Genomic DNA, 123,395 nt, shown 5'->3' on the forward strand with positions numbered 1-123,395 from the left:
GCAGAAAATGTCTCCCCCTCCGCCATTAACAACTAACTGCCTATCAGTCCTCAAGGAGGAGGGGGGCCCCAAAGCCCCTGCTCCCTCCTTGACAGTGTTTGACTGGCCCTGTCTTCTGCAAATGGACATGTCAGTTCCCAAATGCAACAACGGCCCCTCCCCTTTCCTGTTGCTTTTTCTTTTTCTTTTCTTTCTTTCTTTCTTTTTCTGTTTTGTTTTGATGTTGTTGTTTTGAGACAGAGTTTCTCTGTCTAAAGCCCTGGCTGTCCTGGAACTTGATTTGTAGACCAGGCGGGCCTCCGCATGGGGATTAAAGGCATTCCCCATCATGTCCTGCTCCTCTGGCTTTCTATCCATCTTCTACAATGGTCCCTGAACCTTGGAGGGGATGGATGACACAGATGTCGTCCTATTTATGACTGGGCAAGTCTTCTCTGTACTTTGACTAGCTGTGAGTCTCTGCACTCACCGCTGACTACTGCCAAAAGAACCTTCTCAACCAAAGCTGACGGCAGCCGTAATGGGCAGGAACAGTCATTAAGAAGGCATTTTGAAAGGCATATAGTGTCCACTTATCAAAACATCAGAAGTAGCTTTCCTACTAGGGTCTATGGCCTCTCCTACCTCAGGCTTTTGACCAGGTTTACAATACCAGAAGTAAATTTCCTCCCGTAGAGCAGGCCTCAACTAATGAGAACGTGGTTGGTTACCCCATAATAGAGCAGGCAGGACTGCACCAAGAGGCTGTTCCCTGGTGTTGCTGCACACAGGTTCCATGGCTGAGTCAGGCTGTTGATGACAATCCTCCCCCAGCAGCATAAGGCCTTGTGAGGGCTAACTGAGAGGAAGCTTCCAGGCCAGTTCCAATTGGATTTCTCCATGTTCTGCGACCACAACATATGTGATGACTTGAGGGTCTTACTATAAACAGACATTTCCTGTCCCCACTGCCTGTTCCCAAACACCGGGCAGCCACTTCCCAAATTACCACACAGAGGCTTATATTAATTATAAAGACTTGGCCAATAGCTTGGGCTTGTTACTAACTGGCTCTTACATTTTAAGTCAACTCACATTCCTTATTTATGTTCTGCCACATGGTGGTGGCAGTACCTTTATAGCATGGCATGTTCATCTCCTGCTCCCTCTGCATCTGGCTGGTGACCCTCTGACTCCACCTACCTTTCTCTTTCCCATCATGCTTAGTTTGGTCACCTCCTATACTTCCTGCCTGGCTACTGGCCAATCAGCATTTTATTAAACCAATTTGAGTGACAAGTCTTTACAGGGTACAAGAGGATTGTTTCTGGTAGGCAACCAATATCAGTGGCAATAGCTTGTACTGTTTTAGTGGCTTCAGGAGCCTCCCTAGCCAGCAATGTGTACAGTAGTTCATGGCTGGCACCGGAAGTTCTGACAACCTATGGCTTTGGGGGCAGCTTTATCTACCCACACAGGATAATTCCCCTCAATTTTCTTTTAAAATGTTGTTAATTAGCTCATCAAGTATCTAATTTCCTTTGGCTCTTTCATTCATTACTAGTTTTGGCTGGTTGACCCTCTCTGTTCCCTCCACTATGCTTTCATTTTCTTGCCTATTAAAAATAATAATAAACTTTGCTTGTGGGAGTAAGGGAGGGAGGGAGAGAGGGCTGGGGGAAGGGAAGGGAGTCAACACTTAAATATCCATCACCTAAACTGTAAGCCAAGAGTTTTGTTGTATTTTGTTATATCTGCAAAACATCTGCTACCTTCTACATTGCCCTTTGCCTCACCTAATGACTCAGGTGTGATCACTGTATAGATAAGAACACCGAGACTCAGATTCTATGACCAGCCAAGGTGTTCCTCTCCCAGCTGCCGTCATCAGCTCGTCAGCTGATTCATCCACAGTCTGTGGGTGTTAGATTTATAATCCAGGTCTGAAAAACATTTTGAATCCTTGGTGATGATACTCCTTCAAGGTTTCCTTCCCATCCCTGGTTAGTCAATCCTTACACAATCTACCTGAGACGTTTCTTCAACTCATTCTTTTGAAGTTAAGGGTCCCCTCTATTCTCTCTCTTGCTCCCCCCCTTCTCCTCTCCCTTCCCCTCTCTTCCCACTCTCTTTTAGGTACTGGAGAGTGTACCCAGGGTCCCTCACATGCTCTGTAAGTGCCCTACACTGAGGAACACCCCCGGTCCTTCCCTGCCTTTTCCTGAAACACAGGCTACCCAATTAAAACACAGCTCTGACTGTATCCTTGCACCCTTTCAACAGACCTGGCAGAAATACGGGTATTCTAGAGAGGTGTGTGTGTGTGTGTGAATCTGACTCTTAGATTATTGAAACAATAGATGCCCTCCCCGCAAAGAAATGGGAATTTCCTGCAGGAAACTCCTGATGGGAAAAGGGAAAGGCCTCAACTTGAGGAGGAATTTGTCTCCCAGATAGAGATTTCATACAGTTCTATCTAGTCAGGTCACCTTACGGAATTGAAGTCCAATCTGGGTGAATGGTGGGCAGGACCACACCTTGACCTGGACTGCTTAGATGTGCGTGCCCCTCTATTTAAACTTGAATCTCACTTCAGGACCCCAGAGAGCCTCATCTGACGAGCTTAACTGTGGTGGGTTACCAGCACACGGAGTGAGATGCGTCACTGTGATTGGCTTAATAAAAACCCAGCCGGGCGGTGGTGGCGCACGCCTTTAATCCCAGCACTCGGGAGGCAGAGGCAGGCGGATCTCTGTGAGTTCAAGGCCAGCCTGGTCTCCAAAGCGAGTTCCAGGAAAGGTACAAAGCTACACAGAGAAACCCTGTCCCAAAAAACCAAAAAAAAAAAAAAAAAAAAAAAAACCCAATGGCCAACAGCTAGGCACGAAAACGCTAGGTGGGACTTCCAGGAACAGAGAGGATTCTGGGAAAAAAGAAAGGTGGGGTTGCCAGCCAGACATGGAAACAGGAGGTACAAAATGGGAGAGAGATAAAAGCCACATGGTAGAACGTAGATTAATTTAAAAAAAAGTTCAATTTAAAAAAAAGTTCATTTAAGTTATAGGAACTAATGGCACAAACCTAAGCTAAGGCCAAGTTTTCAGAATTAATATCTCTGTGTTGTTATGAGACAGAAGAAGACTCGCTAGAGTTAATTGTCTCTTTATCCCTCTTCCCAATGTGGCCACATTAAGTAAATCTTTTTCTCCTTTTCACCATGTTTCGTTTGTTTTTATTTTTTGAGACAGAGCTTCACTGAGGGATCTAGCTAGCGGGCCTGGAACTCTCCATGTAGACCTTGCTGGAAATCCTCCTGCCTCTGCCTCCAGAGTGCTGGGATTAAAGGCGTGCGCCACCCCGCCACCCCACCACCACCACACACTGCTTTCCACTTTTTTTTCAGTGGTTTACTGGATGGGTGAGCCGCCCTGGCTTGGGACACGAGTTGTGACCCCTCTGAGTTCGGTTAACACTCATCTGGTCTAACCTGCCTTCGGAATGCGCCGGCCCAAGCAGTTTCTTCCTAATTCCCGAGCCTTCATTTCCCCTAACTAAGGAGCCGTTTCCCTAGGTGTGAATTCCAGCCCTCCAATCAGGGCTCATCTCCAATACCCAATTCTAGCAGACTTCCTGGCAGCCTCGTGGACTGACGCCCGCTGCCAGCGCCTGCATCTCGCGCCTTAGGATGCTCTCGCAGCCGCCACCGAAGTCAGGATGCGAGCGCTTTACCACGGTGACTCGGTGACTAATTTACATCCCTGCTTTGGGGAGCGTGCAGCAGACCGCCTTGGCCGGACGTTCTCACCAAAAAAACGCGCTCGCACACCCTCAGCCCCTGGAACCAACCCGGGATTCCCTCCCTGCCTGTGGACGCTCCCATTGCAGCCAGCGGGAGGGGCGCGCCGGCTCCGCCTCTCGAACGAATTCCCGTGACCTCAGCCGTCCCGCCGGCCGTCTCCACCTTGGGACCGGTCCGCTGTCTCTTTCTCTCTCTCTCTCTCTCCCTCGGTCCCGCGGCTCCATCCCCGGCACGAGCTGTCCCCACCCGGCTGCGCCAGGCTCGTGCGCCACGATCCCCCGCAGCCCGCCGCGTGGTAGCGCCCGCCCCGCCGCCGCTCGCCGGTTTGCCCGGCGGCTCTCGGCCCGCGCGCCTCAGTGAAGCCGTCGCCGCTGCTGCGTCCGCCGCGTCCGCCTGCCGGCTCCGCTCGCCGGCTCCGCGCACCGAGGGACGTGGAGGCAGGAGCGCCGCAGCGACCCCCGGCTCCCGCGCGCCCTCCGCACCCCACCCCACCGCTCGTTCCCGCTCCGCTCGGCCCGGCTCGTCAGCAGCAGCGGCGGCGGAGGAGGAGGCGGCGGCGCCCGGCATGTATCAGAGCCCGCGGCGGCTCTGCTCGGCCCTGCTGCTCAGGGACGCCCCCGGCCTGCGCCGCACGCTCGCGCCCGGCCCGCGCCGCACGCTCGCCCCGCCGCCGGCGCTCCGGCCCCGGCCCGCGTCCCCGCGACTGCAGGCGGCGGCGGCCTCGGGCGCCGCGAGGTCGCGTCCCCGAACAGGTGAGTGCGAGCGCGGAATGAATGGGCGGCCCGCGGCGGCGGGGGGTGGGGGGTGGCGGGAGGAAGCGGATCGCCGCTCGGGGTGCCGGCTTCGGTTTTCGCATCTGATCATCCTGAAGCCCCGGAGGCCACAGTGACCACCCCCCAATGGTCACACGTTTTGCTTCGTGGTACCCACCCCGGATGCAGGGCGCTTACGCTTAGGTTGCCCGGACTGCTTTGTGGGTATCTTTATGAGAGGGGAAGGAAAAAAAATCTAAAAATGACGCTTGATCGTGGGTTTGCAGGGCCTAGGGGCTCTGAATCTTCCTCAAGCCGCGTTAGTACATGTTGACTCTCTTTATGTTTGGGTTTTTGTTTTTTTTGTTTTTTTTTTTTTTTTGGCAGGGGCTTGGGGGTGCTTCCACTTTGACTCTTAAATTCCTGGGTGAAGACATTGTAAATCAGCCTTTCACCAAGAGTCACCCCTCTACATCACCCTTGTATTTTGAGTGTCCTCTTTCTGCCTAAGGACAGACTGTGACGGCCACAAACTACATACAAATTAAGCATGGTTTTGAAATTAATAGTTTCTCCGTCATATCAAAGCAGTTATTTCATGTAGACCGTCCTTCAGAACTAGCAATTATTTTGTAATACTTTTCTAGAAAGTGTCATCTGGTTGTTACCTCAAACTAGGTTATTGCTGCCCAACACATTTGTATAACCATCCTTATTTTACTAGGGTACATTTTGGTAGAGTTTTGGATTAAAGGACAGATTGCACACTAGAAAATACAGGTTCATTGAGGCTTTCTTGTTTTTTCAAGACAGGTTCTCCACATGTGGCTCTGGCTGTCCTTGAACTGAATTATTGTAGACCAGGCTGGGCTCCAACTTGCAGCGATGTGCCTGCCTCTGCCTCCCTCGCAATGGGATCAAAGGAGGGTGCCACCACCGCCCTGTTGATTGAAGTCAAAACTTTAAACCATAATCACATTATTGGCAGACATTTAGACTGCGATGCTTTTTTAAATTGAGGTGTTAAAATGGGTGTGGTGGCCTACACCTGTAATCCCAGCACTCAGCAGGAGGATCAGGATTTGGAGTGCCCTCCCACTCGAGTACAAAAGTAAAAATTAGAGTGTAAAACTGGTCACTAGAGAGTCTGTGTTGCTTTAGAAATGGTGAACTTTTTTTTTTTATTCTTTTTTTTTTTTTTGGATTTTCGAGACAGGGTTTCTCTGTGTAGCTTTGCGCCTTTCCTGGAGCTCACTTGGTAGCCCAGGCTGGCCTCGAACTCACAGAGATCCACCTGGCTCTGCCTCCCGAGTGCTGGGATTAAAGGCGTGCGCCACCACCGCCCGGCGAAATGGTGAACTTTTGAAAATCCAGAGCCATGCCCCCACCTCTGGGTCTTTAGAGATTTGGCACGTCATGAACTAACTGTTGGGATGAATAGCACCTATAACTAACTGGTTTTCGTTGTTTTCCTGAGGAACATCGCTGAGTTTGAGGGTAGGAAGGTCTGGTATCAGCTCAAATTTTAAATCCCCCTCCAGCTCCTTCAGAAACCATTATTTGCCCTTCAGCACATCTTGTGAATACAGGTAGCTTGTGTACAGATCAAGTACAGCTGGGATAATGGAGGCGGTAGTTAAAGAGCATTTGCAGTGTGCGGCTTCTGACAGATGTCTAATGCACACTTTTAATCAGGAGGTAAAGGCAGGGGAGGCCAGCCTGGTCTACAGAGTGAGTTTCAGGACAGCCAGGGATACACAGAGAAACCGTCTGTGTCTGTGTCTGTGTGTTGGGGGGGGGGGGTTGGAAATCCCTCAGTTTTACGTGTCTTTACCCTTAGGTAAAAGGGGACATGAGTTAGGGGTAGGGCAGTGGTGGAGTGTGGGCTTTAACATGCACCAGGCCCTAAGTTCAGTCTCTGGCAACAGAGAACGAACTTGTAGGGTTTTGTGGTACTTAACCTATTTTAGATAGTGCAGGGTGTAGGCAGCTTTCCTGCGTCTTACAGCTTTCCTCTCTAGGGGAGGATACAGTGGCTGATTCACTGCTCATTCAAGATCTTACACAATGTCACTCACCACAGGTGACATCACCACAGGTGACATTCTGTAATACGTAATACTGAAGAGTCTAAGCTTTAGGATATTCAGAAGAGCTCTCTTTCCATGAAGAGGTGAGATTTGAGGCCAAGGAGATGGCCCAGATGGTAAAGGTGCTTGCCACCCACCAAGCCCAAAGACCCAAGTTCAATTCCAGGGATCCACATGATGGAAGAAGAGGGCTAACTCCTTCAAGGTGTCCTCTGACATCCACGCATGCCTACACACATACCCACAGAGTCATTTTCAAACAGGTGAGACTGAAGTAGACGTGAGACTCAGGCAGGAGCATTTTTTGTTTTGTTTTTGTCTTTGAGACAGGGTCTCAATGTAGCCTTTACTGTCCTGGAACTCTGCATCCATGTGTTGGGACTAAAGGTGCTGCTTGGCCTGGAGCAGTTCTTGAATTCAAGGCCAGCCTGGGCTGCCAGTAATCAGCTCCAGTACTGTGTGTACTGTAAGTGATAATCCTTAAGGGAGCCGGTTTTCCGCAAAGGTTTGTTTAATTAAGTGAAACACCTTTTATTCTCACGGTTAAATTTGTAGAGTCAGAAGAGAAGGGACCGAGTTCCTGGCACAGTAATGACAAGTCCTTGGTACTGTGAGGACTCAGAAGGTGGCAGGCGCTTGAGCAGGACTTTGAAAATGTGGCTAGGATTGAAAGGGTTGGATATGAAACATTTTGTGAGGAAAAGCAGAAAAAAAGGAAAGGAAATTAAAGAAGGGTGAGAGGAGAAACACTTGGCAGAGTGTTTTCCAAAGTGTCTTAGAAATAGCATTTGACTTTTAAGAACTCAGATTATTGAATTAGTCAACTGAATGGTGGTAACCAGGTATTGAAGAGAAATAACAAGACCCCAAGTTCCTTTATTCCTTTCTCCTCACTTTTTAAATATTCTTTTTTAAATCTTTGTGTGTGGGGTTTTTTTAATGCCACGTGTGTGGGAGTACCTGAGGAGACCAGAAGAGGGCATCAGATCCTGGGGCTGAGTTAGGGATGGTTGTGGTGTTCACCCGCCTGGCCCTGGTGGAAGATCCTGGAAGAGCAGCTGTACTCGGGGCTACTGAGCGGTCTCTAGCCCCTCCCTCCACCTTCCCTTTTCTCTCTTAGGATTAAACCTGGACCCTTGCTTGTATTAAGCAGATTTTGTTTTTCTTTTTGAGAAGGGGGTCTCATGTCTGGCTGATCTTAAACTTTCTTAATGTGGCTACAGATAACCTCAGATTCCTGATTATTCTTACTTTACCTACAAAATGCAAGGCATGGGCCAAGCAAGCAGATTGTCCCTAAACGCCCCAGACTTGTTCCAAAGGCCTTGAAGGAGCTGAAAGCTACTCCACCTTGTGAGGAGCTGTAGTTAAGGCCCCCAACACATTGAGAATCGAACTTGCATCCCGCAGTTGGATGTACTCAGGGGCTGGGCACAGACCCTCCCAGTTATCACATACTGTATCGGGTGGACTTAAAGGGGAGCCTTGGGGGTGATCTTAGCAGCCGTTCCGCTTTCCTCTCTAAAGCCAAGACAGCATCCCGCAATGAGGCAGCGGTTGCCACAGTTACTGTGCCGCAGACTCGTCTGTGGGCTTGGAAATGCTGTTCTCCAGATCCCTCCTCCCCGTTCCGTGAAGAGTTGGCTGTACCAGTGTTCTCCACCACTGGAACACGGTGCTTTTTTTTCTTGGTTCATTTTAAAGGCAAATAGCAGCTCAGTTGAGAAGGCATCTTTATTTAGTAGGTCCCTTAGCTATGTGAGTAAGCTGTTTATGAGAAAGAAGAAATGGGAGAGCTTGTAATTATCAAGCTTCTACAGACAGAGTAAATGCTTTTCCTTATGGAGAACTGAGGTATCATTTTCCTGTAGTATTCAATGGTAAGTTTAAATACAGGCTGGGCCTCTTAATAACCACGGCTCCAGAATCAAAAATCAAAATCAGTGCATGGACATTTGCAAATCCTTTTTGGTTTTTCGAGACAGGGTTTCTCTGTGTAGCTTTGGAGCCTGTCCTGGAACTCACTCTGTAGCCTAGGCTGGCCTCAAACTCATAGAGATCCGCCTGGCTCTGCCTCCCGAGTGCTGGGATTAAAGGAGTGCACCACCACTGCCTGGCAGCTTGCTGTGTCTTAATGCCAGGTGCCATCTAGAAGAGATGAACACATCAGCTGATAGCACTATGTCCACAGTATACCTTCTGTTGCACATGCTAATCACAGCAGGAATCGAGAACAGTCGATGTGGCCGGATTTGTTAGGGAGAACTTGGAAGAGGAAGAAAAGCGTGTACACGCGGTAGTAGTGGTCCAGAGAGACCAGCTTCATGGAAATGCACTTCTTCGTGTCAGATACACAGTTACAGATTGATTTCTCAAAAGAGAAACCGACAGTTCTGTTCAGCGAGTGCCTCGGCCGCTTCTGCGGGGTTGGAAATAGTTTCTAAGCTTGACCCTGCCTTTCCAAAGGGGCTCCTTTTTTCCTCCCTAATTTCGTTTTATGTTTGTGGGTATCTTGCTCGAATATGTCTGTGCACCATATATGCGCCTGGGGCCTGAGGAGGTCAGAAGAAGATACTGGACTCTCTGGAATTGGAGTTACTGGGTGGCTGTAAGCCACTCTAGGCCCTGGGGAGAGCAGCGAGTCCTCTTAACTGCTCGGCTTTATCTTCAGTCCCAGCTGCTCCTCAGAAGTTTGAGGTGTCGTGGAGAAGGCAGGCTGCAGGAGAAGAAGGCAGGCCGTTGTCCTGGTGCCTTGGAAAGAGGAGGAAGAAGGGGGACGGACAGCCACCTGTTAGGGGTTACCTCTGCCTCGGAACTTCAGGGCTTCCGTAGCCTCTTAAATAGTGGTTATCACGCTTCAGGAAACACTTAGAACTTGAGGCCGGCCTGGGGGGCATAAGATCCTGTCTCCCAAAGTGTATAACACACTAAAGTCAGAGAATGGAGCCCATTGGTACAGCTCTTCGTTCAGAACCAGCCAGAAGTGCTACAGTGACGTGTCTGGGAGCAGTGTTTCTCAGTCTCCCTGTGTCTCCCTTCTTACCTGACCTTCCTACAACTCTGTTTAAACCCAGTGCTGGGCATTGAATCCTGTGCCCCTTGCATGCTAGGTGGGCCCTGCCCCTCAGCGACATTCCCAGTTTGCATGGCTCTAAGTGGGAAGTGGCAGTTAGGCCTCCGTGTATAGAACGAGGGAGCTAGTCGAGCACTCCCTACACCAAAGGTAGGGAGGCTGTCTTCTGTCTTCTCCATCATAAGCCTTCACTTCCCTGCTCAGAAATACCCTTGAAAAGTGAGCTGGATGGTACAAGCTTGTGGTGCCAGCCCTCAAGAGGCTGAGGCCAGAGGATGTCAAGTTTGAAGCCTGCCTGGTGTGCATAATGAGGCCCTGTCTCCAAAACAACAGCAGCAACAAAAAGGGGGGGGGGGGAGATCTAAATAAACATGCCGGGGATGTTTGTTCACAGGCTGCTCCTGATGTGGTCTGCTTCACTTTGAGGACAGGCATGCTTGCAAGACCTAAGATGTATCAGCCGCTTTTCTTTAGAGCTTTATCTGGTTCTGTCCTGCAAGCAAAGAGCTCCCATCTGTGAGGAGGGCAGGCTGAACCTAGTGCAGCTGGTTACAATTTCTTTTTAAATGTATTGTTTGTTTCCTTATGTGTATGCGTCTGTACACGTGTGTGCGTTCCTGAGGAGGTCATAAGAGGGTGTTATGTCGCATGGAGCTGGAGTCACAGGAGGTTTGAGCAGCCCAATGTGGTGCCAAGAATGTGGCTTATTGATGGCATAACTTCTGGCTTTCTGATACTGATCCATTCTTTTAATTTTGTAGATTTACTTATATGTGAATGGTTTGCCTGAATATATGTATGTGTAACACGTGTGCCTGCTACCCTGGGAAGTCAAAAGAGGGTGTCATCTGCTGGAGCTAGAGTTACAGATGCCTGTGAGTCATTGCCTGTGAGCCGGGGACCAAACCCAGGGCCTCTGCAAGAGCAGGAAGCACTCTTCACACAGAGACAGCTCTGCAGCCCTAAGTGTTTTGGAATGGAGGTGCTTTCTTTATTCTTGGAAGATCTTAGGAAGGAAAGAAAGTAAATATAAATAATAGGTGTGTTCATAGGCCCAGTGACTTATTTGTGGTGTACCAGATAATGAGTTTCCATTAAAAAAAAAAAAACTTACAATTTTACTTTAGCTGTGCTTTATTGTTTGTGACAGGTCTCATTGAATAGCCCAGTGGAACTCACTTGTGTGCCTAGGCTGGCTTCCCACTCACTATGTGCTAAAGATTGGGTGTGAACCTCTTGTCACCGAGTTTAACCTCCCAAGTGATTACAGCCATCTGCTGCCACTCCCAGAAGGCTCTGGAAATTCTTGTGTGAAAATGGTTTTCCCTTTTTCTTTAAGGGACAGAAAACTTGGCTGGTTTTATCCTGTCTATAAACTCTGGGGATGGGGGAGTGAAGCAGGGGAAGAGACAGACAGACAGACAAGAGCTTGCTATGTATAGTTCTGTCTGGCCTGTAACTTAGTAGCTAGAGCAGCCCAGCCTTGAACTCCCAGAGCTCTGCCTGCTCCACCAGGTTAAAGGTATGATTTTAATAAGAGTTCAAACATGAGCTGGCAAACTTTGTGTGCAGAGCCACCTGGTAAATGTGTCAGGCTTCTCTGCCCACGTCTAAACCTTGCAGCTGCAATAGGTGAGAGTTCACAGATGGTCTGTAATATATACACCTAACCTGTGGACAGTGAAAGTTGAATTCCATGCCCTTTTCACGTGTCCTGGTATATTACTGTTAATTCTTTCTCAACTACTTACCACTATAGAAGAACGTAAAGGTGGTTCATAGATTATTAGCAGCCGCACCATATCAGAACATCTGGGGAGCAGCAGATTCGGAGCAGTTTGTGGACCCCGCTGTAGAGAGCTCTGCTATCAGCAGAGCGTCCCTTCGAGTCATTCTTCAGAGCATCTCGGGTATTAATTAATGTTAGGGGTGGGATGCTACCAGAGAATGTGTGCAACTGTATTTAAAAGGATTTCTTTAGAGATCTTTTCTAATAAGTCTGTCATGACTGAAAATATGGCTCAACCTTTTCTGGAACATGCTTTGGCTTTCTCATCTCCTCTCTGACTTGCTGCCTGCTGTTCTTGGATTGTGACACCGTGTCTAGGTCGTGTATTTTTAGACACGTTGGATTGAGAGTTATGACCTTCACTGGATGTCTCTGGAAACGGCACTCAGGTCATGACACTGCTTTGTACACTTTGTGCTGTACCAGCGTGTGTGCCTTAATGGCAGTGACGTCTGCAGGTGGAGGGGGTGAAACCTGACCTCTGCTGACTCCTGGCACAGAACCTGGGCTCTGTGTGTGCCCGGCCCTCCCCGAAGGAGCCAGCACTGTTGGAAATGCTGAGGCTCACAGTCCAAGGTGCAGGTAACTCGCTCAAGGGCCCAGACTGCAACCTGACGTCAGTGTCCACGTCTGGGGCGGTGGTTTACAGGAGTGCCACGAAGAGTAGTGGGAACACAGAAGGAAGCTGCACTTCTAACAGCCTGCTCTCTACGCCCCAGAGTGTGTTTGCGTCCTTCAACATTAGAGAGTTGCTAACACACCTCTGTTCACAGTCTTACAGAGCTGTAGTTGACCTATGGAAGCACACACAGTGCTAGAGATCAAACTCTGGGTCTTGCTCATCCTATGCCCGCACTTCGCCACTTTCCCCCCACACCACTCTTTTTATAATTAAAACTTAATTTTTTATTTTGCCATGCTGGGTAAATGCTCTGCCACCCTATTAACATTTCCTAAAGCACCATACTGTGTACTGCCCCTGCCCTCGTGATAGCTGTCCCATGATGGTGTATACACTTCCTGTCTTAGCCCTTGGATTGTGAAAGGAAAAATGGTTCAGATATCCAAGGACAGCTAAAGTTTAAAAAATCTGGTAGGAGCCGGTCAGTGGTGGCACACACCTCTAATCAAGCCAATAATGTGTGGGCATAGACCTAGACATGGGTGCTTGAATATTGGAGTCTTTAAAAATATATTAAATATGCAGTATAGTCAACACCCCTGGAGGATATTTTGTGTGAACTTTCACCTACTTGTCCTGAATGGTGGCCACATTTATTCTGGAACCTACTCTAATAAGCCTAATGAGAAAATTCCCTACCGAATTAGCTGTCTTAGCTTTTTGAGGTAGTTCTGCGCATGGCCAGCAGATGGCAGCATTGGGCTGCTGGTCTTTGTCGTTTATAATTAGTGTTGTATTGTGTACTTCACTGTTCCAGGTTTCCTTGGGCCCAAGCTTGATCAGCTCCCAAATCCCCCTAGGTGTGTGCCTAAGACAATCCTGGGTTTTGCTCATTCTTTACCTTTTTTAGTCTTTTTTTTTTTTTTAGTTGGGTCACCCTGGAGATACTAAGCTCAAACTGAGAAACATTATCCACTGACTGGTCAGTTGGGCATGAAGAGTCGTTTCTGGATAACTAGAGTCTGGTGAGGAGGTGTCTTCTGTTGATTTGCTCTTAGGACTGCTTGGGAACTAGGTAGGACCAGTCAGTTTGGGTCTCAACTATTGAGATGGCCTCCAAAGAGCTAGTTAGAAATGAAAAGCATCTTATTTAAGTCACCATCATTTTAAACACAGCAGTGGCTGTTACAGCTTCGTCAGATACTTGCCTAGCAGATACAAAGTCCTGGCACAATCTATCTCTGAAGAGAAAGGACTAGATAAAGCTCGATATAGTCTTCTCTTGTAGCCAGGGTGGTTAACCCTGGCTGACCTGGGACAGTATGGCCAGGTTGACATTGGACTTGAAGCGATCTTCTTACCCCTGGCTCAGGTGCTTAGGGCCAAAGTCTGTACTAACATGCCCAGTGACGCAAACTTTATTAAATTCCCTTAGCAGGACAGAATGGTGCATGCCTTTAATCCCAGAACTTGGAGGGGGTGGAGGCAGGAGTATTAGGAATTTGAGGCCAGCCTCTGTTCAAAAACAAGTTTGAAACCAGCGTGGGCTACTAGAGACCCCAGGACTCCGTTTCAAACAACGAAGTTCACCTTTTATTCTCTGAGTATCTTTGAGACAGCCCAAGTTGTCTTTGAACTCATACCCAGGAATACAAAATGGGGTTAAACTTAAATGTCCACTGCTGGGAGTGCCACATCTTCTGAGGACTAATTAGATGGAGCACCAAGGCAACCTTGAATTCCATCCACCCTGCACCCCCCACCCCAATAAAATGTAAAGACAATTTTAGGCAATGTTTTTGCAAAAATGGTTTCGATCTGTATCATTTTTTTATCTTCCTAATCATCCTGAACTTATAAAGATGTCACGTGGAAAATGCAGTTAGATGGTAGTGTAAACTAAATTATCTGTTGACAGACAGCCGTTAGAAAAAGTCTATAAAATTGGTTGCCCTTGCCAGGTGGTGGTGACACACCTTTAATCCCAGCACTCGAGAGGCAGAGGCAGGAGGATCTCTGTGAGTTCGAGGCCAGCCTGGTCTACAGAGCGAGTTCTAGAACAGGCTCCAAAGCTACACAGAGAAACCCTGACTCAAAAACAAAACAAAACAAAAATTGGTTGCCCTTAGCTAGTTGAGAAATCCCGTCTTCAGTAGGAGAAAGGGCAGGATTTCTTCAGGTTCTTATGTGTCGGTAGTTCTCGGCCTTTCCTGTACAGTGGAGAGTTCTAGATGCTCCCTGAGCGAGTCCACACTCTGGGTTGTAGCAGAAGTACAAGGGCTAACAGCAGGGGATGCTTTTGAAGCTCCCAGTGCTAGTGAGCCAGGCCGGGGAGTCATTCATTGCCTCTGATCCTGGGTGCTTTGCTCGGGTGTGTTAGTGGGGGGTCTGGGGTGTGCTGCTTTAAGGTGTAAGGTGCTTAGATGCTTATGCATTGCAAGGAATGGTGCTGTTGGGTCGGTCACTCGTGTGCCGTTGGGCTCCTTCAAGTTAGGCTGGTTCTCCGTTGTGTTGGTTCATGACTAAAAACCTAGCATTTTCCTTTCATGGTAAGCCAACCTTAGAGCTGAGCTCAAACTGTAAGATTTCCCTGTTGTTCACTTTTGACTGTCATAATTCCAGCAGTAGATGGCACATGGCTGCTAAAAGTGTTTATTTTTAATCCAAAGGAGAAATTGGCAGAGTATGCTTCTCAGTTAAAATAAAAGCAATACCATCTACCTGCAGGCGGCCCTTCACATTCCTTGGGGTGGAGCTCAGTGGTAGAGCAGAGGTCTAGCGGTTCCACCCCAACCTATAAACAGAACAGTCTGCATTACATAACCCCCGTGACATACTTACCCTGTATTCAGATGCTGAATCTGAGATACTGCTTTAATCCTGGAGTGTAGGTGAGTTTTCATTTCCCCTGAATACATGCTTGAAAGTAAAATTATCGTGCTAACCTAACTTTTTAAAATAACAACAGACTATTTTCAAAGTAGCATTTTACATTTGCATCAAACAATATAAATATACTGTCCATAGGTATTGGCCCCAACTAGTCTCTCTTATGGCTCATGCTTCTGAGTGCTGTGCGTAAGAACTCGGTCTAACTTACAAGGTTTTCTCTGCACTCTTCTTAGAAGTACGGCTTTTAGCTGAGCAGATGGCTCACACCTCTAACAGCGGCGGCATTGGGAGACTAGTTCTAGGCCGTGTGGGCTACAGTGGATACAGTGTAAGCCTCTCCGTTGAGTTGTTTGTGTTGTTGTATTGGGGCATTGAACCCGGGGCGTTGGACATGCATGCTAGGTAAGTAGTCTACCACTGAGCTATATTCCCAGCTTTGATTGAGTGATTGGTTTTATTGAGATAGGATCTCACTAGATTGCCTAGGCTGGCCTTGAACTTACTTTATAGGCTACGCAGATATAGAACTCACTCTCCTCCTTCCTCAGCTTCTAGACGACTGGGATTATAGTGCCGGCAGGCCTGACTCCGGCCTTTGTTTTACTTGTTTATCTTTAATTTTTCATTAATGTGTGTGTCTGTATGAGTGTATACCACTTGTGTGCGGTGCCCAAGGAGGCCAGAAGATGGTGTCAGATCACTCGGACCGAGTTAGAGGCAGTAGTGAGCTGCCTGGTGTGGGCACTAGTACTGAACCTCTCTTCCAGCCCCAGTTACTTACTGTATTTTTTTTTAAGATGATTTATTTTATTCTGTGTGTATGGGTGCTTTGCCTGTATGTTGTATGTGCACCACATGCGTGCCTGGTGCCCATGAAGGTCAACAAAGGGTGTCAGATCCCCTAGAACTGGAATCACCATATGGATGCTTGTGAATTGAACCCAGGTCCTTTCCAAGAGCAACAGCTAATCTTAACTGAAGAGCCATCTCTCCAACACTACATACTCCACACCCCAGGTTGGTTGGATTTGGGGACTAACATTAGACACCAAGATATGGGTGCCAGAGTGCTATATGCTGATGTGTCTTAGCACTCAGGAGTGCACATTTACTTACACACACACACAAACACACACACACACACACATCACAGCATCCCTTTCCCTCTCTTCCTTTACCTAGAGTGCCCTCTAACCAGGGACACCTGCTTTCACCCACCTACCCATTTCTGGATTAGTAGGTTCTGCCCTAGGAGAAAGGACTTCACCAAGTGTAGCAGGTAACTAGTTCTTCTTAATTAATCCCTGTATTTTGCTGTTGAAACACATTGTTTTCCAAAGATATGAAGATCACAGCTTCTTTTTTTCTGGACTGCTTGTAGTCAGGTTCCTCTATTGAGGTGCTTTTGAAGTCTCCAACCTCCAGTTAATACTTAAATTTGCACGTATCACATTCATTCTTTATGGCTATTCCTGTGGACTTTGACATGCATAACTGTTCCCTCCCTCCCTCTTTCACAGTGATTCTTTGTGCAGTCCTTCTTGGGTCCTTTTCTGTTGCTGTGATAAAACACCATGACCAAAGCAACTTATAAAGGAGTGTTTAACTGGGTTTACAGTTTCAAAGGACTGGAATTCGAGGTCGGGGAGCAGAGGCATGGAGGCAGAACAGCTGAGAATTCAAAACCTCAAGCAAGAGACAGACATGGCACACTGGGATTTTTTTTTTTCCCCAAGACAAGGTTTCTCTGTGAAGCTTTGCGCCTTTCCTGGATCTCACTCTGTAGACCGGGCTGGCCTCGAACTCACAGAGATCCGCCTGCCTCTGCCTCCTGAGTGCTGGCATTAAAGGCGTGCGCCGCCTCTTCAGATTGTATAAATCCCTTGCCTTTTTTTTTTAACTTCAACTCCCGCCCCCCATGACACACCTCTTCCAGCAAGGCCGTACTTCCCAATTCCACCAACTGGGCACCTAGTGTTCAAACATGGGGGGCTTTGCATGCCACTCTCCTTCAAAGCACAGCCATGTGCCCACCGCTCTCCCACCGCACGGAACTGTTCTCGGAGTCCCCTGTGCTGCCCCCAGCAGCCACCACTGCTGCGAACTCTCGTCTCCTCTCCTCTCCTTTCCGGTGGTCCCTCAGGGGAATCCACAGTCTAACTTGCGGGAGCTGGCTTCTTTCACTTCGAGAGCGCATGGACGAGTCATTCCTCTCAGGAGTCAGCTCATGATCCTTTCCACCTAATGTTTTACTTTACTCAACGTGTTTAACTGTTCACATACTGTATTTTGTATGAAAGCAGTATTTTCAAATGAATTTAGTTTTAATTCATTTAATAATTTAGTAAATACCTAGAGGGGTCGACTCCTGGATTTAATATATATGCCCCACCAAGCTGCTTTTCAGAATAGCCAGCTCCACATAGAAATCATACAGTTCACAGTGAAGCCTTCAGGACTGTTAGGTGTGGGGACTAATTTATTAATTAGCTCTGCCGCCCTGTGAAGAATGCCCACCACTTTCCTCACCTGAACTTGAGTGCCTCGCACGAATGAAAGCTCAGTTTATGATATGATCTTCGTTGAGCATCACAATAACTGTTTCTCATGTTTGTTGAAGTTTTGGGGTCTTGGAGAGAGAAGAATGGAGCTCTATCAGCTTCCTCGGCTGTCCTACCGGAAGCCAGAAAGAATACATTTCTTCGGTATATACTCTGGCACCCCACCCTCAGACATTCTACCTCAAAAACAAAATGCTCTTACTACTTGTACATTTCTCTCCTTTTTAGGGAAAATTTTCTCAAAATAACTTCTCCTGTCTTATTCTCTCCCGCCTCCCGTCACACTGCCACCAGAAACAAGACCTGTCTGTTGTCCCCAGCGTTGCCTGTGTTGCTGAGTCCGGCTCTGCCCTCGTCATTTTGTCTCAGCTGTCAGCGCACCGCCGAGTGCCATCCTGACCATGACAGACAAACAAGCCGCTCCCCTGCCACCCACAATCCCCAGCTCACCTTTCCCCCGCTTTGCTCCATCACTTCTCGCCAAATACAAACCATGTGGTCTTCCCACGGCAGAATCCGCTGCTGCCTGAGAACAAGGCTTGGGTCTGTTTGATCACTGGTGTCTGCAGGCAGCTCGTGTGGTCCACAGTGGGCATTGAGACGCTGGGTGAGAGGTGTCCGTGTGCAGACGTGGGTGTGCTTGACCGAGTCAGGCAGAGGATGATGGTGGCTACTGTGGTGGGCTCACTAGGTGGTGTATATATATTCACAAGGGAGTTTGTATCCAAGACCTTCTTTGAAGTTTTTTGTTGTTGTTGCGGTTTTGGTTTGGTTTGGGGGGGAGGGTGGGTTTTGGTTTTTCAAGACAAGGTTTCTCTGTGTAACTGTCCTGGAATTCACTCTGTAGCCCAGGCTGGCCTCGAACTCACAGAAATCTGCCTGCCTCTGTCTCCCTAGTGCTGGCATTAAAGGCACGCACCACCATCTTCCAGCTGTTTATTTTTGAGGTAGGGTCTCACTGTGTAGCTCTGGCTGGTCTGGAACTCACTGTGTAAATCAGGCTAGCCTGGAACTCACAGAACTCTGCCGCTGCCCTCCGAGCCTGGGATTAAAGGCATGTTCAACCATGCTAGTCTCTTTAAAGACCTCTTCTGGTTATTCTTGGCTTTCTGAGGTAGGGTCTCAGGTAACACAGGCTGGCCTCAAACTCATCCTGTAACTAAGACTGCCCTTGACCTCCTGAGTTTCCTGCCTCCACCTCTTACTTGCTCTCATTCCTGGGAGCTGCCTTCATACCTGGCTTTTTTCTGGCTCTTATCAACCATCCCAATTGTTTTAGTCTGTGCTCTACCTGGCTCCTCCTCAGTAGTTAGCATTTACCTCGTCTCTTTCAGGAAAGACTTGCTAACTTTTTGAAGGAAGAGATCATTACCTACTTTGTAATGTGCCTATCCCAAACCTCAAGGGAGAGGGGAATGGGGATGTAAAAAAGTTAACCTACCATAAAAGACTGTCCTCCAGGACTTGGGGTTAGGTTAGAGGAACAAGATTGAGGTTCGCCAGCGATGGTCCCACTGAGGGAGGGCATGCGCTGAGGTGGTGAGTGAGGCCCTGCACTGGGCCGTTGAAGTTAAATGAGCGGCACTGGCCGCCAGCACTGGCCGCCTGCCCGCCTCGTCCTCTGCTCACTAGGCAGTAGACCAGATTGATTCATCACCGTCCAGGCACACATGTGCACATATGGATGCTTGTTCCAGGACAGCGGTCCTGAACTGCTCCAACACCTCAGTTTCCTGTCCTGACGTAAGATCGAAGTGGATCCAGCAGAGGCACTAACGCTCCTTCCGGATCCTGTGGAGGTTTAACCGAAGGCCTTTGCTCACGTGTGAAGTAACCCACAAAGAAAAGGCAGCGGGTCTGTTGGTGGGACGATTTTCTTCCTCCTCCCCCTCTCTTGTGGGACATTTTTTAAAAGGCCTGTTCTGGTGCATTGTTTCAAGTCTGAGTAATGTTAACACTGTTAAAGACAGTGATGGAAGTCTTTCTGGGCTCAGCATGGTACCACATGCCCATAATTAATTCCATTTGAGAGGCTGAAGCAGGAGGATTGCCCCAAACTTAAAGCCAGCCTGGACCATAAAGTAGGCTACAATATGAGATACCAGCTCATAAGTTAAATTAAATCACCCAGATTTTCTCGGTCACACGTCAGATAAACACTGTACATGAAGAGCCCACAAGCAGATACGAAGTTTCCACCTGTTCTAATCTGAACACATTTTCCCAAGGCTGCAGTATGGCCGTCTTCTTTTTTACTAAATCTCAGCTTTCATTTTTTTAAATTATTGATTAATTGGATGGGTTTGCCTGCACGTATGTGTGTACAGTGCTCACAGAGGCCACAAGAGGGTGTCTGATCTCCTGGGACCAGAGTACTGTTAGCGTGTGACAAGCTGGCATTTATACAAAATGTAGCCACAACTAACTGCTGACTGAAGGACAGTTATGAGTTGTTTTTTAACTTTTATTTTTTAAAGAAAGGGTTTCTTGGTGCAGCCCTGGCTGTCTTGGAACTCTCTGTAGACCAGGCTGGCCCCAAACTCACAGAGATCTGCCTGCCTCTGCCTTGCAGTGCTGGGATTAAAGGCGTGTGCCAGCACTGCTGGGCAGATACTTATTTCTGTATTTTGTGTGTGTGTGTGTGTGCATGCACGGAAGCCAGAATATAACTTTAGGAGTCACTTCTCTTCTTCCATCATGTGGTTCTGAGGATAAACTCTGACAGCGGGTACTTCTACCCACTGAGCCACCCAGCCTCTGCTTCTGAAACTGAATGCTTTCTTTACTCTGCCCTCCTGTTTGCTGTGCCTAATCCTGATGTGGTTGTCGCTGGGTGGTGTAGCCATTGTAGAGAGAATTCTAAACCTCTTTCAGACTTGAATTTCTAGGTGGGGAGGAGCAGCCTGAGCTGAGAAAAATTAACAAAGAGAAGGTGCTTGAGCGGGCGTGGTGGTGCAGTCTTGAATGGCAGCACTCGGGAGGCAGAGGCAGGAGGATCTCCGTGAGTTCGAGGCCAGCCTGGTCTACAGAGTGAGTTCCAGGATAGCCAGGAGTACAGAGAGAACCCCTGTCAGGTGTGGGAAGGGTTCTCCCCCTTCCTAATGCTGCGGCCCTTTAATACAGTTCCCCATGTTAATGGCGACCCCAACCATAACATTATTTTCACTGCTACTTTATAACTGTAATTTCACTACTGCTGTGATGGTAATGTAAACACAAATGGATATGCAACCCCTGTGGGAGTCGGGATCCACAGTTGAGAAAGCCCGGCTTAGCAGTAAGCGCAGGTTGTCACAGAGGACCCCAGTTCAGGTCCCAGCCCCTGTGCTGGGCAGCTCACAGATCGAGCACTGTCACCTAGGTTCCCGGGAGCGGTGCCCTCTTGTGACCTCAGGTACCTGCACACACTGGGACACGCTCAACTAAAATGAAAATTGAGAGGACAGGACGTCAGATCTAGGAAAGAAATGGAGAATCTTTGGCCGCTTTCGCTTCTCTAATGGTAACTGGTTAAAGATCCGTTCTTACGGGTCACAGTCTGTTAAAAGTGAAGTTGAGGGGCTGGGGAGGAAAATGGCCGAGATAGTAAACTGCCTCCCCCGTAAGCATGAGGGTCCAAGCTCAGATCCTTGGCACTCAGAGAAGTCAAGCGTGCTTGCCCTTGTCCATAATCCTAACCCTGGCCAGCCTGTCCCAAAAGCTAAAGTAGAAAATGGTCAAGGCAGAGACATCTGATGCCCCCCAGCCTCCACGTGCACACTCCCCCCCCCCCTTTATGTGCTGGAATACCCGGATGAGAGCAACTTAGGAAGGGGTTTGTTTGGGCTACAGTTCCTACAGAGGGACAGAGGCCACCATGACAGAGAGAGCAAGGAAAGAAAACATGTATGTCAGGACCCGGAAGCTCCTGATCGTTTCTGCCACACACAGGAAGCAGAATGAATGGGAAGTGGGTCCAGGCTGTAAAACTTCAAAGCCCACCTTCCCAAACAGCGCCGCCAGCCGGGAGCCAAGTGTTCAATACACGAGCCTCTGAGGGACAGTTCTCATTCAGACCAATAGACACACACACACCACACCACATACCACACACACCACATACCACACACACCACACCACACCACACATTCCACACCACATACCACACCACACATTACACACCACACACACCACATACCACACCACACATTACACACCACACACACCACATACCACACCACATATTACACACCACACCGCATACCACACACACCACATACCACACCACACACACCAAACTGAAAGCCTGTGCACTGGAAAGCACTTCTTTCCAGGCACTTTCCAGTTTGTCTTTGGGGTTCTAGGAAATGCAGCCAGTCAGGAAAAGAAAGCTCTTAGATGGACCAACTGAGCGTAACCAAGTATCTCCTCCTCCACTCCCCAGAGCGTGCCCTGTATTTTTAGAAGAGTATATTCAGTGCTGATCACAGGATTCTCCAAGATGGACACTTAACATCTGAAACCAAGGGACCTGTACAAACACTACAGCTAGATCCACAGCGTTCTACAGTTCACCCCTCAAAAACTGTTCTTAAAGAAAAAGATTTGGGGTCAGGTGTGGTGGCGCACGCCTTTAATCCCAGCACTTGAGAGGCAGGGCAGGTGGATCCCTGGTCTACAAAGCAACTTCCAAGACAGCTAAGGCTGTTACTCAGAAAAACCTCGTCTCAAAAAAAAAAACTTGGAAGAAGAATGTGTATTTTGTCAAGCACTGCTTGTTTAAGACTGGGTGGGTGTATACAGACACTAAGAGGTTAGTGGGGTTAGATGAACAAGTTTGCTTTTGTTAAGAGATTGGTTAATGTGGTACTTGACCTGTCCTGACAGGAAGCCGAGGCTAGACTCCTTTCTTCCCAGTGGGTGCTCACAGCTGCCCGTTCTGCTCCTTCCCCGCAGGGAGTTCCATGGGCAACGGCACGGGTAGACTCTACAGTGCCCTCACCAAGACCCTCAGCAGTGCAGCCGCCCAGCACCCCGAGTATCTGGTGTCCGCTGACCCCGATCACCTGGAGCCCATCGATCCTAAGGAACTTCTGGAGGAGTGCAGGGCAGTTCTGCACACTCGGCCACCCCGCTACCAGAGGGACTTCGTGGACCTGAGGACAGACTGTCCTAGTAGCCACCCTCCCATCAGAGTTATGCAGTGGAACATCCTTGCCCAAGGTATGCCTGGGGAGGCCTGCTGTGTGGAGGAGGGGCAGAATCGGGGAGGGTGGGATAGCCTTAGGCCTCCTGTGGCCAACGACTGCAGTCCTGAGCACTGTGACCACGTTTACAGGGAACAAACTGAATGGGTAGTGTGGACGTGTGGAGCAGGAGTTGAGACTGGTCTCGGCTGGTCTTGGTGGCCCACAAGGACTTGCGGTCTCAGCACTCAAAAGGCTGAGGCCTGGGACTGCCCGAGTTGGTGCCAGCTTGAGCTGTGGAGTGAAGCCTTGTCTCAAGACAGTAAAACCAAACCCAGAGGTGCTGCTTGGCCAACTCTTAGCGTCTAAATAAAGTTACTTAAAGACAGCTGTGGCAGAAGAAGACCCCTTTACTATACTTGCTGGATTAAAAACTAGATTTATCCATCATTCTTATGTGGTAATACCTTTTATGTAGTAGTTAAAGTTGTAAGGAAAGGCATCTTTGGGGATGAAGAGATAGCTCAGTGGTTAAGAGCAGGTACTGCTCTTCCAGAGGACCCGAGTTTGATTCCCAGCACCCACACCACGTGGTTCCAGGGGACCCAGCACCTCCAGCCTCTGCAGGCACCGGCACTTACATGCACACTCCCCTTACCCCATAAACATAATTAAATATGATAAAAATGTTAGGGGCAGGCAGTGGTGGTGCCACGCGGGAGGCAGAGCCAGGCGGATCTCTGTGAGTTGGAGGCCAGCCTGGGCTACAGAGTGAGTTCCAGGAAAGGGGCAAAGCTACACAGAGAAACCCTGTCTCAAAAAAAAAAAAAAAAAAGCCAGGCGGTGGTGGCGCACGCCTTTAATCCCAGCACTTGGGAGGCAGAGCCAGGTGGATCTCTGTGAGTTCGAGGCCAGCCTGGGCTACCAAGTAAGTTCCAGAAAAGGTGCAAAGCTACGCAGAGAGACCCTGTCTCGAAAAACAAAACCCAAAAAAAACAAAACAAAAAAAAAAAAAAAAAAAAAAAACTATTTTTAACAAGAAAGGGCATTTTCATGTGTTTATGTATCTCTGACTTACCAATCTTAAAAAGTATTTTTATTCGTTCTCGAACAATTGCCTACATAGTTACCATGTATGTTGTTTATTTCCACCCACTTCCACCCTACCAACCCTGGCGCCTGTACAAGCATATGGCCATCTTTGAGTCTGTTTCCGGTGTTCATTCATAAGGAGAAAAAGCTATTCATTTGTCCCATTCATTCTGAATAGTATCTATTTATCAGTTTACATGGCTATCTTATAGTGAGTGTTAAAACTATCGTTTATTTAAATTGACACACTTTTATATCCCCCAGGCCTACAAAGTTTCTCTAAGCCTAAAGGCAAACATCTTAATTCTAGAATGCAGTTCTTTGAAATAGTTTTAGTATGTATCTTGCTTCAGCAGATAGTATGAGGTTATTTTGTCTGGGTGGGTTAACACAGCTGAGAACTGCCCCAGCATCTGAGGCAGATGTGGACCTCCAGGCCCGCACCCCTGAGCTTTGTGTATTCACGTATGAGACAGGGCTCACTGTGCAGCGTTAGCTGGGCTGGTGCTCGGTTATGTAGCCCTCAATGACTCGAACTCTCGGAGATCTGCCTTCCCAGTACCGCATCACCGCACCAGGCTTCCCATTTTCTTTGAGGTCGTGGTTCTTTCTGTGGTGGCTGACAGATGCTTGGCTTTTCTTTTCAGCTCTTGGAGAAGGCAAAGACAACTTTGTACAGTGCCCTGTGGAAGCACTCAAGTGGGAAGAAAGGAAATGCCTTATCCTGGAGGAAATCTTGGCTTACCAACCAGACATCTTGTGCCTCCAAGAAGTGGACCACTATTTTGACACCTTCCAGCCTCTCCTCAGCAGACTGGGCTACCAAGGCACCTTTTTCCCCAAGCCCTGGTCACCATGTCTCGATGTGGAACACAACAATGGACCAGACGGCTGTGCTTTATTTTTCCTCCAAAACCGTTTCAAGCTCATCAACAGCACCAATATCAGGCTGACAGCCATGACCCTGAAGACCAACCAGGTGGCCATTGCACAGACGCTGGAGTGTAAGGAGTCCGGCAGGCAGTTCTGCATTGCGGTCACCCACTTAAAAGCACGCACTGGCTGGGAGCGCTTCCGGTCAGCTCAGGGCTGCGACCTTCTCCAGAACCTGCAGAACATCACCCAGGGAGCCAAGATCCCCCTGATTGTCTGTGGGGACTTCAACGCAGAGCCCACGGAGGAGGTCTACCAACACTTCGCCTCCTCCAGCCTCAATCTGAACAGCGCCTACAAGCTGCTGAGTCCCGATGGACAGTCGGAGCCTCCGTACACGACCTGGAAGATCCGGACCTCGGGGGAGTGTCGCCACACCCTGGACTACATCTGGTACTCCAGACATGCTCTGAATGTCACATCTGCTCTGGATCTACTCACTGAAGAACAGATTGGACCCAACCGGCTCCCATCCTTTCACTATCCTTCAGACCACCTGTCACTAGTGTGTGACTTCAGCTTCAGTGAGGGGCCTGATGAACTTTTGTGAGCACTGTATCATCTTAATCATAAGAGTCTAAACCAGGGATGTTTGGGAAACTGAAATATGACAAGAAGTTGCCTGAAAAAGGACACTAGTTTCTGCCACTGGACTCTCCATCGTTTCCAGCATGCCCTTGGAAAAGAATTTGTTCACAAACCTTTCCAATTCAGACCTGCAGCAAAAGGGTGTTTGCACTCCAGTTTGGGCTTGTAATGTTAATTTTCCATATCGTTCTCCACCATTTAAGGGCATTAAATCAGACTGTTTGTGTAAGCTGAGGGTGTTACAAAACTCAGTTTCTAAGCACCTCAGAACTAAAGTAAGATGTAGGAAGTTTTCTAGACAGCATTTCAAGTTATTTATTTGTGGGATTTTTAAATGTCAGCAAGAAATGCATGGCAATATTTATTTTTTTATATCTTCATGTAAAACTAAGTGGATTATATAGCATTGTAGATATTTTAGAACCTTGCAGGAATAGACATGATTTCCTTAAAATTTCCAATTGTTTTTATTTGGTGATCTACAGACTGCACACTAAGGAACTGTATTTAGCCCCGAGGGAGCTGGGACTTTGTAAGTGCATTCTTCACAGATAATCCCTGCTGTTTGCTTTGCCTTCAGCTTATCATTGTGTTTCTTGAAGGAATTCCAGTCCGTTTTCAGTGAATGAATGTTCACTATTTAGTCATTGTTAAGTATTTGTACTTTTTGTTGTGATGACATTGGTATACATGTGATGATTACTTCATCACTTCTGGAATGTGCTTTTTACAAGTAGCTTTAGGAGTAGTCCGGGACAGTGGCTAAGAATAGTAAGAATTCCTTTTGAGATGAGGACTCCAGAAATCCTATTGAGTGGTCAGGTGTGATCAAAATCTGTGTAATGGAGGATATCTTGGGCTATATATCAAGACCCTTTCTCAAAAAAATCCCAAAGACAGCCAGATGACTGGGTTCAAAATTTCTCAAAGAATGTAAGAATAGAAACGATAACCTGGAGTTCTCTTCCAATTGTTGAAGCCTCTTCCAAACAAAATAACCTACTGGTGGTAAATGGTAAATGTTTTAATATATGAGTTCTAAATATTATTTAAGATTAATAAATGGACTTCTAAAAATCTTGGTTTGTTTGTTTTGTGTGTGTGGTTTGTTTTTGTTTTCGTTTTGTTTTTAATTCAAAAGGTATCTGGGAGTCAGTTTGTATCTTTTAATATTATGTGGCTCACTATTCATTTCCACACTGAATTTTCCTGTTGACACTTAACAGACGTAATTCAAGCCTCTGGGTATATTGGTGCAAAGAGGGAGTCCTCCAAAATGGCTTCCCCCGGGATTCCACCTCCAGATCCACAGTGAGTGATAGAGTAGCCAGGTTAGTCTCTCCATCGTACTAGAGTGCTTCAGATGTTGGGAGGCTTGATGGAGACGCCAAGGGCCCACAGTACTTCACTACAAGGCCTGACCTCACTGTCTCTGAAGTTCTTATAGAATAGGCATTGGTTATGGGGGACACAGCCAAGTCACAACCATAGGGGACCTGGAGTACCTGAATAGTTCAAGGCAGTTGAGGAGCTGGGGGTAGCTCAGTGGTGGAGCACTGGTCTAGCATACAGAAGGCTCCAGGTTGATCGCCCGCACCAGGACAGAAACAACCACCAGCAGGACATGGTAGTGCCCTGGGCAAGTAGAGGCAGGAGGATCAGGAGTTCAGTCATTTTCAGCTACAAAGCAAGTTCAAGGCCAGCCTAGGAAACTTGAAACTGTTTTAAAAGCCAAGGTAAGTAGTTGTTGAACAGAGGTCCGGCCACTGGTGTTTTCCTTGTCCTGTGTGCTTTGTCCTCCTTCCCTTACCTCCACCTTTTCCTGAGACACTTGCTCTGTAGCCCGAGGCAGCCTCGTTTACAGCAGTGTTTCTGCCTCGCTGTCCAGTGGAGTTCTTTCTAGCTCCCCTTCCCAGCATGCCTCAGTACTGGCCAGGCCTCAGCCTGTCAGAGGAGACCTTTCACCACCTGAATAAGGCTTCCAAGAGCCCACTTCAGGAATTTCTGTTTTGGTGTTTTTTTGGTTTTTTTTTTAAAGATTTATTTATTTATTATGTATACAGCATGTATGACTGCAGGCCAGAAGAGGGTATCAGATCTCATTACAGATGGTTGTGAGCCACCATGTGGTTACTGGGAATTGAACTCAGGACCTCTGGAAGAGCAGTCAGTGCTCTTAACCTCTGAGCCATGTCTCCAGCCCCTGTTTTGGTGTTTCTTAATTCCAGCCCAATAAGTAAGGAAACTAAAAACTAGGTGGAGGAGGCGGCGATGCTATGAATAGAATGGCTTAATGAGAAAATGTGTGCCTGGGGTAGTTCCAGCAAAGAACCGGGCATGGGTAGGTGGCGTTTCAAGAAGATGTCATTGACTCTAATGACAGTGGTGTAATGAAATGCACATTTTACCAACTTTAGCCCACGTTAGCCTAGGCTGACCTCAACTCTAGCTTCCTGAAATCTCAGCATTCCATAAGCAAGAAGATGATTAGTTTTCTGACAACCTGGACGCCATAGCTAGGCCTTATCAGAGGCAAGGCATACAGAAGACACCATCAATAGGACCTGGAGTACGTCTAGATGTGAATGACAAGGTATCTGAGACAGCTACAGACCCCTGGGACAAGCTATGGCCTATTCATACTAAAGGGGACAGAAAAATACAGCACCCAGGAAGAACTACGATGTGGCAATTCGAGTGATCTAAGATTTAGGGTGAAAATCTAGTCTAGACCGAGATTTGGTAGAAAAAAAACATGACAACTGAAGAACAGCTGTTACAATGAAATCACTTAATAAGCATTTGGTAGTGTCTGCTTGTACATCAGACTTAAACTTTCATTCCTCCAACTCTTAAAAGCCCTACAGAGAAAACCTTTGTTGGAAGTCAAAACCAGATCAAGAGAGGAGCCGTTTAGGCATGTCTTGGGAAACCAAATTGACTTTGGGAAGCAAACCAAGGCACAGGATGAGATGGGGAAGAGGGCGCTGAAGTAAGGGGCTGAACAGAAGGCGCACAGGGTAAGAGCATTTGCTGCTCTTACAGGGGACCCAGGTTTGATCCCCAGAACCTACATGGCAGCTCACAACTGTAACTCCAGTTCCAGGGACTCCAGCTCCCTCTTCTGGTCTCCACAGCCACTGCATACATGTGGCACACGTACATAGCAGTTGAGAAGGCTTGATAAATAGGTAAAGGTGCTTAGGACTAAACCTCATGACTTGAGATCTATCCCGAGGACCCATGTGGTGGAAGGAGTAACTGACTTCTGAAAAGTGTCCTCAGATCTTTCAAATAAATTGTTTGATTGGAAGCTGGGCTATTGGTGAACTTCAGTGAACACTGCAGGATCTCCACTGAAAAATAAATGGTCTGATGGTGAAACTGAATGATCAACTGTTAACTATTAGACCAAGGGTGTGTGAAGGGGAAGTGATGCTTATGAACAGGAGGCATCTCCTTCTTGAAACAGACAAGGATGTTTGCTGAAGTGAGATCCTGTAGCAAAGGGTCCAGCCCAGGGGTCTCTGGAGAGGTCTCTTGGTTATCTGGAGAAGGGTGGTGACTGACGTCTGGAACTGCTCCTGGGAAGTGATCTAAGGAATAAACACAGGCTGTTCACCACAGTGCGAAGGCTGGAGTTTGGAGGATACAGTGGCATCAAGCTATGGTTTTGTGGCTTTTCAAAACCACACTTTCCAAGAGTGCCGGAGACCAGAGTGTGACCTCATTATATTGACTCATAGTCCAAAGACAGAGCTCAGAAGCTCTAGTTACATTTGCAAGTTTAGGTTTTAGATGTTTGTCTGAAACTTTTTCTGTTGCTTTTAGAATAGAGTTCAAATCACAGAAGTATCTGTTAAAATTTAGCTATTAAGATCCTTAGCACAGGTAACCAAAATCTGTATATGCTTTGTGTGGCTCAGGACTTGGGTCCAGTCACGTAAAGCCTTTTGAAAAATGAGTTTTATAGAAGATTTGACCAAAAGTTAACTGCAATGGTATTGATTTTGAAAGATGAATATTTAGGAAATATTTTAAGAAGTAGAGTTTGAGGTTAACTCTCAATGGGATAAGAAATTGACCTAGACTCCTTATTTTTAAAAGTACCATTAGGTAAGTTTGTGGATTCGAAAAGGGGGGATGTGGCCAGGCGAGATGGCCTAGCAGTTAAAAGTGCTGGCTGCTCTTCCAGAGGACCAGGTTCAAAACCCAAAGGGTGGCTCACAAACATCTGTAACTCCAGCTGCAGGGGATTTGACACCTCTTCTGGCCTCCTGGGGCATCAGCACAGTGGTAAGTGTACACAGCCATACACATGCAGACAAAACACTCATACGCATAAGTTTTTTTAATCAATTTAGTTTTTTTAAAAAAAGGTTAGAAAGGGAACTTTTATAAAAATCTTTGCTGATATAAGTAGCATCGTGTTAAATATACAATGGCCAAAAAATATTGAACAGTTCATCTAAATTTCTAAAAAGATAGACAACTTTTTATTTGTGGAAGAAAAACTAAGATGTCGAGGAGGTCCTAAGTATGTGTGACACTAAGTCATTTGTGTGAGCCTCAGCCTTCACCTGGAGAGGCTGGACCTCAGTTTCTACCCATAAAACGGTCTGATGGAAACAAATGGTATGACTGGAGGTGACTCAGTGTGTAGGTGAGGGGCCGGCACACGCCAGGCAAGCACTCTGCCACTCTGTGGAAAGGGCTTCACGCATAGAAACCCCTAAGTATGGCCAACTAAAACACTGTATTTGTTAAGGAGCCGATCATAGCTATAAAGGAAATGGGGATGTGCGGAGAGCCACCAACCCTTAGTACAGTGGGTCAAACCAGAGCAGCATTTCTTCATGTAGTAAATCAGAAAACACCCACTGCTTAACTAAACCTTAGTACAATGGGACAGACGAGGGCAGCATTTCTTCATGTAGTACTTCAGAAGACACCCACTGCTTAACTGAAACGACACCCTGTACCGGCCTTAGAGCACTGTGAGAAATATCACCAGAGACCGAAACCACCAGATAAATTTCACTTCTATATTTCAGAAAACCTACTTGAATACACTTTGAAACAAGAGTACAACAAAATAGAATATACTTCAAATGTTGAATATACAAACTATTATAGTTCAAATCTGAACACTGGTACTTTCCCTCTTACACGCCAACTAAAACAGAAAAAAGAGAGGAGGAGGAGGAAAGAAGGAAGAGAATGAGAAAGGAAACCAAGAGCAGGTAGGAGCGCTACCTGACGAGTTCATGCGGAGCCTGGAGTTCAGAATGACAGGGTTGATACTGAGGTGTCTGCAGGACGCCAGGGCTGAACTGAACGACGACGCGGTATGTTACAGTGAAGGGCCAGAGCCAACAGTCAATTTCCTCACAATTAAGAAACCAACAGACTTAAACTACCATATAAAATGTTACATGTAAATTCTATAACAATACTGTGCTAGGTACAAGATTTTTAAAATTTTTTCCTTTAATAAAAAAGCTTTACACAAACAAGCCATTAGCTTATTTCAAGAAAGAAAACTGAAAATTAGTCTAAGGCCTTTGTTTTAAAACAGCTTAAGCTATATGATATATATATTCAAAAACGAAAAATAAAACAAGAAAACGCACTAGATCTCTTTGCTATCCTCTCCTGGAGCTTTTGGATCCACTCAGTTCATATTCTAGAACAGCTATCTTAGCAGAGTCTTCACATAGCACCAGTTAAGTGAGCACTGTGCCAACACAGTGAATTTGCTGGTATGCATATAAAACGCATCGAAAATTGCTCTATGTAACAATGACATCCCCATCCCAACCCGCCCCACTGAAAACTATGTAACCTCTTCCAGGTGTTAGTGTTCCAACTCTTAGTGTGACTTGATAGTGTAGTGGGCTGCTTGGTCCCTTTCAGTCTTGTCTTATGGAGGGTTCAGTTGTTCCTATTTTAAGAGGCAGTTTTCTGTCAGCATCTCAACGTGTAGTTCACTTCCCACTGAAACATGGGACAGGTAACTATTTCCAGTAAGTCGAATTGCTTTCGTCTATGCACAATTGTTCACAGTCCTCCTCCGCTTCTCTCCGTGACTCCCTTCCGACACTCACAGTTCATTTGTCACAGGCCACCAGTCCTTCGGTTTTCATAGTCACAGGAAGGGCAATGGCAGAGGGCGCGCTGACGACCACGACATGGGTTACTGTCTTATTCCCATCCGCGCCTTTTTCCTCCACCAGCTGCAAAGTTTTCACGTCATGCTCCTGCTTTTTGGCCACTGCTTCCGATTTCACCTCTGGCCCTTTTATGACCGCACTAATTACTCGAGGAGGAGTCTGGCCGGAAGCCTGTTGAGCAGGCACAGATAGTCTCATCACAGGAGTACCATGGGCTATGGAGACGGGGGTAAGTGCTCTCACGGCCAAGGGGGCTCCGACAATGTTAATGCTTCCCGACCCAGTCAGATTGGACTTGGTCTGCAGTTGACACTGTGCAAGCTGGGTGGCGGGGATGGTGATAATTTTGGCAGGCTGCATGGTGATCTTGTCTCCACTTTCAGCAGAGGCTGGCATCACGGTCGGGATTGTCTGAATGACTACTTTTGGAGAGGTGGCTGTCGTTGGGCTGGTGCTGGTTATTAACGGTGTGCCGGCATTGACGGACTGAACTGCCACAGTGGAAATCTTCTGACCCAGTGATGTCATCACCACGGGAACCTGCATCGCCACACGAACTGTCCTGGTGGATAAAAACCAAACAAGCTGGTTATGTTCAATACTAAATTAAAAATGAGTCTCACGTTTAAAAGTAAATACAAATCAAGCCAGGCGGTGGTGGCACACGCCTTTAATCCCAGCACTCGGGAGGCAGAGCCAGGCGGATCTCTATGAGTTCGAGGCCAGCCTGGGCTACCAAGTGAGCTCCAGGAAAGGCGCAAAGCTACACAGAGAAACCCTGTCTTGAAAAACAAACAAACAAAAAAAAAGTAAATACAAATCCAAAGGCTTAAAACCAGTGCTTCCAACTTTGACAACTTTGTAGTAAAGTTGAGGAAAAAATCTCCCAGCTCCCTACTGGGATTGGACCTGGCGTCTCCCGCATGCTAATCAAGTGGCCGACTACTAAGCTACAGCCCGCCCCAGCTTTTTGAGGCAAGGTCCTGCTGACTCACTGCTAGCTTAGAACTCACTCTGTAGCACAGGCAGGCCTTGAACTTGTGATTCTGCCTCGGCCTCACAGTACTTAGGACTACAGATGTGTTCTACTATGTATAGCTAAAAGCATATTTTAAAAATCCAACACTTAAAAAAATTTTTTTAATTTTATGTGCATTGATGTTTTGTCTACATTCATGTCTGTATGAGGGTGCTGGACCCCCTGGAACTGGAGTGACAGTTGTGAGCTGCCATGTGGGCGATGGGAAGCGAACCCAGGTCCTGGAAGAGCAACCAGTGCTCTTCCCACTGACCATGTCTCCAGCACTACGATGCATGTTTTCCAGTGTTCATCCAGCCTTGGCTAACAGAGATTAAACAAGCACAGTTCCTCTGTCCCAAGGAGCATCCAAACACTGCTGCACTGTGTCAGAGCTAACCGCCTCCCTCACCTGGGAGCTGCCGCGGCCACAGACGCTGTGGTGGGAGGAGACCTGGAGGAAGCGTCATGAGCAGGGGAGGTGATATTCACAACTCGCGCCACCCCCTTCTCGGCTCTGGAGCAGTTCAGAGAGGAGTTTTTCCCGCCGCCGCCGCGCACAGAAGTTGCCGCTTTCAGGAGACTCTCGGCAGACAGTGACACTCGTTCTAAGGACTTCTCATCAGCGGCTGCGGCCAGGTCTTCGGCGCAGGGCTCACTTTTGTCGTCATCGATGACTACTATGTTTTTGGGCATATCCTTGAACTGATAGACCAGCCTCTGCCCTTCAACCTTGGCAAGGATCCCCCTTTGGTAGTAGTATCTGCGAGAGGAAAAACAGTCGATCGTACGATCGCCATCACGGGAAAGCCGGCACTGACAGACATTCACTTCTGGAGATGAGCACTTCTAAGATTACAGAGCTGTGAGGAAAGGAAGTTGCTGTCGTGCCACAGGCCCAGATGGTTAATACTGACTGTCGATCTGACCAGGTCTACAAGTACTTAAGAACTAACTCGTGGTTACAGTGGGGCATGGATGACCCACTGAAAAGCAGAGGCAGGCTAAGTGCCCGCCTCCATCTGTGTCTGGCTGCGGAGGTGACACCAGTCCTCCCACGGTCAATGTCCCGCTCTTCCTGAGCTGCTCTGGTCACATCAATGACACGTGGCTGATGCAGCTCTGGAACCGTGATGTGGACAAAGGCACTGTGGCACCGAGGCCTGAAGGGGAGACTTGCTACTAAGAGGAAAGGGCTTCATCTCCAGCACCGCACCACACTACCTGTTTACACAGAGCAGGCTAGCTTCCAACTCTAGACTGATCCTCCTGCCTCCACCTCCCAAGTGAGGAGATCGCAGTCTTGTCTCTCTTTTGAAAAGCTTAGCCTAAAAACAGGACACTATTGATACTACAAGGAACTGTTATAAAGACAATCCGACTTTATTCGGAGTAATCACCTCAGCCATGTTTAGTAGAGATGCAATCTGTGGTATATGTGAACACTATCACAAAAAAAAAAAAAACAAAAACCATGATGTTGAGTGGCTCCTGCCTCAAGGTAGGAGAACTGATGCAAGTTCAAAGCCAGCCTGACTACATAAGCCCCAGGCCAGCCTGGGCTACATGGCAAGGCCTGTCTCAAAAAAATAAACGCAATAATGCATACAGTGGGATTTAATGGATTTCTCATACTGCTCAACACAACAAAAATTTTTCATTATCAAGATAAAGTCACTTACAACGTTTGCAGGAACTAAAAGAGAATTAACTTTGAAAAAAGCATTTCATTTAGGATTTCTTATAGGATCTCATTGTAGTCCAGGCTGGCTTCAAACTTACGATGTAAAGGAAAATGACTGAACTCCTTATCCTCCTGTCTTCAATTACCAAACAGTAGAGACTGCAAGGCAATGCCACTACATCCAGTCTGGGTTGGACGTTTTAAAAGACCTACAACGTAACAATTTCTATTCCAGAACCGTCCTAAATGCAGAATCCATTTTCAATAAATATGAGTTTTCCAATACTGAAATTCTGCATGTAGACCAAACTTTTCTTTCTTCCATCTATTTCCAAATCTAAGAAATTCTTCTAAATTGTTCACCAAAATTAGAAGTTACATTAAGGGATTTTTTTTAAGCTTTCCTTTAAACGACTTTAACAACTAACAGACAATCTAAACAGACATGTAAGCTCTATTTAAAAACCAGCCCATGTTCATTCTCACCTCAAAGCTCGTCCCATAGTTTCATAGTTCATATCTGGTTTGTTCTTATGCTTTCCCCAAAGCTTCGAGACAGCTTTTGAGTCCACAAGTTTGAATATGCCCTTTTCTCTCTGAGTCCATTTAATGTACCTGGGACAAGTATTTTTATCTTGAAGTAGATCTAAAAGAAACTCCCACAGATAGGTTGTGTTTCCTTTAAAAACAAAGCAAAAACAATGACAGGCATTAATTTAAAATCCATTAATATGATTAACTGTAAATAAAATATCCTGATTTACAATAAAAATCCTAAATATACTTACTTGCTGTTTCTTTTTGAGACAAGGTCTCATTATGCCGCCCAGCCAACCTGAAACTTGCTATGTAAACCAAGCTGACCTCGAACTAAGACCTCTGTGTAGCTAGAGGTTTCCTGCCTGGCCCACAGTCAGGCCAAATCTTTGTCACCCGCCAGTCCCACAGCCGCTCAGACCCAACCAAGTAAACACAGAGACTTATATTGCTTAAAAACTGTATGGCCGTGGCAGGCTTCTTGCTAACTGTTCTTACAGCTTAAATTAATCCATTTCCATAAATCTATACCTTGCCAGCGGCATCTTTTCATGTTGCTTGTCCTGGCAGCGGCTGGCAGTGACTCCTTCCACCTTCCTGTTCTTTCTTTTCTCCTCTCTGTTAGTCCCGCCTATACTTCCTGCCTAGCCACGGGCCAATCAGTGTTTTATTTATTGACCAACCAGAGCAACACATCTGCCATACAGAACATCCCACAGCACCTCTGCTTCCCAAATGCTGGGATTAAAGGCCTGCACTATGCCCAGACTATGTGTCTGTTCTTAAAAATGTATGCACTTCCACAAGGAAGATGATAGAGGCCCCAGATTCTATACTGTCATGTGTCCTGTATCCAAGGCTTCAGGCTCAGGAGAGGCAACAGCATAATGCTTAGTATAATACAATGCTGGACTGAACGAAACAGAGTCTAATTTCTTACTTAACTTATACAGGTTTGAACTCTGAATATAATCATCTGTACTTGTTCTATATTCTATCCCAAGTCCCTTCAAACTCATTAGAAGCACTAACCAGTGTTGCTGTTACTAGTGCTGAGGGAGGGTCTCGGAGCCCAGGCTGGCCTTGGACTACTGACCTCCCCTTCCCTGGGGCTGGGACAGCAAGCATGTGCCACAGAGACTGGCACATCAATCAGGACCTCTTTGTAAGAAATGCTTGTCTTTGATTAACCAGTAGGCCTTAACTGTAGGGTACTTGGCTACAGGCTGCCCCAACCTTCGAAGATCTCTTATGATCTCTGAACTGCTAGTAAACATAGACTGGACTACCATATAACTTACTGTATTTAACCACTTGTTTTAATATTTCCTATTTCTACACAGTGTACCCAGTACTGTGAATATAATAGATCACATCACTTCAGTATATGTAAACATGTCGGTTACAGGAGGAGGAGGATGGACCACTGAACTAGGCACATATTTATAAAATGTAACTCCAACATTTGTCATGGATCACACTGTCAGCAACATCAAAAATGAGGGAATACTAAAATATCTCTGCAAAACAAAATGTCTACACTTGAGGCTGGAGAGATGGCTCAGTGATTACAAGCTCATTCTGTTTCCAGAGGACCAAAGTTGGGATCCTAGCACCCTTATCAGACAGCTCAGAACTACCTACAAACTCCAGCTCTGAGACTCTGATGCCTCTGGCCTCCAGGGTACCCGCACTAACATGCACAGACCTACAGACATTACACACATGAATAGAAAATAAAAATAGCATCTTGCTATGGATGACTGATTGATAAATAAAGTGCTGATTGGCCAGTAGCCAGGGAGGAAGTATAGGCGGGACGAGCAGAGAGGAGAATTCTGGGAAGTGGAAGGCTGAGGCAGAGAGACGCTGCCAGCCACCATGATGAGAAGCAGATGTTAAGATACCAGTAAGCCACGAGCCCCTTGGCAACTTACGGATTAATAGAAATGGGTTAATTTAAGCTATAAGAACAGTTAGCAAGAAGCCTGCCACGGCCATACAGTTTGTAAGTGATATAAGTCTCTGTGTGTTTACTTGGGGGGCGCTAATGGGAGAGACTTGTCCTGACTGCCGGCAGACTGGACACAGGAAAACTTCAGCTACAGCATCTACACATATCTACCAACCCAAGGAGAGAAGATTGGATCTCTGCCTTGAGGAATTGACAATTTGGGGACGGGAGTAGAAGACAAGATAGACAACGACGCATTGTTAGCGGGGAAACAATGTAAGACGGCTCACAAGGCAATGGTAACCAGAGGTCTCCAAGGAATCACAGGAAACAGTGATTAACATTTCAGGAATGGTAAGTCATGGAAGACAGTTAAAACATGCATAAAAGGGGGATCTAGCAAGTACAATAAATAACTTAATCCCAAAAGGAAGAAAAGGACTTTTATTGTTGTTCTTCGAGACAGGGGTTCTCTGTGTAGCTTTGAGCCTTTTCTGGAACTCACTCTGTAGCCCAGGCAGGCCTCAAACTCACAGAGATCTGCCTGGCTCTGCCTCCCGAGTGCTGAGATTAAAGGCGTGCGCCATCACCGCCTGGCTAGGATTTTATTTATCCATTTCCCTTGGAAAGGGGGAGAGAACCAGCACTTTGCAGTCTGTTCTCCTCCTGCTTCCTGCAGAACCTCTAGGAGCAGGGGTCCTCAGCCGATGAAAGAAGACTGAGAAGACAACATTACACTTGCTCCTCCTATCCAGTCCAGGACGCCTCTCCTAACGATCCCTCACTATATCCTGGAATGCAGACCTTCAGGAGAGGCTTCCAAACCAAACCTAACCCCTGCAGCCCCATCTTCAACGCAAACACTGGCACTTCATTTCCACTCAGAACTCCCTTCAAAGTCAACAAACTCGTTAACCGCTCACAGCTGATCACAGTATGCATCCCTTGGCCAAAAAAGGCCAGCCTCCTCAGCACCACCTCATCATCTCTGAAGCAGCACTGCATCCCCATCAGAACCTAGCAGCCCCTGACCCATGCACATCATTCAACCACATCAAACATGCAGCTGGGCCACTCTTTTACAAGCAGGGGGTTATTAGATCCTATGACTGGACCAGGAAAAGTGAGCAGAGATTTAACAAGAATTTAAATTATTCTGTTTGTTAAATTAAGTAGACTCATTAACATCTGTAAGGTTATCTTTACTCTGTCCAAGTTCCCATTCCCAACTTAGTAATTTTAAGGAAAGCAGAATTCAGACATGGAAGCTTTCACAGGACTACTGCCTATGACAGATACTTTATCTTGAGTTTGCAGAACAATGGCTAGAGTTTGAACACAGCTTTAACTGTAACTTTAACCATATCATAACATCTGCTTCAAGTTTAGACTAAATTTTAAGTGCAAGTGACGAGGAGTTGAGGATGTGGCTCAGAAACAGATCGCCTGCTTAGTGTGTGCAAGGCCTTCAGTTACAGCACCACCACAAAGCAAACACACCAGAAATAATTGCCATTTACAGTTTGACTTTCCATTTACTGGTTACAGATTTACTGTGACAGTGTAACTTTAATGTTTGCAATATTGCAATCTGGGGGGAAGGTCTAATGGAAACCTAAACTGACCTCAAGCTCTCTAGGTAGTCAAGGATGACCCTGAATCTTTGATCCTCTTGTTGGGGTTACAGGTGTGCACTACTGTGCTACTACTTCATGCTGGAGAACGTGTCTACTAGGTGTCTGCTAGGCAAGTCTTCCTAACGGCTGCGATACATCACTTAGCTTCTCAGTGTACATTGAAAAACAAAAACCTAACCCACTGGAAATGCAGATGACCAGGGGCAGACAAGGAAGTGAACGTCAGAAACCTGTCCCAAACTAAGAAGAGATCAATGAAACTGGAGTTTGTTCTTTCCTCCTCTTGGATATAACTAATACCCAATTTCCCTGTGGAGTTATTAGGCACAGTTTTCACTAGACTTACATAGTAAACCTATTAAAAATAGGACAAATTTAAACATATTAATAAAAGATTTAAGATTATCAATCTAAAGACATTGACTTATTAACCAGATATAATTTTGTTTATGGGATCTTCAAACACACCAAATAAGAAATCAGAAGGTCTGAAGAGATGGTTGAATGGTTAAGAACTCTGACTGCTTTTGGAGAAGACCTGTGTTCAGTTCCCAGCACCCATAACTGCTTGTAACTCCAACTCCAGGAGATCTTTAAAAAAAAGAGAGAGAATTGGGTGTGGTGATGCACACCTTTAATTGCAGCACTCAGGAGGCAGAGCCAGGTAATCTCTGAGTTCCAGACAGCCAGGGCTACAACAGAGAAACCCTGTCTTGAAACAAAGAAAAGAAGTATGTATCAGAAGGCCACAGGTAGCTTAAATGTCAGAGCTTGTTGCCAAGACTGATGACCTAAGCTCAGTCACTAGGAGCACCCAGTACAGAGCTGCTGGCTCACAGATTGTCACCCGACTCTTCTCTTCAAGTGGCTCAACATGAGGATAAGTGCTGATAGGAACGTCCCCTAAACAATGGTCCCTAGAAACAATGTGGTTGGCACTGTCCTGTGGACACTGCCACTATCCATCTCTTTGAGACATAGCTATTTTGATAAGTTCCCCATAATGCTGACCCACACCTGATTAAGAAATACTGAGAGATGGGACTCCTATATGTACATCTACTAAAAATAATCCTTCTTACAACTGCAAAAAATGTCATCAAAACCAATCTTATTCCCCAAATGACCCTCCACAAATTACCTTTTCCTTCTCTGGCTTTCTTCTTGATTCCTAACTCAGGAGACCCATTGGAAACTGGTGACTGCTGGGTCTTTGGTTTGCGGCCAACTGGAAAAATAAGACAATGAAACCATAAACTAAAACAGAAATAATTACCAGACTCTATAAAAACACATTCCTCACTAAACTAGACACTAATGTGCAGATTAAAACAGTCACTGCCAAGGAGGGGTGGCACACACTTACGAAAAGCTGAGAAGAAAGACTCTGAAATCAGCCTGGGTCACAGAGTGAGTTTAAAGGCCAGCCTACTCAGTGTAGCTCAGTGGTAGAGCACTTGCCCAACAAGCATGAAGCCCTGGGTTCAATCCCTAGCACATTCCTCTCACTCAAGAAGACTTGTGTGGGGCTGGAGAGATGGCTCAGAGGTTAAGAGCACTGACTGCTCTTCCAGAGGTCCTGAGTTCAATCCCCAGCAACCACATGGTGGCTCACAACCATCTGTAATGAGATCTGGTGCCCTCTTCTGGCCTGCAGTCATACATGCTGTATACATAATAAATAAATCTTAAAAAAGACTTGTGTGTATGAAAGCTACTTGTAAATAGAGCATTAAACACTCCTGCAATTTTAAGTAAAGCAGTGAGTAGAAACTTGACTGTACAAAGTCAGTAACTTCTCTAACTTCAATTATATGGTCAGAGACAGCCTCAATCGGCTACTTTTTTAGACTGCAGTCCTAGAGCTCACTATGTAGACCAGGCTGGCTTTGAGCTTAGAGATACTACTTACTGCCTCTGCCTCCGAGGCCTGGGACCAAAGGGGTGCACCACCACACCCAGCTGTTAGAAAGTTATTCAGTATGGTTGGTTGGTTGATTTGTAGTATATTTATTTATACTCTTTAAGAGCTTCATACATGCATAGAAAGTATACTTTGATCACACTCTCCCTCGCTTCATGCAGTTAGAAACAATTTCACCTACTCACTGCAGAGGAGCTGATCATGGGAAGCCCCCGAGCTCAAACAAACACAACATTAACACCATTTATATCGTGAGCCAGACAGTTCACCAAACATTTAAGCTGAAGTGTTAAAATTTCCCCGTCAACTTGCAGATACACTGTAAATGTTGAAAAAAAGCAAACAACACACTCTTCCAAGTGATTATGTCCAATGAATGCATGTACCATTCACGTCTGTCCTTATTTCTGCCAGAAAGCAAAGACAGACAGACGAGCAAGGGCTCAACGTCAACACACTAAGGGCACATGGGAAATGAGTTCCACTGGGTCCTCGGGAAAAGTAAGGTTAGGGTGCTGGCAAGGTGGCTTGGCCAGTCCATGGAGCCCAACAACCTGAGCCCAATCCCCAGAATTCACATAAAGGTGAAAGGAGGACCAAAGCAGTTTCCTCTAAGTTCTGTATATGCACCCCGGCACACACACATCACACACAATAAAATACTTTAAAAAACCTACAAAGACTGTGTATTCAAATGCACATAGTAACAAAAACACACAGATAATGGCCTTCTGACTGTCTCGCAGACAGCAATAAACACAGAATTGTGTGTATGTTTAATGTCTGATTAGTATATATGCACTGCACAGGGTAATGGGTTTCATTATCACATTCTCATACATACAGTATATACTGATCCACACTACTCTTTCGGGCCTCCTGCCAGGCCAGGTCCATGTCCTTTCCCCAAATTGTCCCCCTTCTATTTCCATGATCCAGCCTGGCCTAAAACTGATTATCCTCCTGCCTGAGATTATAAGTATATGTCACCTCACACTGTTTTATCACATTTTGTTTTCTTCAGTCTTGGTTCCCTAAGAGAAGACAATGTTTGTTTCCCTAAGTCTAGTTAATTTTGCTTGCTCCACTCATTTTTCTGCAAACAAGATTCCCCTCTTTTACATGGCTAAATATTCTGGTGAGTGTGTATAAATCTCATTTGCACATACATGTATACACACATATACACACACTGTGGTAGTGTGAATGCAATTGGCCCCCATAAGCTCAAAGGTGTGGCTTTGTTGGAGGAAGTGTGTCACCATGGGGGCAAGATTTTAAGGTTTCCTATGTAAAGATTCCACCCAGTGTCTGAGATTACTTCTCGTTGCCTTCTGATCAAGATGTAGCCAGCACCACGTCGGCCTGCATGCCGCCCCGCTGATAATGGACTAAGTGGAAGCTGCCACCTCAGTGAATGTTTTCCTTTAGAAGAGTTGCTGTGGTCGGTGTCTCTTCGCTGTTGTGGGACGGAATTCTTTGTTTAACTATGTGAAGATGCGTTGCTTGTGTTCATGCTGTACTTGTTTAACCACATAAAGACCTTGCCTGCCTAAGGCACCTGATTGGCATAATAAAAAGCTGAATGGCCAATAGCTAGACAGAGGACAGGTAGGCAGGGCTGTTGAGCAAAGAAAAAGGGGGATGAAGTTGGTTGGTAGGGAGGCAGGGAGGATCTGGAAGTCATTTCAGGAGGGGGGAAAATCAAAATATATTATATGAAAAAAATTTAATAAAAAAGAAAAAATTACCTGCTGTGGGATGGTCTGTATGTCAAATTACTCTGATTGTTCAATAAATAAGACACTGATTGGCCCGTGGCTATACTTCCTAGTATAGGTGGGACTAACAGAGAGGAGAAAAGAAAGAACAGGAAGGCGGAAGGAGTCACTGCCAGCCGCCGCCATGACAAGCAGCACGTGAAGATGCCGGTAAGCCACGAGCCACGTGACAAGGTATAGATTTATGGAAATGGGTTAATTTAAGATATAAAAACAGTTAGCAAGAAGCCTGCCACGGCCATACAGTTTGTAAGCAATATAAGTCTCTGTGTTTACTTGGTTGGGTCTGAGTGGCTGTGGGACTGGCGGATGACAGAGATTTGTCCTGACTGTGGGCAAGCAGAAAAACTCTAGCTACAATTACCCACCAGCATGTCACACCATGGCTGGCTTGGTTTATGCTGTCCACAAAAGGAAGAAAACATACTATGTGTGTTACTTGGTAGTTCTGGGGTGTGTGTGAGTGTGTGAGTGTGTGTGTGTGTGTGTGTGAGTGTGTGTGTGTGTGTGTGTGTGTGTGTGTGTGTGTGTGTGTGTGTGTAATCATCTCAATACTGGGGAGGCCAAGGCAGGAGAATGATAAATTCAGAGATAGCCTGAACTATATATAAATAAGACCTAACCCAAAAAATAATTCAAAAATCTAAAAAGCAAGTTTGAATGTAACAAGCAAGTTCCTCTAAAGAGTTTACAGCCAGGAAGAGAGACAACTGAGGGACTTTGGTTCTTTTGGGGACCCAGCACCTGCACCTTTAGAGCTTAAATGCAAACATCTTTTGAGGGTGTGTGTGGCAAGCAGTACCGGGGTTGGAACAGGCCAGGCAAGTGCCCTATCATCATGATATATATCAGCAACCGGGGGAATTGTTTTTATTTTAAATAAATACTAGACTGAATTGCCCACTGGCCTTCAATACTAGATCCTCCTGCTTCAGGCAGTATCACCAGGCCTGACTATAAACGTCTTTAAACAATATGAATATTAAAGCCCAGTCTCTTTTATTTTTTTTCAAGGCAGGGTTTCTCTGTGAAGCAGTCCTGGCTGTCCTGGAACTCAGAGACCTGGGTTTAAAGGCATGCACCAATGCTTGGCTTTAAAGCCCAATCGTTTTTTTACCTTGTGTCATTTTTGTGTTAAGAAATTTTTTATTCATTTTACATACCAACTGCAGATCCCCCTCTCCTCCCTAAAGCACAGTCTTTACATTTCAATTTGCTGTATTTCTGAGTCTAGTTAAGATAACATCAATCCGCCATGCAGTAGTACTCAGTACTAATCCCAATACTCAGGATGCAGAGGCAGGCTTATTTCTGTGAGTTCTAGGATAACCAGGGCTACACAGAGAAACCCTGCCTCAAAAAATAAAACAAAACAAAATAAAAGATAAGATGGGAAAGACTTCTCATATTTGATCAGTATCCCCGACCTTTTTTCTTTCTCATTGGTTCGTGGCTGTCTGGTGAGGTGGGAATAGGCGAGGCGTCCATTGGTTCAGACTCTTCCGTTGACACCTCCACTACAGTCTCCGTAATGACATCTGGACGCATGGCTGCGTGGATAAACTCTGGAGTTGACAGACAAGGAGGGACAAACACTTCCACTATAAAAAAAAGTTGAAAAATTACAATATCCCACCCCTGTTATAGTTTCTTATGTGGACAGGCCAATATTTAGAAGAGGCGAGGTTTACAGAATTATCCAAAGCAAGATAAGAACTTGTGCCTGAAGAAGTCAAGTTACAGCATATCCAAAACTATCTAAAATAAAGGACAATCATTTTGACAGTTAGGAAGGCAACCTCTTTTCCACACTTTGAGGTCCTTTTTTAAGAAGGTTTTATTTTTACTTTTTGTGTGTGGAGGATTTACCGACATGTTTATACACTTGTGTGCCTATTGCCTCCAGAAGCCAGAAGAGGGCATCAGCTCCTCTAGAATTGGAGCTACCATGTGGTGTGGAAACCAAACCCAGGTCCTCTGCAAGAGCACACAGTGTTCTTAACTCCTGAGCCATCTCTCCACAACTCCCTTGAAACTTCTAGGTTAATTATAGCAACATTTTACATGATTTTGACAGAGAAAATTAAAAAATAATGGTCCTTTAATAATTATTTTCATTGCACATATCTATCATCCATTAACTGGGAAATACAAGGACATGATACAAAATTTAAAAATTTATAAGTTCAGTACAAAATACAAATTTTTTTCATTTTAAAATATGAGAAAGGGACTAACTTCATTTGAGGACAATAAATATCATTTTAAGTCACTAAAATAGTACATAGATTGCTATCAATACATACATACAATAGATTACACACAATAATGTTGCTTCAGCGTCCCTAACACATGCTTGAGTAACCAGGATAACACATTTCTATTTCAAATTAGTAGATCCAGATACTGTATCCTAACATGGATCAATATGCGACCCAATAATGCCACAGCTTATTTCTCATGTCCTTGAAGAATGCATTGGATCCTAATGCAATTAAAAAGATGGTTGCAGGAAAAATGAAAAACGGCTCGGTGTTTAAGAGCACCGATACCCTTTCAGGGCCGGAATACAATTCCCAGCAACCACAGGGCAGCTCACAACCATCTGTAACTCCAGTCCCAGGGGATCTGACCCCCTCTTCTGACACCCATGGGTATCAGGCATGCATGCACACAGTGCAGAAATGCATGCAGGCAAACACCCACACATACAAAATAACCTTTTAAAGATGGCTGCTGTTAGCAACTAACTGTACTTCCTGTACAGTGAGTTAAAATCAAGACAAAATCAAATAAGTACACCACCACTATTAAAATCAATCTGCAAGGAAAAAAAGAACCTTATTTCACAAGCTGAAAAGAATATGAAATAAATTCCTTTCCCTCTCCCATGGCCAGTTCCATGTAGTTAGTTACTGCCTATTGATGAGTGAGTCAAGGATTGAAAGGCTACAGGAAGCAAATAGTCCAACTTGTCCTGCTCTTAGGGACTACAACTACCTACAATTTACTCAGAATCAAGAAAATAAACATGACAACATATACAGCTGCTTAGTAAAAATTTGTGGGCATTTTCTGCATTACTTATTAGAACATTAAGCACAGTATTTAAGATTTTAAAGCCTTCGCTGGGCAGTGGTGGTGTACACCTTTAATCCCAGCACCCAGGAGGCAGAGTCAGGTGTATCTCTGTGAGTTCAATCAAGAGAGGCACCAAAGCTACACAGAGAAACCCTGTCTCGAAAAACCAAAATTCTAGAGCCTTCCCCATCAATCACTGATATCAGTCTTCATTCTAATGGAAACAATGTATCGTTTAGTATAAACTGGACAGATCACATACCAGGACTTCTGGAATCCCTCAAGCAGGTAGGAGATTCCATATGAAGCAGGGCTTCAGCAGCTTCAATTGTCTTGTCTGTACAGTGTGCATTACTGCCATGAACAGACGCTTCCACTGTGGAAAACAGACACAAACAACTTAATATCATTACTGAGTATCACAATCCTACACAAGCCAAGGGGTACTCATTAACTACTTACTAAGTAAGAAAGAATACCAAAGCTAACGTCTACGCTGTGTAAAGTGAGTGTTGATTTTAAAAGCAACCAATAAGCCAGGTAAAAGTGTCACATTCTCCTAATCCGGTACTTGGAGGGTTCCGGCGGGGAATGGGGTTTGAGGCTACCCTGGGCTATATATAGGCAGTCCCTATCTCAAAACCAAAAACCCAGTGAAGCTAATTAGAAATTACTGAGAAGTTCCTGGATCTTAACCAAAAGAAAACAAAGAAAGAACCTTGAAATATGAAATTTGCATCCATTTTAGACCACAATCACCTGGGAGAATGGTCCACAGGGGCTGGGGAGCAGGGAGAGAACCACCACCCTGTAGGTCAATTATGTCATCCCACGCGCTGTCTCTAAGCTGGGGTAATATGATTGCCAACAGAAACCAGTTAGAAGCACTTCTGTTCTAAGCAGCCTAATGAATTGCCTCAATTTTTATATCGTCTCCTGTGAGGGGACAATCGCCAGGCAAGCCATTAATTTCACTGTCACGACACTTCCTAACTTTGTTCACAGTAACACTGTTCTTTTCAGAGTGTCAGTGGGCTTCGCTGGGTTTTCCCTAAGAAATGCACGTGTGTGGGTGGATGGATAGAGACAGATGATCTTACCCGGAAGCCGGTCCAATTCAACTGCTCTTCCTATCTCTCTTACATGTCTTTCATGCTCTCTATCAAATGACTGGTGAAACAATGAGGTACTCAGACAGAGGTTTGCACTTGCAGGTCTAACAGCAGGGTTCTTAGACTCTGCCACTAAGGCAATCCACTTACTCTCCAATGCCTAAGTTTCCGCTTTGACAGAGCAGGACAATTTCCACAAATAGCTGTGGAAACCACATACAGTGCCTGGCATGAAATGGGAATTCCGTATGATGACCTCTCATTGCTATAAAAGGGTAAGCTTTGCATTCACAACTGGTTTTGTTTCGTTTTCAAATGTTGAGGATCAAACCCAGCACCTCCCACATTGCTAGACAAGTGCTCCACCTCTAAGCGGTATATCTAGCCCCAGATTTTCCATAACACGTGCATTTCTTTTATGTATCAAGTTAAAAACAATCCCATGATCTTACAGGAGAATTGTCAAGAATTCATTATCTTAGTTGTACATTTATTTCACACTCTGACTTATTTATATACTGAATAATTTATGTGATTAGAGGTTTTGAAACATAAATAATAAATTTTAATCTGACTGTTTTTCTGAAGATGTTCTCCTAAGGAGCTGCTGTGACTGTTCCTAGTTTCATAAAGCCATGCCAAATTCACAAGTCCAGACACGAATCTTCTAAAGCCTGTCTCAAGAAACTTGAATCGTAAAAAGAAAATTTTTTAGAGCCTCCAAATTCACCAAATGCTAAAACCTCAGCCTTTAAAAAGGAAGTCATTTGGGGAGCACTTGTTTTAAAACTCCAGGCCTCTTTTAGCACCTGTTCCACACCGTCCACACGCTCAAGCTAGGTACTCGGGTCTCTCCAGCTGCTCTTTCCATTTATGGACATCTGCTCCCAGCTAAATGGACTGGGAGAGGCAGCCAAACCTCTAAGTAAGTCTATCTTTAGGTGACCCTGCTTACTCTTATCTGCAGCTTCTGGGAGGCAAAGGGCTCACTCCGCTACTAGCCCAGCTTTAAAAACTTGGTATAGAAGACACGGCCAATCTTGAGGGTGTTCTTCACAGGGCCTCCTCTAAGACTCACAGACACCAACAACCCCCAGGAAGCGAACTCTCAGGGTTAAACATCAACCTGGGAGCCATCCTCTCTCTGTAAAGCAGGACTGGTGCTGTAATTTAGCTGGTGTCTTAAGAGCTATTAATAAACTATCCTGGGTAAGCTAATTCCTTATGTAATATTACGGAGATATACTCTACAAACTGCATGGTACTACAATTATAGCTTCAAGTATTTAATAATCAGAGGGCAATAAAACTACAGATTTTAAAATATTTAAGTTATAAATAACAACTACAAAAATACTTGCCTAACAGTTGTATATTGTGTGCCCTAAATTCTTAGGTAGCTTGGGGTGCATTTTCAAAATCATTAATTCATGTTAAGTTCATGTTACTACAAATGAATCTCGATTCTGTTCTGTTCTGGTTTGTTTCTTGAGATGGAGTGTCATGTAGCTTAGGCTGGCCTGGAACTCTAGATATGGCAGAAATCTTGAACCCCCAATCCTCTCGCTTTTGCTCCCTAAGTGCTGAGATTACAAGGGTGTACTACCACACCCAATTCCAATTAGGTTTTTAAAGTGTATTTTCTTGTTTCTACTTCTGACCCCAAATTTCTCTTCCCCCTAAAATTTAACAAATTATAACCCAAAAATATTTGACTAGTACTTTAAATAGCCCTAATTTATAAGTGCAGCCAGGCTGTATCACCTGACTGTTTCTCAGGTGCTGAGTGCTGGGCTACAATCTGAGTTCTGTGTCTGAACAGAGCCTCTGCCTCCTGAAACTTCATGTTCAGAGTGCCGTCAAAACCCAAATACAAATGTAAAACAATCTCATAGCTCTGTAACTGAACGGCCTCTAAAGAGAGTGGAGTAGAGCACTTTCTACTTTAGGAGCTTACCATGTTCATCTGCAGCTCCATGCTAATAAAACCTAAAAGCCTGGTGTCGGATGAGAAGTTCCAGAATATTTACCCATTCTATAAAGGGAGGAGTATCTAGACTTTGTTGACCTAAGTCAACAGGTGACTTTCTAAAATAATCTTTCATAGCAGAAATTTAATATCTCTAGAATTCTGTACTTTTAAAAACTTAATGCTGTTTTCTTCAGCTCAATAATTAAAAAATTAAAACTGCAGCCAGGCGGTGGTGGAGTGTGCCTTTAATCCCAGCACTCGGGAGGCAGAGCCAGACGGATCTTTGTGAGTTCAAGGCAGCCTGGTCTACAGAACAAGATCCAGGACAGCCAGGGCTACATTGAGAAACCCTGTCTCAAAAAAAAAACCAAAAATAAATAAATAAAATAAAACTGCATATTTCTAAAGATATAAGTATCAATTTAACAGTGCCTTGCAATAAAAGCAACATCTGCAAATAAAATTCCTTCTTACTACTTTCTAGACATGCATGAAATTTATGGTAGAAAAGAAGCTACTCAGTTTAAAAACAGAAACAAACTAGGAAGTAACTGGACAGGTCTCATTTTCTAGCAGTTGAACTCCCGACCAAGCCTCCTTCAAGTAATGTATCAAATATATTTCAGAGCGATTTAATTCTGAGCACACAGCCATCAATAAGCATGGTTGTGCTGCCATTTACTGTGGGTAAATATGCCCGCTCCAGCTCCATCTCTAATCAGCTGGTGTTTGTAGTACACTGCTCCAGACTCTCAACAGCTGTTGTAAAACACCAAACTTGGTAATCAAGTCTGACAAGAGGCCTACCTCCCTGCTTTGCAGGAGAGAACGCTGGCAAGGGATCTAGTTCATAACAATGTTCTCGAGTCAGAAATAAACTTTACTAGCAGTGGAGTTTGAGAGCAATGGAAAAATGAGAAATACTTCATTAGGTGTTAGTGGTTTTCTCCTAAACACAGCGCCATACACTAGTATTTCCAAGGTCATCACTCAAGCTCTGCACTGACTGACCACATCCCCTAATACTCAGAGCTCCATTAGAGACAGAGCAAACCACTGCAATGGAGAAGAGAGCTGGGATCGTTCCCCTTAACATCTGTCTCCCTTGACCTTCAATCAATATAGCTTTGTAAGTACAAAGACAATGAGAATTAAATTCAAGCCATAATTTAAAATTTTCTCATAGCCACATTTAAAAAAGTACAAAGGTGGTATTAATACCTTTTTATGGGGGCAGGGGGGGGGTGTCAATCACTGAGCTACATCTCCAACTGAAAGTATTACCTTTTGTTTAACATAATACATCCAAATGCTGCTATGTCAGCATGTAATCAATATAAAGAACTTTCAAAATTGAATTTTCCAGCCAGGTCTCAAGTACTCTATACCCACAGGTGGATAGTGGCCATTACACCAAATGACAGCCTAAACCCATTCTTAAACTTAACTTTGGTCAGAAGACACTTCTGCATTCAAATTATTGGGAATCTCAAAAAGACTTTGGGTGAAAATAAGTCTTATCTACACATAGTTATTGTAGAAAAATAAAACTTAGCCAGGCATCGTGACTTCATGCCTGAAAGCCCAACATTTAGGAGCTTTAGTATAGCCAGCATGGGCTAGCACAATAAACAAAAGCAAACAAACCTTTAACTTCAAGAATAGTTACTCATTTATAATCACATACATGCTACTTAAATATGAATATATGTTATGAAAAATAACTAAAATAACTCAGTGGCTTTATAAGTGTGTATATGTTATGTATACATGCATGTATGTATGCATGTATGTATTGGGTATATATGTACGTGTTAGAGGTGGGGGTTCATGACAGATTGAACCCAGGGCCTCATATATGCTGGGCAAGCAGTTGGCTACTAAGCTATAAATGCTGTGGGATAATGCTTTTTCTACACTGGTTTAATAAAAACGCTGATTGGCCAGTAGCCAGGCAGGAAGTATAGGTGGGATAAGCAGACAAGGAGAATGCTGGGAAGAGGAAGGCTGAGTCAGGAGATGCCAGCCATCCAGGGAACATCATGTACTGGCACACAGGTAAAGCCACGGAACACATGACAACATAGAGATTAACAGAAATGGGCTGAGTTTAAGCGTAAGAGCTAGTCAGTAGTAAGCCTGAGCTAGTGGCCAATTTTAATTAATATAAGCCTCTGTATTTACTTGCGGGACAGTGGGTGAGACATTTGTCCCAACCTTAGGCCAGGCGGGACACAGGAAAACTTCAGCCACACTATATCCTCAGCCCTCATTCATTCATTCATTCACTTTTGTTTCAGACAGGGTGTCATTTAGTTTGCCCAGGCTAGCTTTGAATTCACTACACAGCTTATTTAAGACATGAGCTTGCAATAATCCTGCCTCAGTCTCCAGAGTAGCTGGGATTACAGACGTGTGCCACTAAGTCCAGCATGCTTTTTTTTTTTTCTGGGAATCTTTAAATTTTTTATATTTTTTCTGTACACTCGTAACACTGAAAGGCAAATATTATCTTCCAATATCATGAAAAATATTTTGACTTTCTAGACCCCCAGACAGCCTCCCAGAGTGTCTAGATCAGTGTGCTGTCTGCCTTTCTCTAACGTTTTTTGTTTCTTCCTTTTCCTTCCCGCCCCAGCCCCTTGGTTTTTCAAGACAGGGTTTCTCTACATAACCCTGGCTGCCTTGGAACTCGCTCTGTAGACCATGCTGGCCTCAAACTCATGAGATTCACTTGCCTCTGCATCCTGACTACTGGGATAAAAGGCGTGCAAGACCACCACCCTGCCCATTATTTGTTTCTAAAGAAAAGTGCTTTGTTGAATTACTGATTGACCGTATACCCTGACATTACAATTCTTTTCCTATACTGGAGATCATATCCAGGACCTTACTACTAAAAGCCATACACTCCACCCCAGACGTTACTTTTAATGTGTGTGTACACAAATATATACAGGGACACACGTGGTGTGGTGTGTGTGGGTCAGAGGACAACTCTGGAGTCATTTATCTTCATCCATCTGCATCTGGTTCCTAGAGACTGAACTCAGTCTCCAGGCTTGCCTGGCAAGCACCTTCACCACTCAGTCATCTGGCCAACAGCAAGGTAAGTCTCTGGACAAAAAACAAAAACAAAAAACAAAACCAACTAATGCCATTCTTTTATTTTTATTTCAATACATGGTACCTACTTTTCCCTTCTCTCTCTCTCTCTCTCTCTCTCTCTCTCTCTCTCTCTCTCTCTCTCTCTCGTTTTTTCAAGACAGGGTTTCTCTGTATAGCCTTGGCTATTCTGGAACTCTCTCTCTCTGTAGACCAGGCTGGCCTCGAACTTAAAGACATCTGCCTGCCTCTACTTCCAGAAGCTAGGCTTAAAGACATATATGCCACCAACAGCTGGCCCTACTTTTTCATATAATGTTACTTTTAATGGTTTTCCCCCAGACAGAGACAGTACTATCCAAATCTGAACTTCTGAAATGCTTTGGAGTTTGCATATGCGGACATTCCAAAATCTAGAAAGCTTGGTAAGTGAAACACTTCTGTCTGAAGTACTATGGGAAAGAGATAACCAACCTTTACTGGATATCCAGACATGAGATTTCTTCAGTTTTAAATTTCGTGATGAACACTGACCAAATATATACACTGTTCTGTCCATGAGGTAACTAGTGCTGATGTGGTGTCGCAGTTGGTAAACTGCTTGCCATGAAAGCAGGAAGATCTCAAGGATACCCAGCACCCAAATAAAGAACTGGGTGCTCAATCCCCAGTACTCTGCCAGTGTTACAAGCAACTATAACCCCAGCAGGGAAGCAGAGACAGGAGGATCTCAGGACTTCCTGGACAGCCAGTCTGCAAGCTCAATGAGAAGTTTTGTCTCAAAAAAGTAAGGCAGAGTGACTAAGATGCCTACTGTCAACCTCTGGTTTCCACATGTACATGAATTCACACACAGAGACTATCCTGTATGTCCATAGACAAATTTCCTCTTTGTCTAAGAACTGCACTGCAGCCAGGTGGTCATGGCGCATGCCTTTAATCACAGCACTCAGAGAGAGGCAGTCAGATATCTGAGTTCAATGTCAGCCTGGTCTACAGAGTGAGTTCCAGGACAGCCAGGACTACAGAGAAACTCTGTCTTGGGGGGGATGGGGGATGGGGGGCACAGGACGGGGACTGGTAGAGTAAACTCTGATGACCTCCCTTCTCAAAAGAAAAAAGAAATTAATGTCAGCACTCAGGAAGCAAAGGCAAGTGGATCCCTGTTGAGTTTGAGGCCAGCCTTGTCTACATACTAAATTCCAGGACAGCCTCAGCTACACAGTGAGACCTTGCCTTAAAACAAAAAAAGGAGGCAGGAAGGATGGAGGAAGAGGAGGAGGAAGAGGAGGAGGAAGAGGAAGAGGAGGACTTCAGAAAAGAAAGCAGAATCTTTTCAACTGAAAATCTTCTCCCAAATCAAAACAGTGCATACATTATATGTTCACATAAATAATCAGGAAAGTAATAATGTCAGACAGTTGTTTTTCCCTCATTAATCTATATACACATACACACTCACTCATACCAGTACTGAGCCTCATGTATTAAACTACATCAAATACTGTTAAGTTTTCAAAGGTTGGCTGAAAGAAATTAACATCTATGACATACTCACATGGTGTATTTTCTAAAATTTCCTTTAAAAGCAAGTCCTACATCTTTACCTTTGCATTAAATGTGTTGGACCACTCATACTTTTAGAGCTTTAAAAGTCCTCAGGTCACTCACCTAGTCATGTGCTAAAGAGGGTAGGAGGCTAAGATTAAGGTTAACTAGGACATAGTTTTATTGATAGCTAACTAGAGAACCTCAATTCTCGATTCCATGGTTCCTGAAGCAAGTTTGTGAGTTTGTAGTCCTGGCTAGCCTGCCTACCTCTGCCTCCTCTGTGCTGGGATTAAAGAAGGTATCACCATGCCCCACCCAAATGCAAATTTAATAAGAATATTAAGTCTTGACTACAAAACATTTTTAATTTTAAAATGACACCAATGTGATACACGTTTATTTATTTCGTCCACTTAAACTCCTAATGGCATAAACATTAATAACTAAAGGACTGTATGTATAAAACTTAAGTTGTAAATAGGGAAGGTAAAGCAATATATCCTGTAGTGATATAGCAGTGATCTTATTAAGTGATCTATAGTTTCCTAGAAGCAAGTTATACTAACATCATTCAATTCCAAGCTTATTTATTCTCTAAATTCTTCCCAAGTGTCAGTCATTTTACATAATCATCAGGAAATTACTGCAATCGTTATAGCTACTTTTCATTTGTGTATTATAAAGATTTTCATCTGCTTGCCTATGTCTAATGACTTCTTTCAACGAGATAAAGAGATCAGTACATCCACTTACTCATAAAATGTGCAGACGTTGGGGTTGGGGATGTAGCTCCATTGGCAGAGTACGTGCTGAGTCCCCGAGCACACAGCTCTACCACTAGCATTCAGCAGGTGGAGGCAAGGGATCAAGGCTAGCCTCAGCTATATGGAAAGTATGAGGTCAGTCTGAGGTACATGAGACTTTTGTCTCAAAAACAAAAACTAACAAAAAGTTGAAAGGTTATGCCATTAAAAACTGTCAGCAATAAAAAATTTAGAATCATAAAAATCGTAAATTTTTTAAACCCTATTTCCTTCTCCAGCTTTGAACTCACTGAAATAACTCTTGAGTATATCAGCAAATCCTCTTACGTTTCCTTCTAAAAGCCTATAGGGACCAGATTACACGAACGTGAAAGGAGAAATAAAATAATTATGTATAAAGCAGTCTTCTATAGCACATTGTGATTTAAAAACCTTTAGTTGTAAGATTTCTGTACGTAGTACTCAAAAATCAAGAAGATCTGGAAAATGGTGTCTAAAGTCTTAGAAAACCAGCATCGGAGGTTTTCCATGTGAGCACTTGCACCAGACCGCCTACGAAAAGATAAAAACATTCATTTCCAAAGACTATGTAATGTGCACTCCTAGCAAAATACCTACAGGCCACATTCAGTTTTCCTGGTAATTCCAAAAGCTCACAGAAAGAAACCTTCCACTCGCAGAATTAGGTCCTCTGTCTCGACACGGTTTCTCAGGGTTCTGAATGAAGAAACTGTGCTCTAGTTCTCTCAAGTATTCACATGCACTGGAAATAACATCATTAGGTTCAGTTATTAAAATGTTGCCTGTGTTTATACGCACCATATGTGTGCCTAGCGTCCATGAAGTTTAGAAGGGGGGTTGTATCCCCTGGAACTGGAGTTCCAGATGGTTGTGAACGTGGGTGCTGAAAACCAAACCCCGGTCCTGTGCAAGAGCAACAAGTGGTCTTCACCCGTGAGCACTTCTCTGGCCCAGAAATGTAACTATCTCTAGAACTGTACACACTCAACACACCCCCGACCAGACATGAAAATGTACACTAATTCACACTGATCAATGGACTGAAGGATCCAGGTTCTCAGTGTTCTGCCTCTCATTCAACACAAGTTTTTATCCAAAAAAAAGAGGTATTTAAACGCTGCTCAAATACATTGTGCTTTCCAAAGGGATTTTTGAAATGTGTAAAATATGCCACAGACTAAACACACTCACCGTTACGTGTTATATAGTACATATGCTTCTATTAGTCCAGATTTTATTTGAATTTAAAGTTTCGTTAAATTTAGGGATAAACATATGTTGATTTTTCTTCCCAATCGAATTGGGTCAGCTTTGTCAGCCAAACTACCGATCTCAAGATCCCTACCTAAAAACAATAGATGGACAAGAATGTTGAGATCTTTTACAGCAGTACTGTCTGGTGACTATTTCTCATCTTCAATTCCACAAGGATGATATGAACCAGGACCAGAGAGAGGACGCGTGCGCTTATTATTTCAGTAAGCAACAGTGTTCAGGCAGTGCCACATCGACCCGGGCGCTCGCTGCGCTGTCTGCTAGCAAGGAAAGCTGCTTTTTCTATGTAACTTAAGTCCGTGCCCTTCCGCTGCAGCAGTGGCGCAGCACATCCCCCACCCCCGCGGCCACTTCCGTGTTTACACTCCTCTTCCCTCCAATTCCATGCGTACATTGTCAGCTCCACTCCCGCCCAATCTTCATTGGCCCGGCTCGGGCCCATGGTCCCGCCCCCAGAAATCAACGTTCTTATTTGGAACATCTCGGAGCGCAGATTGGAACGGCGGGCCTGTCAATCGCGCGCGTTCTGTCCTCTCCCAGGCGCTTCCGCTATGGTGGGAGGTTTGGGGGGGAGGGGAAAGGGGGCAATTCCGAGCCGAGACTTCCCTGGGGCCAGGACGCCCGCCCGCCCGCCCGCCCTGCATCTCGCTTTCACCCACTGTTGACAAAAATAAACGTTCTCCCCCGCTGTCCCAGAGCCCCGGGTCGGCTGCACGGCATACACCCCGTGTCCTTCCCGTCCCCCTGGAACACCCGCCCCACGAGGGAAGGAAGGGCAGCAGCCTAGTTTCTGCACCGCCGCCGTTAGCCGGGGCCAGGGAGGCGCCGGGTCGGCGTCCCGCTCGGCCGGGGAAGTGGCCCCGAGACCGTTACTCCGGCGCTGCTCCGTGAGGGCTGAGGCAGGAGGCCGGCCGGCGCGTTTTGGCGGGTAGCTCCCGGGGCCGCGGCGTCCATGCGGAAGTGGCGGCTGTGTGAAGTGTGAGGCGAGGGCGGCGGGCGGCCAGCGCCCCCAGCCGCGGGCAGGGGCGGCCTCTCGGCCGGACAGCGTGGCAGGCGGCGGGGACAACAGCCCCGCTCACTTCCTGGTTCCCCGGCAACTGGGGTGAAGCGCGCAACTCGCCCGCGCCGACTCCCCAACTTAGCCGCGGCTCCGTGCCCGGCCCCCGCCGCTGCCGCGCTGCCCGGGGCGACAGCTGGGATCCGAGGCAGGTTACTCTCCAAGGTGATCACTTCCTGATTTGTCGCCTCCATTACTTCATTCACTCCCCCCTCTCCGCGGCCGCCCCGCTGACGGAGGCGGACACCGGACCCGGGCGCTGACCGCCCCGGGGGACGCTGCCCGCCTGCCGGGCGCCCCCTCGCCCGCTGCACCGATGCACCGGAGAAAAGTTCCCCTGCGCTTACCGGCCCGGATGAGCAGATCCAGCTGGTTCGTGGGTCCCTCATGCAGAGACGTCGCCATGTTTATCCCGGGGCTGGAACTGCTGCTTCACATTGACTTACACCCTGAGCAGCGGCGACAGGGGAGAAGGCGGAACCCGCGGCCGGAGACACACGCCGTGCGGGCGGCACACACTCACGCACTCGCACACACTCCGACGCCCGGATCCTTGCGCGTCCTCCGACAGGAAGCGGCGGCCGGCCCGCCTCCCGCCGCCGGGCTGAGCAGCCCCACCACCTAACGGCAGGGGCGGCGGCGGCCCCGGCTGGCAACGCGATCCTTCCGCCCCGCGCCCAGACAGGAAGTCCCGGGCGCCGGCAGCTAGCGGCCGCACGGACACCTGAGGCTGGCGAGCCGCAGGCCGCCCTCGGGGACGCGGGCCTCGGCAGGAAGAGGCGCGCTTCACGTTCTGCGGAAGCGAAGTCTGCAAATGTCCCCTCTGGAAAAGAGCCATGAATCAAATTTTTCTTCCTAGAAGCGACCTAATACCTAGTCCCGCGGCTGTGCATGAAGGTGGCTTTTTAACTTGTTTTGGCCCCTCCAGAGCTTATGCAACATACAGTCGGTTCGGGTGAAAGGAGCTTTAAAAACTCGTACCTAGAAAATATTCTAAAAACATCCCTAGGGAAGTCAGGAGTCTCCAACTACTTCCAAAGACGACTTGGTCCCCTTCTCTACAGAAGTCAGAGTACACTAGACAGGTAATTAGTAAACAGCAGAGCAGCCGGCCAGCCTCAGGGAGACTGCATTAGAGCCACTCGGTTTACTGGTCAGGAAATTTGTGTACCCTCACTTTCATTTGGTTCACGTGGACAAATGAACAGATTCGTTCATATCTTAAGTCATCTTTTAGAAAAATCTGTTTGCTAGAAACTGACCTTACAAACACATACTACAACAGGAAAGGGAATTATGTAGCCAATTAGTGGCTATAAATTAGTGGAAGTACAGGGGATCAGACCAAATAAAATGCCAAACGAGACCTAATCAAAATGCCTTGCTTGTTTCAGAATTTAACATAAAAACTGAAACAAAATACTACCCTGAAGTTGTTCGCCACACAATTTATGTAAAATGCATTTCCAGTAGATTATGTGTTTGATAAAAAATTTACTACATAATCATCTCTATTGTAGGATTACAAATTTTATCTGAGTGAGCTGTTTATAAAGTTATTTTCCACAGTAATATAACACAATATGGTTGTGTAAGTTTACCCAGCACCACTACAGCATCAGATGGGTTTATTTAGGGCTGCTATGCAGAGGATGCAGCTAATGGATAGCTTTGACTTTCCATTGCTATCAGTTTGAAATGAGGATCTCCCACTGATAGGCAACATCTTTAACAGTTTTCTGTATCAGGAAAGATAAAGAATACTAAAGAGTAATTTGCTGACTTGAGGCAGATCATTGAAACTGATAACAAATCAGAATTTCTACTCCAGTAACACATTTTCCATGTATTCTATTTAGTATGGAAATGGGAACCAAAGGTGTGTGTGTGTGTGTGTGTGTGTGTGTGTGTGTGTAGGTGACAAGTCAATGTGGCTTAAAAACAGTAAAACGGGATTCTTAATAAACGCTCAGTCTGAAGTCTGCCCCATTCTTACCTTACTGTATTTCAGATACATCTGCGTGTGTGTGTGTGTGTGTGTGTGTGTGTGTGTGTGTGTGTGTGCGCGCGCGCGCGCGCGCGCTTTGCGGGATAGACATCCTCATTATATGCATCCATGTCTGGCTTACATTTGAAGCACCAAGAGAATAGAAGCTGTATACATCCTTGCATAATAATTTATACACTTAAAACATACACAGAAAATAATGCAAAACATTTTCTGTGGAAAACACAACATTCCTATACATTTGGAATGTATAAAAGGAGAATTTCCAACTTTAGTGCGTTTCTGCCTTGCTTTAAACAGACTTTCAAAAGCCATCAATACTTTACTGAGAATAGTAAGTAGGATAGGCTGCTATTAGAATGTGTACTAGCACAAAGTGGCATATTAGGGTGTTTATCAAGCATCTGCTATGTATACCTGTGTGTGTATACAAACATTTATCTGCAGTTTTCAAGCCTCCAAGATCAAACAGTTATAAGCAGAATTTTAACTAAGTTTGAATACATAGGCTTTGATGGTAGATACCCTAAAATAAACTCAATTCTGCTAATAAAAATACAGAAAGACAATACTATATAAAAATTACCTATATGTCCTAGCAGAGGGGGGGGGGGTAAATACCAGATCTTACTGCTTACTAAATAAAAGCCTGCATACTAATTACTTTACCTTCACTTCTCTCCACGTATTATGTCCACATCTCTATTCACCAGATATTACTGTTATGTTCATTTCATTGATGAAGGATCTAAGGGTCCTTGCTTAAAGTTATAGTTGGTTATAAAAGGGCCAGAATTTGAACCCAGTGCCCTTACTCTCCACCACTGGCCAGGAACAAAAGGAACATCCCTACTTATCTGTCACACCAATGTTCTCATTACCATTTCTTTCTTATAGCTCCTCCTTAAAGAGATGTAGCCCGGCTTCCTCTCACGGACTCAATTCCTCCCTGCTAACAAACAGAAGAAAGCTCAAGTGCCTAGGTCACAAACCCTCGAAGGAAGCCAAATACCAGTCATAAATAAACTCAACAAGCCTGTGAAGCCAGAGCAGTGGGCAGGACAATGGCATCCTACCAACCACTGTAAAATGAGCTATCAGGGAGGCGCTCTCCAGCTCTAACCAAGTCTTGAGATGACTAACCCAATTGAAAAGACTGTAAGCAGCCTGATCAAAGAACTGGAGCCAGGACCATGCATCTAAGCCACACCCTAACCTTTAACCCCAACTATGTGGGATGGTAGATATTTGGTATTTTAAAATGCTAAATTGGGGGGAGTTAGTAAATTAATTAAAAATAGTGGAAGGAGGGGGCTGGAGAGAAGGCTCAGAGATTAAGAGCACTGGCTGCTCTTCGAGAGGTCCTGAGTTCAATTCCCAACAACCACATGGTGGCTCACAACCATCTGTAATGAGATCTGGTGCCCTCTTCTGGCCTGCAGGCATACATGCAGGCAGAACACTGTATACATAATAAATAAATAAATCTTTGAAAAAAAATAGTGGAATAAGTGGGTTAAAACCATTATATTCTTCAACTATGACACCTATCTTCAAATCAAGCCTTTATTCTGTTGCATGAGTATATGTATGTGTTTGTGTGAACATACTTGAGTGGCATATTTGTGGAAGTCCAGCTCTCACCTTTTGAAGGGTTCTTAGGTCGAGGAGAGAGGAATGAGGAAATATCTGATAGAAAGGGAAACCTAGATGACGAAAAGAAAGACAGAAACACAGGATAGCTTCAGGAGGGCCTGAGTCAATACCCAACAGCCACTTCGTTCATTGAAAAGAGCTTTTTATAACAATGCCAAGGGGTGGGGCAAAAGACCTCCTCCTTGCAAGATCAAAGCACAAGGCACAGCCAAGTGCAGACCATTCCAAACACCTGGGAACCACACCAGGATCATCCCCTTATGCAGCCCTGGTGGGTAAAGCAAGCCCAGATTCTCTGACCCTGAGTAAGTTCTCACTAGGATACCTCTGTGGGTCTCCACACATATTGTTCATATTCTCTGGTTAGATAAATGTCATTATATTACATATACTTTTTTCATAAAGGAGCTACACTCAATCCCTGTAATGTAAGTATATATAGCCATATGCTTTGTAAATTCTACAAAATATTTCAGTACATGATTTTACCCAATTGTATTCATCAAATTCCTTCTTTGTTAGACAAAACTGTTCCTCCGTTAAAATTTTTTATTTCTTTTTATTATTTTAAATTATGTCTGTGTGTAGTATATGCACATGACTGTAGGTGCTCAAACGGGCCAGAGGAGTTGGATTCCGCAGGAACTGGAGTTACAGGTGGGTATGAACACCTGGCATGGTTTCTGGGAATTGAACTTGTAACCTCCAGAAGAGCAGGACACACTCTTAACTATTGAGCCATCTCTCTAGTCCAGTTTCCTTTCTCAAAGAGGGGTTTTGCATTTGTTTTGGGTTTTTTTTTTGTTTTTGTTTTTTCTTCATTTCTCTTTCAGTGTTGGTGAGTGAATCTGGAGCCTCACACATGCTAATAAAGCTCTCTGCCACTGAGCTTCATCCTGCTCGGAGGCCAGGTGGGGCGGGGCTAGCTACAAACTTGCTCGGTAGTGCAGGATGACCTTGAACTCCCTCTCCTGCCTCCACTTCTGAGCACTGGAATTACAGGCGTAAGTGTAGGGGGCAGGGAGTCAACTTGAGGGCTTCTCCCTCAAGAGTCTCCCTTTTTTCTTTTGAGACAAGCCCTGTCAATGGCCTGGAGCTGACTGGGTAGTCTATGCTGTCTTTTCTGGTCTGTAAAATGTTAACATAGTCTAGATTGCAACACATGTGTTTCAGATATCTTCTGTCAGCCTGCTGACTGATCTACAACTCAAACTGGTCGCCCTATAGAAGTTCAATTTTTGATGTCAAATTAGACCAATTTTCCCATAGAAGATATACTAAATAATATTTCAAATAAAAAGTAAATTACAGAAGAATTAAGAAATATTTAGAGGCTGACAAAAATTTGATAAAGGCCAGAACTGAGTCAGTACACTGACCTGTGTGTTGCGCACACACGCAATTTAAAAACTTAAGAAATATTCACTAATGAATTACAAAATGTAAAATGTCAAGCTATGTGTGGCACAGCTGAAACAGTACTGAGCTGTTAGGAAACAGGCTTAACAATAAATAAATGAGTAAGCTGCAGGGCCTTGTGGTGCACACAATTAACCCCAGCACCGCCGGCAGATCCTAGGAAGTTTGAGGCCAGCCTGGTCTACATAGTGAGCTTCAGGACAGCTAGAGCTATACGGAGAGACACTGTCTCAAAAAACCAAGAATAAATAAACTAAGCATTCAATTCAGAAAGAAAGAAAAAAAAAAGGAGTAAATCAAAGAAAGAGAAAGGAAATAACAGGAAAAATGAAATTATTCAACTTTGAACAGAATTTTTAAAAAGAGAAAATTCATAAAGCCAAAGGATGATTTTGGAAAGACTCAGCAAGGATCATAATAAGAGGTAAAAAATATAATATGTACTGATAGTGTGTGTGTGTATGTATACATACATATGTGTATACAGAATACTGAACAGATACACACCAGTACAATATGTTTTTATGAAACTTTATGCTAATAAACGTGGCACCTCAGTAGTCTGTAAATCACTAGAAAATACACACATGGATAAACCTGAAATGGTAAGTTTCAAAAACATAAATGGTGAAGACCCTAAAGTGTTGTCCAAAACCTTCTCTACTCAGAAAACTTCCAGACTTGAATACCTTTTCAGGCACTACAAAATTCTCACCAATTTTAATGACTAGAGAATTTGTTGCTAAAAATGGGAAAAATACATGAAAGCCACCTGTATTATTGTTGAGCCCAGTATAATCTTGATTCTAAAACTACTTAAGGACGATGTGAGAAAATAAATTCATATATGAATCCACGTGCAAATGTTAAAGACTTCCCTAAGACAGAACAAAGAACTATGCCAGAGACATTCAATTCAGATTGCAATGAGGTCAACATTTGACCATGTTCATAAAGGGGGAGAACATGACTTATCATAACAACCATATATGCAGCAGCTTTAAGTAATTGATTAGATGTATGCTAAGTGTTTACTAAAATATATAGGAAACTGAGACACCTAATATTATTTACTTAGTGTATAAATGTAAATAATCAGGTGTAAACATAAAAAAAATACACTAATCAAATTAAATTGGATGCTCACACGGGAGCTAGACACAAAGAACTGATATACACGAAAGATAATAAGGAATAAATCACCTTAAAGAAGCATAAAATAAATCCAACTTTATATTTCTGTCCCTATAATCGTGTGTGTGTGTGTGTGTGTGTGTGTGTGTGTGTGTGTGTGTAAACTTTAATAAACAGTCCATCTTCACTCCTGTCTTCAAATGCATGTCCACTAAACAGCGGGTATGGTACACACTGTGTCTAGACCCTTGCTCCATCTATCAGCTATCATTTCCCTGCAGTACACTTCATTTTTTTCTTCCGCCTTTTCTCCCGGTCTCTTCCTCTCACTTGTTTGGTTGGGTTTGAGTTTGGTTTTTTGGGACAGGGTTTCTGTGTAGCCCTGGCTGGCCTCGAACTCACAGAGTGGGCATGCAGTGCCACCCAGCCTCTCGTCTGTTTTAAATGCCTGACTGTATGGAGCTGTGTGGGTCTGTTTCTAGGCTCTCTACTCTGTTCTATGGATCTTTTTATGGTGATAACACTTCATCACTGCAGTTCTGTCAACTGATTTTTTAATTAAATAAATTAATAAAAATTTAATAAATTTCTAATTTATTTCTTAGTTTTTGGTTTTCCAAGATAGGGTTTCTCAGTGTAGCCCTGGCCATCCTGAAACTCAGTCTGTAAACCAGGCTGGCCTCGAACTCAGAGATCCACCTGCCTCTGCCTCCACCTTTGCCACCACCACCACCAGGCCTGATTTATTTTCTGAAAGAAAAAAAAAAAGTTTCAATTACGTTACTTTTAAATTTTATATATATAAGTGTTTTGTATACCACATGCATGCCTGGTATCCCCAGGCCCCAGAAGAGGGTGTTGGATCCCCTGGAACTGGAGTTACAGATAATTGGGAACCACCATGTGAATGTTAGAATGGAGCCCTGGTCCTCTGGAAGAGCACCCAGTGCTCTTGACTGCTGAGCCATCTCTCCAGTCCCTCTCTTGTCTCTTCTTAGACAGAAACTCTCTATCAGCAGTTCTCAACCTATGGGACGCGGCCCCTTTAGGGGGATCAAGCAGCCCTTTCACTGGGGTCACGTACCAGATGTCCTACATAGCTGATATTTACAGTTATATTTACAGATCTAACAGTAGCAAAACTGCAGTTATGAAGCAGTAACAAAAGGAATTTCATGGTTGGGGGCCACCCCAACATGAGAACTGTATTAAAGGGTTGCAGCTTTAGGAAGGCTGGGAACCACTGCTTGCTCTATTCATTTCTAAGTCTTGAACTTGCCTTGGCCTCCCCAGTACTGAAATTATCAGTATACCCCACCATGCCAGTACTTTCTATTTTCTACAGCTGCAGATACTTTTCTCCCTGTCCCTTTCCTTCGAGGGGTTAAATCCAGGGCCTTGTGCATACTCAGCACACACCCTTCCTCCTGGCCAGGAATCATTCTTTGTGGGCAGGACAAGTACACGGCTCTTTGTTCTTTCACAGAATGGTCTAGAGCAGTGGTTCGAAGGCTGCGGCCCTTTAATACAGTTCCTCATGTCATGGTGACCCCAACCATAAAATTATTGTCGTTGCTATTTTATAACTGTCATTTTGCTACTGTTAAGAACTGTAATGCAAATATTTTAGCGGATAGAAGGTTGTCAGAGGGGTCGCGACCTATATGTTAAGAACCAGTGGCTTGGACTATATTGATGAGATCCATATTTTAAAAACTGTTTATCAAATTCAGCCAAAGCAAATCTGCAAGGATTCTGACTAGAAGTAAACTGGGTTTTCCATTAGCTGGAGAAAGAAGACTAGATTTATCATCCTCAGTTTTCTTATGTATTTTTGGATTAAAGATTAAAATAATAAATAACTGTGATCCACTTAGGTTTCCAATGGTAAACAGGTCACACGTGCTGTCAGGTTTATTCCTAGGTACCTAATGAAGATTTTTCTATTCGGTTTGGATTTTACTGTGAGATTGTTTCATTTTCTTCCTGATTATTGTGGTTGTACACAGCAACCGCGATAAGTCCTTTTTCCTTTTTTGTATGATGAACCTCATAGCAACTTTAATAGTCTATATGAGCAGTCTTTTAGATTTTAATTGCGGACCCATTTACAAAGAATGACAGTTTTGGTTTTTTCTCAGAACCTTTTGATGCATCTATGTGGTACCAGGAATTGAACTCAGGGCTTTGTTCATGCGAAGCCAGCACTTTAGAGTTGAGCCATACCTCAACCCTACTTATTCTCACCATTAAGACTTTCCTCCTTTGCTGGCTAGCTTTAGCATCAAGTTATTAACACGGGCCAGAGTCATCCAGGAAGAGAGATCGACTGAGAAAATGCTCTCACCAGACTGGCCTGCGGACAGGCCTGTAGGACATTTTCTTAATTAGTGACTGATGTGGGAGGGCCCAGCCCATTGCCTGCGTGCAGCCGGTGACAGGGGGTCCTGGGGGTGTATGAAAAGCAAGCTAAGTAAACTACAGGAAGCAGGCCAGAAAGCAGAGCTCCTCCATGTTCCTGCCCGGCTTGAGTCCTTGCCCCTCTTCCCTCAGTGACGGGTGTTACCCGGCAGTCTAAGTTGAGATCAGCCCTTTCCTACACAAGTTGCTTTTGGTTATGGTCAAGGTGTTACATCACAGCATCAGAAAGCCACACTAAGCACCCTCTCTATGTTCCCGCAGCAATGCTAGTGTGGGAAGATGGTAGCTGGCATCCCTTTTCTCCACTAAAGGTGATTTACTGTAAGTTGGAGACCTGCTTCCCCAAGTGCTGAGATTACGTTCATGAGCCACCATACCCAGTTTACTGTACATGTTTAATAATGTCCCTGATGAGGTTCCAACTAAGTCTTTATCCTTAGTACACATCAAATTTTAACAAATGAGTGTTGGATCTATCGGAATTGTTACATGGGCGGGTTTTCCTTCAACCTACGATCAAGGAAGTTTTCACCGGAAATTTTATGCTTCTTACCACATTTTAAAAATGTACTGTGGAGAGTCAGGCACATGCCACAGCACACGAGGAGAGGTCAGGGAATAACCAGTGGAACTGAGCGCCCTCCCCCTCTGCATGGGACTCCAGGAGTGAACGCAGGTGGCCAAGCTCCACCAGGTTCAGGTTACCTGCTGAACATGCACTTCAAAAACTTCTAACAGGTATTATTTGTCAACATGTCATCCATGGATAGACTGCATTCTAATTACTCTCTCTGTTCACTCCTGTTATCCCCCTTCTCCCTAGGAACTCCTCTCTCACATTAATGTGTTTTGTTCTGTTTTGTGGCCCACTGAGTTTAACCAGGGCCATCTGTGTGATCGTGGGTTTGAACTGTCCACTGGATCTTGGTGGGGAACAACTTGGTGGGAGTCAGAACAATGACTCCCCCTCCTACAATGTTTCAGCAGCCAGAAGTTCAACCTGGAGGGTAGGGACCCATGAGCCCACCCCCATCCACAACCTCCTGTTGATAAATCTAGTGACATGCAGCTCCTAACACAGGTAACTGCATCTTTTGTGAGCTTAGGATATCAATGGCTGTGTCCTGCCCAAGATGGCATTTTGCACAAGGCCCTTCTCCTTATCTTCCAGCTCTGACATTCTTCCTACCTCAAATTCTGAAGTGTCTCCTGAGCCTGGAGGTGGTGATAGTAGTGTTTGCTGAACACTCACCATCACTTATTCTCAGCACCTAGAGCAGCTGTGAGTCTACATTCACTACGACTCTCGGCAGAGAATCTCCTCTCATTAAAAGGAAGGGTAACATTTGTCTATGGGTATAAGCCTAGACGCTCATAGGGGATTGAAAAAACAGTAATATGCTCCCTTCCCCGGCCATGTGTTTCTGATGAGGTTTAAAGAACCATGCGTGGGTCCCCTCCTGTGTCACCAGCCTCAAATCCAAGCAGAGACAATGGACACACCTTGCCTAGCAGGTTGCTTTGGAAGTTCCTAGCGTTCATATCTATGTAAAACTATCGGTGCCTTTTCCCCCACAGCGGCCTGCATGGTGCTGTCCAGCACTGTGGGAGCTCGGCGGCAGACAGGAAGTTCCTAACTCAGTCCCAGCTTTTCTCCAGTTCTTCTAACCACAGTATACAGTCTGCAGCAACAGGGTCTTATCACCTAGTTCAGGTGTGTGGGCAAGAGGAAGGGCAAGAGCCAGCTTTGTTTCCGGGGCTCTGGGGTCCGAACCTGCAGCTCACTCAGTATCCACACCTGACTAGTGACTTCGATTTAGTGAACCAAGGCTCTAGGGGCAGCAGTCAGCCATGCAGGAGAGCTTCAGTCTTTTCTTTGATAATATTTAGGTCACAAGATAGTAGTTTACATACAGCTTTTTTTCATACACCTTTTGTTATGGTTAACCCTCCTTCCTGCCCCCACAATTTCATATATTTTTAGCATTATCTAATAAATTTTCAAGTTCCTTAGCAGTAGCTTGTTCATAATGTTCTTCTGACTTATGATTTGTTACAAGAAAGAAAACAATTGACTAGAGGAGAAAGAAATGAACTTGAAATAACATCAGGTTAGACCACTGTGCCATTCCACAAGGGAACCTGTGATTTTTTTTTAAGACTCCATCATAAACTTTTATTCCTACTGCTTGTTTTTCCTTACATTTTATAGGGCTTCAACCAATTTTTTTCTGGTTTATTTTCTCTTTCATTAATTTTGATGTTGTTGCTTTTCTCTTTATTTGGTTTGAAGGTTTCACATATAAACATATTTTAGCCTTCATTTTGCAATCTCAACACTTAAAAAAAAAAGATGGAAGGCAGGGAAGATCAGGAGCTCAAAGTCAGCCTCAATTACACACGAAGCTTGAGGCCCAGCCTAGGCTACATGAGACCCCCATCTCAAAGAGAACAAAAGGGTGAAAAACTGTAATTGGTTCCTTTATTTGGTTTTATTCTATTAGTTCTTTATTAGCATCTAAGTATGAACACATGCTCATTATACTAATCTTTATTTTCAAAAGATATTTTAGATATTTTATTTGTATGCGTATTATGTTTTGACTGCATGCATGTACATGAGCCACTGGCATGCCTGGGTCCCGCTGAGGTCAGAAGGGCATCAGATGCCCTGGAACAGGAGTCATGGATGGGTGCGTCTCCACCTGGGAGCTGGGGACTGAACCTTGCTTTCTGCAAGAACAAGAAGTGCTTTTAAGGACGAACCATCTCCCTGACCCCAGACATGTATTCAGGGCTGCAGTGTTCTCCAGTACGTTGTTTGTCTTTTTATTATATTCATTTTATTGTGTTTGGATGTACTCATGTGACCATGCTCATGCCAATGTCCACTTGTGGAGGTCAGGGGTCAACTCTCAGTGTCATCTTGCAGGGGTTCTCCTTCCACCATGTGGTCCTGGGGATCAAACCCATGTTACCAGGCTTGATGCCAAGCACCTTTACCAGTAACCATCTCAACAGCCCCAAATTCCTTTTTTGGTTTTGGTTTTGTGGGGTTTTGTTTGTTTGTTTGTTTGTTTGTTTGTTGTTGTTGTTTTGAGACACAGTTTCTCTGTGTAGCTTTAGATCCTGTCTTGGAACTCACTCTGTAGCGCAGGCTGGCCTTGAACTCATAGAGATCCACCTGCCTCTACCTCCCGAGTGCTGAGATTAAAGGCGTGCGCCACCACCGTCCAGACCCAATTCTTTTATTTTTAAAATTTTTTTCTTTTTTCTCTTTCTCTCTCTCTCTCTCTTTTTTTCCCCCCTCTTTTGGAGACAGGGTCCCTCTGTGTAACCCTGGCTGTCCTGGAATTTACTCTGTAGACCAGGCTGGCTTCAAACTCAGAGATCCACCTGCCTCTGTGTCCTGAGTGCTGGGAGTAAAGGTATGCACCACCACGCCTGGTCAGATTTTTCTCTAAATTTAAATTCCTCTGTCTGTGGGAGTGTGTGCTGTAGGAGTGTGGGTTTCTGTTGAGGCCAGAAGGTGTCAGATCCCCTAGAGCAGGGGTTACAGGCAGCTGTGAGTCATCTGATGTGGACCCATGCTGAAAACCGAACTCAGGTTGTCTGGAGAAAGCAGTAAGTGTCCTAACCAGCTGGACGATCTCTCCAGCCCCCATAATCCTGTTAAAGCACCTTGCTTACAACTTGGTTTTGTTCTTTCTTCTTCATAGCTCTGTTGTTAGATGCATGTAAGCTAATGATTATATTTCAGAAGTTCCTCTCCCTCTTTAAAATCCCCTTTGTCCTAATTGAAGATATTCATGATGAATTATTTTTATTACTACCATTTTCTTCAGTTAATATTTTTCTGGTGAAATGTTTCTTCATTTAATAAATTTATTGTGGGCTTTTTTTTCCTGTTATTTGTGTCCTGTTTCTTCTGTTTGGTCTATTTTTGTTGAATCTATTATAAATAGCAGATGTGGAGGCTGGAGAGATGGCTCAGCGGTTAAGAGCACTGACTGACTGCTCTTCCAGAGGTCCTGAGTTCAACTCCCAGCAACCACATGGTGGCTCACAACCATCTGTAATGAGATCTGGTGCCCCCTTCTGGCATGTCGGCATACATGCAGACAGAACACTGTATACATAATAAATCTTTAAAAATAAATAAATAGATAAAATAAATAAATAAATAAATAAATAGTGGGTGTGTTTAATTCATGTCATTAATTTGACATGTTTGGGACTTTTATTATCCTGATTTATGATTTTGATATCCATCATTTTCCACAGTGGTTAGGTTAGATGAAGTTTAATTTATTCCCTTATCAAACCCTCAACTTAGTATTTTACAAGCTATGTTTCTTGGTTTATGTTTTGTTTAGACATGGTCTCGTGTTGTAGCCCACACTGGCTCAGCCTCCTGATGGAGAGGACCACAGGCATGTGCTACCACCCTCGGGGTCAAAGCTACGACTTCTGTCATACTCCCAAGGCATGACCTAAATCCCTTCCAGCCTTCTCGCTAGCCACGCCTACTGCAGTGGCTGAAGTCCCGAACTGCAACTGCATGGCTTGTCAGTGTCTGAATAACCACAGATTTCTTAGGGCTGTGTCTGGTTCACACTGTCTCCTCGAGAATTAAAATAGTCTACTGTGATTTTATGGAGCAGGTCATACAAGTTTAATCAAATAAATGCAAACATAATACACTGAGTAAACTTCATGAAAACATGAATTCTTCACGTAAGTCAACTGTTCCCTTTGAATCTGAGTTCCACATCCTTGAATTCACCCACCTATCTGAAAATACTCAAGAAGGGGCTGCACTGGCACTGACCAGACAGTCCTTTTCCTGTGGAACACCTACTTACAGATCAGCTATGCTGTGCTGCGCATCAGAACGGCATGATCTATGGCACACAGAAGCGCATGCCACGGTTATTCAGAAACACTGCCTTTTGTGCAGGGAACTGAGTGGCAGTGAGGGCTGTTCTCCAAGACAAGCTCTCACTAGGTAGCCCAGGCTGGTCTTGAACTCACAATCCTTCTGCCTCAGCCTCCCAAGAACAGGCATTACAGCTTCACCTGGAGAAGTTGGTACTGAGGGAGGGAGGGTCCTAGAATCAATGCATCAAACAGTTAGGCAAGGTAGCACTTGCCTGTGATCCCACGCATGAGAAGGGAAAAGCCGGGAGGGTGAGGAGTTTAAATAATCCTCTACTACACTACAAGTCCAAGGTCAGCCCGAGCTACATGAGACTCTGTCTCAGAAAGAACAAAATGAGTGTTTAAAAGTTTCCCATCTGCTATTCTTGGCATCAAAGAACACCCATACAAGCACATAAGCGCCACCAGATGGCACCAAACCACAGCCAGACTTGGAATCATTTTGGCTGACTTAGAGCGACTTGTAGAACCCATCACACATCCACACGTTCCTCTCACTCGCTACTCCCAGTCACCTTCTCTGCACTTTTCTTACTCTACACAAAGGACCCAAGTCAGTTCACCAATTTACATTAAAAACACATTTCCAAAAAGCCAAACCCTTTCTCATGGTTGGAATTGTCGGAAAGTATTTACTGCCTCACGTATTATCCTAGTTGTTCTCGAAGCTGTAGGTGCTAGCCTATGATAAAAATGCCGAAACAAAGTGAAAGATGGAAACAATTTGTTCCAGAAAGTAAACAGCATATGTCGGGCTGAATAAATGGCTCTGCCATTAAGGGCAATCCCTGCTCTTCCAAAAAAACCCCACGTTGGTTCCCAGCACACACATCAGGTAGCTCACAACCATCTGCACCTCCAGCTCCAGGAGATTCCTTTCCATCTTCTGGCCTCCAAATTTAACGTGCACACATGAAGCTTACACTCATACACAAAACAAAAATAAATACTTTTAAAAAGGAACTAGCTCCAGACAGTGGTGGCACATGCCTTTAATCCCAGCACTCAGGCAGAGGCCAGCCTGATCTACAGAGCGAGTTCCAGGACAGCCAGAAATACACAGAGAAACCCTGTCACAAAAACAATAACAACAACAACAACAAAAAAAAAAAAAAAAAAAAAAAAAAAACCTAGCATATGTCAAGACCCAACAAAAGTTTTTAAAAACTTGTGTGTGTGTGTGTGTGTATGTGTGATATAATTTCATGAGTGTGAGTGGTTTTGCCCACATGTATGTCTGTCTATGCATCATCACTTCAAGCAGTGCCTGTGGAGGTCAGCAAAGGGTACTAGATGCCCTGGAACTGGAGTTAAGCTGTTTGAGCCACCATACAGGTGCTGAAAATCAAACCTGGGTCCTCTGGAAGAGCAGCCAGTGATCTTAACCACTGAGCCACCTCTCCAGCCCAACACCCAACACGGTTTGGGTTAACAGAAGCAGTTAAGAGTGTGTGTGTGTGTGTGTGTGTGTGTGTGTGTGTGTGTGTGTGTGTGTAGAGGAGGAATATGACACTATTTGTCAGTGTGATGCTTGAAGGTGTACTCTTGAGCTACTGACTCTCCAAGTTTAAATACCTGCTTCTAGACCTGGAAAATTATTTAGCCTGGTGTTCCTGTTATGTTCTTATGTTAATATATAAAACCCTCAGAACTATTCCTAGCAATATATTAATGAAAATTCGTGTGTTAGAAAGGGTTGTTCTTTATTTTTGTTGTTGCTTTTGGTTTTGCTTGCCTTTACTACTTAGAAGTATGTGAAAGGAGGTAAATTTCAGTGCCGGGAGCGCTCAAAGTCATCCCAGGCATAGCAACCCATGTCTATAATCCTAGCACTTGAAAGGCAGAAACCAAAGCAGGAGGGAATCTGCCCAAAAAAGGGGTGTGGGGGGAGTGGCTGGGATGCAGAATGCTCACACAGCATCTGCAAGGGCCTGAGCATGATTCCAGCACCGCAAAAATAATAATAATAATAATCTATTGAACTTCATCCTGTGTGCAATAGAACTGCCTTGAAAGATTTTTAAAGGCAGAAAAGGGAGAGGGAGGGAGAGAGACAGAGAGAGAAAGATGCAGAGAGAGAGAGAGAGAGAGAGAGAGAGAGAGAGAGAGAGAGAGAGAGAGAGAGAGAAGGACGGGAGAAGAAAAAGAGAAAGATGCAGAGATAAATTGTTTCCAACACACACACACACACACACACACACACAAAAAAAAAAAAAAAAAAAAAAACCGACATTTAGGAATGTTTATTCCATGTGGCTTGCTAGTTCCTCTGCCCCTAAGACCGTTAACTGTCAACCATATTCTCAATGATGAAATTTATTCTTTTTTTTTTCCTGAGACTTTTCCCCCCCTCTTTTATGTAGCTCTAAATGTCCTGGAACTTGTTTTTAGACCAGGGTAACCTCTAACTCACAGATATCCACCTGACTCTGTCTTCCAAACACTGGGATTAAAGGCATGCACCACCACCATGCCTGGCTTTGATGATGAAATGTAAATACAGCCTACATTAAGAATACCAGCATCTCAACTGTAAGGGGAATGGGAAAGGACACCTGTGCCTCCCTCCACTGCCTGAGAAGAGTGATCCTAGTTCACTTCAGTCTGTTTCTAGATGTTACCTCCAAAGATTTTCAGTTCCTTTTTTTGTTTGTTTGTTTGTTTTGGTTTTTTTTCAAGACAAGGTTTCTGCGTACTTTTGGAGCCTGTCCTGGAACTATCTCTGTAGACCAGGCTGGCCTCGAACTCACAGAGATCCGCCTGCCTCTGCCTCCCGAGTGCTAGGATTAAAGGCATGTGCCGCCGCCGCCGCCGCCGCCACCACCCAGCTTCAGTTCTTATATGATCTGATTTATGACAAGAAGCTTTGAAGTATGATGAACACACACGCCCCAAGATGCAGACTGCTTATCTTGTTTGTCACTGTAGCCTATGCCTTAAATAGTACGTGACAAATTGTAGGTGATCCACAGATGTTTACTAACCACTTTACACGTCTCTACTGTATGTTGGAAGGTGTGCCCATGCCACAGTGTGAGTGTGGACGTCAGAAGACAACTCTCAGGGGCGTTTCTTTCCTTCCACCATGTGAGTCCAGGGACCAAACTCCTAAACTTACATCTTCATCACTGAGCCCTGATTCAAGAACTAATTAAGGGTAACGATGCATCCTTTGAAGCACATTAGAGACTTTTACCCCCCTCGCCCAGTAACTATTGTAGTAATTAAAACAGTAAGAAACTACAGTGATCATTTGATTTTTAGCATAACAGCAGCTCTGGTTTCCCATAATGGTTCCCAGCAGTAAAGGGAGGCTACCAAAGAACATCCTGTGACCAACCACATTGGTATCACCTGCAGACTTATTAGACTGCAAACGGTCAAGTCAAACCACACACCCACTAAATTAAAAGCATGGACCACCAGATATAGTGGTGAGCAGCTGTAGCCCTATGTATTAGGAAGGCTGAGGCAGGAGGCTCATTGGACCTCAAAAGTTAGAAACCCGCCTAAGTAACAAACATAACAAGAGCTCATCTTGAAAAACAAATGAAACAAACTCTATCCCAGCAATCTGTATTTTTATAAGATTTATAATAAATAAGTAGAATTTATTTTCAAATAAATTCTACTGTATGCTCCGATTTGAAAAGCAACTGAGATAAAAGATGTCTTGTCACACAGATAGAACAAATCTCAAAACAATAATAACATATTAAATGAAACTGAAGACATGAAAAACTAGTACAAGAGTTTTGAGAGGTTGGTCCCTGCCCCAACTTAAAACAAAGTTGGGCTGGGAGCTGGGTGTTGTATGTAGTACTCTTCCTTAGATGCATGAGACCCTCAGTGCAATTCTGTGCAAGTACTGCACGGAAAAAGAAAAAGGAGGGAGGGGGAGGGGGAGGGAGGGGGAAGGAGGGAGGGAGGGAGGGAGGGAGGGAGGGAGGGAGGGAGGGAGGGAGGGAGGGAGGAGAAACAGGGGCTGGAAGATGATTCAGTGGGTAAAAAGGACCTGCCATACAGGCAGGCATGCCTCTCTGAGTCTGATCGGCCCCCAGCACCCATAGTAGGAGAGAGCTGACTCCTGGACTTTGCACACTGGCATCACGGCACGTGTGCTCACACATAGCTACCAGAGACACACAACAGTAATAAAGTACGGAAGGGCAGAGTGATGGTGCCTTAGGTAGGGGATAAAGATACATAACAGCAAGCCAGAGTTCGACCCTGGAACCCACATGGTGGAAGAAAAGAACTGATGCCTACAAGCTGTCCTCTATCCTTGACGATTAAACCATGGTGTACACACACACACACACACACACACACACACACACACACACACACTCATGCACACACGGTTGTGCGTAGACAAAAAACCTGGATCAGGCATCATAAAGCTGCATTTAATGTGTAATTAATATGTGGCACATTTAAACTTAGTACATACTACATTTTCAGTGTTTATTTTTATTTTACATCTGACACATTTTTAATAATTATTTTATGTGTGTGGGTATTCTGCCTGCATGTATGTCTGTGCACCACATGTGTGCAGTGCCCATGGATGCCAGAAGACAGCATTGGATGCCCTGGAACTGGAGTTACAAATAGTTGTCAGCCACCAAGTGGGTGCTGGGAAGGGCAGCCAGTGCCCTTAACCACTAGGCCATCTCTCCAGCCCCTACAGGCATATTTTAAATGACTTTCAGAACCCTGGGGTGTTATTAGGGGAAAGCAAATAGACACAGAGCGGAATACAGAGCAGTGGTTCTCAGCCTTCCTAATCCTGTGACCTTTAACACACTCCCTCTTGCTGTGCTGACCCCAACCATAACATTACTTTCTCTGCTACTTCCTAGCTGTATTTTTGCGACTGTTATGAGTTGTAATGTAAGTATGTTTTCCATGGTCTTAGGCTGAAAGGGTCATTCAACACCCTGTGAGGGTCGTGACCCACAGTGGGAAGCACTGGTACAGAGGAAGAGGGCATGATGGAAAGGTGAGTGGCAGTTAAATAACCAATGGGGCCATCAAGGTGGTTGGTAGCTAAAGCACCCAACACAAAGCCTGAGAACCTGAGTGGATCCCCACCCTGACCTACAGGATGAAAAGAGTCCGCTGTCCTCCACATGTGCACCATAGTGTGTGCATGTGCACACACCTATGAGCATATCAAAAAGAAATAAATGAAATAAAAAATTAAATACATGGATGAGAACAACCTGGCTGCTGTGGGGTAACGCTTTTGTACACTGGTTTAATAAAATACTGACTGGCCAGTAGCCAGGCAGGAAGTATAGGCAGGATAAGCAGACAAGGAGAATTCTGGGAGGAGGAAGGCTGAGTCAGGAGACACCAGTCCACCATCCGGGGTATGTAACGGCACACAGGTAAGGCCACGGAACATGTGGGCAACATATAGATTAACAGAATTGGGCTGAATTTAAATGTATGAGCTAGTCAGTGGTAGGCCTGAGCTAATGGCAGAGCAGTTTTAATACAAGTTTCTGAGTGATTATTTTATAAGTGGCTACAGGGTCCATGGGGCTGGGCAGGACTAGAGAAAACTTCAGCTACACCTGGCTTCTAAATGAAGTTTACCATGTCGAATTTTAAACTCAAGCGTAACTCATGGTATTTTTACAGTATTTGTGACTTCTTGACCAATAATAAATGTACATTTTCACACTATGCTGCATTTGTTATTGATATCCCAACGCAGAAGTTACAGTCAGCATTACTTTGTAATGAGGGCAATAAAGCCAACCTTCCCAGGCTTGACTGTGCTAACAGAGAAGCGCATGCCCTGACACCACAATGGAGAAGGCCGGCAACTCACCTCAGCATATGGGCTGCCTCTGCGATGCTAGGTATTTAGATTTGAAAACAATCTAAAAGAAGATTCAGAGGCTTCACCCTATGGCCAACAAGCTCCACACAAGAAGACTGCACCCCTCACAGATGTTAAGCAGAGTGCCAACAGTCCCGGGAAGCGCTCCTTTACCAACCTGAAGAAACATTTGCACAGAGACACTCACAGATGCTCCCAACCCACCTCTTAGCAACCCGACCACCTAACCAGATATTGGGTTTTAAAAGAGTGTGTTAAAAACAAAACACAACATTAAGCATATTAGTAACTACCTGATAGTTGACAGCTGTAAATGAAGAGAGAAACATTGTTACCATTCCACTGGGAGCTTTTACATTTTGGAGGATTTCAATAAGAGCATCTTTCAACAACGAAGCAGAGTTATGTAGTGGGTAGCTGTTCCAGCTTTGACCTGGAAGTACTACCCCCACGAGGCTTCGGTAACTGTCACGCCTACAAGGCAGGGCTGAGACAGGAACCCTTAAGACCTGAGATCTGGATGTGCAGGTTCTCTTGGTTCCTGGATCCTGGAGGTAGATTGAGCAGAGTTTTCCAGGGAACACCGCCAGACTGCGCTTCACCTTTCCCAGACCCTGTTACCTATCCCTTCACTTGTGAGTTACCCCACAAAATAAACCTCCCTTTTAACTACATGGAGTTACCTTAATACTACAATCAATAGAGTTCTAAGTTCCTTATTCTTCTTTTCAGAACCACTGTGTATTTTAAATTTAGAAATCTATGAATGTTAGAAAGTTAATATATACCATTATGATTTGGATCTGAAATGTCCCACACAGATTCTTATGCTGGATGCTTAGTCCACAGATGCTAAGTAGAACTGTTCTTGGAAAGTTCTGGAAACTTTAGCTTGGTAGTAATTTTTTCTTTCTTTTTAGGTCCCCTCCCCCTTTTTTTTCCTTTTCTTTTCTGGTGCCTTGCTTAGTTTTATTAAGATACTCTTACTATGTAGCCCTGGCTAACCTGGAACTCAGAGACCCACCAGCTTCTGCCTCCCAAGTGCTGGTATTAAAGACATGTACCTCAACACCATCACTCTGTTTAGATTTTTGAAGCAGGATCTTGCTCAGGCTGACCTCAAACTTGCAATCCTCCTGCCTCAGCCTCTCAACTGGTGGGATTCCAGGAATGTATCATTATACAGTTCATTTTGGAAACTTTAGGAGGTGGGACCTAGCTGGGGGAACTAAGTCATTGGGGATGGGATCTTCCTGGTATCTTGTTCCTGTCTCTGCTTCCTGTCATGATCCTGCCTCCACAATGTTTTTCCTCCACAGATGGAGCCAAGCAACATGTCAGCTTAATGGCATTCAATTTTAAACTGTTTTATAGCAATCTACTGAAAAAGAATAAATGCTCAGGTCCCAAAGCAATGTTCTACAACAAACAGAAGGAGGCCATCACAGGGTCCAAAAACTCCAGTCTGGTGAGTCCTGTGATAGCCAGATTGAGCTATGTAGCCAAGACCCTGACTCAAAATTACATACACAACATACAAACACACATATAAAAAATAAAATAAAAATAATTCAAGGAATTCTAAAGACTAATAAGCATTCCCCAAAACATCAGGGCAAGGTCCGAGAGAGAAAAGAGGCAGAGCAAATACAGAGGGAACAGAGTGAAACGGCCCTGTAAACAAGCTCGGGTTTATTAACAGGTGAGTGTCTGTGGGCAGACACAGTGAGAGGCCACAGAAGTGAGACCTGCCTGCTTCAGGAAGGTCCCAAGACTCACCAATGAGTAGGGTGGGCTATTCACACTCAATCTGAACATTTTAATAAACATGACCGGGTCAAACAGGTAGGCACACCTCACACCCCAGGACCGGTAGCCATTTCAGCAACACTGACGTAATGGCTGAAGAGGGAAGCATCACAGCTACTCTTCTTTATTTAAAGACAAGCATGATGGGAACCATCTGCCATGGGTGCTGTTGCCCCACTGCAAAAGCCAACGGCATTTAGGGAAGTGCCTAAATCACTTCCTACTGCTGTAATAAGACAGTGTGACCTAGGCAACTTATTAAAAAAGCATTTATTTGAAGTGTCTGGTTTCAGAGAGTTGGAGTTCATAGCCATCATGGTGGCAGGCAGGCAGGCATGGCACTGGAATAGCTGAGCACTCAAATCTTGAGACAGAACCACAAGGCAGACAGACTCAGAATGGTGGCAGTTCCTTTGAAACCTCAAAGCATCACCAGTGACACACCTTCTCCAAGGCCACACCTCCTAACCCTTCCCAAGCAGTTCCACCAACTGGGTACCAAGTATTCAAATATATGAGCCTATGGAGGTCTTTTTCATTCAAACCACCACAGGAAGCATCCTAAACAAGCCTTGCACATACAGGCAAGAACACTACCACGGAGCTACATCTGCCACTAATACTGTTATTTTTTTCTAGTGAGCACTCATGCTTCATTTGGAGGCCAGTATCTGTTATGAGCAAAGACAGACATATGTAAGTCAGATGCCAATGACATCTGCATATGCCAGAAAATAAAACTAACATGAAGTGAAAGCCTGGATACTAGGATAATTGACCCTTCACAAACATAGAACAGTGTTCTAGCTGGGAGAAAAAACAAATACACACACAGCCATGCTTACTCACACTTCTACAGTGGTGAGATGTCACAATTCCCTGTTCATTTTGGTCTGCCCTGCTTCAAGTCTATAATTTTTATCACATATATCTAAGTCCCTATATAAAAGAAGTGATACAATAAATGTACCACTTTCACATTAGCCAAGTAAGTGATACTAGGTGTCTCACTCAGTTTCCTATATTTTTTAGTAAACACGGTTCTTAATATGCATGTATGTTGCTTAGCATACATCTAATCAGTTACTTCAAGCTGATGCATATACGGTTATTTTAATAAATCATGGTTTTTCCACCACTAAGAAATTGCTATTGAACTAAAAGCTTATTTCTTTTTGGCAACTAAAATGGCCATGTAAAATCTCACATTAGTGCTGAGACTCCACCCCACAGTTACCATGAGAACCACAGAACAAGAGTGGACGGAGGAGGGGGGATCACCAGACTGGGTGGGTAACTCACAAGCATGCCAGGGTTTACTAATTCCACAGCAAGTCAGTGGGCACTTGTTGATAATTTTGCCCATGTTTAAGTATTGTATGCTACATTTTTTAAAAACTCCACCCCATATTTTTGCATACATTTAATTGTACAGGCAGGCCCTTCAGCACAGCCTTTCCATATATAATTGTGCTTACTTCATGCAGTATGCCACAAGGCCCAGAACACTGACTCTCCATGATGAAGATGAAAGTCAGTGAAAATGTCAACGCGTGGTTATTTGTATAAAGTGCTAAAACATATGAAAAGCATCTCAAGGTAACTTTTATATTTACAGATATCAGAACCAAAAGATTAACTTAGGCTTCCTAGCCCAAATGATTAAAATAATGTTCCTATTATGTAACAGAGGCCACCAGCCCTACATAATCCTGCCAATTCAACAAACAGACTAGCATTCAATCAGGCCGGATGCTGTGTCTCCCCCAGGTCACAGTAAGACCAACACTCAGCAGTGTGCAAGGAGAACAGATGAGGGGCAGTGGTTCAATCAGGCCGGATGCCGTGTCTCACCCAGGGCCACAGGAAGACTACACTCAGCAGTGTGCAAGGAGAACAGATGAGGGCAGTGGTTCCTCCTCGGCATCAGCCCTGTACAGAGCCCTGTACCCACCTTCTTCACTCCAAAGACAAGGATACCTAGCCAACCATCCATCTTAGCTGCTACCACGCTCACGGTCCTACAAGGGTAGCCCAAATCTGCAGAGGCGGAAGACTTAGGGAGGTGCTTCTTTGTCTTACTCTCTTTTCATTGACAGTACTCAAGATTTTGCAAAAACTAAATCTGTGTTGTTTAATTGGCTTAAAACTTACAGGCAGTTCTCTCTTTCCCTCTAGTGAAGCTCAGCACTTGGCTATGAAGCTTTAAAAGCCCTCTACTCCCCTTTCTCCCCACACTGAATCGCCTTCTGCAACTCAGAGAAGGCACGCCCCTCCAGGCCTTGCCATTTCTACCCGGCTGCTACTCCAAACCCTTCCTTCACAAATCACTTTCCCGGGCAGGCGGTCTCTGACCTGCCTGCAGTTCCCACATTTATATCGCCATGAGCCACACTAACTTGTTCAATCTTTTCTGCAGAGCTGAGGGCCCAGTGAGGGCAGAGGCTCTGTCTGCCACATGGAAAGTCGTTCTGAGCTGGCCCACAGCGAGTCCTCAGGCATGTGGGCAAATGGCTAAATGGAGCTGCCTACAGGTATGTTTTGATAAAGTCTCCTCGGTCACCCAGGACTCTGCAGCTGGTCCTCCTGGGCATCGTCTAAGGCTGTGAGTTTGCTGGCCGCACAGAAGACGAAAGGGAAATACGGGCTTCAAAGTATGAACGATGCTAAGATTGAAAGTTCATAAAACTGCCTTGTATTAGGACTTCCGTGAAACAGCAGATTTTAGCTTTGAGCTTTCCTTGTCACGAAAAGGCGTGTCTGAGACGACAGCTGTATTAGTCTACTCCAATACAGTAACCGTTTCCCAACCCAGTGTATGGATTTCATAGCATCAGGCTGTAAACTCCAAACATAGGCAATAAATTTTAGAGTGCAGGTAATTCAAATTAAAGCCTCTCTTCAATCAAATGAATAAAATTTGTAATCAACAGCCATACTATTTTATAGTAAAATTTGAAGTGTTTTTAACAGTTTTATCTTTACTAACATCTTTGTGTATGATGTGTGTATATCCCAATGTGTATGACATGATGTATGTACGTAGGCACATTCATGGGTGTGCATGAGTACCAGAGTGTGTGTTCAGTCAGAAGACAACTTCGGGGGTGGTCCTCACCTTCCATCTTGTTTCTGAGACAGAATCTCGGCTGTTTTACTATCGCATGAATCATCTCTCCAGACCCCTTAACTGGTTTCTTTTTTTAAAAAACTAAAAAAAAAATTCTTGTGTACAAAAGAATTAATATAGCTTCTGAAACAAACAACAAAAATTATTTTCTAGTGACCTGTTTTCTAACATACTTTTCATTCTTCCTCTATATTACAGTTGTTTATATAAACAGTACTGAAAATAACTCCTTTTCACTTCTGCTCATCAGTTGGCGGAGCCATCACTTGGGCCAGTTTTCCCTGATGTGTATCTGTATGTGTATGCACTTGTACTTGGGTACCACACAGGCCAGAACTAAGGCTTTAGGCAATCTGGAGCTACAGTTACAGATGGTTGTGAGCACCGGGATGTGGGTGCTGGGAACCCAGTTGAGGTCCTTGGCAAGAGCAGCAAGCGCTCTGACCACAGACCATTTCTCCGGCCCACCTGTATTGTTTCTAAGGTAGTGTCTGAGGACACAACTCACGGTGGCCTTGAGCTCACAGTCCTGCCTCAGCCTCACACGTGCTGGGATCACAGGCATGAGCCATACACTCAGCAAATGTTTTGGGTTTTAGGATCCTGTCTTAAAAGACAGTGAAGAAGTCTGAAAGGTGAATGAGCACACATAACGACCTCCACACTGCAGCTGGCCCCTGTTGTTCATAAACTGGACATTTTAATGTCTAATTCCAAGTAAATGGGAATTGGGGGTTTGCGGAAGATTCATAATTAGAACATATTATAATTTCATTAATTCTAAGGTGCAGTTTTTCACATTCGACATCTCTGAAATTGGGATGTGTCTTATAATTGACGATCTCTTACTGTGTGTAATTAGAAGCATCTTTCTCCTACCCTGGAATAAAAGTTATAGTTTTTAACCACTGATGGCCTCAGGCTAAATGAAACTTAGATATTAAAATATTAAAAGACATTCTCCAATAATGCTTTCTAGATCTTTTAGTCACAGTACAATTATAATTCAGTTATTCCAGAAAGAAAACTCAATTAACTTTGAGGTTCATGTTTTGCCATTTCTATGACCAACCCCAAGAAAACAGACAATGAAAAGAAAACATTTTTAAAAGGTTTAGAAAACAGCCGGGCGGTGGTGGCGCACGCCTTTAATCCCAGCACTCGGGAGGCAGAGGCAGGCGGATCTTTGTGAGTTCGAGGCCAGCCTGGGCTACCAAGTGAGTTCCAGGAAAGGCGCAAAGCTACACAGAGAAACCCTGTCTCGAAAAAACAAAAAAAAAAAAAAAAAAAAAAAAGGTTTAGAAAACATCTGTATTGGAAGAGGGAACAGAAGGTAAAGGAGAAGATGTCGTGAGTGCAGCTTCAAGTCATCCCAGGCTCAGGCAACCCTGGAGCTTTCCCCGAAGACGGAGGAGGAATTACCAGGGCAGGGGAGGGGACGACTTGGGTAGCAAACTGCTCTGGTGAAGATACTACTTTATGATTTCTTCTTAAGGAGGAGTCTGCCATTCTTTAAATAAAAATATGACACAGGTAGATGAAAGAACTGTAACAAAATATAGCACCATAAACATTCTTAATAAATGAAAAGCCAACCTACCAGCACTGTCTTCTCCTGGCTCACTGTCACCTTCCGGTGATCCTACGACTGGGCCTTTTCAGGTCCCCATTTCTCAAGTCGATCTTCTACCTCCCTGTGGCAACAATATTTTCTAATTAAAAGAGTTCTTTTGTGCCACAGGGAGGATTTCTGATGGTTTAACAAATACAGAAGTTATCACAGCTCATCAGAAAGTCAGACTCGTCCTGAGTCTTCAAGACACAAATCCAGCTTCTGATATCTCAATAGAGAAATCTGACTTTATTTTTTCAAACTGTGTTTAAAAATCTCAACTTTCATTTATTAAAAAGTAACCATTGCTCTCTTATTGAATTATATAACTTTAAACTAACCTTTCAATACAATTTTTTTGTTGCTCACTAAAACAGTTTTAAATATTTTTTACATTTTATTTATTGTCCACTGTGAGTGTGTATGTATTTGGGCACTCACGTGCCAGGACAAGTGACTGGAAATCAGAGGCTAACCTTCCAGAGTTATCCTCTCAGCCCACCATGTGGGTCCCAAGGGTCAAATCAGGTCGTCAGGCCTGTGGTGGCAAGCACTTTTACCCACTGAGCCATGGTGGCAGCCATCACCACACAAGTTTTACATTGTCTTGGTAATTAAGTACAAGGATAAACTTTCATGCTTCGGTGGCTGCAAAGTCATGCCATGACTCCTCAGCGGAGAGATGCGAGAATCTTAGGGACCGAAGATGGACACACCTATCTGTGATGCAGTCTAAGAACGACCAAAAGAAAATGACAAGACAGCTCCGAGAATGAGCACGGCACCACAGGCCAGCTACCCAGCTGCTTGGAAGGCTGGGGCGGACTAACAGCTCGAGCCCATGGTTTAGGGCCAACCTGGGCAGCGTGTAAGGCTTGTATCAAATAATAATACTAGTTTTAAAAGATTAAAACATGTTCAATACCAAATTTGTGTTATTTGGATTTTTAAAAGTAGAATCATGTCTCAGTGATAGTGATGACTTTCAGTTTGTTTATTCTTTATAATACTTCCCATCATATATTGCTTTTATTGTTAGAAAAAAAATCAAACTTAAGTATATTCAAAAATTATTAAAATCAACAGTCTATGAAATAACTCATCTATATGTGACATTAAAGACTTGCTATAATCCTTTATATATGACCATGTTCAGGTATTTTTGGATGACTTTCAAAATTCTGAGTAATATTAGGTTATTCAATGAAGAAATGCAGAAGATTTCATATAAATGACATCCTTTCCTCTCTTCCTTTCTTTCCTTCATTTGTTCATCTGAAACTGGGTCTGGCTCCATGTAGCCCAGGCTGGACTCGCACCATCCTCCTGACTCAGCTTCCCATGTACTGAGATTGCAGGCATGTGTCACCACACCTGAACATAAAATGGTTCTTGATTAACTAAAATAGTAACTTCAAATTCCATTGGTCTGGTTTGTATTTCCACACTACCTATCTATCACACGTTCAACACAAAAGGAAACACACACTCAATTTTAAAGTTCCTTTTATCCTCACTGCAAAGAAAAAGGGCACATGTGAGAACAACATAAGAAAGCAACTAAATTCAGACAGAAACTGGAAGATCAGAAGAGTGTCTACTGCTGGCCGTAATAGCTGGAGAAAGTCTCTGGTACCTGGGCCTATAGCAAACAGTGCTGAGTATATTACAGATGAGGGAATGGAGAGGAAGCTCAGTGCATTTTGAAAAGTCCTTGTGAAAGGCAGGAAAAAAAGAGCTGGGAGAGTAGTTTCCACAGGTAAGGCCAGATCATGAAGGACCTACTTCTGGACGGCTCAAACGCCACTGAGCTTGCCAGAAGAGTGGCCTTTGAAACCTAGCAACCAAAGAGCTGACAAGTACAGTGAGCAGTAGACTGACAGACACAGTGAGCTGTGGACTGACTGACTGACACAGTGAGCTGTGGACTGACTGACAGACACAGTGAGCTGTGGACTGACTGACAGACACAGTGAGCTGTGGACTGACTGACAGACACAGTAAGCTGTGGACTGACTGGCACAGTGAGCTGTGGACTGACTGACTGACACAGTGAGCTGTGGACTGACTGACAGACACAGTGAGCTGTGGACTGACTGACACAGTGAGCTGTGGACTGACTGACACAGTGAGCTGTGGACTGACTGACAGACACAGTGAGCTGTGGACTGACTGGCACAGTGAGCTGTGGACTGACTGACACAGTGAGCTGTGGACTGACTGACAGACACAGTGAGCTGTGGACTGACTGACAGACACAGTGAGCTGTGGACTGACTGACTGACACAGTGAGCTGTGGACTGACTGACAGACACAGTGAGCTGTGGACTGACTGACAGACACAGTGAGCTGTGGACTGACTGACAGACACAGTGAGCTGTGGACTGACAGACACAGTGAGCTGTGGACTGACTGACTGACACAGTGAGCTGTGGACTGACTGACTGACACAGTGAGCTGTGGACTGACAGACACAGTGAGCTGTGGACTGACTGACAGACACAGTGAGCTGTGGACTGACTGACAGACACAGTGAGCTGTGGACTGACTGACAGACACAGTGAGCTGTGGACTGACTGACAGACACAGTGAGCTGTGGACTGACTGACTGACACAGTGAGCTGTGGACTGACAGACACAGTGAGCTGTGGACTGACTGACTGACACAGTGAGCTGTGGACTGACTGACAGACACAGTGAGCTGTGGACTGACTGACAGACACAGTGAGCTGTGGACTGACTGACAGACACAGTGAGCTGTGGACTGACTGACAGACACAGTGAGCTGTGGACTGACAGACACAGTGAGCTGTGGACTGACTGACTGACACAGTGAGCTGTGGACTGACTGACAGACACAGTGAGCTGTGGACTGACTGACTGACACAGTGAGCTGTGGACTGACAGACACAGTGAGCTGTGGACTGACTGACTGACACAGTGAGCTGTGGACTGACAGACACAGTGAGCTGTGGACTGACTGACAGACACAGTGAGCTGTGGACTGACTGACAGACACAGTGAGCTGTGGACTGACTGACTGACACAGTGAGCTGTGGACTGACTGACAGACACAGTGAGCTGTGGACTGACTGACAGACACAGTGAGCTGTGGACTGACAGACACAGTGAGCTGTGGACTGACTGACAGACACAGTGAGCTGTGGACTGACTGACAGACACAGTGAGCTGTGGACTGACTGACAGACACAGTGAGCTATGGACTGACTGACAGACACAGTGAGCTGAGGAAGAAGGACAAGGAAAAAATGCTTGCTGTGTGTTTGCTGTGATTTGTTTTTTCCTTTTTTCACATGGAAAGGAAATGAAAACACAACAGACGTAAACAGATTTAAATGTTCTGACTTAATGCACTACAGACTGTCAAACTTGGAAGCCTACAGAAAGCTACTGATGAAGTCAAGGGAAGACTTGCTCAAGAACTGTACTTTAAGTATGTCTTTCATGATGTTCTGACAACCTTGGATAAACACTGAAAAGTGGAAATATTGCCAAGTAAGTGCCATGGAGAACCACTGAAGGCAGACCCAGCCAAACGAAGGCAATCCTCTTTGCTGCCACACAAAGATACCTGAAAGGCTAAAAGGACAAAGTGAAACTCAGTCACCCAGGATGCTCTCTCAGATTTGCTTTTACAATTCTTCATGCTTTTCAAAATACAAACATTTCTAAAACTAACTGTAATCTGTATCATTTTCTAACCCAGCACAAATGCAGCCATGAAAACCCGCCCCCATAGGGCCATTCTCCAATCCCTTTTCCCCAGGTCTAGGTGTAGCTTATTTCCACAGCATCAAATGAGGAAGACTCCCAGATCTGCCTCTTCCCTGCTGTTACTGTGCTGCAGGTAGACCCAGCAGCTTCTATCTGGCCCTCACTCTTCCCACCCTACTGTCCATCCCAGGAGAGTTGCCTCATCAGCAGGGCTCACATAGCTTCAGACCAGCTTGTTCAATGAAGAGGCTGGGCAGGGGACCAGAGGAGGAGACTGGGGACCGAATCCCTGGCTCCTTCACTATGGCACTGCCATCCAGCCAGGTGCATCCTTTGACCAAGGTCCCAGGTTTTCCCAAGGTGATTCCTTTTCCAGGGCAACTGCTTCCCATCTGAGCAGCTGAGCAGTCCCTCCTCTGAGCTCTGGAGCCAAGAATAGAAACAGCTCTGTTGTAGAGTGCTGGAACACTGCCCCACCCCCACCCCCACACTGTGCTTACTTTCCTTGACTATGACTTCCCACAAATTAGCCTAATTTGAGTATGCCATTTCCTTTGACGGAACCCCGATAACTCCTCTATGCATCTGTAAATATCTAAATATTCCTTCTTGGATACTTTATTTCAACTCACAATCAATGTGACTATTAACAAAATCATCGCTTCTCAAGACAGTCTTTCCTTCCACAAATCTCTACGGGGTGTCACTGTCTCTTATTATCACAGGGTGAGGACAGTTTTCATGAGCATGCCCCTCCCCTGTCTCCAGGTTAGACTGACTGACATGGGAAGATGCTTATGTACCCCTCTGTTCCTACGGCCATTACGTGAATATTTCCTAAGTCACGGTTCACGTCACAAAGCCAGTCTAACTGCCCTCTTGTCCCCACCACTGCTATTTAGATTGCATTTGTTTATTTACGGATTCTACTTGAGATTGAACATAAGCCTTGCATACTGGGTAAGCACTTTCTAGAACCCATCCTCTACCCAGAGATGCCCGGTTCACAGCAGTGCCTCCTCCAGAAAAGCCTCGAAGTCCTGTGCCTGTTTTATCTGCTTAATTCTAACTCTTGACATTCAATAACATTTATTTCCTATCTATATGTCTAATGTGAACATTAAGAACTATACTGTCGAACCTCTGTAGAGAATCCACTAAACTCCTGGCTCTCATCACACCCGTCAGCAGGCCCCGTGCTGGGGAAGTGCTCGGCCCGTGAGTTATTTCAGGCCTCCAGAGACAAGCTCAGCCTCCACAGCTTACTGCTGCTCTGAAAGGTGCTCTGGGATTACTAACCTGAAGCATCCTCACAGCAACTTCTTAGTGCGTTACATGAATGCACCTCTTGAAAGTTTTACAGAACCTAGTGTTTCCCACAACATTTAAGAGGATGTTAGTTCACCCCTAAGCTCTGAGAGGAAAATGTAGACTTCTAGAAGAAAGATAAGCAAAATAGACTGACGATAGCTACTGTCAAACTGAGAATCCTTGTCACTTCACAGCGAGGGTCGTGTTTCTGGCATGGATGTGTGTGGGTATAGAGAACTAAAAGAAGAAAAACTTCAATGTGACCTCCAGAGCTTATAGAACAAGTTAAACTATTATTTTAGGCTGATAAAACAGTATAAGCCAGGTGTAGTAGCGCACACCTTAATCATAACACTCGGGAGGCAGAAGCAGGCAGATCTCTGACTTCAAGGCCAAGTGGTCTACATACCAAATTCCAGGACAGCCAAGGCTACACAGAGAGACCGTCTCAAGAAAACAAAAAGCCTCTCTCTTACACACACACACACACACACACACACACACACACACACACACACACACACACCATAGTTTAAAGGAAGTCTAGGAAATATTTCCTAAACTTCTACAAGGAAATCCTATTGTATATATATATTTTTTTAATTTCATGTGTTCGTGATGTGTATGTGCATGCGTTAACATGCCAGGATGCACATCTGGAAGTCAGAGGACAACTGTGTGGAGCCAGTTCTTTCCTGCCAAAGCAACAGAGGTCCTGTTGCCAGGTCGCCAGGCTTGCAAGGAAGCCCCAATAACCACTGAGCCTTCTCAACAGCCCTTACTCAACAGTCTTCATTCCCTCAATGCACCAAAGAAAAACTGAGACCTTGTATTCCTTTCCGCTTCTTCTCAGTTTCCTTCTAAACCTCTTTTTAAACAAGTTTAGAATTTCAGTTACAAACTTTTAACATCACAAGGAATGACCTTCCCATTCTAACCCATTACAGAATGGAAACACAGACCCAGCTAAGCATTGGCAACCCTTACTCGCCTGTACATTCTAAATATCAGTAGGAAATCCACTTAAAGTGTGTGACTCGATAAAAAAAACAAAATTAAGCTCAGATTTGCTCACATAACTATTTGAAGGAGTGTGGTGGGTGCATAAAACAAAAGCTAGCCTACGGCTATCAATTATTCTTGTAAAGTCATTAAATTCATGGCCAAGAATGGAACTAAACATGTAAAGTCCAGAGGTACTTTTTACCATTTTAGAATAATGTAAGTGATTTGTCTAACTACTGCTTAAGAAAAATCAGTCTGAAGAATAGTATTGAGAGTAGGTATGGTAGAGCATGTGGGTCATCCCAGCTCTCAGGAGGCAGAAGCAAGAAGGCAGTACCAAGTTCAAGGCCTGCCAAGGGTCTCAGAGAGACTCTCAAAATAAAATAGTATTAAATATTAAAAAAAAACCACTTGTCAAAAACAATTACAATATCGGATTACAATGGTATAACGGAATCATGACAATACAAAAGTAACTGGCTTTTCTCCGCATGGGTCATAGTAGGCCCAGGCTGGCCTCAAACCCACAGCCTCCGGAGGCTCAGGCTCTGGAGTAGTCCAGTTATACCTCTGTGCCACACCCAGCTCCAGTCCTCCTTTTTAATATCACAATCCACATCTCTGTCCTGTGAATGGAATCACTCTCGATTCCTTAACTGGGTTACATTCATTTCTTATTCCAATTGTTCTACATGAGTTAATTGAAATTAGTGAATTTCTCATCAATTAGACAACACCATTCGTCAACCTGCTCTGGTATTCTAATACACTATACACCCTAAAGTATCTACTTATGCAAATCCCGCACTGCTGTTTTCATTTAAGTTTTCAACTTGATGCCAAAACCAATCATTTTTGGTTGTTTTTTGTTTTGTTCCATTTTGTTGTTTTTTCTTTTGAGACAGGATCTCTCTCTGTAGCCCTGGATGGCCTGCAATTTGATATGTAGACCAGGCTGGCCTCAAACTCAAAGATCCGCCTGCCTCGGACCCCCAAGTGCTGGGATTAAAGGTGTGCACCACCATGCCTACCCCCAAAACCATCTAGAAATTTCAAACAAGTTCTCCTTCTGTGCTTTCAGCTTAAGCGATCATGATTTTTAGTGGACAGCTGCTGTTTTATCTGGCTGTAGTGGCATAATCACTACAATATCTACTGCCAACTGTCATTGTATTTAGTACTTTTACTTCTTTAACCTCAAGAGGAAAACTCAGGTCTAGAGAGATGGCGGTGTGCTGCCTCCTCTTCCAGAAGACTCAGGGAAGTCCCAACACTCACATAGCAGCTCACAACTATCTGTAACGTGGGCATCCATCAGACCCAAGGCATCCAATGCCCTCCTCTGGCCCCTGTGGGCACCAAGCGCACATGTGTAGCACAAACATACATTCAGGCAAAGCACCCCTACATATACAATTAAATAATAATAACTTTTTTTAAAAAAAATGAAAGCCATCCCTGAACTTCGGCCTTCAGCCTAGAAAACTCACATGAAGGAGCAGAGCTCCCGACTAGAAGAAGGCACTACTCCAGACCACGGTCATGAAGTCGGACAAAGCAAGGCGCTCTTCACCTGAGCTCTGCTGGCACATCATCTTGTTTGGAAAAGCAAGGCAGCTTCTAATCTCTAACTCAATAAAGAGATGAAACTGAAGAACCAAGTGAGTCTGGAAGCTAGCAACACTTAGAAGACGTCACTGGGCCTCACAGAACCGAAAGACACCAAACCCCCAAAAACACAGTTGGCAGAGTCTGCAAAATGTGTTTAAGATATTTCCAGCCGCTGAGATGGCTCAGTATGTAAAAGTGCCAACGACCAACTGAGTTCACCCCCGCCCCGCCCCGAGACCCACACGGTGGAAGGAGAGAGCTGATTCCCACGAGTTGTCCTCTGACCTGCACACACACACAAACACACACACAAAAGAAAGAAATCTCACTAGGATTGCAAACCAATAATAAGATTTTTTAAATATTAACAAATTATAATAAAATTTTTATTACTATGGAAGTCACTAAAATGATATAGGGATAATATTTCTTCATAGTCATAGCAAAAAAAAAAAAAAAGATTTCTCTAAGAATTGCACACACTAATCCCCAAATCCACATAGAGCTGACAGAATACAAACTGATGGAGACACCAGGATGTCAAAGACAGAAAAGAAGAGGAATCTGACAGGCAAAGATGCTTCAGATTGAAGAGGAAAATGATACTGCTCCAGCAATGCTGATTCCAAGGAGGGCTCAATCTGGTACAGAGGGGGAATGCTTTTTTTTTTTAATTAGAAAATATCATTTTTGTGTACTAACTTGCTAACTTCTATAAGTGAATAATAACTAATGAGTATTTGTAGTCCCAGAAAAAATAATAAAACAACTTTTATGACGGCCATATACCAAAGAACTATAATGTAAGGAGTCTATTATATTTATATAAACTCTCTTAAACAAAGATTTGATACCAGTTTCCAACCTATGATAAACAACATTTTAAAATAGGTTCTTCAGTATGAGTGCCCAGCAATAGTGACCCTGAAGCTTACAAAGTGAGTTCTGGGCTGGAGAAATGGCTCGGCAGTTAAGAGCACCGGATGCTCATCCAGAGGACCTGGGTTGGGTTCCCAGCACCCACTTGAGGGCTCACAACCACCTGTATCTCTGGTTCCAGAGGATCCATCACCCTCTTCTGGCCGCCGTGGGCATTACACACACACAGTGCAGCTATATTTGCAGGTAAAACACCTTTACACATAAAATAATTTTTTAAAATAAGAGTTGTAGGCAAAATAAACCACTTTTGCGATGTCTACCTGTTTCCGAATTCTCGGTCTCAACTTCTTGTTCTTCCGCCACATCCTGCATCATGTAAGTCTCATCGTCATACACCAGAACCTGGGCAGCGTAGCCCTGCTCTAATCCAGCACTGGGGACTGGCTCCACAATCACTGCTGGATACTCAGGGACCTTGTCACCTCCCTACAAAAGCAAATTTAAAGAACAATCAAGCTTTTCGCTGGAAAATTCTAGATTTCGTTCTGAATCGCTGGGTTCACAAAATCCCCTTCAGTCCAAACAGTGCCTTCCTTTCATGTGTTCTATATGAATGTAGACAGCAAGGGAACGGAAGGGCTGGCTGTGGTCATCTTCAAGTCTTCAGAGAAAGAGGACGGAATCGGGGCTCGTGCATTAAAAACGTGTGAAAGCTCACTAAACACAGGTAAGAGACTGTCCTATGTTTTATGCTAAGGAAGACACTGCTCCAAACCAGAGACAAGACAGCACACCCTGAGAAGAACAGGGATCAGATGGGTTCGCAGACCTAAGAGAGCCAAATGACAGCCTAACAGCAAATATGCAAGAGTCCAAGAACAGCACACCGCACAGTGGGAGGCCACAGGCAGCACCAGACACTTCTGACAAGGAAGAGTTCAAACAAAAGAGCATCCTCAGATGCCGGAAAAGGCACCGTGAGTCAATCAAAGTCAGATGAGAAGTTTTTCTTTTGTTTTATTATAGTGCCAGGATCAAACTCACAGCCTTGGGCCATTAAAAAACCGAATGCATGCTTGGCAGTGGTGGTGCACGCCTTTAAACTCAGCACTTGAGAGGCAAAAGCAGGCTGATCTCTGTGAGTTCAAGGCCAGCCTGGGCTACAGAGAGAGTTCCAAGACAGCCAGAGCGGTTACACAGAGAAGCCCTGTCTCAAAAACCAAAACGTTAACTTAAGGAAGAGGTACAGGAAGATGTGAGATACAAGACAGAGAAGACAATCTCCAGGATGTCAGCTGTGCTCGGACTTAAAAGTCAGCTGGTCAGGTTTGCATCAATGTGTGTGATTAATCTTAACAGTCAACTTGACTGGACTGGGAGACACGTAAAAGACTATTAGTAAAGCCTGGAGAGATGGCTCAGAGGTTAGGAGCACTGACTGCTCTTTCAGAGGTCTTGAGTTCAATTCCCAGCAACCACATGGTGGCTCACAACCATCTGTAAGAGGAATCTGATGCCCTCTTCTGGTGTAAAGGTGTACACGCAGCTAGAGCACTCACATAAAATAAGAAATCTTTTTTTAAAATTTTGTAAATAAATAAATAAAAGACTATTAATAAAGCTCATCCCTACTGTGTCTGTGAGGGTGTTTCCAGAAACAGTTTGATCATGAGGGCTCTGGCACAGTCTTTTATATATATATATAAATTAGTTCTTTTTTTTTTTTTATAATTTATTTAACTTTATTTTATGTGCATTGGTGTGAAGGTGTCAGATCCCCTGGAATTGGAGTTGCAGACAGTTGTGATCTGCCACGTGGGTGCTAGGAATTGAACCCGGGTCCTCAGAAAGAGCAGCCAGTGCTCTTAACCTCTGAGCCTTCTCTGCGGCCACTCTCTGGCACATTCTTAACCCTTTGGTGGATTCACACTTTGAACAGACTACAGAACTGGAGGCTGGGCCTAGCAGAGGGAGAGTGTCACTGGAGGCACCTTAGTCCTGGCTCCTGTCTGAAACTCCTCTGCTTCCTGGCCCCCAAGAGACAAACAGCTCTGCTCTGTCATACCTTGCCACCCCACAGGATGCTGCTGTCAATGACTGGAAAGGTGAACTATGTAAAATGTAAGCATCTCCTGAGACAGGATGAGCTGTTAGCACCAGTACAAACAGTGACGTTCTTCCTGAACACAACACCAGGGAACGCCTGTTCCAGACTGCTACCCACATTTGCCTCGCCTTCACAAAGTACTCATCAACTTTTCTGGGCTGAGAAAACCACCACGATCCCACGCACAGAAACAGGCAGACAGAACCCGCTGACTGACCATGTGTCTACAGCACAGGCAACAGCAGGTCCATGCTGAAGCACTTCCCCAAGAACTCAGGATGACCCCACGACCTGAGCAGCTCTATAAACCACCCAGCCACTTCTCCCAGAAGCCCTGTGGTGACGTAACTCAGCCTGAAACTGAGTCACATTTTACAAGATAAATAATACGCTGCTGAAGAGTATTTTCATAAATGATAAACTGTTAAAGAAAGGTATAAAAATAACGTATGTGAGGATGCAGCTCTGTTTTTTGAGACAGGGTTTCTCTGTGTGGCTCTGGCTGTCTCAAAGTCAAAGATCCGCCTGCCTCTGCCTCCCAAGTGCTGGGATTAAAGACGTGCACCACGACCGCCTGGCTTACTAATTATTCTTAAAATATGTATGTACTTTATATGCACTTCATTGTCTATAAAACATTTCACCAAAAATTTAATTTGCAAAATACACTGTAAAATAATTTTTTTTGCTAACTATTTCTCTATTTCAGAGAAGACAAAGAAGAGTCCAGCTTTTTAACATCAAAGTGTGGAGGGCAGACAGAGAAAACTGCCGCGGCACCACTGGGCAAACTAACAGCTGTATCTTCCGCACTGGAAGCTGTTCAACCACAGCAGCACCCACTGTAAAGCCGCTGCTCCAGAGACGCACGCCAAGTGAAGGCCGAGTCCATCCCCAGCACGGAGGAGCACTGCTAAGCAGCACTGAGCCCAGGCTGACCCACGCTCTGGTTATTTATACCGTGAGGTATAAATTACTTCCTTCCTCTACATTTTCACAATTTTTTTTTCATTCAGGGAACAGTCTCAGTATGTTGCTCAGGCTGGTCTCAAACTCCTGGACTCAGGCAATCCTCCTTCAAGTAGTACTTGCCATGGTCTCAACCATACTGTATTTTAGAAGCAAATTTAGCACCAGATGGCTTTATACTGAAGGATTCCCATCAACCCATCCCAGAGAAGAGTTCATACTTGTCATAGTATAAAAACACTCATTCAAGGACTAGAATTCTACATAATGTAAAATCCCTCTATGAACACTCTCTTCCCACCAGTCAGGATCGAGTCTTACCAAGATTAGTGAATAGTACCTTGGACACAGTGGCATGCACCTTTAATCCCAGCACTTGGGAGTTCTAGGCTAGCCTGGTCTACAGTGAGTTCCAGGACAACTAGGGCTATTACACACACACACACACAAAAAAAAAAAAAAAAAAAACCCGGTCTCAGGAAGGCAAAAGAAATTTTAAACAAAACCTAAGCTTTAACTAATTATATATATATATATATATATATATATATATATATATATATATATAATTTACATTTTATATACATTGGTGTTCTGCCTGCATATATGTTTGTATGAAGAACAGGAGTTATAGACAGTTGTGAGTTGCCATGCGGGTACTGGGATTTGAACCTGGGTCCTCTGGGAGAGTAGCCAGCACTCCCAACCATTGAGCCATCTCTCCAGCCCCTGATCTTTACTTTTTATATTTCTCAAAAAGATACTCTAATGGGGTGTGCTGGTCCCCATTAATCCCAGCACTCAGAAGGCAGAGACAGGCAGGTCTTTCGGAGCTCCAGGCCATCCTGGTCTACATAGTTGAGTTCCAGGACAGTCAGGGCTACAAAGTGAGACCCTGTCTAAAACAAAAAACTCTTTAACTCCTGACTCATCTGGATTCCACGACCTTACAAAAACAACTTTCAAAATAAATAATGAACAATTTTTTGTTTGTTTTCATCATTCTGTACTGCCTCTCTGCACCACCACCCCTTTTTGGCAAAATTATATCTTATCTCAAGGCTTTTATACATTCTGCTCTGCCTATAAAAATCAAGTCGCCCCACCCTTTAAACAACTTTTTGCCTTCTCATTTTAATTACCTGTCTCTTCTAACCATACTCTGCCATACACTTGTCCCCCTAAATCATTCACTGCCTCTACAATTTTTAATTTCTTTACTTTCTACTTTTTCTCATGAGTTTTATTGATCATGTCCACCAAAACAGCTTTATAATGTTAGTATATAGTTTCATATACTATTTCGTTATTTCACAAAGCAGATTCCCGAGTATCTGTAGAATGAGACTCTGGAGCATAATACCTCGACGGCACGAGCACAGTCAACACAGGTGAGCCCAGCTATTATGAAATCTCTTGCCAGTTCTCTGCTGTTCTCTTTTTGAGATAGGGTGTCTCTGTGTGCCACAGGCTGGCCTTGAACTATGTGGCCCAGGATGACCTGTTAGGTCTCAGGATGCCCGCATGCCTAGAAATGAGCTCAAGATGGACTATGGGAGGACCTCTGGTGGTTAGAGAAAAGCCAGCACTCCTCAAGAATTTGTGGAACTGGTTCCTATCTGCCAAAAGGAGTCAGCTCCCTTCCCTCTGGCAGATGGAACACATGGCTACTTGTGGCTGCACACCAAAGCCCACGCCAGCCTCCAGGCACCAGTGGGCAGTCCCTACTCACAATACTGTTCTGCATTTCAAAGCCCACAACAGTCTCCTGGCCCTTCCCTCCCTGAAGCTACTCACCCTCTTTATAATCTGCTATTCTCTACTTCTGCCACACTCACTCCATCTCTTGCTTTCCTCCCCTCCCCCTCTCTTGGTATCTCTCCCCCTCTCTTGCTATCTCTCCCTCTCTGGCTATCTCTCTCCCTCTCCTTCTCTGGCTATTCTGTTTCTTGCTATCTCCACTACTCTCCCCAGCCACACTCTCTCCACTACTCTCACTTCCCCAGCCCTGGCCATGAAAAGACCGCTTCCTTTTCTCTCTGCTCTGGACTCTTTCCGTTGGCTCTGGATGTTCTCTCTTCTCTTCCCCCGATGCAGCCATGTCGGCAGTTTCCTTATTGGGCCCCTCACATGCCACTTCAACTTTACAGCAATCCCACTGCCTCAGTACCTCAAGTGCTGGGATTGCACATATGTTCCAGCATGTCTGCATTACAATTTTGAAATTTCAAATCTCAGACAAATAGTACTCAACGAGCTTGAAAATGTCTACTGCACTGAATCAGGTCATTTTACCTCACACACAGAGACTCACACTTGCACACACAGACACTCACACTTGCACACACAGACACTCACACTTGCACACACAGACACTCACACTATCTTTTCAGGCCCTCTTGGCAGAGTTGTGTTAAGAAATGTAGTCAAGAGAGCTGGAGAGATGAATCAGCAGGGATAACCTTCTTGCAGGGGACCCAAGTTCAGTTCCCAGCACCCACATCAGGCAGTTTATAACCAACCACCTGTAATCCAGCTCCAGGATCTGAATGATGTCTTCTTCCAACCTCACAGCACCTGCACTGGTTTCACAAGCGCGCGCACACACACACGTACACATACATACACACACCATTTCTTCTCATTGAGAATGAATCTTTAATGGAGGCAAGCACACCATGTAAGAGGGCACCTAGTCTACCATGTGGCCCTGTCTGTGCTCTCAACCATCAGCCCGTACCTCCTCTTCTGTCTCCCTCCCCCCCTTCCTTACTACTCAGGCTCACCCTGAGTCCCCCTTCGCCACCACTGAATACAGTGTCCAGCTCAAAGCCGTCTTCTAGCATCTTCACTTTCCCAGCCTCCCCCCTTAGCAGGACCACCCTTTCTCGGTTCACTGGCACCTCTGTGCTGATGAAAGCTAAGTCCCTGTCCTTCATCAACCACACGCTCAACTTCAATTTTCAACTTACCACAAGATACAACACTAAAATTTTGAAATAAATTATCAATAGCTCTTCCAGTTCTCCCATTTTGTTTTTCTCTAAACCTGTTCTTTCATATTTAGAAAATAAATCATAGTACTGTCATAAATTAATTTTTTCTTTTTTTCTTTCTTTTTTTTTTTCTTTCGGTTTTTTGAGACAGAGTTTCTCTGTGTAGCTTTGCGCCTTTCCTGGATCTCACTCTGTAGACCAGGCTGGCCTCGAACTCACAAAGATCCGCCTGACTCTGCCTCCCGAGTGCCACCACCGCCCGGCTCTATGTCATAAATTTCTTGGAAACCAAGTACGCACAAAGCACTTGGCACAGTGCGTACCACAGGAAGGATCAGTTGCTGGCGACTGTCATCGTTCTCCAACAGCAGGGCTGGTCTTCATGTCCACTCAGGGGCACCTGGTCACACACAGTCAGAACTGGCTGTCACTCCTCCCTTTGCACAAAACCTTTACTGATCCTGTATTTGTCTAGAAGGTTAAAACACAAAACTATGGTTTCCACACTTGCTATGGGTCGGATCATGTCTTCTAAAGTGCTGATGTATGTTTTTCACCTCACTGCCTGTGGCTGCGACCTCATTTGGAAATGGGTCTTTGGAGCGTTGAGATCTGATCAGTAGACGATTGCTCACCCAATCTGACTAGTCTTTTTAATAAGGACACCCGGACCCTCAGGTGGAGGTGGAGGGAAACCTCTGAAGACGTGGGAGAGTTCTACCTCCACGCCGAGCCGAGTGTGAGGCTGCACGAGCTACTGGGGCGTAAGGCAGATTCTCACAGCCCTCAGAAGACGGCCACACAGCCAATACCGTAGAACTGCAGAATTCTGGATTCTAGAACTGTGAGACTATCGTTTTGTTTTGAAACCACTCAGTTTATGGGATGCTTTAGAGCGCAGCCCCGCCCACCAAACTAACCCACCACCTTTACCAGCGTCTCGGCTACATCACTGCACACGAGCTGCGTGACTCAGTTCCTGGGCGTAAACCTGCCCTTGACTTCTACTCACGGCATTGTGCAGCCTCCGCGGCTGACCAAACCCTCTTCCTCTACTAGAGGCTTTCATCCCATTCTAGGGAGTCTTTTATAATCCCCAACAGGTATTTTTCTACTCCAAATCCTTCTGACACAAGTTGTTTGCCTGCATTAATGCCATGTATGGCATTCTATTATAAATACATATCCAAATCCTTGACTGGACAGTGAAATTATTAGACAGCAAAAATTACACTTAAGTCCTTGAAGACACACACATCGTGTCACGCAGGATTTAAGTACTTGTCATGAGTTCAGAACACAGCATGACAGACTCTGCCTTTGGCAGTTATTCACACACTGAACACATAGTATCTGACCCGAGTAACCTCATGAGTTCTGAACCACCAGATGATGGAGAACAGAAGTACCACATACAGATGATGGAGATCAGCGGTACCTCATACAGATGATGGAGAACAGAGGTACCACATACAGATGATGGAGAACAGAGGTACCTCATACAGATGATGGAGAACAGAGGTACCACATACAGATGATGGAGAACAGAGGTACCACATACAGATGATGGAGAACAGAGGTACCACATACAGATGATGGAGATCAGCGGTACCTCATACAGATATGCACAAAGATGAGGAAGAGCAGTAATTAACACATCTACTATCTTCTTAGGATTAGTTTACTCAAGTCACTAAAGTATGCAAAATTAAAATAGATAAAACTCAAAATCAATGGGTCTTTATATGACCTACCTTATTCTCCATAGGCTAGGTTGCCAGGTTTAGTAAAGGTTTTGTTGAGACATAGTCACACTGTGTGACCCACACTATCCCTGAACTAATGATTCTCTTGCCTCAGATTCCCAAGAGATTTAATATCAGTCATATCTCATATCCATAAGTTTCTATTGTTTTTACACATATTTATTTATTATTTATTGAGTATCTGTGGCACAGTTAATACCAATGAAATTAGGTTTAGAATATCATATTGTTCTTTGCTTACTGTCCCGAATATTTTAAGTTCCAATTTTATTGGTTCAGATACATATTTTTACTTAATTTCTTAGTGATTGCTTTACATTTTATACCATGCTTTTTAATTTTGTCAATCTATATTATATGGCTTTATGTTTAATATAAGGATCTTATAACAGTATTATTCTAATTCTCTACTTCATTCTGCTGTGATGCATTTACTTTACATTATAAACTGCACAATAATCTTTATTTCTGCTGAGTAACTTTTAAAATGATTTTACATGCTGGGTATAATAACACACACCTTTAATCCCAACACTCCAGAGGCAGGTGGATCTTTGTGAGTTCAAGGCCAGCCAGGGATAGGCAGTTAGACCCTGTCTCAAAAAATAAATAAATAAAATAAATAAATAATTTATATACCTAAACATGTTACATATTGTTTACAATAAGCTTTACTTTTAAAAAACAAAATTATATTTACCATACAGTAACCATTTCTCCAGGCCTCTTCACTCAGAACCAAGTTTCCAGATGGAATAATTAACTTTCTGCCTAAACAATGTATTTGTAATATTTCTTACAGTTCAGGCATATTGGTGATGAATTCTCTCAGTCTTTGTCTGGGGGGAAAACTCATTTTAAAGTTTTTATTATTACGACATTCGTGTGTGTGTGTGTGTGTGTGTGTGTGTGTGTGTGTGTACGTGTACGTGTACTCAAGGTGCAGATGCAGGGGTCACAGCACAGTCTGCAGAGGTTGGCTCTTTCCTTGCACGCTGTGGGTCCCAGGACTGAACCCCAGCATCAGGTTTGGTGACCCAATGAGCCACAGAGCCAACACGGGTTGTTTTTTACTGGATGTGTGACTAAAAATTAAGACTTTCACCCTCTCGGCTTTTTTCCCTCTTTTCTTTCACACAGAGTTTCTCCGTGTAACCCTGGCTGTCTTGGAACTCACTCTGTAGTCCAGGCTGGCCTTGAACTCACAGAGATCCTCCTGCCTCTGCCTCCTAAGTGCTCATTTGAAAGTGTGTGCCACCACCGCCTGACATTATTTTTTAAAGATTTATTTTTACAACCGAGTGGTTGTGGTTTACTGTTTTAATCCCAGCACTCAGGAAGCAGAGCCAGGAGGATGTCTATGAGTTCGAGGCCAGCCTGGTCTACAGAGCAAGATCCAGGACAGGCACCAAAGCTACACAGAGAAACCCTGTCTTGAAAAACCAAATATATATATATATTACTTTATGTGTATGTGGGTTTTGCCTGAATGTATGTTTTTGTACCAGGTATGCGCCTGGTGTCCTGGGACGTCAGAAGAGGGTACTAGATTCTGTGGGACTGTAGTTATGGATGCTTGTGAGCCACCACACAGGTGGCTAGGAACCACACCCAGGTCCTCAGCATTTTGAAGGCACTGTTGCCCTGACTTAAAAGGTTCCAACTGAAGCGTCTGCAATGCTAGTCTTCATTTTGTACTGACTGAGCTTCACCGCAGGCTGCCCTTAACAGTCTTTCTACAGTTAGGTGGTGTTTAATCCCAGCACTCAGAAGGCAAAGACAAGCAGATCTCTGTGAGTTAAAGGCCAGCCAGGGCTACATAGTGAGACCCTGCCCCCAAAACAAACAAACAAACAAATGAATGAAAGTTGAGTATGGTGAACAGTCACGTACAGACTGACTTTTTCAGGGATCAATGTCAGGGATCCAGCATGGTCTTGTACTGGCTAGACAACTACACTGCTAGGCCCTGCAGCAAGTTTAAGACCTGTTTTTAAACCTTTTCATGGTACACCTCAACCATCCTTAATTCTAGAGCTAATTTGGCCCCACTATGTAAGACATGACTCTTAAGGGGGTTTTAATGAATGCTCTGGGCTTTCAACAAGGACTTTTGCACTTGGCTAACTGCAATGCCAGCATCTCCCCGCACAAGAACTGAGTTTGTGACTCCCTGGCCAGTCCTTTCACGGCTTCATGGAGTCTGCCATGCCTAAACCATGGAATGTTCCAGCCAGAGACAGCGGGAGCCCCAGTGAGGCATGCAGCTCTTTCTTTGGGAAGGGTGCTTCTTTGGCTTTTGGATACTATATCCTTCATGGGTTCATTTGAACCTCCCCAAGATTTGTTTCCTTGATTCAAGGGGACAGCTACCTCACTTTCCGTTCCTTTTTCCTAAGTTAACCAGCTCCAAGCAGCCAACCAGGGCAGTCTCAGAAATGCCCTCTGGTCTTTCAGGGAGCACAATGCCACCATATGCTCTGTTTGCCTGTCTGTTTATGCTGGCAGTCTGGTCTCCGCTGTCCCATCACATCCTACATGGAAAAACGCTTAAGTTGTTTCTCTAGAAGCAGATGTCATCTTAGAAAGTTGTACTCACAGTTTGTCAAAAGGACTTAACCACATAAGCGTAACTACTTTCACCATGAACAACTGCAAACCACCAGCATGGCATCTGTGAAGGCAGACCTGGGAGGAGAAGCACAGTTGCTCTCAGCCAGGCCACCGTCAGCTGCAGGAAACTTGATTTCACTTTTTCCCCAGAATTTACCTGTCAACACTATAGAATGCCAACTAAATAGCACACATATTCCTTATAAAGGCTCTAATTTAAATTTTCAACACTCAGGGGCTAAAGAGTTGGCTCAGCGGTTAAGATCACTGTTTGCTCTTGCGAAGAACCCTGATTCAAATCCCAGCACCTACATGATAGCTCACAATTGTCTGTAACTCCAGTCCTGGGGACTGGATGCCCTCTTCTGGTATCTGCATGTACATAGTGCATATACACACATGCAGACAAAACATGCATACACATAAAATAAAAAACCTCAGATGCTGGAGCTGCGGACATGACTCAGTCGTCAGGTAAGCAGTAAGCCCTCTGTTCAATACCCAGCTCCACACGAGCAGTGGTGCATGCCTGTTATCTCCGCATGCAGGAAGTCGAGGCAGAAGAATCAGAAGCTCAAGATTATTCTTGGCTACATATCAAGATCAAGGCCAGACTGATCTACATGGGAACACTATGCTTTTAGTTTTCAGATTTTTAGATTACACTTATTTAGTTATATGTGAGGTGTGTGTAGGGGTGTATGTGTGTGTGATTAAAAGATATCACATCTACAAAGTAATAGATTTTATCAAAAATAGATAGGGAATTTTATAAAATCCCATTTCACTAAGAATCTTCTCTCAGGACCAGAGAAATTGCTCAGTAGTTAAGATCACACGCTGGCCAGGCGGTGGTGGCACACACCTTTAATCCCAGTCCTTAGGAGGCAGAGGCAGGAGGATCTTTGTGAGTTCGAAGCCAGCCTGGTCTACAAAGTGAGTTCCAAGACAGCCAGAGCTGTTACACAGAGAAACCCTGTTTTGTGGGGGTGGGGTGAGGTGGGGGAAGAAAGACAGAGGGGAAAAACACAGTATTTGATCCATATTAAGTAGATGATTAACATTGGTTAAAAGGACAGATGAACAGATGTGGATTTGAACAGGAAATTGTTCCCACACTGGTACCACAGCACTTCAAATATCCACTAAGCACACTGGCTTCTTCTGACCTCCTTCCATAGAATATAACTACAGTGGTATACCACATAAATCATCAGTCACTAACAACTTGATAAATTCATAATTTTTCCTCCATGCTAAGTTCTGACCAGGAATCCCTGGGATTCCATGTAAATGAGGAAAAACTAAAGAAGGCTTCCAGAAACAGACCTTGGTCCTCTTTTTCCCCATACTGTCATTTTTTAATCAGTAAAATGTAAATATACTCTGTAAATACACTGTTCATGGCAGCTCTCCTCACATGATAAAACACCAACACTACAAAGCTATAGAGCACAGAAAAAGTATTTGAAAGAGAAGCAGCATTTGCCCAACCTGGGTCCAACCTGGATCTCTGGTGACTCATACCTGAAGGTGTTAAATGGAAAGTGAATTTTTGGGGGGTGGGGTTAGGGAGGTAGGTTTTTGTTGTTGTTGTTGTTTTGTTTTTGAGACGGGGTTTCCCTGTGCAACAGCCAGGGCTGTCCTGGAACTCCCTTGACACACTAGGCTGGCCTCAAACTCAGAGATCTGCCTTCCTCTGTCTCCCAAATGCTGGGATTAAAGGCGTGCATCACCATCACCACCATTACCACCACTACCACCACCACCACCACCACCACCACCACCCAGCTCAGAAAGTGATCTTAAAGGAAGAAGTTAACCTAGACTTCTTCTAATGGACTCTACATCCATTTTAGAAGCAGTCTTAAATACAAAGGGAACATGTAGGAATCAGCAAATCCACTGTCCCATAAGTCTGTCCACAGCAGATCTGGGACTTACAGACAGGGAAAAGAATCCAGACCACAGAACACACACCAGTGTGTCCTCACTGTCATCAGGCATGGCACTGTCCATTATCCTGACACCAACCGCCGTGATAGCAGCATCTTTCACAGAGAGAGGAGACTTTCATGATACTGAAAACTATCCATCTTCCCAAGGTGCCTCTAACCAAACATCTGCACGACGGCACTGTTACAATTCTGTTTTGTTTCCACACTCAGTCTCTAACCAATGGTGGGAACAGGAGCCAGGACCAGAAGGAAAATCTGTTTCCTGCTCCCACCTCGTATTCTTCAGTGCTTTCTTTCTGTAACAAGAAAATGACCAAATACACTAAAGACTGAAAATCCTATGCATGAAATTCAAAACTTCATTTTCTAATTATAGAAATAACTGCACATAACAGAATAAATAAGAAATAAAGATGATACAGAAAGCAAAGATAAGCTTAACTTAAGATGACTGCAATTTAGGTATTTAGATACAAATATTTCTCATTCTCCATGACCTAAGAAAGTGGATATTATCAGAAACTTATTTTTTTTTCCTTTTGTCTTTTTTCCAGACAGGGTTTCTTTGTGTAACCACCCTGGGTGTTCTGGAACTCTCTCTGTAGACCAGCCTGGCCTCAAAGTCACAGAGATCCACCTGCCTTTGCCTCCCAAATGCTAGGATTAAAGGCGTGTGTCACTACCGCCCGGCCAGAAACTTCAATTTTATCTAAACTAATGTAACATCATTCTTTCCAAATTCATCCTAACAGACACATCTTGCACCATTCAGGTGAGCACCCTTCCCACCCTCTCACTAATTACATGAAAATACATGTACAATTTTACGCACTGTCCGTTTCTACTCTCAAATACCTGATTCTGTCATTGATTTCAAGATTAACTCCTGTATTGATTTCTATAACAAAGCAGAGAGGAAGTATATCAAATGCCTAACCTCTCGATTGTCTACTCCATTGCTGGAAAGCTCCAGAACAGAACCTCCACTGTCAACCACAGCCGATGTCATTGCTTATTCCCTGAGCAAGTTTCAAATGCTATGAGTCAATGTGATTAGGGCTCACAGATGATGGCCAGTTATAGGTTTCATTTTCATGGTTTAATTCAGTAGCGATGGAGTAATTTAGACATCCAGAAGTCCAGTCTTCTAAAGATGATTAACCAGAGGGTCTGAAAAAAGGAAGAATTGGAATTGGTAAAAATACATAGGAAAGATAGAAAGCAATTTCATGTTTAACATTGTTTAATTAAAAAGGATACAGGCTTCTACATCTGTGTCAAAAGAAGGAAGTAAATACAGTACTCTACTTAAGAATTTAATATTCAAATTCATTAACTTATTGAACAATACCAAGCTATTGTATATGGATATTGTATTACAGAAGACATAATGCTAAAACTTCCTTGGACTGGAGAGATTTCTCAGCACTTAAGAGAACTGGCTGTTCTTCCGTAGGACTCAGGTTCAGTTCCCAGCACCCACATGACAGTTCATAACCATCTACAACTATAGTTCCAGGGGATCCAGTGTCCTCTGGCCTCCACATCATGCACACACATGGTACTCAGATATACATGCAGGCAAAACACCTATACACAATGTTAGTACTTCTTTCTTTTATAAAGATGCAACATTATACCTGGAGTATTTTTTATAGATTTTGTTGTTGTTTTGTTTTTTTGAGACAAGGTTTCTCTGCATAGCCCTGGCTGTGCTGGAACTCTCTCTGTAGACTAGGCTGTCTCAAACTCACTGAGATCAGAGATCTGCCTGCCCCTGCCACCTGAGTACTGAGATTAATGTACACCACCACTGCCTGGCCAAATTTTTATTTTAATCTGGGTTGGAGATAGAGCTCATTGGTTAAAAGTGATGAGTTCAGCCGGGCAGTGGTGGTGCACACCTTTGATCCCAGCACTGGGAGGCAGATGCAATGCTCTCTCCCTCCTGCTAACACCTGTGACCACACCACATACTCACACACACATAATTTTTTAAGACATTTATTATATTATGTATACAGTGTTCTATCTGCATGTATGCCTGCAGGCCAGAAGAGGGCACCAGATCTCATTACAGACAGTTGTGAGCCACCGTATGGGTGCTGGAAATTGAACTCAGGACCTCTGGAAGAGCAACCAGTGCTCTTAACCCTCTGAGCCATCTCTCCAGCCCAAAAGGAGTCTTTTCTAAGAGACTTTTTAAACTCTTTTAAGCACTGAACACACTGAGGCTAAACTTGGACTGTTGGGCTTACTCAGCTTCTGCTTTTACAGACAGAGTCATCTCCCTAGAGGGGCTTCTTAAGTCTTTTCCTCCTCCTCCTCCTCCTCCTCCTCCTCCTCCTCCTCCTCCTCCTTCTCCTCCTCCTTTCTTAAAATGTATTTATTTTTATTTTATGTGTATTAGTGTTTAGCCTGCATGTATGTCTGTGTGAGGTGTCAGAATCCCTGGAACTAGAGCTACACACAGTTGTGAGCTGCCGTGTGGGTGCTGGGAATTGAACCGGGGTCCTTTGGAAGAGAAGCCAATGCTCTTAACCACTGAGCCATCTCTCCAACCCCTCTCTCTTCTTATAGAGATGAATATCAAAATGTGTCTTATCTGGATTTAGTCCTTAAGTTTTTGTTTGTTTGTTTGTTTGTTTCGAGACAGGGTTTCTCTGTATAGTTTTGGGGCCTGTCCTAGATCTCACTCTGTAGACCAGGCTGGCCTCGAACTCAAAGACATCCTCCTGGCTCTGCCTCCTGAGTGCTGGGATTAAAGGCGTGCACCATCACTGCCCGGCTCCCTTAAGTTACTTTTAATTTGATTTTGTATTATGTTTTCCATATAGAGAAAATATAAATCTTTCTGACAAGATTTTTTTTGTCAAAATTAAACAATGCAGAAAATTTAAACAGATTTAAAGAAATCTGTTCTTTATTTGTACTTCGTGTACATTGGTGTTTTGCCTGCATGTATGTCTGTGTGAGAGTGTCAGATCTCCTGGAACAGGAATTATAGACAATTCTGAGCTGCCATGTAGGCGCTGAGAATTGAACCTGGGTCCTCTGAAAGAGCAGCCTGTGCTTTTAACCACTGAGTCATCTCTCCAGCTGGAAATCTATACTTCTAATAAATTATTCCATTAATCTTATGCTCATGCTAACTTTGGCTATTGCCTCATACTGAATAGGAATAAATAATAAGGAATTCCTGTAAAGATTTACTATAAAATGAAGTACCTGAGCAGGGTGGTGGTGGCGTACACCTTTAATCCCAGCACTCAGGAGGCAGAGCCAGGCAGATCTCTGTGAGTTCGAGGCCAGCCTGGTCTACAGAGTGAGATCCAGGACAGGCACCAAAACTACACAGAGAAACCCTGTCTCGAAAAACTTTAAAAAAAAAAAAAAAAAAAAAAAAAAGAAGTACCTGAAAAAAAAAAGTAGAAACTTCATCTTACACATATTTGTTTATGATTTAATGTGCATGTATGTGCGCCTGAGAATGTGTATGAGTACCATGTATGTGCAAATGCATGCAGAGGCCAGAAGAGGGAGGCAGATCCCCTGGAACTGGAGTACAGGCTGCCAGAGGCCAGATGTGGGTTCTAAGAACTGAACCCAGGTCTTATGACAGAGCAGCAAGTGCTCTTAGCCACTGGACTATCTCTCCAGGACTTTGCACCTTAGACAGAAAGTTAAATAAGAAATGTTTACATCTTAAGAATATTAAAGGGGCTGGAGAGATGGCTTAGAGGTTAAGAGAACTGGCTGCTCTTCCAGAGGTTCTGATTCAGTTCCCAGCACCAACATAATGGCTCACAACCATCTGTGATGAGACCAGGTACCCTCTTCTGCATGCAGATGTACATGCAGTCAGAATAGTAGTGTACACATAATAAATAAATAAATTTAAAAAAGAAAATTGAAGAAAATCCACAATGCCATCACATTAAAGATCCCTGTTACTATTTCTAAAATCTGTTTTCCAAACATAAAAAACAGAAATAAACTTTACTTACAATTTGAATGTTAGGTAGTCTAAGCATCCTTCACTGTTTTCACAACTCGTCAAGAGCTAAAGTCTAAACCAGCAGTTCTCTGGAACTACTAGTGGAAAGGAAAAGAGAAAGTGTTAAAACACTTTGCCCTAAATAGATATGACTCAGACAGTAAATAATAACACAAATCATCTCCAAATGATAATGGCACATATTTATGCAAATATAAAATCACTATTTCTAGATGACTAAGGAATCAGAAACTTTTTTAAATCAGTGCTACAACTTTAAGTTACCACTAAATGACAATTAATCAAGGTCATATCCAACATACACACCACAGTCTATGCTCCATATTATGGAGTATATTACAATCAACCAAAAGGCTATTATTATTATTAATAAAAAGGGAGGGAGAGTGCCTCCCCCGAAACTGGAGTTAAAGAAGGCACATGTGAGGCATCACACGTGTGTAGGCGTCAAACACAGGTCGTCCAGAAACAACTCTCCACTGCTTAACCGGTTGTCTCTGAAGCCCCAACCCAAAGGTTCTCAGAGCGTGTTGGCAGTGCAGCTCCTTGTGCTGACTAGTTTTATGTCAACTTGACACAAGCTAGCGTCACTGGAGAGGCACAAGCCTCAACCGAGAAAATGCCTAAGATCTGGGCCGGCCTGTAGAGAATTTCCTTAATGAGTGACTGGTGTGGGAAGGCCCCGCCCATTGTGGGTGTGGCCACCCAGGAGAGGTGGTCCTGGGCTCTGTAAGAAAGCAAGCTGAGGCCAGGGAGGTGAGGTGGTGGCCCGCACGCCTTTAATCCTAGCACTCGGGAGGCAGAGGCGGGTGGATCTCTGTGAGTTCGAGACCTGGGCTACAGAGTGAGTTCCACGAAAGGAGCAAAGCTACACAGAGAAACCCTGTCTCGAAAAACCGGAAGAAAAAAAAAGCAGGCGAAGCAAGCCAGTAAGCAGCACCCATTCATGTCTCTGCATCAGCTCCTGCTTCCAGGTTCCTGTCCTGACTTCCTTTCCCTCCCCAATTGCTTTTTCATGGTGTTTCATCACAGCAATAGAAACCCTAACTAAGACATCCTCCTTAAGAAGTAAATAAAATTAAAAAAAATAAAACTAGGGAACTGGACAGATGGCTCAGCTGTTAAAAGCACTGACTGCTCTTCTAGAGCACCTAAGTTCAAATCCCAGCACCCACATGACAGCTAACAACTGTCTGTAACTCCAAGATCTGACACCCTCATACAGACACATACATGCAGGCAAAACACCTACACACATAAAATAAATAAATAGATAGATAAAGTGGGATGAATTATTTAAAAAAAAAACAAAACACCTAAGGCTCGGTGTGCTTGTGTATACCTTGACTCCTAAGGTCCAGCCAGAAGCAGGCAGATCTCTGAGTTTGAAGCCAGCCAGGACCATACTGTAGATGTAACATACTACTCATACTCTACCATAGATAGATAGATAGATAGATAGATAGACAGACAGACAGACAGACAGACAGGAAATAAAGAATTTTTTTTTTTAAAAAAAGGGTGGGTATGGTGGCACTTTTTTTTTTTTTTTTTTTTTTTTTGGTTTTGATTTTGGAAGACAGGGTTTCTCTGTGTAGCCTTGGTTGTCCTGAAACTTGCTCTTAGACCAGGCTGGCCTAGAACTCTGACATCTGCCTACCTCTGCCTACGAGTGCTGGGATTAAAGGAGTGGGCTACCACCACTCTGCAGTGGCCCATGCCTCTAATCCCAGCATCCAGGAGCCAGCCTGGTCTATGTAGCTTGGACTGTTTCTCAGATAGAGAGAAAAAAAAAATTTCAATAAAGTCAATGAACCCCAAGTCAACTGAACTCAACAAGACCCACACAATGACACACAATCTAATAATCATCCTTTTAAAACTATGGGAAAAGAAAATACAGAAAGGGAGTCCCATCCCCCACCCCCACAAAAAAAAAGAGTTCTGTCTCAGGAGAGGAAGTAGAAATACAAGATGTGTGATGAGGAGAACCACATTTTGCTCAGAGTGTCAAAGAACTTAGTATCTTGACTCCAGACCACACTGGCAAGAGCCAGTTCCTAAGTTTTCAGGGTGCTTCTGAGTTGGTTATTAAACTGTTGCTAATGTAAAACAAACAAACAAACTATGGACAGGGCTGGAAAGATGGCTCAGAGGGTGAGAACTGTATAGGACCATCACCTCCATGGCAACTCACAAGAAGGTGTAATGTCATCTTCTGGCATTTATACATTTAAACATAAAAATGATAAACCCTAGCCTGGCTGGTGGTACACGCCTTTAATCCCAGCACTCGGGAGGCAGAGGCAGGCGGATTTCTGTGAGTTCAAGGCCAGCCTGATCTACAAAAGTGTGTTCCAAGACAGCCAGAACTACACAGTGAAACCCTGTCTCGGAAAAAAAAAGAAAAATAAAAAAATAATAAACCTTTAAAAATTAAGGACAAGGAAACTTGGATACAAGAGAAATGATTTGTCACACATGAGGGATCCTCAAGAGATTACCAGGAAATATGTCATCAGATTTTGTGGTTAGAATTCTGACATATATACTCAAAGAACTAAAAGAAAATACGCTGTCAACAAAGAACCCTGTATTCTTCAGGGCTGTCCTTCAGAGGCAGAGGTGTGAAGACATCGTCAGACCAGCCAGCCCAACAGTTCATCACTGGTAAGCGGGGCCCCACTTCAGGAACTGCTCCAATGAGCCAACCAGATAGAGGAGGGTCCTGGACCTCCGTGAAGAAGTCAGGGCAGAGCACAGAGAGCAGAGCCTGGGCAGCGTGAAATGCAGCTGGAAATGGTTTTTATTCGCTTTTGTTTTTCTGTGTGCTTTAAGGAACTAACAAACTTGTTCAAGACATTGTTTTCTAAAAGCCAACATATTAATATAAATTTCATTTAACTACAGGTTTTCTTTTTTATTTAATGAGAAAATTCATTTTCAACAGTAGTTTGTTTTGGGGGCACACATGCATGAAGGCACAGTCTGAGGACATCAAACAGAGAGATGGAGGGTCATAAAGGAGTTTTTGTTTTTCTGCTGTTGGAGACTGAGCACAGGGCTCTATGCACAAGGCAAGTCTACCACTGAGCTAGCTGTATCACCAGCCCAGAAGGAGAGGGTTTGGGGTTTTGTTTTGTTTTTATTTTATGTACATTGGTGTTTTGACTGCATCCATGTCTGGGTGAGGGTGTCAGATCTTGGAGTTACAGACCGGTGTGAGCTGCCATGTGGGTGCTGGGAATTGAACCCGGTCCTTTGGAGGAACAGCCAGTGCTCTTAACAGCTGAGCCATCCCTCCAGCCCTGGAGAAGTAGAGTTTTTATATTACTAAAAAAAATCACACTGCCAAAATTCAAATCAGTGTTCAAACAGTGTTACTGCAGGTTAGTAAATTTAATTCCAATAGCAAACACAAAGAAAATAGCTACAGGATATATAACAGGAAGTAAGAAATTTAAAGACTCTACTAAAAAAGAAAAATCAATTACATGCAAAAAGAAACAACGATACAAAAAAAAAAAAAAAAAAAAACCAAAAACGAGGGCCCAAAATCCTGGGGCTGTATAGAAAATACGTAGGAAAATTACAGAAGTGTCTTTTTATTTCTAACCACTACAGCCCTGTTGCTTACTTTAAAGACTTAATGAGCACACAGACAAGGGGACACGGCAGCCAGCATTGCCATCAGAGCCCAAGATGACACTGCTCTGTGGCTCTCAGCCTCCCAGCCTTCCACACACGCTCACTCTGTCTGGGGCAGGGAGGCAAGAGTCAGAAAAATGGTGGAGAAGGCACCTGGTAACGTGACTGTATTAAAAGGTTTGCACTGGTTCGTTTGTTTTGGTTTTTTCTAGACAGGGTCTCTCTGTAACCCTGACTGTCCTGGAATTCACTCCGTAGACCAGGCTGACCTAGAACTCAGGTTTGTCTGACTCTGTCTCCTGAGTGCTGGGATTAAAGGCCACCATCACCCAGCAAAACTAAAGTTTTATACATAGTGGTATTCGTTGTTTGGATAAACTTCAAGGAAGAAATTTCCAGGGGAAAACTTATTTTTCCTGTTATTCCCTATACGACCAAACACCATTTACATGAAGTGTATATAACATTTACCCACCCTCTATTAAAAAGAAAAGGGGGAAAACTCTGCTGTAAATTAATTCTCTAGCCTGGAATGAAAGTTGCTACACTACTTTTCCTGTGGCTTTCTCCCCACTTGGAAAAAAGAAACAAACGAATGTTCCTAGTGTGTGCTTCCAAGATCTTCCTCCTCCAGCCGGCTGACCTCTGACCTCACACTTCTCTCCTACCTGGGCTGGCTGATCCAGGAACCCGGGCACTCACACAATACACTACAAGCACTGGTCCTAGGAGCTCTTGCTCCCCAGCCTAGCAGTCCAGTCCCTTCCATGTTGTCAACAGGATGGACAATATTCCTTCAGAGACATTCCTCCCCTTCCAACCTTCTCCCAACACCCCGCCCCCAATCACATTTCATTTGCACACAGCCCTCTTATCATCCCCTATTTAAAATCATAGTACCCTGTTATATTCATTCGCTATTTATCACTCTCTAAAATGACCTTGTTTGAATGTTTAATGTCTGTCTCCCCTTCAAAAATATAAGACCCACGAGAACAGTAAAATAGCAGTTACTCTGTCTACTGTGTCTCCCAAAAAACTTAAAATGCTATTTTGTTTAAGGTTTGTTTTATTTTTTATTAGTTATGTGTATGTGCCACGAGCAGATATCTGAGCCGAGAAGGGGGTGATGGACCCCGACCCCCACCAGCCCTGCCCCATGTGGGTGCTGGGTCCTCTGCAGCAGCCACAGCGAAGGCTGGGAAGATCTGACACTGGGAACCACGCCCACTCACTCTGTGCTCCTGAGCTCCTCCAGTCTTACTATTCCTTTGGTTTTGTTGTGTCTACCTTCCACAGGGGACTGGGCAACCGCAGGAAGTAACTAGCTATACTCACTTCCAGTTCAAAGACTGATGAGATTGCAAAATGACCTATCTTCTTGTTTGGATTTTCTTAATTTATTTTATGTGTGAGAGTGTTTTGCCTGAATGATGTTTGTGCACCACATACATGAATGCCTGGTGCCCACAGAGGTCAAAAGAGGTCATCAGATCCCTTAGAGTTAAGAATGACTCTGAGGCATCGTGTGGATGCTGAGAACTAAACCTGGGTCCATTTCAGAGCCACAAACGCTCTTAACAGCTGAGCCATCTCTCCAGGTCCCTGATAAATCTTTTAAATCTATACTGATTCTTAGGACCAAGGACATGTCTCAGCGGGTAGAAGCTGGCTGCCAAGCCTGGCTTACTGAGTTCAATCTCCAGGAACTGCACAGTAGAAAGAGAGAAGCAATTCCTGCAAGTTGTTCTTTGGCCTCCACATCAATCAAAATAAAGAAATGCAACTAAAGCTCTAGCTAATGTTTCAAATATATAGGCTGCTCCTATCTATTAACAACCATTAGTAATTATATAAAAGTTGAAAACTGTTTAAAACTGTCACATGAGCCAGGCAGTGATGGCGCTTTAATCCCAGCATTCAGGGTGCAGAGGCAGGTGGATCTCTTGAGTTTGAGCCCAGCCTGACCCACAGAGCTACATCTGGGACAGGCAGATATACACAGAGAAACCCAGTCTCAAAAACAAAAAAGAAGAAAAGAAAATTCAGTCTCATTTCCAAATAAATAACACCTACATTTAAACAGTCAAAGCAGAGTAAGATGGCTATGCATCAATATTAGACAATCTCAATAGAGGTACTCAAGTTATAAAAATGCACCAAATGAAAATTATGACATTGAAAAGCAGTACACTAAAATTAAAAATTCATGCCAGGCGGTGGTGGCGCATGACTTTAATCCCAGCACTCAGGAGGCAAAGGCAGGCAGATCTCTGTGACTTTGAGGCCAGCCTGGTCTACAGAGCAAGTTCCAGGACAGCCAGAGCTATACAGAGAAAGCTTGTCTCAAAAATAGAGACAGAGACAGAGAGACAGAGACAGAGAGAGAAGAAAAGAAATTTCTTCCAGCTGAACAACTCAAGTCCATGAACAGGCATGCGTACAAACAGATATAAAGCAACACAAAGAAATCAACATGCAGTAAGTACCAAATGCTCTCTGAGAGGACACACAACTGAAAAGAGAAAGCAGAAGTCCTGAGGAGGAGGTCGGAGCTGGTGCCGGCCGACTGGAGGCTCAGCTGCGCAGGAGGAGGAGCTTGAGCATCACCCGCAACTAACACGAGCCCCCCAGCTCGGTGCCCCCAGCTCAGTGCCCCCAGCTCGGTCCCATCTCCAGACAGCAGAGGGAAAATAAACACAGAAGTTGTACTACTGGACACCACGACTGCTAACATCCAGACTGAAGCCAAGTTTCTATGTCACAATGAAGTCAGTCGTTCTTTTTGTTTGTTTGTTTGTTTGTTTAAGATTTATTTATTTATTGTGTACACAGTGTTCTGCCTGCACGTATGCTTGCATGGCCAGAAGAGGGCACCAGATCTCACTACAGATGGTTGTGAACCACTATGTGGTTGCTGGGAATTGAACTCAGGATCTCTGGAAGAGCAGCCAATGCTCGTAACCTCTGAGCCATCTCTCTAATCTCTGAAGTTGTTCTTGATCTAAAATAGATTATAATAGGGGGCTGGAGAGATGGCTCAGAGGTTAAGAGCATTGACTGCTCTTCCAGAGGTCCTGAGTTCAATTCCCAGCACCCACATGGTGGCTCACAACCATCTGTAATGAGATCTGGTGCCCTCTTCTGTGTTCATAATAAATAAATCTTTAAAAAATAGATTATAATAAATTAAAGATTATACTGCTGCATATGGTGGCACATACTTGAAGTGTCAGCACTCAGCACATTGAGGCAGGAGGATGTGCTGAACTCAAAGCCAGCCTGGACTACACGGTGAGCAACGGGACAGTCTGGAGAACCTACCTTTAAAAAAAGAAAACAAACAACATAGGAAAAGGGAGTTCCAACAGCGCGCTGGGAAGTCCGTTAGGTCTAAAGGAGACTGTCCTGTCACATGGGCTCTGCAGCAGAGGCGCACCTACACATGCACAGATATATATATATACACACACACATACATACATACATACATACATACATACATACATATTCACCGCCCACTGGGGGTGAAACAATTTCTCATGCAGGTAGTTCTAGAGAGCATTAAAAAAACTATCTAGAGCCAGGCAGGACAATTCTAATGAGTTCGTGACCATTGGTCTACAGAGAGAGTTCCAGGATAGCCAAGACTACACAGAGAAACCCTGTCTCGGAAAAAAAAAAAAAAAAAAAAGCTATCAAGGGGCTAGCGATAGCAAAGCAGTTAAGAGTCAAAACTGTTCTTGCCGGGCAGTGGTGGTACGCACCTTTAATGCCAGCACTCAGGAGGCAGAGGCACTCTCATTCCCAGGCCAGCTGATCTACCGAGTGAATTATAAGACAGCCAGAGATGCACGTGTGTGTCGGGGGGGTGTGGGGTAGGGGGTGCGGGGTCTCCTGTGGAGGACCTGAGTTCAGTCCCCAGCACCTATGGCAAGTGGCTTATGACTGCCTGTTAACACCAGCTCCAGAGCACTCACACGCGGCGGGGTGGGGAGTGGACAACAACACAGAGTGGGGAGGATTAAAAGAGAAAATAATAGTAACAACGGCGCTAGCCAGGAGACAGCCAGAGAACGGGCCTGTAAGCAGCATTCCTCTATGATTTCTGCTTCAGGCTCCTGCTTTGGCTTTCCTCCATGATGAACTGTAAGACCAGTCCTCAAATTAGTTAATTCCCAAAGAGAAAAACCCAGGCCAGGCGCCTTCACTGATACAGTTTATCAAATGTATTCTAAGAATAATACCAATCCTTCACAAACCCTCACAGAAAACAAGAGGCAGAAATACTCAACACATCCCTCAAGGTTAGAGTTACTCTAGAACTAAACCAAAGGGGACATCACTTCTCCTTTTGGCTAAAATTAAATCAAAATATATATAATAATAAAAGTAACAAAAAATATATCTAACAAGAAAAGAAATATAAGCCAATATCCCTGATAAACACAGACATAAAAATAAGTCAAATATCACCAAATCAAAATCCAGCAACATATAATTGTCTGCATTGACCAAGAGAGATTTACCCTGGGAATCTGCTTCACACCTGAAATGTCAAGTGACATGACACAGTATATTACTGGAATAAAGGACAAACCGTATTATCTTATCGTGGCCAATCACACTTATCTGTGTAGGACTGAAGGACGGCCCAAGATGTAGGACTTTCAACGCTAAACAAGGGCAGTCCCAGGTAAACTGTCACAGCTACGGATGCCAAATGACACGGAAAGATCCATGAACGGGTCCAATGCCCATGCACGTTTAAAAACAACCCAACAGATGGGCACCAGCTACAAAAACAGCGACAGCCAGCACTGTGCCCAGTGACAGAAAGGCTCACCCGACTCTTTCCTCCTGCCATGCAGGCTCCTGCCCCCTTCTAATCAGCCTTGTGCTTCCTTGGTGGTTCTACCCAAAAGAAGGAAAGAAAAGAGGGAACATGAGAGAAATGTATTCTGATTAGTACAACACAAAGCTACCTTCACTCACAGGTTATGGTACTGGATGTGAAAAATACTGCAGAGCTCACCCAAAACACTGGAAGAATAATTATTTGAGAGAGAAAAGTATACATGGCCAATCTGCAAATAAATCAATGCAGCTTCTCTACACCAGCAACAAAACCGGCACAACATTTTAAAAACAACTGCACCCACGGACCCACAAGACGGCTCAAGGGTAAAGGGGCTGGCTTCCAAACCTGACTCCCCTTGTTCCATCCCTAGCACCCACATGGGACAAGGAGAGAACTGACTCCCAAAAGCTGTCCTCTGGCCTCCACACATACAGAATATCATGGCATGTGCATACACACTGAACAAAGAAACAAACGTAAAGAAAAAAATTAAGACAATTCCATTCACAGTATCATCAAAAAGAATAAAATACTCAGAAAATAAACTGAAAAAGAAAGAGGTATAAATTTGGTGTGTGTGTGTGTGTGTGTGTGTGTGTGTGTATGTAATACTACTGAGTCTTTAAAAATAAGCAAATTCTGCTATTTGCAACACGGATGAACCTTAAGAACATTATGCTAAGTGAAATAAGGCGGCAGACACAGGAAGGTAAGTACACTCACATGAGTTACCTAACATAGCCAAACCCAGAGAACAGGGGTCGCCAGGATGGCTTAAGAGAGCGATGCCTAACTAACATCAATGGACATAAAGTTTCAGCTGTACAAAATGAACAAATTTAGATCTGCTGTGACACATTTTGACCACAGTAAACAATACTATATTACACACTTAAATACAGCTCCCCACCCCCACCCCCCGGTTTTTTGAGACAGGGAAGCCTATGTAGTCCTAGCTGTCCTGGAACTCACTCTGTAGACTAGGCTGGCCTCGAACTCAAGACATCGGCCTGTTTCTGCCTCCTGAGTGCTGGAAGTAAAGGTGTGTGCTACCACTGCCCAGCTTACAGCTTCTTTTTTAAAATTTAGAGTTTATTCACTGAAGAACTTAAAATTCTAAGTGAATACTTTAAATCAGTAAATGAAATTCTCACGTTCAATGTGATAAGATAGGAATTCTCCCCAAATTGATGTAGATTCAAAACAATCTCTACCAAAACTCAAGTGGCCTTCAGATGCAGACAGCCCTAAAATTATTTATAAAAAATATAAAAATGGGCCGGGTGGTGGTGGCACACATCTTTAATCCCAGCACTCAGGAGGCAACGGCAGTCGGATCTCTGTTAGAGGCCAGCCTGGCCTACAGAGTGAGTTCCAGGACAGCCAGGGCTACACAGAGAAACTCCCTGTCTCTAAATAAATAAATAAGTAAACAAACAAATAAATAAATGGGTGAGTGAGTAAATAAATAGATGAGCACATCCATACGTGGATGGATGGATAAATGAACAAATAAATAAATAAATAAATGAAGTGGATGTATGAATGAGCTGTAAACATAACTTGGTGGCCGAGTGCATGTTAATACCATGAGAAAGAAAGACAGTAGAGGACAATTATGGTTACTGACTACATGAAAAGAAAATAATGGGCTGGAGAGATGGCTCAGCGGTTAAGAGCACTGGCTGCTCTTCCAGAGGACCAGGTTCAAGTCCCAGCACCCACATGGCAGCTCACAACTAACTGTCTGTTACTTCAGTTCTAGGAGATCTGACACCTTCACACCAATGCACATAAAATAAAGTTAAATAAAATTATTTTTAAAAAAGAAAGGAATCATAAGGAAAACTCAAAACTTCAATGAGTTAGCCACTTCATATACACTAACATGACCATGTCATACTCATTTAACTGAAAAGGACAGACAGTAATAAGTGCTGACAGGAGGCTGGAGAGGTGGCTCAGCGGTTAAGAGCACTGACTGCTCTTCCAGAGGACCCTGGTCAATTCCCAGCAAACACATGGCAGCTCATACCTGTCTGTAACTCTAGTTCCTGGGGACCCGACACATAGCAAAACACCAATGCACATAAAATAAAATAAAAAATTAAAAAAAAAAAAGTGTTGAGCCAGGTGGTGGTACATGCCTTTAATCCCAGCAGAGGCAGGTGGATCTCTGTGAGTTCGAGGCCAGCCTGGTCTATAGAGTGAGTTCCAGGACAGGCTCCAAAGCTACACAGAGAAACCCTGTCTCGAAAATAATAATAATAATAATAGTAATAACAATAACATGCTGACAGGACCTAAAGAGAACTAGACTTCTCACGGACATGACTGATGAGCCTGCAACATGGCACTGCCACTTTGAGAAACAATTTGGAAGTTTCTCTGAAAGGTAAACAAGACACAGTAATTCTATTCCCTTGTGTGTACTCATAAAAAGGAAACCAAACATCCACAGAAGGACCTGTAATCAAACATGCAAGGTGTATCCTTTTAAATAGTCTGAAACTGGAAACAGTCCAGATACCTATCAATGGTCAACTGACAGACATGGTCTATCCATAAAATATATAGTACTTATTAGCAATAAAATGAATAAAGTCCTCAGACATGCTTCAGTTTAGAACAGTCTCAAAAGTGTGCTAAGAGAAAGATGTCAGACCTAAGTACATACACAGGATTGATTCCATTATGCAAAATGGCCAGAGGAAGCAAATATGGGGGAAAGAACAGACTGGCTGCCGAGGTAGGGCTGGGGACTTTGGGGACTGAAGACTAACCATAAACAGGCTGCAGAAAATATTGGGGGTGGGCATAAAAACTTATTCTAAAGAAAGCCTAGGATATTCTCAATCCTATACATTTATTAAGAAATACTGGGGGGGGGAGAAATACTGGATTATACACTCAAAGTGGATGAATTATTTTTGATATTGAGCCAAAAGACTGATTTCCTTAAAAATACCACTCCAAGGAGAAATGAAAGCAAGTCCACACAAAAGCTTGCACAAAAATATCACTCATAATAGCCAAGAAATGGAAACTCGAGTACCTATCAACTGATGAATGGATAAATAAAAGCAAGTGTATCCATGCAAAGGAGCATTACTCAGCAAAATAACAACAAAAAGCACTGACACAGGCTATGACATGCACACATTTTAAAAAAGTTATGCTGTGTGGAAGAGCCAGTCACAAGCTTACATTCTGTACTGTGTACTTGCATGAAGTACTGACAAACGCACAGAGATACAAAGTAGATGAGTGGTTACCTAAGGCCAGAAGGATGGGGGCGAAAATGAGTGACTGCTAATGCTTGTGATAGTTGGTCGGTTGATTCTTGATGGTGTTACTGGGGATCGAACTCCATGGGGGGCCTCCCCATGCAAAGCAAACACTATACCACGGGGCTACATTGATGACCCATATGGTTTTTTTAGGGGTAAAGAACATACTTTAAATTTGAGTACAGTAATTGTGCAACTCTGAATATACCTTAAAAATTCCACTGAACTTGTACATTTATAATCAACTAAATGGTATGTGGTTAGTATTTCAATAACGCTTCTACCTCTCCCCACCCCGACCCATTCACACACACACACACACACACACACACACACACACACACACCCTGTGAACAGGCAAAACCATCAACCCTGATTCGGTAGGCCCATCACAACCACTGAAGAGACTTAGGACAGAAAAACCCCAAAGTTTCAAATTCTTTCCAAACATACTCTAGGTATTCTGTAACTATTTATGCCCTCTAAGTACAATGATTAATCAAAGTAATCAAGTTTAAAATTAGATAACATTGCACGCCTTTACTCCCAGCACTTAGGAGGCAGAGGCAAGCGGATCTCTGTGAGTTTGAGGCCAGCCTGGTCTACAGCGCAAATTCACAAACTACCAAGGCTACAGACAGGCCCTGTCCTGACTCGGGGAGACGGGGAGGAGGAAGAGGTAACATTAAATACTGAAATTTTAAGTGTTGAAGACACTTCACATTTCTACTTCTCGTATTTACTGGATGTATCAACTACAGCCACATGAATGAACTCTGTAAACTGCACTGCATTCTATAAGCCTTATTCCTAAATCCCATTAAACATGAAATCCAACAGTTCCCAGTCTCACATGAAGTCATTCAACTCTCTGAAGAAACTGTAACCCATACAATCTTATCTCAGTAAGGTCCGGACGGACATTGTTCCGATCCTGGCACTTAGAGAAAGTGAGTAATTTGCCCATCTTAAAGAAACTCGGAGAAAAAGAAAAGCAAAAGAAAAAAAAAAATCTAAAGATCAAAGGAGCGGTCTCAAATACAGTTTCTCACTGCCCGATTAAAACAGAAACCACAGAGTGGTGTCATCAACACGGGAAAGATGTCCCAGGGTCACAGTGACGCGGCCCCCATCTTACTCTCACTTGCTAGACTACTACGAACTTAAAGAAAAGCTGTTCTGTTCGGAACGTGGCTCCTCTGCGGACAGCCCGGCAAGTTGGCCCACGAGGGGCATCGGAAACTGCACTGGGGCTGACTCTCGGCCCCGTGGGTTATTCTTCTGTCCTCTGCTGACAGAGTGAAAATGTCCCACTGGAGCCTTGAGCCGGTCCGGCCGCCGCGCGCGCGCGGAGCGCCGCCGGGGCAGAGTGGGTACCGAGGCGCGCGGAGCGCCCACGACACTCGCGGCGAGGTGCCCCCCACCCCCGGGCCAGCTCCGCGGGCAGGGGACCCGGGAGGCGGGCACCGGAGCAGGGAGCTCCGAAGAGCCCCGAGGTTTGTTGTTGTTGTTGTTGTTTTGTTGCAAACACAGATTGCGATCGCAGCCCCGCTCCCCGGGGGGACCAGGCGGCGGCGGCCGCGGAGAGTGAGAATAAAAGAACAGCGGGGTACAACCTGTCGTGCCCGCCCGCCCGCCCGCCCGCCCGGGCGGCGGTGAGCAGGCCCGACGGCGACGGAAACTGCCGCCCGGGACGCGCTTCCCCCGCAGCCCGGCCGCCCTGCGAGGACTGGCGCCGCGAGGTAAACAGCGCGCGCCGCGCGCGGTCCCTGGGCGCCACGACCGTTGCCCCGGGCCGCTCCGGTGCGGGCTCCCGCCCTGCCCCCCAGCCCCGCCGGTGTCACCGCCCCAAGCCTCCGGAAAGCCCCTCCGCGGCCGCCGGAGCAAACAACACAGGCGCGGGGCGGGGGCGCCCGGGAGGAGGCGACACTCGGGACGGCCGGGCTGGGTCGCCGCGCCCTCCCTCTCCCTCCCTCCGGCTCGCTCCCGCCGGCCTCGGCCGTCCCCCGCGCTCTTACCTGCTCTCCCTCCACGTCGCCGTGGCCCTTGCCCTTCCCTTCAGGGCCACAGACCGGGGCCGAGACGCCGCAGCCGGCCGCCGTTTGGCCGGGCGTCCTGCGGGAAGCCGAGGGGGCCTCCCCGGGCCACCGCGCGAGCCGCTCCGCACCCCAGGACGAGACAAAACCGCGCTGCGCCGCCCCGCGCTGCGCACCCACTTCTCCCCCCCAACCTCTCCACCGCGCGCACCGCCCCACAGACCCCCCAACCGCCGAGGCGACGGAGGCGACACGGCCCGGCGCGGGGAAGCTGCGGCCGGCCCCCGCCCTCCGCACCCGCCTCGACTCCTCCCCCTCGGCCTCCTGCCGCCGCCACCAGGACACTGGAGTCCGCCTCCCCCACCCGGCCGCTCCGCGCGCTCCTCCCTCCCCGCGCGCCGCCGGGGAGGCGACACCGCCAGTCACCACCGCAGCGCCTGTCAAACCGGGCCGGCTATTTATACTCCCCGCCGCCCTCGGGGCCCCCCAGCAGCCCGCCTCCTGCGCTCTCGAATCCCGCCCTCTCCTCCGCGCCCAACTTCGCCCGAACCCGCCTGCTCAGGTGGAGACAGACGCTCGCCACTCGTCCCGCTCCGCGTCCCCGGGGCTTCTCCCCACATTTCTCTCTCTCCCCCCGCCCCACGTCGCTCGCTGCGCTGCGGCCGCGGGACGGGCGCGTGGGGACGGCAGGGGCGCGCGTGCACCTGCAGCCCGGCCGGGACGACACGCGCACCCCTCGGGCCACTCTCGGGTCCCCGCTGCTGTCACCCCTCATCCCCCCCTTCCCAACTCGGGGTTCCCCTCCCCAGGTCTCCGAGCGACCGCTCCGCACTAGGACCAGGCGTTAGAGAAGTGAGGGTTTGGAAAATGAAACTCTTGTCGGCGCGGGTGTTCAAGAGTACCCCGCGCGCGTCTCCGGGCTCGGTGGCTGGTGGTGGCGCGGGCGGGCGGGCGGGCGGGCGGGAGGGCGGGCAGAAGCGCGCGGCCCGCCCCACCCGGCCACTGACGCACGTGGCGCCCCGCCCCGCCCGCTCGGCGACCGGGGGCGCCGCCCGCTCCGCCTCCCCGCTCGTCCACAGCGGACCCCGCCCCGTTCCCAGAAATTACCACCGCCCAACGGCCGGGCTGCGCGGCGGTTGGTGCCCGCGGTGGCCGGCGGGCGGGCGGGCGGGCGGCCCAGCGCGCAGCTGCGGAGCGCGGCGGGCGGCCCCCGTTTCGGGGGGGGGGGGTCCCGGGGAGCCGCGACCGCCCGCCCCAGCCTTTGTCGCTCCTCGCTCCGTCCGCCGCCGAGAAGTAACTCAAGTCCCGGGATCTTAGGGACCAGGGTGGAGGAGCGCGTGTGAGTGGAGCAAGAGTATCTTGTTCCAAGTGTCCGCGAATTGGGGGGCGGAAAAAAAAGGGAAACCAGCGGGAGCTGCAGGCTTCTGGTCTGCACACTTTCACACAAAGGGGAGCCTCTGAGCAGGGCACTCTCACGCGCCTTCCAGGGCACAAAAGCCAATGACACGGTGCCCGGGATGTCCTGCGTTTGCAGCGGCTCGCTAATGGTCTTTCTTAGGCGCAGTTATGCATGCAAACGCCCGGGTCTCTTCCCCCACCACCACCATTCCCCGCCGCCGCGGCTTGTATTCGTTTCTTTAACAAAGAGCATCGGCGGCTGTCCCGGTGCGCGCGGGGGCCGATCCTGCTGTGCTCAGACTCTCGCAGCCTCCCTGCGGGAGCCTCGGCTCTTGGAAACAGTATCCACCGGGTTAATTTCTGGGCTCCCACCGGCCCGTTTTTGATGCTCTACAATCAGTTTTTACGAAAAAAGAAATCCTGAGCGGTTTGATAGCTGTTTAAATGAACGTGGGAAACGTGGAAATGACCCTGGAATAGGGCTCAAATGTTGGAGACAAATGGGAGGCTGCTGTGTTTTAAGTCCCTGATGAACATAAGAATTTAACCTCATTTTTACAAGCTGGTATTGCCTAGTTGGAGGTGATTCTTTCATATCTTAAAAGGCAACTTTTTAAAACGACATTCTCACTCTGAAATGTGGTAGAAACCTGAATTAGCAGAGTGATTAATCAACTATCCTCTTAACTCAAAAGAAGTTTTCAGTCTTGAGTTCAAAGATTTAGTGACTATTGGCACCTCTCTGAACTATGTGTATGAAGTATCAATAACTTTCAGACCTTAATATATAATAGGATACTGCACACACAGCATCCTTTCTGGAGGACGATGTTTATCTCCTGTTTCTGATCAAATAAATTATCACTTATGAGAACCACTGCCCACTTTGATACTTTCTGAGTAAGAATACTGCATCTCCCACATGGCAGGAGCTTGCTTGCTTTCATTAAAGACAAATCTTAAATGCAGGAACATCCTGTTCCTATTAGCTACTTTGAGAAGAAATGTTTCTCCCATTTTCCAACCAAACTAAGCTAGAAAGTCCCAAGCAAAAAAAAACTTGCTACTCTCAGGTTTTTGTTTTTTTTTTTTTTCTTTTACTGTTCCATGCATGCATACACTTTGAACTGTAGATCTGAGAGCTGAAGAGATGGCTCAGCAATACATACTGATTTTCCAGAAGACCTGGGTTTGAGTCCCAGCACCCACATTATGACTCACAG

General features: G+C 44.9%; 2 protein-coding genes across 23 annotated transcripts; one reads left to right on the top strand and one right to left on the bottom strand.

The window, feature by feature from the left end:
* Window positions 1-3,920: 3,920 nt before the first annotated feature.
* Window positions 3,921-26,412, top strand: Noct (nocturnin). Its single transcript, XM_076574057.1, has 3 exons — window positions 3,921-4,530; window positions 22,493-22,759; window positions 24,462-26,412. The coding sequence occupies exons 1-3, from the start codon at window positions 4,344-4,346 to the stop codon at window positions 25,295-25,297; spliced, it is 1,290 nt and encodes a 429-aa protein (XP_076430172.1). The 5' UTR covers window positions 3,921-4,343; the 3' UTR covers window positions 25,298-26,412.
* A 3,954-nt stretch (window positions 26,413-30,366) lies between these two features.
* On the bottom strand, window positions 30,367-121,432 carry Elf2 (E74 like ETS transcription factor 2). Of its 22 annotated transcripts, none has more exons than XM_076574052.1 (11): window positions 121,329-121,415; window positions 106,929-107,013; window positions 103,859-104,091; window positions 90,833-90,998; window positions 81,957-82,050; window positions 45,387-45,500; window positions 43,471-43,608; window positions 39,480-39,566; window positions 34,697-34,889; window positions 32,939-33,289; window positions 30,367-32,070 (listed from the first exon to the last, which is right to left on the bottom strand). In XM_076574052.1, the coding sequence occupies exons 6-11, from the start codon at window positions 45,424-45,426 to the stop codon at window positions 31,446-31,448; spliced, it is 1,434 nt and encodes a 477-aa protein (XP_076430167.1). In that variant the 5' UTR covers window positions 45,427-45,500; window positions 81,957-82,050; window positions 90,833-90,998; window positions 103,859-104,091; window positions 106,929-107,013; window positions 121,329-121,415; the 3' UTR covers window positions 30,367-31,445. The 22 variants fall into 22 exon arrangements, with proteins under 22 accessions (XP_076430167.1, XP_076430164.1, XP_076430166.1 ...); XM_076574049.1 differs by having other exon boundaries at window positions 43,471-43,644; XM_076574051.1 differs by lacking the exon at window positions 121,329-121,415 and adding an exon at window positions 120,757-120,898 and having other exon boundaries at window positions 106,929-107,016.
* Window positions 121,433-123,395: the final 1,963 nt, after the last annotated feature.

Source organism: Peromyscus maniculatus, chromosome 6 (genome assembly GCF_049852395.1).
Source record: "Peromyscus maniculatus bairdii isolate BWxNUB_F1_BW_parent chromosome 6, HU_Pman_BW_mat_3.1, whole genome shotgun sequence".
NCBI lineage: Eukaryota > Metazoa > Chordata > Mammalia > Rodentia > Cricetidae > Peromyscus > Peromyscus maniculatus.

Excerpts from the sequence above, each read along its gene's own strand:
- Noct (XM_076574057.1), top strand. The coding sequence starts at position 4,344 with ATGTATCAGAGCCCGCGGCGGCTCTGCTCGGCCCTGCTGCTCAGGGAC. Across the intron at positions 4,531-22,492 it reads GAGGTCGCGTCCCCGAACAG|GGAGTTCCATGGGCAACGGC; the intron begins GTGAGTGCGAGC and ends CCTTCCCCGCAG. Across the intron at positions 22,760-24,461 it reads GTGGAACATCCTTGCCCAAG|CTCTTGGAGAAGGCAAAGAC; the intron begins GTATGCCTGGGG and ends TTTTCTTTTCAG.
- Elf2 (XM_042279022.2), bottom strand. The coding sequence starts at position 103,930 with ATGACATCGGCTGTGGTTGACAGTGGAGGTTCTGTTCTGGAGCTTTCC. Across the intron at positions 39,567-43,470 it reads ACCAATGAGAAAGAAAAAAG|TTGGCCGCAAACCAAAGACC; the intron begins GTCGGGGATACT and ends TTATTTTTCCAG. Across the intron at positions 33,290-34,696 it reads ACTATGGGACGAGCTTTGAG|ATACTACTACCAAAGGGGGA; the intron begins GTGAGAATGAAC and ends TTCCTCTCGCAG.